This window comes from Manis javanica, chromosome 4, assembly GCF_040802235.1.
Source record: "Manis javanica isolate MJ-LG chromosome 4, MJ_LKY, whole genome shotgun sequence".
Lineage (NCBI taxonomy): Eukaryota > Metazoa > Chordata > Mammalia > Pholidota > Manidae > Manis > Manis javanica.
The window spans coordinates 47650269-47794447 of NC_133159.1; the positions used below are offsets into that span (position 1 = coordinate 47650269).

General features: G+C 44.0%; 1 long non-coding RNA gene across 2 annotated transcripts; it reads left to right on the plus strand.

Moving 5' to 3' along the window:
* The first annotated feature begins 62406 nt into the window (after positions 1–62406).
* LOC140848897 (uncharacterized) lies at positions 62407–118180 on the plus strand. 2 transcript variants are annotated; one of them, XR_012130180.1, is made up of 5 exons: positions 62407–63228; positions 63905–64020; positions 82945–83011; positions 85914–86072; positions 116526–118180. It is a non-coding gene; the product is annotated as an uncharacterized lncRNA (long non-coding RNA). The 2 variants fall into 2 exon arrangements; XR_012130181.1 differs by lacking the exons at positions 62407–63228; positions 63905–64020 and adding an exon at positions 79765–79956.
* The last annotated feature ends 25999 nt before the right edge of the window (positions 118181–144179 follow it).

Sequence of the window (144179 nt, forward strand, 5' to 3'; positions counted from 1 at the left end):
GGCTCCAGGTGGATGTATTTCTTTTTTGTTGGGAAGGGGGACATGCATCCCATTGCAGAGGGCAAGAATAAAATTAAATAAATGCAACAGTTGCATAATTGCAGGATGTGTGAGTGGTGAGATAGGGAAAGAAATTTGGGAAGTTGTGTGATGGAGGTAACATACCTGTTGAATAATTAATTTCTATGAACCTCATATTCTTTATCTGGAAGAACAAAATTAATAATGATGCCTAACTCACAAAGTTGATGTAAAGATTCAGTTGATTGAGAGTTAATATGTAATTATTAATTGAAATGATGAAGGTGTTCCTAGAAAATAGTTGTATATAGGATTTCTTCTTTCACTGGTCTTAAATTCTCCTCCTCCTCCTCATTCATCCATTCAATGTTTTTGAGCCCCTATCCTGTGCTAGACTTTTTCTAGGCTCTGGTGTCACTGTGGGGAACAACATGGACACAAATTTGGCTCTCTCATTAAGCTTACTTTTTCATCATTGTGGTGGTTAATTTTATTTGTCAACTTGACTGTCCACAAGATGTCCAGATATTTGGTTGAACATTATTCTGGGTTTGTCTGTAAGGGTGTTTTTTGGATGAGATTAACATTTAAATCAGTAGACTGAGTAAAACAGATGGTTCACCCTAATGTGGGTGGGTCTCACCCAATCAGGTGAAGGCCTGGAGTCAACAGAAAGATTGACTTTCCCCCAAGAAAGAGAAGATTATTCCTAGCTGGTGGACTTTGAACTTTCCAAGGTTTTTTTTCTTGCCTTATGACTCAAATTGAAACATTAGCTCTTCTTGGGTCTCCAGCCTGCCAGCATTCAGACTAGAACTTATACTATCAGCTCTCCACATTATCAGGCCTTTGGACTCAGAATAGAAAAACCATGGCTCCCCTGGGTCTCCAGCTTGTTGACTATAGATCTTGGAACTTCTCAGCCTCCATAATCATGTGAACCGATTATTTATATATACACATATACATATAATCTCACTATGTATGTACATGTTTCTCTAGAGGACCTTGACAAATACAATCATCATAATCTTCATAATCTCCTTTGTGTTTGTCTAGCACTTTCTTCATCTGGTGTCTCTTTTCATCCACACAACCACATTGTGAAGTAGGCAGAGCAAACATTGTGAAAACCCATTTTACAGAGGAAGAAACTGAGGCCACAGGCGGATTCCCTTAAACCACTGTGCCACAGGACTGATCCCCCTGATGGCAGAAATGTCCTATATCTCTGCAGCCAGAGGACATGCAGGAAGTTGGATGGAAAGGTTGGGCTCAAGTCAGGTTTCCTAAACCTCTTTAACAAGGGAGTGGTACTTTGATTATTATGATCATTTTCCTTTTTGTGCCCAGGGTAGAAAAACAATTATTCTCTTCTTTGATTTTTAATATAGCATTGGTCATCAATTAGAAACCTTTTAAGATTCCCTCAGGGAGAAATATGAGACTGCTAAATGTGGTGAGGCAAAGTCTTGTGAGATAATATACATGCGGGATCTTTTAGAAAAGCTTCAGTTGGACTTAAAAAGAAAAGTTCAGATGAGTCATGGAGACTCAAGTTTAAAATGATTTTAGAATTTATTAATTCCAGTCTCTTCCTTACACAGCAAGAATGCTAAAGCCCAGAGAGGTCACCTGGCTTCCCAAAGTCCACAGATTGAAAGGAATATATTGACATCATTGCTCAGATGCCTAGACTTCCAGTCCAGTGCACTGTTTGTTATTTAATGCTCATGTAGTGAATGCAAAGACTGTCCTCCCTTCCACCCAGCTCTTGGGGTCATTTCACACCAACCCTGTAAATGGGAGTGGAAAGGGTGTTCACACTCCTATTTTCTCCATATTCTATGCTCACATATGATCCTTTAATACACAGGTTACCACTCGTCTCCTTGCATTTATAAGCAAAATATTTTGGAGTCCGAGAGACCCAAGTTTCAGTCCCAGCTCTGTTGATTGCTTGTTGTGCAAACCTGGGCAAATTACATAGCATCTCAGACCTCAGTTTGCCCATCCACTCACTAGACCTAGTAACAGTATTTACCACTCTCATTTTCATGCTAAGACCAAATGAGATAATGCAACAAAGCACTCAGCACAGTGCCTGACACAGTGGAAGCTCAGTAAATGCTAACCGTTGTTATTAAGGTGAAATCCAGTGCCAAGGTGCTGAGTGGGAAGAAGAGAGGCCAAAGCACACACTAGGACTTCATAGCTAAGGTCAAGGCTGCCTCCCCTGCCCACTTCAGCTGGCAGTGAGCATGGTCTCCTCTGAATTCTAAAGTCATTTAGTCAGCTGGGCCTTCCCGGCACTTGTCACACGTTGTCTTGCGTTGTCCCCATATGTCTTGGGAAGCCTCTTTCTTTTCTGGCTCAGTTGTTTTCTATCTGTAAAATGGGAGACAGAGGGAGGGGGAATACCTACCCCATGGGAGTTTGGAGAGACTCAAATGAGTATGAAAGTGCTTGGCAAACTGAGAAAAATTATACAACTCTCATTCATCCTTTCACATGTCTATCGAGGAGAAGCTGCCGTGTGCTTGGCATTGTGCTTGGTGCTGGGAAAACACTGGGGGATAGAAGACCCTGTCTCCGTCTTCTAGGACTTCACAGTTGAGGAAAGAGAAAATTTCAATATATGAGATTATTATTCTTCTAATAATTATTGTCATCAAATTTCCTGGGATAGATGAAAGCTCTCAGATGGCAGGGACTTTCATGAATTTTATTGACAAAACATCAGGGCTCATATCAGAAATGGCACAAATGAAACCTGCAGAAAGCAATCATGCCATTCCTCTGGTTAACATTGTTTAACGGCTCCAAGAATAAAATCCTACCTTCTGAGCAGGGCATTTTTTTTTTTAAGATCATTCTTCATGTAACAAATGCTTCATTGTTCAGCCTTCTATATATCTCACTTTATGCCCGGACACGCAAAACTCCATTTAAATCCCCCAAGCCATCATTCCTTTCCTCATGCTGTTCCCTGTGTTTTCTTTTCTGCTTAACAAACCCTTGCCTGTCCTGTAAGATATTACCTCTTCTCAGGAGTTTCTTTACCACTCCTTAGAGAGGCTCAGACCCCCTGCATGCTCAGTGGCCTCCTGTGGCTACCTCCACTAAAGGGGCAAGGCTGCCATCTGTACTTTTTGCCTGTGCCCCTGATAGATGGGACCTTCATTATGCCAGCAACATCATGTCCCTGATACTCAGCCTAGAACCTCAGGCAGAGAAGGGTTCACTGCATGCTGGAATAGGTGAATAGGTGCATAAGTGTCTGTCATTCTTAGTTGCTTTCTCAGGTCTTAGGTTGAATGTATCAATGAAGTGTCCAGTCAAAGTAGATTAGGAAACAAATCGCTTTTCTGCCACTTCCAAGATGGGTAGTTTGATTTTCACCCAGGGTCTCTTGGAGCTGTCTGACTCTGTTGCTCCCCCATAAATGTAGGTGTGGATTCCAAAGATGCCAAGGGAAGCTGGAGGCTGCCTGTAGAGGGAGATTCGGAGACTCCTCCCTCTCCCAAGAGGGCACAGAAGGGACTCTCAGTGTTGTCAACATCTGGAGAGGAGAGAAATGCCCCATTTTACCAAGTGTCTGCAACGCTAGGCTAAGGGCTTTCACCCTGTGGCCCAGGAAGTACCTCTTTCAACTTGTTTTCTTCTGGGATCACCAAGGCACAATTCTTGCTGTGGAGTCAGAAGGACTGGACTGGAACCCTAGCTCTTTCCCTCACTAGTTGTGTAACTTTGGGACCTTTTCTGAGCACTGATTCCTCCTGTGTAGGATTCCCACCTCACATTGTGGTGGGCCAGACCCAACAGGATCACATGTGCCATGTAGCTCAGTGTCCAGTGACTCATAGACATTTAATAAGGGTGAGTTATTTGCCTTCCCTATCATAGGCATGTACTTGGAGCATGCTTCCAACTGTTGTCATTGACTAGCCATCTTTGAGTTTGGGAAGATGTCCTCAAATGCGGGAGCAAGAACAATGACACTTGAGTTCATGGCATGGAATGGTTACCATGGGCCAGGGACTGGTCCCTACACATACGATTCTTTCAGTAGTTGGGAGATATTATCATCCAGTATTGTTATGCACAATTTTCAGATGAAGAAACTGAAGTACAGAGATGATACAAATCTTGCTGAAGACTACATGGCTAATGAGTGGGGAGGCAGGGATTCTGGCCAGAGCCCCATGGTACTGACAGAGCTGGTCAGCCAAGTGAAGATTTTGGTGAACAGCAGTTAAACAGTGGTGCCGTACTAAGCCAATACAATCTCAACCTAAAGCAAAGAAACTTGGTCTTCCAGGAAGTTTGTGGAGGTTAAGTGTATGATTTCTCATGCATTTGGAATATCGAAAACACTTCTAAGTACCCTTTCTCACTGCCTCTACCACGTTCCTGGAACATTTGAGTCCAGGGATTTAAGACTGGAAACCCCAGTGTAACCTAACTTTCTTGAGGAAAAGAACACGGACTTTAAAACATTGCAGTTATAATCAAAACACTAATTACTATATTTAGCACCTTGCTTGAATCTCATAAGTAATTCATTTTATTGAAAATAACACCTTAAATTTTACCAATAACTTTCCACGTAATGACTCATTTGATGCTAATAATAATAATAATAATAATAATAATAATAATAATAGCCATGATTTATTGAGAGCCTACTAAGTGTGAGATACTTTATTAGGCCATTAAAAAATGTTACTTAGCCTTTGCAATAATGAAAGATGTATATTATTTGCTCTGGCTTACACATGAGGAAGCAGGCTCACATATTACCTCATTTGATCTTTGTCATAACCCTTTGAGATTGGCTCTTTTATGATAATAGATGAAGAAACTGAAGCTCAGGGAGACTAAGAAATTTGCCCAAGGTCACACAGAAATTAGAGGCAGAGCTGGTTTTAAACCCAGATTTTTCAGACTCAAAGTATGGGTTTTGAATCACTGTATGGCAGTTCTCAAAATAACCCATAATGTAGGTAGATGTTACCCCCATTGTGCATTGGGGAAACTGAGGTGATGGAGGGGGAAGTGGTTTACCTAACACCCTCCCAGCTTCCCTGGGCCATGTGGAGATCACCATGCTTGCTAGCTGCACTTGAGGGCTTGTACTTAGCATGGCACTGGGACCTGATGAGCTATCAGTAAATGGTAGCTGTTGTCATTTTCAGTGTGGGAGTCCAGCAGCCCACAGCGACTGCCTCCTGCACTGTCTGCACTCCGTTTTGTGCCAGCTTATGCTCGGACCACAGGACTTTTCTATCATTTCCATTCAATGCCCACTAATGACACACCACTCTGGTAAAGGCCACCTGAGTCTCTGCAAAGAAAAGCTCCCTTTGTGGGAGGTCCTTCTGAATGGATGTGGCTTACAGGAGACCCCAGGAGCAGAGACCTGGCCCCTGACTCATGCTGAGCTGTCCCCCATCCGGCTGAGGCTGGCCCAGGAGCTGCCCACCTCTCTTGAACTCAACGCTGTCTTCTTGGCACAGACCACCGGCTGCAGCCTTTGGACTCCAGGCTGCAGAATTACTCACTCACTGATTCTCCTTTGGCATCTGCCAGAATCCAGGAAGACGGCTTTGCAGTTTCTCTTTCTCACTCAGTTTTTCCCTGCCTCCTTTACTGGTTGAATTACTGGAGCCAAAACTAAATTTCTCTCCCATTTCCTCTAAAGACCAGTATCCGGCAAGAGTCATCTGTGCATTTGAGAGGCTGGGGAGAAGTCAAACACTAGTTCTGGCTGTTTGCCTCTGGAGGAAGAGTTAGTCACTTGGTTACTGCTGGCTGAAATTGATCAGAGATGTCAAGAGGAGGAAATATGCTTTTTATGAGTTAGCAGAGCACTAGTAAAAAAAAAAAAGGCCTTTTTATTTTTACAGAGAAAGTTAGTGACAAACTGATTTCCTCTTCGGACGGTTTGACTGCAGTCCCCGAGATTCTGCCTTTAACACTACCTCTCCACTCAGTGCATGGGAGTCATGGGATGCATGTGACAAAAATGTGGTGTCAGGGGGAAGGAAAATTAAGTTTTTTATACACTTTGTTTCGTTTTATGCCCACAACATCCTATTGTCATTATCCATATTTTTCAAGAGAAAAGAATATGAAACAGAGTGGTGTCTGCATTTGTCCTTGCCTGTCTAAGGTCACATAGTCAGGAACTGGCAGAGGTGACATATGGACCCAAGTCTGTCTAATGCCAAAGCCACAGTACGGGAAGCAGCTCTTCTGTCTCTGTCTTTCTCTGTTTTCCCCTTTTCCTCCCCTTTTCCGCTCTGCACCCCTCCCCTACCCTCCAAGGAGCCAGAGATTCTCCCAAGGATTAACTAGCCCAGTACACTGCTTTGCATACAGTAGGTGCTCAATAAATACAAATTGAACCTGAATTTGTGTGTCATGCCTTTTAAGAATGTTTAAGAGCATTTTCAAAAAGGGCTCCTGGAAAAGATAATACCCAACACCAACAACTAAATGGCGAATTTAAGCATTGGAGATCTTTTATGGGACATTTCTTTCTGCCCTCCCTCCTTCTTCCCTTCCCTCTTTCCTTCCTATCATGTTCTCTGTCTCTTTTAAAACAAACTCTGGCACTAACCTAAGTGCTCTATGAATATTTACTGATTTAATCCTCATCACTGCTGTATGAAGTAGGTTCTATTATCAGTAGCACCCCATTTTGTAAATAAGTAAATGGGCACAGGGAGAGTGGCTAAGTTTCTGCCCAGGAACACACACTCAACAATTAGCAGAATGGGGGTTAGGAGGTGGGCAGTCAGGCTCTTTAACCCTGCCGGTGCACTGTTCAGCCTGTCCAGGCGGGGCAGGTAAGGCATCTCCAGATAGCACCCAAGAGCCATTTCCATTCCTTCCATCCTCCTGATGTTGTAGAGCTTCCAAGGTATGTTCACATGTCTCATTCCGTCTGGTCCTCATCACTGTCTCTGAAGTATGGGCCATTAGTCCTCTTTACAACAGAGGAAATCTAAGCTCTGGGAATTTAAGCGACTTGCTCAAGGTCACACAACTGGTAGAGCTTCAGAGCTAAACCGACCTGGGCTCCATTTTCTGTGACTGAGGTTGGCACAGAGGGACTAGAGCTGACCGGAGCAAAGACAAAGCTTTGAGCAGGAAATGAAAATACTCAATGTGTGCATTCTTACTCTCAGCAGCTGAACAGAGGAAATGTGTATGTGTGTGTGTGTGTGTGTGTGTGGTGTATGTATGTGTGTGTAATAGTCATAAAAATATTCCTCAGACCTTGAGGTTTTAATAAAATGTGAAAAACATTTTTACCAGCACCCTCGCTTCCCTCCTGGATTTTAGGCTCTGCATAATTTAAGGAAATGTAATCCATATGCTTGATTATTCATACTTCCATCATCAAAAAATATTGTTGATTCTTTGAGGAGCGTTTGATGTTCTGGAAGCCAACTTTTTTGTGAGGGCAGTGGAGAAGAAAGAAAAAAAAATTTAAAAAGCTTCCTTCCTTTTCCTGCTATTTTATTTCCCTTGAAAAACATTTGATGGGGAGATGAACAAGTGGTCATGAGAATACTGCGCTTTTTCCTACATATTTTTAATGTAGTGATGAGTCCAGGAAAGCAGTTCTTGGCCTCTGAGCTCTGATGTGTCGGGTGGGGAGTTGATATTTATGGAATTGCTGCCCCGTGAAGCTACTTTATGTACAAGATCTTAGGTGGTGCTCACAACCCTCTGGGACAAGGTGCCATTGACTCTATTTTATAGAAACGGAGTGTGAGACTCTGAGGCCAGAGAATGGTCCAGCTGGGATACGAATATAGTTTTGCCTGACCCCAAAGTTGTGGTGCTCACACCTTTCAACTCCTTTGAGAGTGTTTGCTATCCAGTCCATATGTTATCCAATTCCATTCTCATCATTGTCCTTCTATCTCTAACCAACCTCTGCATCCAAACCACCCCCTCCTGGGAGCCTTGCTCACCTATACAGGGAGTGAGAGCTAGGGGTTTGAAGTTAGTGTCATTCACTGAGTGTTTTCTGTGTGTGATGGCAGAACTTGGTGCAGGAAGGGACAGAGATGAAGTAGGTGAGTACCCGGTCTTCTGGAGCACTAAGTCAAGATATGCCCCCACTGCAGATGACCCCTCCAGGGTATGATACTCTGCAGCCCAAATGCCACCACCTCAGAGAAGCCTGTCCCTGGCCTCCTGACTAAAGAAACCCTCAGCTATAGTCCATCACTTTAATCTATTGTAATTGTAATAGCACTTTTTACAAGATATTTTTCTTGTTTATCTATTTTTAAATTTATTATCTATCTCCATTCCTTTTCCTTTCCCATGAGAAGTAGAACAGTCCTTGGCATGCAGAAGGCACTTAAGAAACATGTCTTATTCGTCATTGTCTACCTAGGCCTTGAACAGACTAGATATTTATTAAGAATACTACCCAATATTCACAGTGTGTGTACCATGTTCCAAACATTCTTTGATGGATTTTAGAGGTATTACCTCACTTAGCCTTACAAGAAACCTCTAAGGTAGTTCCATTTATTCCTATTTTACAAATCAAGACACAGAAAGGCTAAGACCCTACAGCTAGAAAGAAGTGGGGCTGAGTTTCCAGCCAGGCAGTCTTGACCCGAGAGCTGGAGCTCTTAGACACAATTCTAAATGTTTAATGACTAAGGCTCATTGGGAGAACTGCAACTAAGCAGAATATACGGTTTTGAAGGCATGGTGGAAGCAGTGTGCTCAGCATAGAGAAGAGAATCAACGCCTTATAGCTGACAGAATCAAACTGTTCAGAGAAGTTGACATTTAATCTTAGGATGGGCAGTGTGTGAACATGTGCATTACAGAGTTGAGAGTCCAGAGTTAGAACCAGGCCATGACAGAAGAAAGGTCAGATTTTACACAGAGAAGGAAGATTGGGGTGAGGAGAAGTGGGAAAATAAGGTTGGAAAGTGAGGGGAGCAGAAAGTGAAAGGTTTGGGATATCAGGCCAACAGATGAGTTGTTGATGTGTGGGAGTGGTGTATCATGGGAGGTTTCTACACAGGAAAATGCCACAAGCAGAGCCTCTGGTTTTAGGCTGTGCTTAGCTGTGTGTGTAAGCTGTGTTGGCTTCAGTGCGTTTGGCATAGCTCATCTCATTTAATCTTCCCAACTGTGTCAGCAGGTCCAAGTTACTATTCCCATTGTACAGATGACTCTGTGGATGCTCAGAAAGTTGAATTTTCCCAGGTTTATCAGCTATTAAGTGGCAGAACTAGGGCTCTATTTCGCATCTGCACAGCAGGCTGTTTCCACTCCCAGGTAAATGGTCCCACAACTCCAGGGAGAAAGGAATGATGCCACCATCCCCATCTCAACTTCCTGAGGGTAAGGAAGAGAATTCCCTAGCCATGTCTCCTTGCCCAGTATGTGAGGCTGTTTCCAAGGCAGAGAGTTTCTGATGGGGAGGGAGGAGTGAGAGGGAGAGGGTAGCAGGGAGGCTAAGGCATTAGTGGAGAGAGAGCCTTGTGGAGGAGGGGAAGACGGGAAGAGAGACAGCAAATTGTTTCTGGATGGAATTTTCCAGACAGGGCCTCAGTCAGAGAACAAATGTGCCTTCTGAGTTTTCACTATAATTGTTATTGACCTTTAGTGAGATGAGCAAAATTACTCTCCCATACCCCTCCACCCCCACCCCTTTTTACAAAATTGTTTTCCCTGACTTTTCAAAAATGAAGTTTGGCCAGCCCAGCCCTGGCTGCAGACTGTGGGAAAACAATGCACCGCCTTATGGCCCCAAATTGAGCGTTTGCAATTAATCCATTGATCTCAGTAGAAAACCCTATTGTATCAGGGCCTGCCAGGAGAAAGCTGCATCCTGCCCCTCTCCCGCCCTGCACAGCATGTTCATTGAAGTCAGCCCCCAAATTGATGGCAGGATGTGGCCCTAAAAGCCTCCAAATTAAAGGGGTCTAGAAGATAATGTTGTCAGGGCAGGGGAAGCTGGGACGGAGGAGGTGGGGGAGAATGGGGGCTGGGGATGGGTTTCCTCTGAAATCAATGGGTAGGAGCAGAGTGGCAGGGGTGCCTGGTCGAGTTTCACAAACTGTGAAGTATTTCTGGTTGTCCTTGACTTCCTAGTTTGTTCTGTAGCTTCAGCCCTTCAGCTATCCAGCTTGCCAATTGCCTGGGTTTTTGACATGCTACTGCACTGATGAACTGGATGCTTACTGGAATCTACTGGTTGTTGAATAGTAGATACCACCACCCTCTCTACTTCACTTTGTTGACTTCTCAAACAGCCCTTGGGAGACTGATGTGAATTATGAGGACTACCTCTTGTTGAGTGGGTCTCACCAGCCAGGTGCTTTGCACATTCTTTTTCACTTAACCTTTCAGGCCCTGGAGGTAAGCAAAGCTGTCCAGCTAGCCCAGGACACGGTAACCCAGTCCACCAGTCTTCAAGAGGCATTAAGCATCTCTGGAAATGCATGATGCACATTTTCCAGAGCATCTCCAAGGCAGAATATGTGGATAGAAGGGAGAGTTAGATGAGCTTTGGGCCGAGGGGAAAGTCCCAAAGGTACCTAAAGTGTCTTCCTTGGAGGCTGGGTGAGATAATTGCAGGACTTTGTTTTGCTCAATGGAGTGTGAGGTGGGATGCTGCCATCTGGGACAGCACACATGCTGGGAGGTTGTGCAGTGCTTACATGTTCTGTGTACATAACACATACCCTGTGTATGTACATATAGGAGCTCTGTTATGGATATTGTAACAAAGACAACTGTACATGGGAGACCAGCCATGGTCCCCCATATTGGCTCTTCCCTCATCCAATATGCTCTCTCTCTTTAAAATAAGTGTAAAACAAATATTCAAAGAATTTTAAGCCTCCAAAAAACATTCACAGTGTTAGTTTGGTCCTGTAGGTGGGTATCATTCTCATTTTACAGATGAAGAAATGGAGGTGCCACAAAGTGGAAATGGCATGTTTGAGGACCCACAATTACTAGGTAACTGTGGTTGATTCTGAACCAACAAGAATCTAAACTCTAGGAAAATCAGGATCCTTTCTCTCTTATTCAGAGACACACCTCCAGTACCCATAGACCTATATACTACCTGTGTCTAGTAAGGTGCCTAGCATATAGATGGTGCCCAATAAACTTTTGTTGCATAAATGAATAAGCTGCTTTTTGCTCTTTTTTAGGATACATGGGGCCCTGATTCCTCTCTGCCTGCCTGGTTGCCAAATGGCTGTTTGTCTGGCTCTTATGTCGGTTTTTCAATAATCTTTCTATAAGGATCTTCTGATAAATCCCCCATAAAGTTCTGTTATAGGAGGAAAGTGACATGCAGAAAACAAGTACTATAAAATTCTCCAGTTTCTCATTTTTGTCTTGGTTTCCAAGAAGCTTAGAATTAAATTTAGTGCTCAATTTCATATTATTTTATATTATTGTTGGGTTAGATTCCAAGTGCAGTGTTTTGTTTGTTTTTTTTTCATTCATTCTGTGACTCCAGTTCTTTACTCTTTTTCTCTATGTGGTATGATTATACAGGCATCTTTTTTGGATGCAGAGAACATATAGCCCCAAAATAATAGTGTTCATCATATCACCAGGGCCTTACATTGTCAGAGGCTTCTATAGGTCCAAGACCTCTCCTGTGAACCCCACCTGAGTCCAGACAAAAGCTGTAGACTTTATAGTTCATCTGTGCCAATAGTTCTTAACTGCGGAGAAGGGGAAGGGACAGAGACTTTGTCCCTCAAGAAACATTTGGCAATGTCTGGGGGTATTTCTGGTCATCACAGGCATCTAGTGGGAGGAGGCCAGAGATGCTGCTCAGTATCTTACAATACACAGGACAGGCCCCCACAACAAATGGTTATCTAGCCCCAGATGCTGGTAGTACCAAGAGCTGCAAAACTTTGCTCTATACCTGTCAGCTGTCATGAATCCTCTCATGGAAACAACTTGAATTTATCCTTTTTTCCCTTCCCTTGGCTGAGACTGCTCAAGGAAAGCCTTCAGCCAGGCTTTCCATATATTCTCTCCCGAACAGGGTACCTGTTCCCCTCTTCTCCCAGATTCTGTCTTGCTTGCATACCAGAGGAACCCAGACAAATGAGCATCCCCCGTTATTCATCTTTTGATCTCTGATTTCACACAGGTTTAGCCCAGAGACTTTTGTATTTAAGTTACAGGGTGATTTTTGCCTCTTTGGCATTGCAAGAAGAGAGATAATTTGAGAATGAATGACTTTCCTTTTATTGTTGCCTTTAATTACACAGTCCCATGAAGGAACTTAATAAAAATATAACTCCCCAGAGATCTGTACTGATAACTTTTGGACCCAGCTTGGGTATTTTTCTGTGTTAGCACCATTGTGATGAAGGCATTCCCCACATTCGCCTCTGCCATCCTGTGTTCTTTCAGTTGACCGTCAGGAGCACCAGCTGTTTGCACTAAGGGACAATTTTATTGCCAACAATCTATACTCTGTATGTGTCCCTCGTAATGTCTAAGCTATAACTTTGCTCCTTCACATCAAGTTGAATAATCTTAATTTCTGGACATTTGCCTCTATTTCCCTGTGTGACGCTTCAGGTTTTTCCTGGGGTGACGTGCAGACTTGAACTCAAGCCTGATGGGCTGGAACTCTGCTGCCAAGTCTACTTTTCCTTGGCGGGGGCAGAGGGAGGGAAGGTGCCAATGAACCACGAATGAGATGATTTCCAGGGCCCCATGCAGTCGCCATCCACCTGATTTTGAGCATTGCCTGTGGCTGTGTCCCGGAGAAGATTGGACCCCAGTGGTACTGCTCTGGGGGGAAGTGATCCCAGGCTTACTTAATCAGTTAGATACCTATGTATTCAGTAACATTTAATACTTTGGGTAAAAATACTGTGTGCCAAGCACTGTGCTGGCTGCTGGGTTCACAAGATTATTGAGAGCTCACTCCTAGCTGACAAAGAGGCCAAATGGAAACATACAGTGCTCTGTGTATAAATGCTATGATGGAGTTGAGCCCAGGGGTTAGTGGAACACGCTGGAAGGCACCCAACTCAGTCTGAGAGAAGGTGGTCAGGAAAACCTTCCTGGAGAAGGGGATGCCTCAGCTAGGTTTTGAGGGGCTTCTGTTGGCTCTGCCAGCAATTTTAGCCACAATGGTCTCCCCAGCAACTCGCTCAGTGGTTCTACTCCTCATTCCTCTCGACTCCCGCTCTCCACATCTGTGTTGCTATACTTGTGGCAATTCTCTTTTCCTAGATTCATTTATTCATTTTGTATAAAAAATAAATAAAAATGGAACAGAGAGTGGCAGACCCATTGAATTGGGGGAACTTTTGTGGTCTGAAAATTTTCACTTCCACCTGTGAGTGAGCTGTGGATCTCCACGGTTCAGCTTGGGGTCACTTCTGGTCAACAGCCAGCTGCTTCCTGGTGTTCCCGCTGTTCCCTATCAGAAACAGCTGAGGGGCTGGGGCTGGGCTTGCTGCACCTGTCAACCAACTCCCACCTATGCCCCGAAGACCGGCCCAGAGACACACTGAACCGTGGCACAGGGTGGTTTTTGAATCCTCACGACAGCTCTGGGAGGTGGATGTCACTGTACCCACTGCACTGCCGAAGAAATTAAGAATCAGATGGTTTGAGTCAGCCTCTAATATATGCAGAAGCCAGGATTCAAAAGCAGGGCTTTCCAGTCCAAACTCACTTGCTTCACAACACCTCCCTTTCTTAGCACAGCGGAGGCTCCAGGACTAGCAAATCAGAGCCCCTGTCCTATTTTTTCCCTCAGGCTCGCTCTCACAGAGTTGCTTTGGAGATGAAACAGAACCAGAACAGAGCTTATGTGTTTTGTTATGTCACACCTCTTTTTCCCAAGATTTCAAAGGCATGGATCCATTTATCTAGATACTCAAATGCTCAACAGGGGCATTAGATAGAGGCTGGAGAGTAAAATGCTGTTTTGGAAAGGATGAAACCATCCTTGCAGTGCTTATATTCAATTCTGGAGACCGGGTTAGAAAAATATTTTTTAAAAAAGGAAGGAAGAATAACTATGCACTCACAAAATGTGGGCTTCTCACTGTGGTGGTGGGGGGGCTTGGCCTGTGGGGTCTGTTCCCAGGAGGGGTCACAGGCGGTCCTCCGCTGCTGTTAGGAGATGAAAGGGAATCTTTCAACATTTCCTCCTATTGTCTGAGCTCTCTCCCTGCTTTGTCACCATAACATTCTTTTTTGGAATTCCATTAATGTGGAGCTTTCCCTTCCCCCAGAAACAATTAAAAAAGAAGAGTTGGCAAAGCCGGCCAGGAAAGACCTGTGGCTCGCTCCAAAGTGAGTAACTATCACGTGTCTTGGAATGGTTTGCTGCTTCTAGTTGAAGAAATTTGAGTTTAGTGAAGAAAACACATAAAGATCTTATCTATCTGGCTGCAAGATGTGGTTTAGATTCTAAGTTGGGTACTGGGAGGGCTGAATATGGCTTGGGGACCAGAAGACCTCGGCCCAAATCCTGATTTCACACTTTACAAGTTGCACGACCTTTGAGCAAGGCACTTCACTTTTCTGAATTTCATCGAGATCATCAGTGAAAAAAAGGGATTCTGCCTATGTTATGTGCACTCTTGTGAAAATTAAATCAAGTAGGGGATATGAAAGTACCTGGCACGTAGGAGCTTTCAAATATGTCTTGTTCTTTCTTCTCCCTCTTGCCATATCCCTTCCATCTGCACAGTCCCCAACATGGAACTTCTGAGTTGGCCAAGTAAAAAAAAAAGCAGGAACTGTCTAAACAGGAAGCTTCAATCACAGATCTGCTGTGCTCCACCTATTCATCTCTCCCTCCTCCCCACCTTTTTGTATTCCTGGTAACTGCTGATCTTTTATTGTCTCCATAGTTTTACTTTTTCCAGAATGTCAAGTAATTGGAATGATAGTGTGAAGTCTTTTCAGGATGGCTTTCTTTGCTTATTAATATGCATTTAAGATTCCTTCATGTTTTTTCATGGTTTGATAGCTTATTCTTTTTAGCACTGAATAATACTTCATTGTCTGGACATACCACCATTTATCTATCTGTTCACCAACAGAAGGACATCTTGGTTGCTTCCAGGTTTTTACAATTGTGAAGAAAGCTGCTATAAACATCTATGTGCAGGTCTCTTTTTTTTGTGGGCATAAGTTTTTAACTCCTTTGGGTTAATACCAAGGAATATGGTTGCTGGATCATACCATAAGAGTATGTTTTAGTTTTGTAACAAACTGCCAAACTGTCTTCCAAGGTGGCTCTACTATTTTGTATTCCCACCAGCAACAGGTGAGGGTTCTTGTTGCTCCACATCCTTCCCAGCATTTACTGTTGTCAGTATTCTGGATTTCGGCCATTCCAAAAAGTGTGTAGTAGCATCTCATTGTTTTAATATGCATTTCCCTGATGACATATGATCTGGAGAATCTTTTCATATACTTATTTGCCATATAATATCTACTTTGGTGAGGTGTTAGTTAAGGTCTTTGGCCCAGTTTTAATCAGGTTGTTTTGTTTTTTATTGTTGAGTTTAAAGTGTTCTTTGTATATTTTTGATAATTGTCCTTTATCAAATGTGTCTTTTACTCTCCCAACTTGTGGCTTGTCTTCTCATCTTCTTGTATTATCTTTCACAGAGCAGAAGTTTTTACTTCTAAAGAAGTCCAGCTTATCAATTGTTTCTTTCATGGATCATCTCTTTGGTGTTGTATCTAAAAAAGAATCACCATACCCAAAGTTATCTAGGTTGTCTTCTAGGAATTTTATAGTTTTATATTTTGGTTTATGATCCATTTTGAGTTAATTTTCATGAAGGGTGTAAGGTCTGTGTCAAGATTCATTTTTTTTTTTGCATGAGGATGTCCAGTTCTTCCAATGCCATTTGTTGAAATGACAATCTTTGTCCCATTTATATTACCTTTGCTCCTTTGTCAAAGATGAATTGACTATATTTATGGGGCTATAGTTTTGGGATCTCTGTGCTGTTCCATTGATCTATTTTTGGTTCTTTCACCAATACCACACTGTCTGGATTACTGTAGAATTATAGCAAGTTTGAATTTGGGTAGCACCAGTTCTCCAACTTTGTTATTTTCCTTCAGTATTATGGTGTCTATTCTGGTCTTTTATTTTTCCTATAAACTTTAGAATCAGTTTGTCAATATCCAAAAAATAGCTTGCTGGGATTTTAATTGGAATTGCATTGAATCTATAGATCAAGTTGGGAAGAGCTGACATCTTAATAATATAGAGTCTTCTTATCCATAAACATGGAATACCTCTCCATTTATTTAGTTCTCTTATTTCATTCATCAGAGTTTTATAGTTTTCTTCACATAGATCTTTACATATTTTTTAGATTTATACCTAATTATTTCATTTTCTGGGAAGCTAATAAGTGTATTGTGCTTTTAATTTCAAATTCTACTTGTTCATTGTTAGTATATAGGAAAGCAATTGATTTATATATTAACCTTATATTCTGAACCTTTGCTATAATCACTTACTAGTTCTAGGAGCTTTTTTGCTGATTCTTTTGGATTTTCTTTATAGACAACCATGTCATCTGCAAACAAAGACTTCTCTAGTCTTACTTCCAAATCTGTATACCTTTTATTTATTTTTCTTGCCTTATTACTTTAGTAAGGACTTCCAGTACAATGTTAAAAGGAGTAGTAAAAGAGGACATCTTTGACTTGGACCTGATCTTACTGGAAAAGTTTGAGTTTCTTATCATTAAATGTGATGTTAGCTATAGACTTTTTGTAAATAATCTTTACAAGTTGATAAAGTTCCACTCTATTCCTAGTTTACTGAGAGTTTTTATCAAGAATGGGAATTCATCAAAATCTTTTCCTTCATTTATTGATATGATCATGTGATTTTTTTCTTTTTTACTCTGTTAATGTGATAGACTACTTTAATTGATTTTCAAATATTGAAACAGGTTTGCATACCTGGGATAAATCCCATTTGGTAGAGTTAGGATTTTAATTCTGCTTTTTCTGACATCAAAGCTACTCCTACTATCATTGAATTTCAAAAAACCCTTGGGATCCCTAACACTTATATTAGTATTTAGCATGGACAACCTTGTATTCACTCATATATTCAGTCAAAGAGCTATCATGTTGTAAGTACTATTCTAAATGGGGGGATTTAGAGTTGTAGAAGATGGGTATTTATCAGTGACCTAAAATTAGTGAACTTTGGGTATATTTTACATTTAAAATAGAAATGCTAAATTTATCTTAAGATCTTTTTGGAAGGACTACATAAAAAAGGTACAGAAAACATCTCAGAGTGTGTTTGACATATGGTAGGTGTTTGTACAAGAGTCTTAGCGCACTCAACTGAGTAATTTGAGGAGAATAATTATTTAAGAAGTTAAAAACAGGGTTATAGAAAGTAATAAAGGATAGTGCTGGATCCTAGGACTAGAATCAAAAGGGAAATTTTACTATTCCTAGACCTGAAGAGGTGAGGTGAAGGAGAGTAAACAACCAGAAAGGACTGTTCACTTAGAGAGGGCCACCTTTCAGGAGCTATGGCCTTTGGGGGAGGAATACAGCTAACCCACAGCAACCTGACACAGAAGGAACCAGGGGAACTGATATTCTGACTTCACTCTCCTTCCTTTCTGATCTCCTGCTGGTGGCTCTCATTGACCCAATCCAACTGGGAGTCAGAGAGAAAGGGAGCCAGTTGATGTTCTTTATGAGATCCTCCTCCTAGAGCAGAGTCAGATGGAGAAGTAGAGAAAGTGGGTCTGGATGGGCAAATGGAGAACATCCAGCAGAGTACTCCATCCATATTGAATCCAAATTGCCACTCTGAAATTGTTTACAGTCAAATAGAGAAGATGAGACTTTCATCCAAAATCCACACACAAGGTAGAATGAAGTGAGTCTATTGCAGTAGGTTTGAGTTGGATGAGATACTTCATATTTGTCACAGCCTAGAGTGTTTCCCCAGGGTCTAACAAAGTCCAGATTCGAAGTAAGCATTAAAGATCTTCTGTAATGAGACTCAGATCATGTTAAGTCCTCCTCTCACCATTAAAAGTCACTTAAGTTATAAGCACTGTTCATGCTTTGGTTGGAGTACTTCCTACAGCCTAGCAGGCCCTACCTCCTTACATTCCCCTATCCTCTCCCAGCACTCACTGTACATTCCATTGCTTCATGAGTCCTTCTTGGCTCATTCCCATTCAGAATTTTATCATAATTTCCCCTGTGTTTCGGCAGCATGGCACTTGCTTGTCTTGGTAGGGCATGCTTCTTTCAACAGACATTTCATTCAACAGACTCTTAACTGAAAGCCTATTGAGTTTCTGGAACTGTGTGGAAAAACACAGGTAAACAGGACTGGTTCCTGCACTTCAGAAGCTCATCTTCTTCCTGGGATTAGAACTCTCTTACCTGGTTATCTCCCTTCAAGACTGTGGGTATCTTGAGGACAGGGAATCTGCCCAGTTATCTTTGCACTTGCAGTGCTTACCAACCATGTGGCACAGGTGTCTTTCTGAAAATGCTGCAGAAGAACCAAAGATGAAGAGGATGAGGGAAGAAAGAAGAAATGAACAAATGTATTCCACAGTTATTTGCTAAGTGCCTAAAATGTGCCAGGCCTGGATATACAATGAATAGCACAGGCTACACACATGTAGGATATGTATGTGTGTGTGCATGTGTGTGTGCTTGTGCATGAAGCCTGAGGAATTTGTTGATGAATATTTGCAGAGGCCTGAGGATAAATCAGAGGATACCCTCTTGACTTCAGCTTTCTGAACTTAAGCTTCCAGAATCCAGAGCAGATGAGAGAAGGGACCTGTTTAGATACTCAGCTGAGCTACTGAGTGGTGATTTGAGAGGACTCTTCAAACAATTTCTGAAAGCAGGTGATTTTTGCAAATGAGGGCTTGTCGGCATATGGTATTTGGATGATATAATTTCTTTAATTGAAAGTGTTATCTTAACCAGAGAGTTTTGCAAAACCCCAAAACAAAGACATCTGTTGCTGTTTTTGTTCTTTTCCCCAGCAAACAATCTGGTGGTGAAAAATAGGAATGACTAAATGGAACACCAGGGAAAATTGTGGATTTTAATAACAAACCCTTACATCTTTAAGAGGGAGCAATTAATCAGGGTACAAGGCAAGCAGTTTCTGAACACAGTCTTCTGTGGGATCTTGGGTCATTATAACTCTACTTCTTTTTCAATAACTATTAAGACAGAACCAATAGGATGAGCTTATGGCAAATTCAGTTCATTTCTCTGTGGTTGACTATTTTTCTGTGCTTAACTAACTTACCTTAACTAACTAAACTTAATAATTAGCTCTGTGTTGCTGGTGTTTTGGCTGAATCTCCAGGCCAGACCTGCTGATCCACCCATGTTCTGGACATCTCTTCCTGATTTCCCACTGGCATGTCAAACTCAGCTCATCAAAACTGGCCTCCTCAGTCCACTAGAACTTGATTCTCCTCCTGAATTCTCCATGTTGGGGAGTGACCCCCCCCATTCAGACCCCTAGAAACCTTTCCTCCTGGAGGCCCTGCACAAGCTGAAATCAAATCTCTGGCTTCCCCCTTGGGAAGATTCGCCGCTCTACTCTCTTTTCTTTACCCTCACTACTTCTGTACCCTCTCTCAGATTACCGCAATGGACCTGTCCCTCTCCAGGCCTTTATCTAATCTTGTATTGTAACCCCTGTGTTAGTCAAGGTCATGGCAGAACTCACGTCACATGGTTGAAATGAAGAGCCATGAAAGAGGAGACTACACAGAGAGGGGAGGCAGGTTTATGGCATGAAAAAGGCATGGTGAGGTACCCAGAGATGAGCGGTGGCTGGCAGCTGTTACCACCTCTCGGACTGAAGGGGTGAGGGGAAGAAGCCCAGTGAGAATGAGGACTATGGAAAAAGGGCTAAATGGTGGGAAATACCAGAAAGGTTATATGGGAGCCGGGAGGGAAGAGGGAAGAAATCACACAATGCTTCCTCCACCCACCTCCCTTCTCCTTGCTGGTGCTTCCCATTGTTGAACCCAAAAGTCTTGTTCAAGGAAACCCAGAGGTGCAATTAGCAGGGATCAGCCTCCTGGGGCAGAGAGCTGGGCACAGAAGGGCTGAGAGTGGATTTGAGAACTCAGAGGAGGAGACAGAGAAGGGTTAGCCTTTCCCTTCTTATCCACTCCATATTCTGGCACCCAAGTGCTAGTTCTAAAACTCCGAGGATGTCTGTCCTTGGACTGACTGCTTCAGGACCCCTCACCCCTATCCCCGTGGTGCTTAGGCTAAAACCCAAACTCCTCAAGCTGGCACTGAAACTTCCTACTGACCCCTCTGACCTCCCTAATCCCATCTGACACCATTCCTGATCCTTACTCATCTCTACTGTGTTACTTCTAGACCACTGAACACACCATGCTGTTCCAAATCTCCATGCCTTGTCTTCCTTTCCCTGTACCCTCCTCTCCCTACCCAAACCTTCCCAACACCTTATGCCTGGCGAACTGCAAGTCTTGCTTCCAAACCCAACTCATAGGTCACCTCCTCCAGGAAGACTTCTCTAAGCATCCTACTCCCCAACCTGAATTAATCACCCCTACCTCCATTATATACATTTCTACTTTTGTACCATTGACACACTTTGTGATTTGCTCTTGAACATGTCTGTGTCCCTCCATGAGACTGGCAGCTCCTTGAAGGCAAAGACCATATACATGCATCTTGGCTTCCCAGCTAATTATCATAGTCCCTAGAACATTAAATCTATTCAGTAAACTTTTAAGGAAGGAAAGAAAGAAGAGAGCAGGGGAAAGGGAGGAAGGAAGGAAGGTAATCACTCCAATTGTTCAAGGTATTTTCAAATGCCTTGCCACATCTGGCCTGCACGAGCCGTCTAAGTGCTGGGGTAAGTATGGTTACCTATGATAAGGACCCTGCATTTCAGAAGGATGGGAGGAGACTGAGCAGTGAGAGGAGATTGACACTGAGAATCAGTGCATCAGATTTGAACCCCAGGTCTCTAACTTAGGGGGTGCCTATTCTTTATTGAACTAGGAACTTCTCTGAGCCTTTGCTTCATCTCTGTAAAATAAATAGCAATACTTACCTCCCAATTAGGCAATGTGTGAAGAAGTTTCATATATGATACAGGTCTAGACAAATAAAAGAGATATTAAGACCACTTTTTCAGCACTTTTTCAGCACGCACCGCTATTTTTGGTAGCTCTGATTAATCGATTGACATCTTTCTGGCTGTCCTACCTTATATGCCCAAACTAACAGGAGGCTGAGGGGGCTCTTTCCATGGTGAAAACATTGCTTCAAGGATTTTTAGAGTTGTCAAGGCAGGTCCAGAGGACACCTGGAGATGACCTAGACCGAGCTTTGATCTGAAGTTGGGGTAACACACTACAGGCTCTCTGGCAAGTGGACACAGGCTTCACACACCATATCCATCCTTTCCAGGCAAGCCAGTCCCTTGTATCTTTGGAAGATTCCGGACACCAGAAACTTGTTTCTTTGGGCAGAAATCTATCCCTTTATAATTTTTTTATACTGGTTGTGGTTCTAGGCTTTGGAGGCCCCCAGAAGAGGCCTGTGTTCATTCCCTTGCAACAGCTTTTCTGAAATGAAGACAACTCTATTGTCTTCTAAGTCAATTCTCCTTTAAGCCAAGTTCTTGTCATCCTTCAGATGGTCTTCATCCTGGAGCCTTTGAGGCTTTTTACTTTTCTGAGGGTCTCATCAGAACTTTTCTCTCTGCCCATATTCTTCACTTGAATGTGTAACAAACCACTGGATTGCTTCTTTTATGATATTGACACCATAACAAGCCATTGGACATCTACAAAATAACCATGTGTTGTGGAGGGCCTCTGGAGAGGAAAACCGAGACTCTGAGAGGCGGAGGTCCTGTGCTCTATTTCATATAGACGAGAAATAACAATGCAAGGCTTATGCCAGCACCCACATGGCTTCCAGAACCTCTAGGTTTTTTACCACTGACGGTACTGTTCAAACAGAAATGAGGTGTGTCCTGATCAGCCTCTCTTACTAAACAGCAGTGAGCATATCTCCTCAATTAAAAAATATGATTAGGCTAGTTCCTAATCATTGATAGTGTCTTCCACCTAGGAAGCACTTGAAAAATGATATTCCCATCATCATCTTTATTAAATGATTTATAAAACCCTCCCAACTGTTTATTTTCACAGTCATTCTGGGATTTCCAGATAATGAGGATTTTAGAATCACATAGACAGTGGCAGTCAAAGTGTGTTTCATGTCCTGGTGTCACTCTGGTGTCAGTCTGCAAATCGGTTATAGGTTCTTGCTGAGATAAGTCCAGAAACCGAGTGAATGCTGAGAGATTTTATAGCAATTTGACATCACTATGGCATCCAATCATGTATTCTGTACTTTACAAAAGTATCTGTTGGCCACAGTTTGAGAACAAAAAGCTGGTCCTTCACCATAAACACTTTGAGAAGCAGTAATCCAGACTGTTCACCCAATGATTGATGGGCTGTATTTCATTTGTATGAGATTTTGAACTTCACTTGGACAGTAGAATCAGTTTGGCTCACTTTGGCAAAACACCCATCAGACCTACTGTGTGCTGTGTGCTGTGCCAGGGGCTGTGGGACAGCAGGAATGAGCAAGGTGGTGTATCTTCCCACAGCGCTTAGCTCAACAGTGTGCACAAAGTAGATGCTTAGGAAATGTTCAAGTTGAACTGGTTTGACTTGAATGTACATTTGCAATTCTATAGGCTACCAAATGGTGGATATCTACAGGTATCTTTAAGCCTGCTCAAGAATGTCTGCACACCTGGCCTACAGCTGTGGGTTGTAAGCAGTACAGATCTTTGTAGATCTGCAGGCACTTTGCAGAAAGACTGACTTGAGACCTCAATATTTAAACCATGCCCTGCTTGAGCTCTTTTTTCTCCTTCATCCATGTAGTTTTATCTTGACAACTGAACTGTTTACTTTTTGAGAGTAGACCACATTTCCTCAAATTCAAAGACATACTTTTTCTTTCAAATTTAATTTTTCTGAAATCAATATAGATCTTCCAGTTGATATATACACATAAGGTTCTTCCTTTTCCCCTCTTCAACCTGAACGTTATTAAATCAGCAGTGCTTCTTAAAATCAATGGCATCTTAGGATTTAAGAAATGCTGTAATTCTGTGATTCTCCAGTTGCTCTCAGCACCCTGTTGAACATACAGATTGTTACATAAATATCCCCTGTTGATAAATTATCTTCAGTTTTTAGCAACATAATTTAGCTCAGCGAGGGGCAGGAAAATTGGTTAGAAACTAACTTCTTTTTGTATCTATAGTTGAAATAAACATTTGCTTACTAATTTAACCCTAACAGTAATCCTATCCCAGTGGGTAGCTTCATCTCTAATTTACAGATAAGGCAATGAAGCTTCAGAGGGAGAGGCTGTTATTTGACCAGGATCAACAACTGCTCATTTGCTGAACTGAGAGTCCATGTTCTTTCCACTTTGCCAAACTAGTCATCTGTGTGTCTTGCACAGCCCAATTCAAATTACTCTTTCAGGAAGACTACTTTGATTTCCTTCCCCAGATAATGATCTTTCTCTTCTCTATACCTCCCTATCATTTTACTTGTATCAAGCTAATGGCCTTAATGCCTTAAATTTTAATATTTTATGCATGTCTTGGTTCCTCTTCTTAAATACCAGTTTCTTGGGAGGCAGGTAGGGACCAGCCTCTACTAGAAGGTGTTGGCCACTTCCCCATATTTTGTGGCATTTCCTTTGTAAAGCATAATTTGGGCCTTGGCTGTGACTCATCAGTGATGATAAGGTGGGGGTCTGGTCCCAACTGAGATCCTACGGTCTACATGTCTTAGAGTGATTTATGGTTAAATTCCTCCTGCCTCAATATGATTATTTCCTAGAAGTAATGTGGGCCCCACATAAACTATAAGGAGATGTGGTTGTAATTATAATACATACATGAGTGTAATGGAATAATATTGCTAACAGCAATAAAGGCCAGCATTTCTGTAGCATTTTATAAATTAAAAACTACTTTCACATCTATTATGTGTTTCCTGCTCATAACAACCTTATAAGAGGTAACCTTACACCCATTTTCCTTGAAAGGAAACGGGCCGAGAGTCCCGTGCGGCACCTACCTACAGCAGCGAGTGGCAGAGCCAAAGCTCGAAGGCAGCCGTTCTTCTCCATATCCACACTGCTTTTAAATATTACAATAAATGCCACTGAGGCAACTGCTGTTATGTTCACAGCACTGCTCTACCTGCTACAAGCTCATTAGAGCAATGTAGTCCCTGTTGGCAGAGTATCTGATCATCTGTTGTGGAGCTAGGTTACCCAGGTGATATCTCAGGTAGGTTATTATGATTAACAGGCAGGTGGCAGACACTATCATTCATGTTTGCCCTGGAGATATACTGACTTACAAAGATGAAGAGAGTTACTAAAAAGTAGAGAGGCCCGTTTGCCTGGCTATTAGGCAGGGCTCTTATCTTCCTTGTGTGGCAAGTGGACAGAGCCTTGAAGTAGAAGGTAAGCCACATAGATTCTGATACCTGCTAGTGGGTGGCCCAGAACAGGTCTGGGACATGCTCAGTGTGATTGCCATCTGTGAACCATGAATAGGATCCTGTCTACTGAGCTGGCCAGGTGCCTTTGAAGTCCAAAGGGGATGCATTACTTTTGTCCAATGCTTAGAAAGTACTTCTCACATATGGACTATTACTGGACTCCTGGTTTTTCCCAGCTCCTGGTCCCCTCCTAACCCAGACTCACTTGCAAGGGAAATAGTACCTTCAAATGGTTCTTTGTGGCACAAAGTTCCCACTGGTGGGAATAAATCAACTGGGTGAGAAGCTTTTTATCCAGCAAAATTCCCTTGAGCACCCAGGGGAGCTTATGCCTTTCTTTGTTCAACACAGCCGTTCGACAGCAAACATTCGGTTTCATCCATCAAAGACTGCTCAGTGGTGGTTTGCTCTGTGAAGCCTCCCTTGGTCCCTTTTGATAGAGTTCATTCTTCTCTTGGCACTAACATCCGTTCTTGTTACTCGCCCTGTGCGGTGGTGGATCTTGTTTACTTGGCAGTCTTCCCCACTAAACTGTGAGGTCCCAAGACCAGGACCTGTGGCATTCCCAGGGTCCAGCAGGGGGCCTTGTACAGAGCAGGTGTTCAGACTGATGGAAAGATGAATAAGTAAACAACCGAATGATTTCACATCAGGAGAGCCTAGGTGGCAATTCACCAGCTGTGTGACTTGGGCACGTCAGAACTTATCTGGGTCTGACTTTCCTTTCAGGTAAAATTGACAAAATAATGTTTTTCTATTAATGTGAAAAGAGGTCTGTGTGTGGAAATGCTGTGAAACCATAAAGTCATATAATGCCAAGTAATATTTTGTATTTCAGCAACATACACACATACACTAAGCGAGCACTGTAACATGGGTACTGCTCCCGGCAATTCAGTGGAGATGGAGGTAAGTCTCAAAATAGCAGCCTGAGGGTGTGTTTATCCAACCTCTTAATTTTGATGAAAAGTTGAGAGAGGGGAATGGTAATCATTGATTAACTTAGACTGAAACATGTAGTCTGTTACCAGTTTTGTACCTGAAGCCCAACAATGTCCACACCGAGGTTTCCTCCAGTCCCTGTTTCCCCATGATGGGTGACGCACAGCACCCAGGGCTGATGCAACCTATGCAGCCCCACAGGTGTGTTCAGTTTAGTGTTCTGCAGCCGCCATCTTGAAAGGCTTAATGTTGAACAAGGAGCCCACATTATCATTTTGCACTAGTTTTCATAAATTAAGTAGCAGATTCTGCATGTACTTTTAGGAGGCAGGACCATCCCTCTTTGGCCAAGACTGACAGCTATGATGCTTTTCTATTTATTTTCTATGTTCTGTTTATTGAGCAGAAATCCCCCTCCCTGGTGCCCATTCATTCTAAGTTGGCTTTTGAAGCCTAAACAGGGAGAACTTCAGCCAACATTTGATCTTGAGAGAGGGCAATGGCTCTCCTGTCCTCCCCGCCCATACCCTCCCATCTCTTTCCCTCCCTGCTGACTTGTAATTTGTCATAGTTATTATGTTCTATTTTAATGTAAAATGGAGCCTATTTCTCCTGTTCGTTGTAGTCCATTTGTCTGTTTGTGTTTTTTTGTGTTTGTGTTACACCATTTTATCAACTATAGTCCTGTGATATGTTTTAAAATTCATTCATTTAGTTCTTCACTATAGTTATTGTCAAATCATCTTCGTATTTCTCCACTCTTCATTCACTAAGAGGAAATTTAGGGTGCTTGCCTTCCTAGGATAAGCTGTGCTTGGTCATGATGAATCATTCCTTTCAATGTGCTATTAAATTCAATTCATTACCATTTTTTTAGAATTCTCATAAGCATATTAATATATAATATTGAACTGTAATTACCCATTTTGGGTGTTATCCATCAGATTTTTAAAAAACTTATTTACCCATCCAGTGTCATTGAGGTATAATCGACAAATAAAAGTTGTATATCTTTAAGTGTACAGCCTGAAGTTTTGATAAGTATACACTGTGAATTGATTACCACAATCAAGCTAATTAACATATCCATCAGCTTACATTTTTTGGTGTGATGAGAACACAAGATGTATAGATTTACTCCTTTTTCAAAAATGAAGGTATAATTGACTTATTATATTTCAAGTATACAACATAAATATTCTGTATTTGTATATATTGTATATTGTAGAATATATTGTATATGTAAATATATTTCATATATATTGTAAAATGATCACTACAATAAATCTAGTTAATATGTCACCATACATAATTATAAATTTTTTTTCCTTGTGACGAGGACTTTTAAGATCTACTGTCTTAGGAACTCCCAAATATGCAACATATTATTAACTATAGGCGTCATGTGTTATGCTGAGTGAAATAAGTCAGACTTAGAAAAACAAATATTATATGATTTCACTTATATGTAACATCTAAAAAACAAAATAAACAAATAAACAAACAAAAACAGAAATAGACTCACAGGCACATCAGACTGGTGGTTGCCACAGGGGAGAGGGTCGGGGAATGGGTGAAATAGGTGAAGGAGAAAAACATCAGTGAGAATGTATGTTATCTTGATCTTGGCGATGGTTACATGAGTGTATACACATGTCAAAACCCATCAAGCTGTATGCTAAGATTTGTGCATTTTATTGTAGGTAGAAAAAATAATAACAGAAGAAAAAATAACTATAGTTACCATGCTGTACATTACTTCCTTATGATTTCTTTATTTTATAATTAAAAGTTTGTACCTTTTGACTCCCTTCACTCAAATATTAGGATTTATGATAGCATTGTAAAATAAATGATAACTTTTCATATTTTTCTGTTCTGGAACACTTCAAATAGTATGAAAATCTCTTTCCTTAAAATATGAAAGAATTCACCCTATAAGGTTTGGAGGCTCTGGGGCAAGCTGCAAGGCTAGAAAAGAGGGTGATCTTGAAGATAATTTTCTTGATTTGTTCCTTGGTTATTGCTATCTGTATCTCTTTTTCCTACTTATTGTTGAACCTATTTTTGTAATTTGCAATTTCCCCATATTTTAAAATTAATCAACATTTTCAAAATTATCAGAACATAGTTGTGTATAACATTCTTTTGACATTTATTTCTCCCATTTATATTACATTCCTCTGAATTTCTAATTTATTTCTTTTTTCTTCAATAGATTTGCTTCAAGTTTGTAAAGATCTTTTGTTTTTACCTCAAAGAAGCAGCCTCTGGATTTGTATGTTATGTCACTATATGCTTTATTTCTGCATTCAAAGTAATACTGGTCTTTATAATTTCTTTTCTATTTCCTATCACTCTTTCTCTGATATTGAGTTTATTAAAAAAAGAAAAAACTTTTAGATGAAAATATTTACTCATTCCATTTTCTTATCTAAAAGTAATAAAATATCTAAGTAGAACTTTGGTGAATATCTGAAGTCTTTGCTTTTTTATTTTTTCCTACTTTTCAAAACTGCTGGTTTTTTTTTTTTTCCATTTTAGTGAGGTTGTTACTGTTATGTCCTCATTGGGGTCAAAAATATTATCAGTATGAAATGAATATTGTTACCTTCCCCCTTTTGAAATCGTTTTGTCGTAAAAAATAACTTTCTATGCTTTCTCTTTGTTTATCTGACTTACAACGTTACATCTTTGTTATTTTAAACTTTCTATGACATTTGTATATGAGCATTTTATATAGACAAATCACTGTTTTTGTTTAAAAATCTAACCCAAGAGTTTCTATCCTTTACAAACTCCTTTCTGTTTATCCACATATGTTTTACAGCTCCCTCACCACGCTGTTAATAGTGGGTTTATAAGAGCTTCATGTCTTTTTAAATTTTAACTTTTGTGGAATCTCATTTTACTACCTCCAACTCCCATCCACTCTTCTTTCTGTTTCCAGATATCAGGCCCATTTTCCCCAGGAAACCAGCAAGTTGGGGCAGAAGGAATTCAATAATATGTTTGAATAAGAGTAGTACTTCTCAGACTCATGTTTCTAAGAAAGTTTTAAGAAATAGTATATTGATGACATAACAAAGGAACTTATAAGCATAATGCACATTTTGATTAAAATAGACAATAAAACATTTTTCTGATGAGTTAATTGTTGGAAGAATTTATCATATCAATTTATCATTATCAATCAAAACTATCACAATTTCAAATGTTTAATGCAACAAACACTGAATAATGTCAGAAATATATGGTGCTCTTATAAGAAATATATGTAACACAGACCACCAATCATCCAAAAGGCATGAGCTGGTTAGAGCTGTCTATCCACTATGCTATTGCGGAATGTTCTTGGTTTGTGAATCAGGAATTTCTCACAAGACCACCAGGCATTCTAATGTTGGGTGTGTCATTTCTCCACTTCTTCTGACCAGAGCATCATGCATCATATGCTATAATAATAAAGAATACACACACACACACACTCACTTCTTATGTATATGTGTTAATTACATTTTTAGACAAAAATATCAAGAATTATTTTTATTTTTTACCCTTTCCTTATTAATTTTTTGGGACAAGAGCTATCTTGTGGATTGTTATCATTTCACAGAATACAATTTGGGAAAATCTAACTTGGGAGCAACTGGGTTATTATAGATCTGAAAAGATAAAACCATAGTGTGCTGATCAACTTGAAGATCCAGTCATTCATTCTTATAACAAATACAAAGCACTTTCTCTGGGTCAGACATTGTGCTCACTTATTAGAGCTATGGTGTTGAATAAGATATACTCTTAGCCCCTGTGCTACTCACTGTCTCTAGCGGGTGGTCATAAGAAGGTATTATGAAAGTCATGATTAAGGGGCTCACAAGGGATTAAGGGAGCATGGAGAAGTGGCCTTATCCAGTTGGAACATAGGAGAGCTGTCTGAGAGAAGGTCTGAATGACTTAGAGAAGGCTTTTTTCCTCCAAGAGGACACCAGAGCCACCATTGAAGTACAGAGGAGAACCTCTAGCTGTGCCTGCTCTGTGAGGGAGCTTCTTACTTTATATGGACCACAGGGCATATGGGCTCAAGATCAGAGAGAGTCCCATCTCCTCTCTGGTGACCATCAATGTCCCAGACTGGTGGAGGGTTTCAAGAACTTGGGATGTGATGCATAGACCAATGGAACAGAGCAGAGAGCCCAGAAGTGAATCCACACATATATATTCAATTAATCTATGACAGAAGAGGTAAGAATATACTATAGGGACTCTTCAGTAAATGGTATTGGGAAAACTGCACAGCTGCATGCAAAAGAATGAAACCAGACCACTACCTTATGCCATATGCAAAAGTAAATTCAAAATGAATTAAAGACTTATATGTAAGACCTGAAATCATAAAACTCCTTGAAGAAAACATAGGCCATAAGCTCTTCGACATTAATCTTAACAATAGTTCTTTGGATAAGTCTCCTCATACAGGGCAAGAAGAGCTAAAATTAAAAAATGGGAATTCATCAAACTAAAAAGGTTCTGTACAGCAAAGGAAACCATCAACAAAATGAAAAGGCAACCTACTGAATGGGAAAAGACAGTTGCAAATCATACATTCAGTGAGGAGTTAATACCCAAAATATATAAAGAACTTAATTTTTAAAAAAAGCGAATTACAAAATGGACAGAGTACTTGAATAAACATTTTTCCAAGGAAGACCTACAGATGGCCAACTGGCACATGAAAAGATGTTCAACATTACTAATCACCAGGGAAATGCAAATCAAAACCGCAATGAGACATCACTTCACACCGTCACATTGGCTATTACAAAAAGACAAAAAGATGACAAGTGTTGGGGTGGATATGAGAACCCTGGTACATTGTTGGTTGGAATGTAAATAGGTGAGCTAATATGGAAACCAGATGGAGGTTCCTCAAAAAATTAAAAAAGCAAGTATTATATGATCCAGCAATTCCACTTCTAGATATTTATCCAAAGAAAATTAAAATATTAATTCAAAGAGATCTATGCATCCCCATGTTCACTGCAGCATTATTTACACTAGCTATGATATGGAAGCAACCTAAATGTCCATCAAGAGACAAAGGGATAAAGACAATGTATATATTATTCAGTCATATAAAAGAATAAAATCTTGCCATTACAGACAACATGGATGGACCTAGAGGGTATTATGCTAAGTGAATTAAGTCAGAGAAAGACAAATACCACATAATTTCACTTACATGTGGAATCTAAATAGCAAAACAAACAAACAAATAGAACAAAATGGAAATAGACTGATGGATACAGGAAATAAGACTTTGGTTACCAGGGTGGGGAACAGCTGCATGATAGGCAAAATAGGTGAAGGGGATTAAGAGGTACAAGCTTCCAGTTATAAAATAAATAAGTCATGGAGATGTATAGCATAGGAAATACAGTCAATAATATTGTAGTAACTTTGTGTGGTGACAGATAGTAACAAGACTTATGGGGGTCATTTCATAATGTATAAAAATATTGACTCACTCTGATGTACACCTAAAACTAATAGGATATTGTAAATCAATTATACTTCAATTAAAGAAATAACTTGAGGTGTGGTGGGTCCCAGTGGCCTCAGGCAGATGACAATGTAAGATATTGGTGACTTCTATTCATTAAATTTCAAATCCAGATGTAAAAAGCTATCCAGTGGTAATACTGTTCTGTTCCATGGGGGTATATTTTCCCAGATGCTGGATGGGGCTTGACCACTGACCCAAGTGAAGTGTGGAATCTCCATTGCCTGATACCTTTTATGCTAAAGCTGGATGGCTTTTCTAAGCGCTACCAATGGAACACTAGTATTTCTCTAGCTTGTAAAAGTGGTCTAATAATTATATCTACATAGTTCCAAGCCCTTTGAAAAGAAATCCACGCTGGGACCTCTGACAAGTCAGTTTGTCTCTCTAGGTCTCAGTTTCATCATCTATAAATTGAGACTTTCAACAGAATCACAGATGGTGAATATATGCTATGTTCTTATTCTCTGTTCACACATTCAGGACAGACATAACCTTACCTAACTGATCACTTTACGCCTTGCTGCTAAATTCAAACAGGCCTCTCAGTGCTGCCTCACAGTCACTGCCAGATAAAACCCTTGTGTTTACCCCTGTATTTCTGACATTACTTTTGGGTCTAACATTTTAATTTTAAGAAAGGTAGAAAAATATTCAGTGCATATAGTTTGTATGTGAACAAAGAAAAGTCATATCTTCATGGCATTTTGAAGTCTTGAAAGTAAGAAAGATTTAAATTTCTGTACATTCAGCAAGAATGGTACATATTTGTCTGTTTTCCTGAAATTGTGTTGTACAGGTCTGGGACATTTTGGACACCGCTGGTCTCTGATGTGCACTTGGTGTTTCTTGAGAGTGTCATATTTTTGAAATCCAAATGTTTCAAAGGTGTGGGGTTGCTTGCCATCTAAATGAAGCTTGTCATGATTCTGTTTATAAATAAATTACTCTTGTGTATTTCACAGAAGTACCCTGTGATTTTTCTGTGGTGTTTTTGAGGTATGAATTTCTTCTTTTTTTTTTTGAGTGGAACACATTGAATATTAGCTGAATTGAATGAGTTGCCTTAGAACAGGAAATCTTTTGCTTTTACAAAATAATCTTTAAAAGTTTTACAATCCAGAAATATCAACCTTTGGTAATGAAGCTGGAGGCATGACAAACTGACATTTGTGTGTAAGAGCTCCAAACGGCCCTTCTCCATGGAGGTTGTGTTGCTTCCCATCTGACACAGTAATTCAAGTCCAGAACAGTATCCCAGCTGCAGCACTCCTCAGAGCAGAAGAGTGGACTGGACCAGCCCCTCACAAGGAAACATCTGGTCTGTCTGAGTCCTCCTGAAATCACACACAGCTTTTCTTCCAGAATTACTTTCAGGCTTCAGGAAGAAGACCAATGGTGAGGGAAATCTACAAAACAAAACAAAACAAAACAAAACAAAAACCAAGGAGTCATTTTCCTTCACCCTTTGGCACCATGTTGCTCTTCTGGTATCAACATTCTTCTCCTGGAGCCCTGGCTTACTCCACCTCTCAGCAGGAAACGTAACCCTGTTCACAGGGAATTTAAGATCCATTTGGAGAAATTCAACCCTATTGGAGGAACGGCACACTCATTTGTTCAATCCCGCAACATGTGTCTACTAAAGACCTCCTTCAGGAGCTGAAGGAATAGAGGAAGGTCTAGATGACTGAGTTGTGCTCTCTGCTGTGAAAAGCACAGCCTATGAGGGGAGACAAGCAAATGAACAAGTGAGTGCTGTGGGGGCAGAGGCTGGAGTGCACTAGAGCACAGAGGGGTGGCCAGCCTTGGAGATCAGAGAAGATTCCCTGGGAAGATGCTGAGCATCCTCATTTGATGGACAAGTAGGAGTCAGATTCTGTGGGGTATAGATATTAAAATACAGAATAGAGATTAAAATTCCTAACACTTGCCTCTACTCTTTAGAAGCTTGCCATCTTGTAGTTGCAGGACTAGACTTCATTGTTCAGTTCAGATGGTCAACAAACATTTATGGAGCTCCTCTTATGCACAGTCTTCATGTGAAATTATTAAATGACAACACTAAATAGTGTTTTATTTGGTAGTCATTCTAGGGGTAACATTGAGTACCCGGGGGTGGGGGAAACAGATTATGTGTGGTTGAACATTTCTTACCCTCAAGATGCAGGCCACTCTCTCTCCAGGAGATCTGGCCAGGGCCATATGGTCTATTATAGGACCATCCATGAAGGAATTCAAACCCAGCTCAGATCACCAAGGACAGAAGGGGGGCTGACTCCTCTCTCCTAGCACATTTCTACTGTTTCCAGAGTCACAGTGTATGAAAGGTGTTTATTCCACTGTCTACTTCTTCAGGAAGTGTGAGTTCTTTGTTCCACCTGGCACCTAGTGAGAGACCAGGGAAAGTTACTGAATAGAAACAAATGCAGTGAGTGCCAAGGGTTTTACAACACATGGCAGTCCTGATTTTTAAACATGACAAAATTTTGATTTCCTCCTCCAGTAAACAACAACGATAATTATAAAAGCCTAAGCAACAACAAAATCATTGACAACACAAAGAGCAGCAAGAGTAGTTCTTTCTTAACAGTGAATTAGGTAAGTTACTTAGTGAAATGCTTAGGTGAACCAACTAAGTACCTCCTTGGAGAGTTGTGTCAAACTGGTCCCTGGATCCCTGCATCAAGCAGCTGGCATTTGGTGAGGACTGAATTATGTCCCGGATGTCCACTGCACCTCGAGTGTGGAAAAATGGGGCACAGTGATAGAAGCTCCCAAAGTGCTTAACAGACTTGACAGACAGACACTTACCGAGTGGTCACTATGAGTGACACCATGCTGTATATTCAAGGGTTAAAAAAGCCACACATGTCTTGGTAGGCCAAGACCTTGTGGTCTTCAAGGGAGCAGTACTTACTGAGGGCCGACAGTGTCAGGCACCCTCTGGGCTGCGTGTTTAGGTTTGTTGGCTCTTTAATGATCCCAGAAAACTTATGTAAAAGAAAATGGTGGTAAAAGGTGAGCTCTTGGAGCACATAGTAGGGGCAATAACCTTTACTTGAGGCTTTTATTCTTTCCTCTGGGGTGCTGAGGAAACTTCTGGTTGCTCTAGCACCAAAAGTTGGGAGTGACTACAGGGCGGGCCTGAGAAAGGTGGAAAGCAATAAATCTTTGGGCTTTCAGAGACACCAACTCACTTAATGCTTACAGAATTCCCATTTTAGAGATGAAGAAACTGAGCCCCGGTGAGGTTGGGGACTCACCCAGAGTCACACAGCTTCACACACCATGTCAGGCTGATCCAAGGTTAGTCTTCAGTTAGTCTCCATCTCCCCTCGGGGGTGATGAGGCCCTGACTCCTCCATCTGGGAAAGCCAGGCCCTTGTCCTCACCACCCTACCTGTTCACAGGTGCAGTGGGGGCCACCACACTGGGAGCGTGGCACCTCTGGGTTTCTGCTCAACAGCTGTATGGCTTTGAGAAAGTTGCTCAACATTCTGGTTTGGAGTTGCTTCATTAAAAAAACAAATGGTGATGACAGGTTTACATTTTGATTCCATCATCTGTTACCTTTGTTCCCTTGGACTTCAGTTTTCTTGTCTGTGAAATGGGGTGAACTTATATTGGATGGATGAAAAAAAAAACAGAGGTATCTGAAAGTATCCTGTCCAAGTACTGGCACACAATTGATACTCATTAACTGCATTTCTTCCCTGTTTTAGGCAACCAAGCTTACAGAGAATTCACCAGAACTTTAGGAAATGTTTTGGCTGACTGTCTCTCTTCTCACCTCCCTGTCTCTTAGGCTGCTGTCTCTAATGACTCACTCTGGGTGTCTTTGTTTCTTATCTTCATTTCAGGTCTGAGCATTGATCAGGCAGGGGGAGAGCTAAGCCATAAAGAGAAGTCTTGGAGGCAGTTGGGCCCCCAGGAGGAGGGGGTGGTCAAGCCTCATTCTGTTTGTACAGGTGCATTGTAATGCTGCCTGTGGTGTGAACATTTTCCACTTCATTACCCCTGGCCCTGGCCCAGGCCCTGTCTGCTCCCCTGGCCCCTGCCTCGGTTTAGTTTCAGCGGTTCCTGGCCTTTGGAAGGCAGCAGTAACAGAAAGGAAAACAAATGAGGTCGCCATAAACATTTCTGCACATTGCCCACCTGGGGCTGATGGGTACCCTCGTGGGGCAGGAGCGGGGCTGGCTTGGCTGGGGTCCCTGGTACCCCCATCAAAGTACCTCAGTCCCCAAAGGCTTCTGTGTGCTGAGCCCAATCTTTCTAACTGGAGTTGGCTTTAGTTTAATGTATAAGCATGGGCCATAACAAACACCCACAGGTCCCAGGACACTGCAGTCTGTAAGAGAAGGTTGAACTAAATAAATAATATCTAACATTTATTGAACATTTACTATGTGCTAGATGCTGTTCTGAGCACTTCAGATGGATTTTGAAGTGATGTATATCATGTTATTATTCTCATTTTGCAGGTGAAGAAACTGAGGCAATAGTATGGTTCAGAAGTAACAGAGCCAGACTTTTGTCTCTGCCTGTCAACTTCAGAACTGCATGTGTCAGTACTATGCTATCATGCCTTTGATACAGTATACTCCATGTGATTCTGTTTCAATGATGAGAAACCCTGAAGTGTCTGTTACACAGTTATAGAATGATATAACTTGGACTCACTGACTCCCAGGATTGGATTAGACCATACGTGATAAAGCCCAATGTCCAGTAGATGCTGGGATTCCCCGCAGGCATTATCCAGCCTCTGCTTACATGTCTCCACTGATGGGAAGCTCTACCGTATGAGGAATCCCGTTCTATCCCATGACTATTTAACTCAATGATAGTACTGATGACTGTGTGTAAATGAAGTTTTTTCCTAAGCATGTTGGGTATTTGTAAAAGAAATCGTTCATGTGACTGTGCCTAGCAAGTGCCTACAGCACTGTGGGCAGTCGGTCAGTCTTCATTGCTTTCCTTCATTCTCCTTTGTCTTTCACGAATTAAAAAGAAAAGAAAGAATTTGTTTACTCAACATACTGTCAGAAAGATGTGTTTATAAAATTATCTTAAGCTCATGCCTCATTTGAAAGGTAAGAGGCCCAGTAGGGTAGGGAGATCTAATTCTTACCTTCTTTCTTTTTATTCTTACTTCTTCCTTTCCCAAGGGTTTTGTAAGTACTTGTATGCCAGACATTTGCTAGTCACGGGTCTGTGGAAAGGAGCAGTGCCTAGTCCCCACTGTGGGGAGTTCATGTGTACCATGGGAGCCTGCCACATAAATAACATGCAGTTACAGGTGTGTACAAATGCTAGGGAAAGCCAGCAGCAGGAGGGGTGGCTAACTCATTGTGCTCACCCAGGGAGGTTCTCTAAGACTCATTGGGCAATCTTCTTCTACCTCCTGGTATACTTATTCTATATAATTGAAAGAAATGTTTGTATTTGAAGCAGTTTGAAATTATCCCCCAAACATATAATTTTGTTAATTGAGGGGCCATGTCATTATAGCAGAAAACACACCAGGGATTGAAATAGGCCCCATCCTTCTCATCTAGTCAAGGGCATTGACCCCAGCATAGGCCTCTTTCTCTGCTTCCCCATCAACTTATCCCTTTCTAGGAGTCCTTTCCCAGGATCACCTAAACATGCTGTGAAATGAACCATCTTGAGAAGAAACTCTCTACTGATCCCTATCTCCATCTTCATTTCTCCGTTGCTCTTTCCAGATGAACTCTCCAAAGAACTGAACCTACTCACAGTCTCCACTTTGTCTTCTATTCTCTCTTGAACCCACTCAATCAGGCCTTTGCCTCTACCAATGAAACAGATATTGTTAAGGTCATGATATACTATTTCCAGAGATGAGAAATTCTGTCAGATCCAAAGGTCAATTCTCAGTCCTCACCCTCACCTGTGGTTCATTCCTTTCTTGAAACACTTCCTGCACTTGGCTGCCAGGACTGGAGTTTATGAGTTTTCCTCCTCCCTTGAGAGGACTGTCCTGCACAGCTCTCTTGGTGGTCCCCCTTCCCCTCTATTAGCTCTAGCCTTTGGAATGCTTCCAAGGGTTGGTCCCCTCCTCTATTCCCACTCATTCTCTTGGGGATTTCAATCCAGGCCAATGGCTTTAAAAAGCATTGTCCTGAAATGGCAGTTGAGATTCCAGATCACTTATCTCTACTTTTTCTGCTTTCTCTTGTTGGTTCTTCAATATGCATTTCAAATACACCATATTTAAAACAAAACTCTTGATTATCACCACTAACCTTCTCTTCCCCCAGAACTTTCCATCTCTGGAAATGGCAACTTCATACTTCCAGATACTTAGTTCAAAAGCCATGAAGCCATCATTGACTCTTTTTGCTCAGACCCCACTTTCAACTGTCAGCAAACCCTGTTGCCTTCTAGAGAAATAGATCCAGAATCTTCCACTTCTCTATGTCACTGCTACCACTCTTTCTGAGCCACCATCCTTTCTTACCTAGATGGTTGCAATCAACTGGTCCCCCTGTCCATCCTGACTGCTCTTAAGAATGTTGCTCATGTGGGGCCAGTGGGATGTTTTAGCATGCCAGGTCTCATCATGCCACTCCTATGCCCAAGCCTTCAATGGCTCCAGTTCCACTCAGGGTAAAACCCAATGTCCATTCCACTCCCCACAAGGCCCTCATGACCTGGACCCCTCACTTCCTCTCTGGCTCCATCTCCTGCCAGACTCCTCACCCTTGGCTCTTCCACAAACATGCTAATGTGCTCCCACCTCAGGGCCTCAGGGTTTTCTCTGACTCCTACCTGGATATGCTCCCACCATGGCACTCACCTGGCTAGCTCCTCACTTCTCACTTCTCTCACACCTCCTCAGAAAGGACTTCCCAGATGACTCTTAGAAAATGGTACTGTGCACCTCTTTCTTCATTCTACTTATTTTTCTCCATTGTGCTTACCACTACCTGATGTGCATGCATTTATGTGATTGTTAATAGTCTGCTTCCTTCTTCTGGAAGGAAATAGAAATTTGTTTTATTCACTGTTTTAACCTCAGTGTCTAGAACAGCACTGGCACCTAGTAGCTGCTCAAGCAATACTTTTTGAAAGAAAAGTTTGGGAATTGTGTGTTTGAATCACAACTCTGTGATCTGGGCAAATCACTTCACCTTTATGACTCAGCACCCTCAGTCTGGAGTGGAAACAATGTCTTGTCCTTCCAAACTCAGCAGACAGTAAGAAAATCTGGTGAGATAGGGGCTGTGAAGGCAGGCTGCCATGAAGACTTAGTGTGTCTGATCAAGACAAGATCAGTTCCTCTCCAGTTATGTTCAACTTGGTAAATTTATCTTGGCTCCAAGAAGAATCTTATGAGAACACATGAGCTTTTACTCACCTTTCAAGGCTCTCTTTGGAGAAGCTCAGTATGAAGAAGTGAGGGACGTGAATTTTATAGTATAATTGGTCCTCACTGGGGACCAGGCAGTGGCCCGGCAGTCTGATCCAACCTATTATTTAATATGGCTCCGAGGGCAATCGCGACATGTGTTTAGCTTTGCAATTCTAGCATCTAGCTTAGGATAAGCATCAATAAGAGTTTACTGAACTAGAAATTGAGCTCCATTGATTTTTTTTCCTTAGAAAGGGGTTCAGTGATTGTAAGTGACTTGCCCAAGGTCACGCAGGTAGTAAATGGTGTTACTGTCTTGCTCCAGAAACAGAGCCAGTACACCATGCTGCAAAGACTGCAGACACCACCAGCTACTCGGTTTGGTGTAAGCCTCTTAAAACCCGTCCTGGGCAATGGGGACTATCTTTGCACACATAACTTCCATTACAGCAGGCAGTAGGCTGTCTGCAGCCAGCATAATAGCTTCTCTTTCATGCCCTTTGAAAGGCACCTGGAAAACTCGTAGTTAAAGAGAGGAAGGAAGGATCCAGGAGAAGCCCTCTCCCTATCAGCCTACTTTGCAGCACTTCCCAAGCTTCCATGTGCAGTTTCAAGGTTTCACTACAGCCACTGCGGTTGCTATGGAGAGACGGCAACAAATATCAGGAAGCTGGTAAGCCCCCACCCCCACCCCAAGCCTAGTAAAGAACGTTTGGGACGAGGCCCCTGCCCATCAGGCTGCTATTTGCTGCTGAATGTAGCCTTTGTGACCAGGCTCCTGGCCTGCCACCAGGCTCCAAAGAGATGACTCGGCCCAGATCTTTCTAAATAGTGTTTGTGTTGTGTTGTAGTTGTCCACAAGGAGGGAAGAAAAGCTCTATATAACTCTAAGAAAATCACCCAGCCTATGGCTGATTGTCCAGACAAAAATGATGCTAAGTCACACTTTGCCGTGTGACTCTGGAGAGCCTTGTGAGGCCACTGCAGGAGCACTGCACTTACCACTCACTGAGCACAGGTATGTGCTGGAAGGGCTGTAGCTCTCAGGGAGTCCTTGCCAACTGCATGGTCTGAGAAGTCTATGCACTCACTCCCAGCATACAGATGAGGTGGTTAATACTCATGGAAGGGACACAGGCTGCTTCAGGTCATCATGCTCCTTAGAGGTGCTGCCAAGGCTGAAATGTCCCATCATGATGATTGGCATTGATGTTATTGTAAAGTTATCTAGATTTCTGTTGCACAATGGTTGGACACATTTCAGAGCCTTTCACCTTGCACTGTGCTGTGTCAATCTTCAGAGAAAAAGAATACAGTGAAGCACAGAAATTACGCCTTAGCTAGGAGCTGATTTTATTTGTTCATGAGCACTTGATATGCTTGCTTATCACTGCAGACCGGGCATTGGGTGACCTTCCCAGAACGCACAGGCCTGTGGCTTCCCACCTAGCTCCAGTTCTCTTTCAGGGAAGGAGGTGGTGAAGGAAACTTGTCTTAACAGCAGGTGTTACTTTGAAGGCTAGAAAGGTAGCATTGTCTCCTCTGCAATAAACTGCCTGCGTTTCACCTGCTGGCAAATCACAAGTTTACCTACCCTTAAAATATTGGGTCATTACTTCATTAATTTAATAAGTCTTCAGTAAACATCTACTGAGGGTCAAGCACTGGGCTGGGTATTGAAGATAGAGACATGAATAATATTTGTTCAACGAGTATTTATTGAGTGTCGCTGTGAGCTAGTACTATGTTAGGCCCTGGGGATACTCCTCATTCTCTGTCCTTAAGGGAATTGCTTACAGATAAGTAAAATAAACAGACACTGGTCATGGGAAGGATTACTTCTTCACTTGTAAGTCCAGGGTGCCAGGTGGGTACCCAGCAAGGGCACTTAAATTCATCTCAACCTGTACTATCTCCCCAAGTAGCCACTTGGGGATATCGCACACTTGAAATGTTCTTGGCCCAAACTGAGATATTTTGTAAATGTAAAACATGTGCTGGATTTCAAAGTCTTAGTATGAAAATGGAACGTAAAACATCTCATTAGCAATTTCAGCTGATTATCTGTTGAAATGATAACATTTTTAAAATATTGGGTTAAAAATATATTATCAAAAATTAATTTCTCCTATTTCTCACCATGTCATTTAAGCTACCCGGGCCTCTGCTACCATGGAGGGCTCTCACCTCCCGTTGGGCTCCTGTTACATGTCAGAGAATTAAACCTCATGACTACTGTGAATTTCCTGTCATGTGCATCTGACCATAATCCTAATAACACCATGTATCAAAATTTTTTTCCAAAAGTGTCAGAGATGAGATGGTTATAGTGGAATAATCCCTGTAGTCAGAAAAGCCCAAGTCTAAATTTTTCTCAGGATGTGTGATCTTCAAAATTTCGCATGGGTCCATATTTTAATCAACTAATTTTAGTTTTGAAAAAGAAATACATGCAAATGATTAAAAATAATTCAAACACAGAATTTTAGATGAAAAGTTTTTTAGCTTCCCTGTACTTCTTTCCTCTGTAAAATGGGACTAGCAATACTTAAATGGGCATATGTGTGTGTGTGAGTGTGTGTGTGTGTGTGCCTGTGTGTGTAGGGATATCAGCTAACACAGGGCTAGTACACAGGATGTGCTCAAGAACTCTTGCTTTCTGTCTCACAGTCCAATCTGTGCAGACACTGCACTGCGAGCTAAAGGGGTATAAGCAGTAGTCCATCATCTTCAGGAAGATCACAGTAGAACTGAATAGGAAAACCTAACACCCAACAAGATGATTGCCTCAAAGAGGTGCAAAGAACTGGCTGAAGAAGAACCAACTTCATGGAGCAACTTTGGAGGCAGGCAGACGGACATTTAAAATTTGCTAGGTGTGTGAGTACAGACAAGTTAGCTCTCCTGTCTGTCTCACTTTCCATATTTATAAAAGGGGAGACATAATAGTCATTACCCTGTAAGATTGTTGAAAGTAAGAAATTAAAGGAACCAGGTTAAAGCACTAATCATAATGATTTGTACAAAATAAACAATCAGAACACAGCTCGTATTATCATTGGACTGAGAAGATCAGGAATTGCTTCCTGAAGGATATCGAGTTGAAGCTCAGATTTGAGAGATGAGTAAAACAAGGTGAGGGCCTTCAGGATGGAAGAAAGCATATTAGCAAGAGCAAGGAGGATCAGGAGTAAAAGACTGCTCCAAAAATGGCAACACATGTACTGGGCTAAGGTGAGGGACGCAAGGGAGCATGGAGAGGATGAAAATGGGTAGGGCAGGTTGAGGTGTGATCAAGGGGACCTTAAATATCAGCCTGGGGGCTTGACTTTAACCCCTCTCTACTAGAGAGCTATTAAAGATATTTTGGAACACAAGCATGACACAGTCATAATGTGTGACTATGGCAGGTTTCCCAACTTCTTAGAAGGAAGGGTGATAGAATAGAGGCCGGGAGCCCAGTCAGGACAACAGATGGTGAGGGTATAAGGTATATCCCTAGGAAGAGAGGTGAATGGATGCTTCTGTGGTAGAGCCCATTGCACAGTGGCTGGGTAGGTCTTGTCCTTCAGATGTTCTTGCGAGGGAGGGGTGTGGTTCTGGTATGACAGCTCTGTACCCATGTCACCTTCACCCGCTATGAGGGATTTCCCAGGCAGTGTGCTTGGCTGGCCTGAGGGATCCCTGGGTGCACCTATCCAGCAGGACAGCTGCGCTTTCTCCTCAGGTCCCAGGTTCACCCCAGGCCATGACTCAGTGTTAGAGGCTGATGGATTGGCTAGGCATCCCATGGAGAAGGGTGAGTCATGTTCAGCAGAGCAGCGTCACTCCACCCAAGCCAGAATGTGGGATCTTTTAGAAAGGCCATTAGAACAGGTCTGAAGATAACTGGCTTAGTCAATGAGTGCTGGGCAATTCTTTGAGCCCTGTATACTGTTTTCTCTCTGTCTATAAAATGGGTGTATCTTTCTGGGGCCTGGGGAGATAATATTAGATAATAATTTCTTCCACCAGTTCACTCAAGTAATGTTCTCAGGGACCTGCTCTGTTCCAGTGTCCTGGGGACGGAGGAGCAAATAAGACACAGGCCCTCTCTCAAGGGGACTGAGTTCTAACGGGGACACAGATAAGTAAATTGAAGCAGTAGCACACAGTTTCACATTCACTAACTCAACGAAGTCAGCTTATGTAAAGTAGAAAGAAATCACACCCCTTTGACAGAGAGGAAACTGAGGGCCAAGGCAAAGCATTCTGCCTTTCCTGGCATTCCCACACTGCCCTGGACACAATCCCACCCCAGTCCTTGTCACTCTTCACTAGGGCTAGATGTTTAAATGTTCATATCCCCTCCTTAAACTCCCTCCAGGCAGGCTAGCTTCTCATTCTCCTGTTGACCACCAGCATCTAGCCCATGCTTGGCACATTGGAAGAGAGGGTCGCTGGGCAGAGGGCGCAGTGGGGGGAATGCAGATAAAGTTATGAAGCAACAGCCAAGTGCGGCTTGGCTGATCACTTTACCTTTTTATTGGTTGATAATCTACTACAAACACTTGGCACTGCAGATATTGTTATCTCTGTTTTATAGGAAATATGCCAGAGGCTGAGATGAGTTGTGGGCTTGGCCCAAAGTCACACTGAAAGTAATCTGAGAGGCTTCAAACTCAGAGATGGCGCAGGAGATGGTGGGTGTGTTGGGTGGAGGGGAAGCCGGGGAACGTCCAGCAGCCCAAACCCATATCCAGAGAAGTTTCTATCCACCAGAGCCCAATCCTCCTCTTGGGCTTTTATTCATATCTATGTTGGTGCCCAGCTGCCTGCTGACTCCCAGGGATACTGGTTGAACAAATGCTTGAAGGGGAGGACACGGCAAGCAGAAGTCTCACACGGGCTGGACTCTCACTGCATGCGAGGGCACTGGGGTGAGCAATGTGCTTGTGCTTTCTCTCCATCCTTGAAATCTCACTGAGGAAGTAAATACCATTGTGGCCCTGGTTTTCAGAGAGAAATTGAAGTTTAAAGATGTTGGGGCTTGGCCTGAAATCACAAAGCTGATAAGTGGCTTTGAATCCAGGCCTGGCAGGTTCTAAAGGTTGAACTACCAATCACTGAAGTGAATTCATGTGTGAATGACCTGTGGTTCCCAAACTTTTGAAAGTGACATAGCCACAGCATGTTTGCTGCCCAGGAAGGGGTGTTTTCCTGCCACTCACTAGCCTGACCCTCTACACAACAGCCCTCTCCCTGCTGGCTCCCCCGAGGGGGTCAGGGAGCATTTTCCACGGACCAGCTCTCTCTGGGACTTTATGGATCTGCCCCAGATCTGAGGGCACCTCCCAGGCACTGGGTGAAGGAATCCCCCAAGAATCTCAGCATAATGTGACCAAGACAGGTCCTGAGAAATCAGGCCAAGTAGAGAGAAGGACAATGGACAGGAAGTCAGGACTTGAGAGGGTCATGAGTCAGCAGCGCAGGACTGGCTGCCCAAAGAGGTAAGTGAACTTTGGTTGTTTTGCCAGGAGCATAGTGTCAGATATGTCAGGCGACATTGCACTTCCTCTGCCGTCGGACTCTGGCTGGAATGTGGGCTTGAGGTCTGGTTCCGCATTTTCAGATTATCACAGTCAAACTGGAACTTGTCCCAAAGCGCAGGACTGGAACACAGAGTGGAGTGAGGTTGTCACCGTTACAGAGGCTGAAGGACCTGCATGTCTCTGTCCTGAGGAAGAGGAAGGTGAGGAAGCTAGGAGACTGGGCTCTGGGAGCCTCAGAGGGTTCCCGAGGAACAGGGCAGTAGATTTCTTCTGTTTGATTCAAAGGGGAAAATAGGACTCAGGTGAGGAAATAAATAGAAAGCTCGGTTTAGACTTTAAGTGAATAATGCCTTTCTACCAGTTAAAAAAAAATAGGCAAAGAAGGAAACAGTTTTGAAGAAAAAATAAAAAGTCAAAAATCTCAAAGAACCTCCTCTCTGTCCTCTGGGTTTTCCTGCACAAGTGACCTAATTTGCCTGAGCCTCAGTTTCCTTCTCTGGAAGGTGCAGGTGGCCCTGGGACTCATGCTGCTGGAATTTAAATTTCAGTTTAAAACCTGTCTGACTTATTTCAACTTCTCACTGCCTCAGTTGCCTCATCTGCAAAATGAGGTTAACATGTGTAAAGGACCAGAACTACATCTGTTGATAAAGTTAGCCACCATCATCACACCATCACTCTTCGTATATGACAGTGACAGTCACAGCACCTAGAACACAACAGGTGTCAAGGCATGCCTCCCCTTTCTCCCCTCCCCACACCCATCCTCCTCCAGGCAACTCCTCCAGGGTGTTTCTGGGGCACTGGGTGCTCCTGATCTCCAGCTTCTGAGAATATCTCCAAAGAGCATGACATCAACTCACATAGATTCCAAGGCAGCTACTTGCCTCCATCTCAATATCCTTTTTGTAAACACAGGGGCAGAGCCAGGAGAAAGTCAGCCCCCTCCTTTTAGAAGTTTCCCATTCTGAACAGTGTATTTTATAGATTACAAAGTGTTTCTACCTCTATCACCTCATTTCCTTACCAATTTGTGACCTAGCAGGCAGAGTGGGCACCCATGAGGCTCACAGAGGTTCAATGACATACCCAGGGCCACTAGCACCTGGGTGAGCCAGAACTTGAATCCAAGGCTTTCTGACTGTAAATTCCAACACTGACATCATGCATTGTGTGGACCCTTGCCCCTGGCACCATACCCCTCCTACCCTGGGATCCTGCTCAAGAAAGCATGAGAAGGGCACTCAGCCAGGCTCCAAACCTTGAAGCACAATACTTAGGGTATTAGAGAGGGCCAAGGAAGACACAGAGGAGCCAGCCCCTGGATGTCTCTGCCACGAGCCTCAGCCTGCAGAGCTGGGGACTTTACCTGGGCCAGCCCTTTGTTTTCATGTGGTTCCAGAAGCTGGTAACCAACATCAAGAGCCCATTGCTCCTGCCAGCATCATCCACAGAGCTTTTTGTGCTAATCCTGTACTTGCACTGCCCAGTACAGTAGCTGCCAGCAACACATGGCTCTGGAGCACTTACACTGTGGCTTATGCAACTGAGTGATCATTACCCCTGCTTTATAGCTTGATCAGGGAGCTTGGTCAGTTACACAGTTGGCAAGCACAGTTGCTGGGACTTGAACCTGTCCTGTCTGCTCCAAAGCTAAGCCCTTCACCCCCACACTAGCCTCTTGTCCCACTCTCCAGGCAAGGTCTGTGTACCCCTCTGAATCCAGACAGGTGACTGGGTCATGTCTGCCTGTGCAGAGGGGCCTCCTTTCCTGCCCAGCTCCACCTGGACCCAACTCTAGAAGCCACCTGTGTTGTTCTACTGATAGCAGTATTTGCCCTTCCAAAGCCAGGGCCGTAAAAAGCAGCTTTCAAAGTCACTGCTGCAGAAATGTCAACATGAAAAGGAGACCAGTCGTGGTTTCTGAGGTGGAAAGTCACCCCTGGTCTGCCTCAAAGGTTGCCAGAAAGATCTTAGCATCCAGGAGCATGGGCTCTAGACTTGCTTTGAACACAAACACACTGTGCTACTTTGGGCATGTTTCCTACTTTCTCTGGGCCTTGTTTTTGTCATCAGTGTAAAGAGAGGGTTGGGCTTGAAAGTCTTAAAGGGTTCTTTTCTCGCTAAATTGTCTAGTGTCCTCTGATCCAGGTCCTGGGGGAAAACACTCAAACACCCCATGTAATGACTGTGAAATGCTTTATGTTGCAATGTTCAAAACAAAACCACCCCCAAACCTGGACCTGAATTTTTTTTCAAAACCTCCAACAATTACCACTGAAACAGTAAAGCTACTCATCAGTATCTTGTAAAAAGTGATTTTGTGATTTTCTTTATGTATGAAAAATGTCCCCCACCCCCAACACTGGGCCTAGAGCCCCAGAAAATAAAACCACAGTCAGACGGCTAGGATTCTACACAGCTCAGGTGTTTAGACAAAGTGCCCACACTTGAGAACACAGGGCAATTTTCTCAACTTTTAAATGTTTTCTCCCTTCCCCCCCTTTTCTGGGGTTTTTGCCCTTGCTTGTAACTTAAACCACAAATAAAGCTTTAAGCCTCTGGCTGTGAGGAGCTGAGCAGAGGCTGCCAAGAACAGCATGGTCCATGTGGGCCCTTCCTCTGCTGCTCTGGAGAGCAGATCTGCAGAGGAGAGCAAAACACTCATTTTTCCCTTTCTTTTCTAATGGCAAAAAATACTGCCTTTTGTCTGGGCAGGGGAACGGGCAGATTGCTGTTGATTCAGGGTGGGCAGAGAGATTTGTTGCTTTAGGTGAATCAGAATCTAGATGTGGGAGCCCCAAAGAGTCACACATCTCTCCCAGATGAAACACCTAATACTGGCTTCCATTTAAGTCCTTTATTTCAGAACTTGGTACATGTAGGTGTTCATTACGTGTTTGTGATTGAATGAATACACTTTTACAGTCCTTCTCTACTCTCAGCACTAGGATACATGTTCATATCCTCATTCTATAGCTGAGGAAACCAAGACTCTGAGAGGCAACTCATTCATGGACGTTCACACAGTTACCTGGTAGGGCTGGTGTGTGGGCCCCGCTGGCACCAGATTGAACCACTAAACCTGTGCTCCTGCTGCAGTGCCTCAGCTACACGGGCCACAGAGCCACTGTATTTTAAACTCACAGATGAAGCCAAGGCATGATGGGCAAAACGTACGTAAGTAGACTTCTCTTCTCCAACTGCTGTCTCCCACAACTTCCAAAATCATCCCTGTGGAGATGACGCTTACAACAGAAATGCCAGCTCCACCCTCTTTCCAGCTGCCTGCTGGACATCACTGCCTGCATGTATGCTCAGTTCTATGGACAGTGCACAGCCTATAGTTGGTGCTTCTTGTTAGATGAATAAGTTAATGATGGCCCCAAATACTATCCAGTTCTGAACTCAGCTTATCTACTCTTGAGTCCCCAGGGCTTAGACAGGGCTTGGCAAATAATTGTTCAATGAATGAATGAATGAATGAATGAATGGAGGAATGCATTTTACTTTCTTTTACTCCCTGACTATAGTTTATCTTCTGGTTTGCCTACTTCCTCTAAAGACACCACCATCCCTTCCCTCTCCAGTCTCTTGAACCAAAAGCCTGGGACTTCCCCTTGGACACCCCTTCTCTTAGATGACTCACCAAACTGGACACCACATTCTTTTGACTCTGCCTCTAAGATGTCTTTCAGATCTATCCCCTCCTCTCCAAATCTGAACTCATGAACTTCTTGTCTTTATTGTTTAAAACTGTATTGATTACAAGGAGAAAATCCCAACTCAAACTTGCTTAAGCAAAAAAGATTTAGATCAGAAGAATATAGAGATAATTGCAGAATTGAAGGTAAAACCAAACTCCCAAGCTCCAGGAAGGGTGGGGTTAGCTGGAACAGCAGCCTCTGATTCTGACATCTCTCTCTTCCATCTCCCTTTTCTGAGTCCCTGGATGTACGGGCTTCATTGTCTCTCATCAGCTTCCTCCATATCACAGGGACATGGTTGCCTGTGAACTCCCACTTATGCAGCCTTAAGACCAGGTTGGAAAAAGTTCTTTTCCACATGTCCCAATAGGATAATTCTTAGAGGAGTCCAGTTTGCCTAGCATGGCATATAGGCCTATCTGGACCAGTCCCTGGAGCTGGCAGCACACAGCTTTGCAGTGTTAGAAGATGACCCCTCACCCTTTGCATAGCTGTAGCTCACAGGTACAGCAGAGCATGGGCTGGATTCCAACCTCTACTTATCTTCCCTGCCAGACAACCTTGCGTAGGGCACACCTGCACAGCTGGACACAGGGGATCTAGCTGGAAGTGGAGGTGGGCCTGGGTACTCCCATTAGCCTAGTTTGGATCAGATGTACACACCCGGCCAATCACTACAGCTAGGAAGCCAGGGTCATGTAGTGACCTTATTTTCCATTGGGACTACATGGTCAGAGTGGAGGGAAGGAGCATTTCCTCCAGGAAAGGAAGGTAGCACATTCACGGATGCTAGGGGAGTTATATGAGCAGGAATGTGTTTACACCTCCTGGAACTGATCTTCCTTTAGTGCTCTTCATTGATACAGGGGATGATTTGCCCAAATGTTCTGGCCCAAACCCTGGCAGCATCCTTTATTTTTCCCTCTAACTTGCAATAATCTCCTGGATATGTCTCCCTTATATTCTGATCATCTCTATTTCTTTTGCCATTGCCTAGGTTAAGCAACAATTGCTGCCCACTTGGCCCATTACAAAGCCTTCTAACAGAAATGGTCCCAAACTCATGCCATTACTGCACATACACCACTTTGTTAAGTGGCTTTGCTGCTCTTATGTTTAGAAAGTGGTGTCCATTGCTCCACCTTTTGAATCTGCTTGGTCAGTGAGATATTAAGAAACATGACATAGCCGAGGCTTGAAAGTGCTTTGGCATCAGGGTTTGCTTTGTCTTGCTTCTTCTTGATGACGCTGCAATTCCTGCCTTGCAAAGGAACCCAGGATAATGAGACATGTGTTCCAGTCACTCCCATTGCCCCAGAGTCCACCAGACATGTGAGTAGTCCACTAGCTGATTGCAGAACTGCCCATTTGACTCACACACTTGAGAGCAATAATAAAATGGTGGTCACCCTGAGCCACTAGGTTATGGGGTGGTTGATTACACAACAAGAGCTGAACGGTCCATTGGTCTTATTTTCTTCAGCCTTCCCCTTCTCGAGGTATGTTCACATTCATCCCATTATCTTCTGAGATGCAGGTCAGATTATATTACTCCCTTTTCAACAAACCTTTGATAGCTCATCATCTAATCAACAGTGAACAAATTCATTTAATATAGCAGTCCAAACTCTCTGGAGTCTGGGCCCCAGTTCTCCTCTGACTTGCTCCTGTCTTCAGCCCATACCCCCTGTTCTCCTGACACACTAGTGGGTCTGGTGTTCCCCTAACACAGGGCCTACTATGCCGGATGAGGTGGTATGTCTGATACCTGCTGTGGTTTCCCTGGAGCACCATTCTCCCTTTAACCTTTCCTTCTTTCACAAGGCCCGTCTCAAATGTCCTACCCTCTGGAAACTTCCTGACCTAGTATAGGCTCTGGAACATGAAGAGTGCTCACTTGTGAAGTCTCCAACAGGCCCCCAGGGTTGGATATGGTGGACCTGTTCTGTGGAGGCAGAAGATGAAATGGTTAAGATTAAGAGTGTAGGCTCTGAGTGTAGGGTTTGACGCTTGGACCTTTCACTTACTACCAGTGGGACCTAAGAAAGTTATTTAACAGTGTCTCAGTTTCCTCATCTACAGACTGGGAACACTAATTGAAGCTATATTATAAATAGTATTGAAGGATGAATTAATAAGAGTAGAGTCCTTAGAAAAATGCCTGGCACAGAGTGATGAAGATGATAATGGTGTTGGTGGTGCTGATCAGTCCTCTGGACTTAATCCTCACTTAGATGGTTTTCCAGGCGTGTGCAGAGAAGGCACTGGCAGGCCTTCCATTAGGAGATACGGGCTCAAGTCTTTGATTTACCAGTTAAGGAACATTCACCAAGCTGATTCCCCTTGTCTGAGGTTTGTTTCTTCATTTATAAAGTGGAAGCTGCCTTACTAAGTTGTGAGGAAGTCATGAAACAGGGAATAGTGAAGGAGGTGTAAGTTCTGGAATACCATGCTCCAGGCCCCTGCCTGTGCCTCACACAAGTCTGTGACCGCTGCACCTGAACTGGGTCAGTCACCCACAGCCCTCCGTACTTCCTCAAGCCATGCTCTTGTTCATAGAGACTTCCATGACGGGAGTACAGCCTGTGCTGGGAGTACAGCCACAAACAAGACAAATCCCTTGCCCTATTGGAGCTTACATTCTTGTGGGAAGATAGCTAGAGTTCAAGGAATTCAATAATAATGTAACTTCAGGTTGGCAAGTGCCAGAGAACTCAGAGGTGCCTTGCAAAGTGTAGCCCCTCAGTCTCTGGCACACTGTGCCGTCACTGCCCATTTGTATTTCGGTCTCCTCCTCTGCTGTGAGGTCTTGGAGGCCTGGCGTCCCGTGTCACTCGGCCCTGTTGCTCGGGTACCCAGCACAATGCCTGCTTTAGGAGCTCAAACTTCATTACTTTCCCCACGATTGAACGTAATGACCACCATAACAGCTGCAATCTTCCAATCACAATTCTCCCTTTACTAAATAGTCACTAAACATATACCCTGTGTCTGACTCTGGCTTTTCAATGCTAAAAAGAGAAGACTGTGCTATATATTACTGTTATTGGAACATTGACATTCCAACCTAGCCAGGTAAGTGCTAGGCAGAGATTTGCACAAGAGCTGTGAGGAGTCCAGAGGGACCCACTCTTTGTGATTCCTGAATCCTTCAGAGATTCTTTGACCTGTCAGACCTCACAGGGTCAACAGGCTTTGGCTTTTAGCTGGGAAGACAGAGGGACAGATTTTTATAATTCCAGACTGTTGATCCAATAGCAACAGTCTAAAGATCAGACATGTCTTCAGTGAGCCTCCACACTGTCCCTCAGTCCTGTCCATGGGTTAGACCAGTCTACTGGGGGGTCTGTTATTTCTCCACTGAAAATACACACTGTGCCTTGGACCAAAATTTCTGGCCTTGGGTTCCAGGTCCTTCCTCCCATGCCCAGTCTAACAACTTATGCTTCTTCCCACCATTCATCCCATCCATTCAGCTGTGTGACTGACTCCCTGTTTGACCCTGGCCTTCAACTCTCCCAGCTTGGGCTCCCTCACCTACAGGATGGAAACCATGGAACTGATGGGCTTTCACCACTTGCTTGCTTCCATTACCTGTTCAACAAATATTTCCTTAATGCTTATTATCTTTTAGGTACTATTTGGGGTGCCAGAGAAACAGAAATGAATGAATGAGATGCTTTCATGGAGCTTATATTCTAGTGAGGGAGACAGGTAATAAATGAATTTTTAAAAATCAGAAAAATATAGTATACCAGGTGGTGATAAGTATGAAGAAGACAAAGCAGGAAGGAACAGAGCATGCCTGGGTGGTGGTTACGGAACTGTAACTTCAATTGTGGTGCCATGGAGAAGTGACAGAGCAAAGACATAAAGGAGAGAGGCAGGACATCTTGGGGATACCTGGGAGAGTGTCTCAGATAGAGGGAAGAGCAGACATTCTTTGAAGATCAAATTTACTCCCTCCCTCTCTCCTGCCCTCCTTTCTTTCATTCCTTTTCTTTCTATTTATTTTTTCATTCTAAAAAGAATATTTTTAATAATATGCAAAAATTGGTGCCAGGCGCTGCATGAAGCCTTGCAGATAAAAAGAGGATCTCTTGCTTTTATGTTGCTCAAAATCTGTTAACAGAGATGGACAAGAGAAGCCAACAGGTCCAGTAAAAGGTGCTACAGGTTTCTGGCAGAGGGACAGTACAGTATTTCATGACAGGAGGCCCTAGGGCAGTCTAATGAATCCCATGAACCTTTTCTCAGAATAACATTTTAAAATGCATAAAGTAAAACATATACTATTGCAAAGGAGGTCAATTATGTTTAAAAAGAATTAAAACATAAAAAAATCACATTGGTAATACTTCCTGAGTTTTTATTTACACATTAACTAATCAGATGTATCGGTTTATTTACTGAAATTTCAAAATATTGATGAGCAGAGACAATTTGTGAGACACTCTGCTTTTACTCAAAAGTGATAGGAGTGTTTCTGTGATTTCTTTTGGTAATTAATCACAGGTGCAGTGGGTATCACTCTGAACTGTAATAAAAGGAAATGTTAAATTTCAGGTGGAGGTATGTGAACATAAAGACATTTTTCCCCCATGCAAGTTCACAGAGCTTCTGAATTCTGACCATAGGTTAAGAACCTCTGTGCCAGAGATGAGGTCAGGTTAAGAGCACAAAGGAGGTGTCAGGAGAACCTTCTAGAGGTGGGGAATTCTTGGGTGTGTTGAGGGAGGGGTGGGAGTTAGCCAGGGAAATAGGGGTGAAGGGAACTCCAGGTAAAGGGAAGAATACCAGGCAGCAAGAAATAGTATGCCTCATTGGGAGAACTGAAGTTTAGTATGGTGAGAACTCGGGGTTTGCATAGGTTCTGGTGGGAAATGTGGCAGGAGAGCTAGATGATGGGCTCAGATCACAGAGGGTCCTGGTTCTAAGCTGCAGAATTGATTTGGAAAGTGGTGGGTTGCCTTTGAGGGATTTAAGCAGAAAAGTGACATGTCACAGTCAGATCTGCATGTAGGAAGGTCATTTTGGCAACCGTAAGGTGAATGATTTGGAGGGAGTGGGGAACTGGAGGCAAGAACTATTAGGAAGCTATTTTAATTAGTTTAGGCCTGAACGTGCTGAGTTCTGAGCAGTGGCCACAGGACTAGGGAAGAGAAGATGGCTACTTGAGACAAGTAAGACAGGAGAACCTGCAGAGCTTGGTCATCAGTGCAGGGGGGAGCAGTCCGGGAGAGGGAGAGATCAAAGCAGAACTGCAACCCGCTAACAGGTCATCAGCTGCCTGCGGGGGAGGAGTTGCCGTGGACTGCAAACCCCTCCAGCTTGCTGGTCCCTCCATGCCTTTGCAGAAGCTTCATCCTCTTTCTGGATTCCTTTTCCTCCCACATCACCTCCTCCTCCCTGGCTCAGATCACCTCCCCAGTATCACTTCTTCATTTTACTGGAGGGCCTTGGTAGAAGTGGCAGGTTATCTCTGAACTGCAGCCAGAACATAGGAAGCCCTCGCCCAACTCCATCTGGACACCTGAGATCCCCATCCTGGACAGAGGTGTCTGGTTCTTGACATCAGTCATGGAGCCTGAACAGACCTGCCACCTGGGGGAGCCTCGGTGGGACATCTGCCTGGCAGCTGGGCAAGTCATTAAGAGCGGCCTGTGCATCTGGGCGCCAACAACAGTTTCACTGGAAGTCAACAAGGGAAACGGAACGGGAGAGACCCAGCCCCCATGGAGGCGCACGCCCTGGGACCTGGGCCAGCGTGAACGTGGCTTTCCGGGTGAGGATTTCCCCTCATGGAATGGGAATAGCAGCTGAGGGCGAGGAGAGAGAGAGGACGGCCTGTGCTTTCCAAAGGGCTTCCTTCCACAGTGTCTTAGAATTGTTTAAGATTCATAACAACCCTCGAGGGGTGTGTGTGTGCACGCATGTGTGCATGTCTGTACATACTTGTGTGCACACACACACACACACACACACACACACACACATACCTTCTCCGATTTGTAGGTGAAGAAAATAAGACTACAGAAGCTAAAGGAATTGTCAAAGGTCACTCAGCTGGTAAGAAACAGGTGTAGGGTTGTGAAAGAGCACACCCTTGAAAACCACCAGGTCTGTAGAGGCAGGCTTGAAAGGATTAGGGATTAAGGAGGATGAAGGGGGCAAGAATCGTCCCTAATTCCCATGTGGTCTCCCTGCTGCTGTTCTCCTGGGCCCCCACAGCCTGGCTGTGGTCAGCACACTGTGCAGAATGGGAGGGGACAATGGCTCCCAGGGGTGGCTGCTGGCATGGTCTGTCCTGTACTGTATCTCCAGCCTCCTCTCCTGACATTTTCTCTCACCTGAATGCTACGGTCAAGCCATGCATGGCAGCCTGGCAGCCTTAGAGGGCTGTCACCAGTGCCCCTTCAGGCTTTTTCCCAATCAAGCATGCTGTTTCCTTTGTCTAGTGGACAGGAATGGGGAGAAAAGGACAAGCTCTCTTTCCTCAACTACATTCTCCAAGCATGGCAGTTTCTAGTTAAAGTTAATATAATACATTGTATGACAATAAAATGACACTGGGAAAAGTGTGAATACAGGACCTTGAGACAAGAGAGAAGATATTCAAAGGTGACACTTTTTCATATGCAACTTCTGCAGCCAACCAGGAGTGCTGTCCTGGCGCCAGCCTGCCAGGCTAACTGGCCCCGGGTGGGCACCTGGCCGTGCCTCTGAATTCTCGGCCAGTGTCTGGCTCATCCAAGGCCCAGGACATCTCTGTGGAAGGACTCAGAAAGGGGGAGACAAGAGACTGTAGAGAGGAGTCATCTCTCTGTCCTCTGCTGGGACCTCCCCTTAGGATATAGTAGCCTGTCACTTGGGTCCAAAGGGCAGCTGTGGGGAAGAGCAGCAGGAGGAGGATGGTTATGAGGAAGAGGAGGAGGAGGAAGTGGCCTGGGGAAAAGGCCTGGGGAGGGGAAGTGGGAAAGAGGAGGGGGAGGGAAGGAGGCTGGGGGAGGACGCATGGTGGGAATTTAGCTGCCTCTGTTTAGCCATCTCTGAACCTCTTTCAGTCGCTGGAGGAGAAGTGTGGCCTGCCCACAGGACAGGGGGAGAAGGGTATTTCCTCCGGGGAGCCTGGAGGCCTTGTAATGTGCACACCCACATCTGGGGAACCTTAGGTGGGGGCTGGGCTGCCTGGATCCAGCTCCCTCCGAGCCCTGCTAGCCTGGTGTCAGACCCTGGGAAGACTGGCTTACCTGGGCCAGGGCTAGTGTCTCAAGAGCCTGTGGGGTTGGGGTACAGCTGTGCAGCCTGCCTGGGAAGCCAGAGGACTGTGACTCAGAGAAGGGGATTCCTGTGTCTGTTACAAGGCTCCTGAACAGCTGGGAGACTAGTGCATAGCTGGACAACAAGAAATGAATACTTACAATTAAAAAGTGTATAACTGGGGGAGAGGTCCTGTATAGGCTTACAGGAGAAAGAGCCCTGAGCTGTAAGAATCAAGGAAAGCATCCCTTGTGGAGAAGCTTCTCGTATCAGATACTGTGAAGGGCTGGAGATAAAGACATTATCGATGTCCACTGTGTGCCAGGGCCTTTACCCCACTATCCTACTGAACACCCACCCCCACCTCCATCAGGTAGGTCTATGTATTTCACACCTAATCATCTAGGAGGCTCAAACATTCACTCATTGAACTCAGAGCTGCCACTATTCAACCCTCCTCGCTCCACAGCCACAGAAAGGGAGGCTGGGGAGGGCGAGGGCCTTGTCACAATCAAGAGCACCTGGCATCCAGTAGGAGCACATCCACTGCAGGATTTCCAGGTCATTGCCAGCTGCCAGCTCCATCGTCTCAAAGGATGGCAGCTTCTTGTCTTTTTCAGGTGCCAGAGCACAGCTGGCCCTCTCAGGAGGCTTTCGCAGCTGTCTCTCAATGGTGGTAATGACAGCACGCCGCATGCTGATAGAGATGACAGCAAAGGGGCAGCCAGGAGGGAGGAAGGAAGGGCCAGCAGGAGCCCTGGTGGGGGAGGGGCTGGCAGCCACTGTTCCGCTGTAGGGAGAGGGCAGGCTCAGGAGACGGCTGCCTTGTAAACAGCGTGACCAGCTCTAAAAATACCCCTGCCCTAGACAGGACACACTGACCGGCTCAGGTCTCCTCCAGAGCCTTCCCAGGGGCCACCAACCCTTCCTGAAAGGTCACGGGGATGGGAAGAGGGTCGACTTGTGAAGACTAGTGTTTTCTTAGCAAGTAAAGTATAGTGATATTTCCTTTGTCTGCAAAACAGAGTTTTAGCAATAACAGCAAAAGGCAAAAGGCAGCCTCCCTGGGCATCTGTCCCCTCTTCAGCAATCTGAGATCTGAACCTTGCTCAGGTGCAGGGCCCACACCTGCATGCACAGCCTGGGACCAAGGACCAGGAGACAGCCCCTGGGCTCAGATCTCCAGCTGCTCTCCTTATTAGGTGTGTGACCTATGACTCACTCGATGCCTCAGTTTCCACAATTATAAAAGAGAATAATAATAGTGTTTACTTCACTCAGGTGTGAAGAGAAATAAGACGCTATTTATAAGGCTCTTAGCACAGTCCCTGGCATATGGTAAACACTCAAAAAATGCTTTGTGATGGTATATGGGAGGATGTAACTATTTCCTGAATTCTAACTTAAGACCTTCTTTAAAGGGAAATGTAGTAGGTAGGCAAAGAGTGATGTGGCCAAGAAGAGGCAGAAAGGGTCTGAATCATAGAAATTTTAAATCTGTTATGTGACAGGGGAAACTGAAGCCCATGAAGCAGAAAGGAGTTGCCCTAGGCCAGACTGTATCAGCAGCCACTTGTAAGTTGAATATGAAATAACAGTGTGAGGAGACCACCACAAATCCTGAAAGACTAAGTCTTCCCCACTAGTTAGCTAGGAGAATGAGGCCTCTCACTGATATAGAACTTTAAAGTTTGGAAAAACCCCTTTGCAAGGGGGAGACAGATCTAGGCAGATCTGTGATAGGAGAGACCTGATGGGCCTGGGCAAGCACGTAGCCAACCAAAACTCATCCTTGGGGGAGGTAGCTGCATTATGCACTTATAGGCTCTGCCCTTGACCCCAAGAAGCATGGGGAAGAGGCACAGGCAGGAATAGCTTAGCTCGGCCTAAAGAAGAATCTTTTAGCCCAGTGCTATCTGGTTTGGTAGACACTAGCTAAACATGGCCACTCAGCATCTGAAATGTGGCTAGCCTGGATTTCAAAGACCTATAAATAAAAGAAAAGAACACAAAATACCTCAATCATTTTTCAGTAATTTCATGTTAAAATGGTATTTTTAAGATCCATTGGTTAATAAACATATATCATTAAGATAAATTTTTGTCTGTTCCTTTTTACCTTTGTCCTGTGGTTTGTAGAACATGTAGAATTACACATGTGGCTGTAGTATCTTTCTGGTTAGGCAGTGCTGTTCTAACTATTGCATTTCTGCAACAATGGAGCAGCCTGTCTCATTAGGTAATAAGCCTCTCAACAGTTCAAGTGTTAAAAAAAGGTTGTCATTGATGGAATTCGTCTAGCTAGATGGATAAACTCTGCAATTCCTCCAATTCTGATTCAACTTTGATTCCCAGACACTGCTCTGAGGAGAACTTGTTCCTTGGAATGTGAATAGATGTTACCAGAAAAACGATTGATGATCAATTTAATATGGGAAACTCTTGCTTGAAAACAGTTCCTTTACTCCAAGACTTCTCAGAAACCTTCTAGACACAAAGGTACACTGTGGGTCTATGATAGAGACACTATATGCAGAATTCCCCGTATTAAATTGCTCACAGAGCCTTCTTTTCACAGAGCATGATCAGGAAATAATTTATTATGAAGTTCATTCCTTGAGAACTACTGTCCTCAAATGCACAGAAGGACATGCATTCTGTCAGACATCACTGAGCTCAAATTCTGGCTCAAATCCTAGGTGACTTCACCTTCATCAACTGTAAGAATGAGAGGAAGAAGTACAGCTTTGAGGGTTGCATTTAAAAAGCATATAAAAACTGCATCATAGTGTCTAGTGTATAAGTAGTATTCAACAAATGGTAGCTCTATTAACTGAGGCCCAGCCGGAGAAAGTGGCTTCACCAGGCTCCCACGAGAAATAAGGGATCGTGCTTGGCCTTTAATCTCTGTCTGGGCCCTTGCAACTCCCTTCACTTCTCTCTACTAAGCAACAGCGAAGAAGAGATCCAGCTCATGGGAGGAGAGAGGAAACTTCCTCAAATCTGGTATGATTTTATTGGTCAAGTCTGTCTTCCACAGGAGACAACTATTTCCTTCTCTCCCTCCCAGCCTTGTACCCCTCTGTCAGTTCAGGTCAGAGGAAGCTGCGGGCAGGCCTGACGGGCTCTCCCGAGCCTCCCCACCTCTGCTCAGTTCCTGTCCCTGCAGTCCTTGGGCCCCCAGCCCATGGGTTGCCCTTATCAGCGGGCTCCAGGCCAGAGGAGGAATCCTCCTCACAAGCAGCTCTCTGGAGGGAGGCAGACCTTGTAAATAAACACAGCCCATGAAGAGGAAGGGGGGGATAAGGGAAAGAATCCTTGACATTTTGGTGACTGGGCCAGGATTCAAGGCCACCAGGCATAGCTTTTACTGGCTATTTCTGCAAGGAATCGCCCATCCATGTAGCTTCCCCAGAAAGAAATCCATGCAGTCCTTTAAATAGCCCCAGGAGCTGGGGCCATTCCAGCGTGCTGGTGGCCTGATCCAGGCCTAATCCCCTGCCCAGGACTGACCTTTCACAGTTTACAGAGCACTTTATCTCTGGGCTCAGTGGAGTCTCACAGAACTCTCCCGAGAGAAAGGAGGTTTATCATCACCCCTAATTTACAAATAAGGAAACTGAGGCTTGGATAATAAGTGATTCACTCCTGACTACACAGCTGGCAGTGGTGCAATCTGGGCTGATCCATCTACACTCAGGCACCAAATCCAGAGATGTGCCCCTCACACCACAGTGTCCTCCACACGGGTCTTCTTTTGTGCCCAGCATGAGCTCTGTGCCCTGGGAATGCCTGTTGCTCCCCAGGGAAGCCCACATTCCTCAGAGGAGAGGTCAAATAAACGAAGCTCTGTCAACATAATTGTGCCAGTGAATGAAGCCAGTCAATAAAGAGTACATACTAGATCATTCCATCTATATAAAACCCTGGAAAATGCAAACTTTTGGGGTGCTGGATGTGTTCACCATGTTATGTGCTTGATTTCACAGGTCTGCACATATCAACTTGTGCACTTCAAACGTGTAGTTTATTGTCTGTCAATTACACTTCCATAAAGCTATTTAAGAAGATGAAGATAAGAGGGGATAAAGAATGTAGGAGGTTGGCAGGCATATAATTAAAGAGCTCTGAGAACTCTTAAAAATGGGACACAAAGTTCCCCAGACACCTGGGGAAGAAGAGAGATTCTTTCCCAAATTGGACAGATAAGGAAAGTTTTTCGAACAGGTGTCCGACCTGGTTGAAAGTATGGATACATGGGTGTTACGTCAAGAAAGATGAAGGGGGAAGATGCGAGTAGAGTTTAGGGAATAGGAAATAGAATTCTTTCCAAGGGGTCACCCACCCCAGCCCCACTTTCTTCCCAATCGTTGGAGGCCTGAGGTTAAGAGTAGCAGCTGCAATTCTCTCTTTTCTTCAGAAATTCAGACACACACCCAACTTGGCAGGCAGCTGGTTTTCCTAATAAGATTCCTGCCCTTCTTCCTCCCCACTGAGCAGCCCATCCCTTCAGGTCCCTCTGAGGCCCCCTGAGGCCCCTGAGGCCCCTGCCCTCTCTGATTTCCTCTCTGAACCGGATTGTCAAATGCTTGCTGGGTGAGCCACTGACGACTCCAGTTCCCAGAGCCCCTGGCATCCTCATTTTAGCCTCTTCCAAATCCCACAAAAAGAAGATTTGGGGAGATTTGTGTGGGAGTGTGATGGGATTCTGGATCTAAAATGAAAATAACTTCATTCTCTTCCATACATTCTGACTTAGTAATAGACATGTGACCACTGAAGAATTTTGAATAATGTGTTTATTAGAATACATTGTGATTAACCAGTAGGAAATTTGAGAATTGTTACAATGTAGTACAATGATTAATTGGTTAATTGGCTCCCAAAACTATTCTGATCACTGTTCTTAAAGTTTGTAAAACATTAACTTGAATTTCAATGATCCCATTATTCATATATTTACCTAAGGAAATATTCCAATGACATATGAAACCCACATATGAAACTGGGTTAGCTCTTACTTTTCAGTTTCCTTAGCATGTTTATTTATTTTAAACTGCCCTTATTAATTAAATAAACCACATTCCCTGTGTCTAATTCAGCACTCCAATGTAAGCTTAGTTCTGGAGTCAGCTTTCCAACCTTGGCTTAGGGGACATTAGTCACTAGGAGCAAAATGTGGCATTTGAACAGCTGTTTCGGGCATTCAGAGTCCAGGGCCTACAGCTTTGGAGAAGGTGGGGGAAGGGAACCAGTACTTATTTTCTACAGATTTACTCTATGCCAGGCACTGGGTACCTTACAAAGGGTGTCTCTCTTAATTCTCTGAACAGCCTATTAATGATGACATGTTCTTTTTTGGTTTAAGATCTGTCTTCTCTAGACACAGCAAGGTTAAGAACTTGTCAAAAATCACACAGCTCATGAGTCTGGAGCTGGAACTTGAACCCAAACAGTATGATTCTAGAGCTTGTACTCTTGACACAATGTCCTATATGTACCGCATTCTCCTGAACACAAGACACAGGTACTATTATTATCAGACCCATTTTTCCAGATGAGAAACCAGAAATAGGAAAGTAATTTTCCCAACATAAACTAAATGTAGACCCTGCATTTGAACTCTGTCATCCTGGGCATATCACCTCCCCTGTCCATCCATCATCCATGCACTCATTAATTCAACAGATAGTGGCAAGTGCTTATGTGCCTGAGGGACTGTCTTATCCCTAGGGATGAAAAGATGTATAAAATATGGCCCCTGCTTGTTAAAAACTCATAATCCAATGAGAAAGGAAAACACCTAAACAATAATAAGAAACATGATTGTGGTGTGAGGGGTGCTTTAAGAGGAACTTAGAGGAAAAAGTATCAAATTGCTTGGTAAAGTAAGGAAGGCCAGAGAGAAGGGGATGTGGCACCAATAACCATATGTTCCCCATATACAGAAAGGGAGGGGGTGCTCCAGGCACAGAGAGCATCAAGGCAAAAAGTGATATAGTAAAACAGCAGCTCAGATACTGAGTGCCTGCCACTCGCTCTCAGTACCATCCCTCTAACTCCCTTGACAACACTGTGAAGTAGGCACTCTTATTCAGACCACTGTACAGAAAAGGAAACAGAGGCACACAGAAGTATTGCTCATAGTTACACAGCTGGTAAGGAACTGAGCTGGAATTCAACTCCAGGCAGCCCAGTTCAGAGCCCATACTCGTGGCCACTCGGCATGTCTTGGGGCACCTGCCAGGTCTTCCTGGGTGGCAGGCAATGAGAATGGCCACATAAGCAGGAATTAGATCCGAAGGGTCTTCCTTTCTTCATGAGGCCTTTGATATTCTTGATCTAAGGACCCTAGACCTCTTGGAATCCATGAAGTAATAGTGTCATTGTGTGTGTGTGTGTGTGTGTGTGTGTGTGTGTGTGTGTGTGTGTAGAGACAGTCATCTTTCTTTGTAACAAGGCCACATAGAAGAATGACGTATCCGCTTCATTTGCTTTTTGATGGAACCGTGGGGTTGTCTGCTCAGAGGGACTCTCTTAGCTTCAGTGTCAGTACTTAAATCCTTGTTGGTTGTCTGCATTCCTCATCAGATTGGACAGCCGTGAGGCCAGAGATCTTGTCTACCTTGTTCTCCACCCCCACCCAGTACCCAGCAGTACCTGGACATAGTAGTTATTCAAAAAATATTTGTTAAATGAATAACTTTTTTTTGTTGAATAGTCTGAGTCTTTGGTTAATACTTTATATAAAGAGTAAATAAATTAATTATGAGTTAGCAAATCTAGTTTGTCATAATAAAATATTTAACCCTGTACAAATAATCGATGGGGTTAGGAGGGAATAACGTAATAGTCTTTCAAAGATGAAAAATATAGGGATTTTTGGCTTAAATTAGTGGTTAGCACATGAAGCTATACTTTTAAAAGAGCTTGCTTTTGGGGTTTTCAGTCAGTGGGTCTGAGAAGGTGCTTGAGCTTCCCCAGTGATTCTGAAGTGACCAGGTCAGTATCTGGGTATAGCAAGTATGGGTCTCTTTCTATTCTTTTTCATATTCTCCGTTTCAGTCAGCCTGTGCCTGAACACTTGGCTTGGTTGGAGCTTAAAAGCTCACAAAGCAGGCTGCCCGGCGCAGGGTAACGGCAACCAGCAATAGTGACAATAAGAACACCAACACAGTGACCACATACTGAGCCCTTCCTGTGTGTCAGGCACAGGGGCACGTATGTCACTGAATCCAAAGGCTAGGCATTCTCTATTCCCATTTTACAGTGAGAGAAACTGAAACTCAGAGGTTGTGGTTTACTTGGTGTCTCAGAGGTGGTGAGAGGCGGGGCCAGGTTCAGGCCACACGGTCTGCCCACGTGCCTCCCAGGGCCCTGAGCTGGTCCCTGGCTTGGGAGCCGGTGGGCGTGGGGGCGGGTCGGGTCGCGGCCGCTCTTCGGGAGGTGGAGGGGCGGGGCCAGGTCGAAACCGTGGCTGGCCCCGCCCAGACGGCTCCCCGCTCCACGCAGTCCTCCCGGTCCTACCCATAGAAGGTAAAGCCGGGCAGGACCCCAGGGGGGCCGGCGGGCCTGTTGTCCTGCTGGTTTCAGTTTCTGAAGAGCCAGGCTCTGAGCAAACACAGGCAGGGAGGGTTCTGGAAGCCTTCCCAACAGATAGCAGATTAACTCCCTGCTGCCTGGGAGCCACCCGCGTGGGAACGGGCTGGGTCACCCCGGCGGCCTCCCCGGCAGTCTCCCCGGGCACAGGCGGGCACGGACTCCTGGACCCCCAGAGCCATCTGAAGCCCGAAAAGCACACACTGACCCGCCAAGACACCCAGCCTGCTAGCGGCGCTCGGGGTTCCAGATAATCAGGCTCTCTCCAGGACATCTAGGCTTGGGCGGGGGAGGCTGACAGGGCCGCCCCAGCCCCACCCTACACGTACGGACCCATCTTCCTGCTTCAGCCTGCTTCTTCCCTCCCTCACTAGGGCGTTCGTGTTCCAGCATGTTAGCAAACTTTCAGAATGTTTGTTTTCTTTCTGAGAAAGAGGCTGAGGGATAGTGCCAAGACCAATATGAACTCCAAGCACAGGGCATTCTCTGTCTGTTGGACATTCTTCTGGACAGACCTGAGTCTGAATAATACCAATCCTGCCACTTCTCAGGTGGTGTAAGTGTTTTAACCACTCGGAGCCTCATTATCCTCATCTATAAAATGGGGATAATAATACCTATCTTTAAGATATGTTCTGAGATGTGTAGATTAGATAAATGTAGATGACACATATTAAGCACTTAGTGCTCTCAATCACAGCAATAAACATTATCATTAATTATATTGTTATTATGAATGACTAATAACCCACTCAGGATTATTGCTAATGCTACTGTGAACATAAGTGTAAAAAATAGGCTCAATTAAAAGGTTTCAATAAGGGAAATAGTTTTATGAGAGGTAAATAAAGGAATAACACTAGGGTGGGAAGTATATACACATGATCTCATTTAATATTCAAACAGCTTCATAAGGCAGACTTTAATATCCCCATTCTAAAGAAGAGGAAGTTGATGCTCGTGGCCGTTTAGTAACTTGCCATGTTGCACATGGAGTTAGTGCCTAGTGTCCTGCTTCCTCCTTCACGGTGTCCCTTAAAGCTGGGCCTTTTCAGATCTGCCTGCCTCAGTTTCCATCTTCAGGGAACACCTTGCCTCCTCCTGCTCTCATCAAGCTGGAGGAAAACGAGTCAGCTTTGGAAACTGGGTAAAGGTCACCTCCTCCAGGCAGCTTTCCTAATTCTCTCTCTCCTCCCATTGTAGAACTAAACCCTCCCTCTTTTGTTCTCCAGGTGCCTGTAGCTTGTGACTGCACATTCTTTGGGTCTGTGTTTCTCATCCAGGGAGTGTGCTCCTTTGAGGCTGACACGGTACACTTTCCTCATTTTGGGAGGTCAGTGTGGTATGGGTAAGTGCACAGCCTTAGAAGCTTGACTTCCCTAGGCTCAAATCTTGGCTTTACTACTTGCTGGCCGTGAGGCTTGATTAAGTGTCTTCACCTCTCTGTCTCACTTTCCTTATCCATAGAATGGAGATTTATGATAAAATCAGCCTTAAGGAATTGCTGTCAGGATTGAATGAGTTAATATACATATAAAATACTGTGAATCTCTAAGTGATAGGTGTCCAGTGAATGAAGACACTGAGGTCTTGAATTTTGCTTATTAACAGAAAGGGAAACATAAAAAGAATGTTCCCGAGTTGGGCTAAGTGTTGAGAGACCTAAGTTCTTGTCCCAAATCTGCCTCTAACTTGGGCCTGTCTCTTCCTCTCTCTGAATTTATTTTTCCTTCTGCAAAACAAGATGTTTGGCTCCCACAGCTAAGTACACTTGGAAGGATAATAGTCAATGATATTAATGATCAGTTTTTCGCCTGCAGAACTTTTACCTGTGTAATGTTCCAAGGTACCCCAGGGTGAAAGCACAAAGCTCAACCCCTCGTAGGTGATTGTGTCAATCATGATTATTGTCAGCTTTTACTGAGCATGTACCAGTGTCTGGCCTTGGGCCAAGTGCCATCATTATATAGTTTATTTTTGTCAAGAACCCTAAGAACATATTTCTATGATCCCTGTTTTAAAGCTGAGAAAACAGAGGCTCAGAGGTTGTAAACTGTGCGACAGGGAGTAGAAATCTCATTTGTCAGACTCCAATTCCCTACTGCCTGCAAGGATTCTCTACAGCCCACTTACTCAAATACCTCTGGGGACAGGTCCTTATTATCATTCAAGCCAGTCCATTATTAAACATCCTGAATAGCTGAAAAGGTAAAGCTGCCATTTTTACATTAGCTTAATGATTTTGAACTTGGACCCCAGGCAGACATGATTTGGGTAGAGGGTTGAAGGAAGGGAGATTATAAATTCCCCAAAGGGAAGTCCTCAGGAGCAGTTTACCACACTGTGGTCAAGTGGTCTCTGTTCTAACTTCTCTGGGTCTGGCCCAGGCCCCTCATTTACAGAGACCTGCATGGGGTTAGAGTTGGGGGGTGCTAAAATATTCTAATACATCCTAGGCTGGGACTGGACTGAACTCACAGCTTCAGAAATTTGTGTCTATAATCATCAGTCAGTGAAGATACATTCCCTTTTGGTGTTTGAGGTACAATGGGTCAGACAACACATTAGCAGAAAGTTTGGAGCAACTCAGGACTGCAAAACTAAAGGAAGAAGTTGGATCCAGGATGACTGACTTTGTCTTGTTTTATTCTATTTGCTCTCTTCCCAAAAACAAATATCCTGCTTAAATAGCAACAGAGACTCATCAATTTCAAAAGGATGAAGTCTGAACTCCTTGCAGTGGCTTTCAAGGCCCTGCAGTATCTAGTCCCAATACACCCTTTTAGCTTCTTGGTTAAAAACTTCTACACACTTGCCTGAATACTCCAAGCTCATTCCTGCCTCCATGCCTTTGCACATGCTATTCCTTCTGCCCCAAGACATGCTAACATGTTATATCTAGACAACACCAATCCTATTTGAAAATGTGTTGGATTTCCTCTCCCACTCCCAAGACTTTTCCAAATAGTCCCTGCAAAGTGAGAATCTTGGCTGCCTTCTTGGAATTGCAACTAAACACACAAACAAATCAACAAGTGGAAACACTGGGAGTCAAGATACTGAGTGGGTCCCCAAAGCATTGTGCAGAAACTAAAGCTCATAAGGCTGAATATCAATGTGGTTTTTGGAAAATCTTGCATTACTACTGTAAAATTACTTTAAGGACAGTACAAAGATGTGCTCCTTAGTCTGAGGTTTGCTTGCTGTATTGTTATGGTATATTCCAACCACAAGATTGAAAATCATTGTTTAGGGGAATGCTCTACAATTCACTCAGGACATTAGCCAGGGTGGAGAAGCTTCCCTGGGGTATGTTGAACATGCTATTCTCATCACAGGTTTCAATGTGTAAGGAATGAGGTTTAGAGCCCCATTTTTCACAATAACAAAATGTTAGCACAAAGTAAGGTGACCATGCGATCCCATTCTCCCAGGATGTTCTGCTTCACTCAATGCCTTGACATGATTATCATACTTCCCCTTTTATTGTTCAGTACTCCAGTGTGGAAGATAATTTACGTCACTCTAGGATTAGATAACCAAAGAAGATTTTTCTCTAGGTGGTTGCTTTTCTATGGCTTTTCCATCTGTTGGATGCCAGTCCACTGTTCCAGACCCAGTCCTTGTCCCCTTCTCTGTGACAGAATCAATAGCTTCACCTCCTCACCCTCAGGATCCTGGGTCCTTACCTTCATTCACTTCAGTCCAGCTAGGCACTGGGCCTCCTCACCAAGGGCTATGCTGTATTCTGGTTATCTCCCTGAACAAGTCCTGGACACAGCAGATTCCTAGTGAGAGGGTGTGGAGTGAATTATTTTGGAGAAAAATATTCCCCAACAGGTTTTTGTTTTGTTTTATTTGCAATCATCAAAAGAATAAAAAAGGCTTCATAAGTACTTGTTAAGTCTTTATACCTGAACACTGAAAAGTAGATATGAAATACTAAAGTCTTCAAAAGGAAAGCCAAGAAATGTTAAGGAAAATGACAAAAAGTCCTCACACATGATATTTTTATTGTTGTTGTTAAATGTTAAAGCTGTAGCAAGTCTCTTTGATAGTCCTTTAAATTCAGAATTTGAATAGTGACCCCATTTACATTAAAAGGCATCACTTTTTTCTCTCTTCTTTTCCATATCTTTCTTAAACAAGTATGTATGACTTTTTTTCTCCAAATGAGTATGTTTTTTCTTTAGTAAGTATGTATTAGTTTTTAATAGAAACATTTGTATCAGAAAAGATATGAATATTGAAGAAAAAAATCAGTTTTCTAAAAGCTTTATGAGATCATTTAGACAAACTCTTTCATATTCCAAAGTGGGGAATGGGACAGAACAGGTGAAAACTAAGAAATTAACAGAGGTCCAAAGGGTAAAAGTGATCCAATAGAAGTCTCACAGCCAGTAACAAAGTCAATATTTGGACCCAGTTCTCTGAATCCATGTCTTTTGATCCTTAAACAACACCCCTCTAATTCTTTTGGGCTGACCCAAGGGCATTTGAACAGGGACAGTCTTACCTGGAGTTAGAATGTAAACTCTCTATGCCTCAAATAGGCTTTCTTGGAGGAAGTAAACTATGCACAACCCCAAATTCAAATAAGTCCAGGAAAAAACTCGTCCATGGATTATGGGCTTTGGAGTCAGGCAAGCTGGGATTCAGATTCTGATATTCCACTTGCTGTGTGACATTGGTTGGGTCACTGAACCTCTCTGAGGCTTAGTTTCCCCATCTTTCAAATGAAGATAACACTATGTTTCTTCCAGGATTTGGTGAGATTTCAATGAAATAATACTGAAGGAGAGCTTATCAATTTCAAATATGAACTATTGCAGACACTTCTCTCTGTCCTAATACTCAGATGGTAGTCCCAATAGCAGTCGGACCTAAAGAGCCTATTTCTGAGGAGGTGGTGATTGAAATCAGAGTCATATGTAGGGGAGCCTGTGTGACTGGCTCCGGGTCACCAGACACTTCCCTGTGTTCCTGGATTCCTTGATATCACTGTTTTTTTTTGGCTTGGGCTTTGTAAAACTTCCTGGTGGACAGTTTTAGTCATCCTTCCTCACAGTTTGCAAGAGTATGTTGCAAAGCTGGAGATCATAAATGTCCTGATGGTAGCAAAAGCAGAAACAGAAGGAAGATGACTCCTCATATTCATTCACTTGAAATATTGGTTATGAGGTCTTCCTTCTTTAATCTTTCGTGGTGACTTTCTTTTCTTCTGTTTTCTTTCTTACTTCCACAGACTTTTATTTATAATTTGAAATTTTGTACACTCGAAGACAAAAACAACCATGATACCCTGGCATTTACAAAAGAAATCCATTCACTCAAGCACTCACCAACTCACTGATGTATTTATACAATATTATTATTATATTATTATGTACTGTTATATATATAATGTATATTATTACTGTGTATATTATTATTAAATACCTACTGTATTAGGTGTTATGCTGGCATAGACGTATCTGAATGGTTATGAAAACTGTTTATGGAAACTCAGCTTCTTGAGTTCCTACAGATATGATCCTGGGCATGTTAGCCACTTACTCCTCTGAACCAACTCATTCTCTCAAATGTCCTGTCTGAGCCATGGCATCACCACCATCTTCTGAACCCAGTTCAGAACCTGAGAATGATTTTAGTCTCCTCAGTAACCCCATCCCTAATGTCTGATCAATTCTCCAGTGATGCATAATTTAACTCCTAAATATTGCTCGACTGTGTAATCTCCAATCCATTCAACAGTTATTCACTGGGAGCCTACTCCATCCCAAGCTCTCTGCTGGACATGAGATACCTGGCCTCAAGGAGCCCCCTGACTGACCAGGGACACCCATAAATACACAACTGCCCTACAGTGAATGGGTGTAATGAAAGCAAAGCTCACACTCATCTATCTCACACTTAATCACTCTGTGACACTGTTCTAAGTTCTTTAAATACATTTAACTGGTCCACCATCACAATAACTCTAAGAGATAGGTACTACTATTATTTTTATTTTACAGGTCTAAATTCCTCTGTATTAATGCTGCCTCACTCTCAGCATTCCTGGCCCTCCCTAGCCTCAGCCACATGGAACCACTGTGGTCCCCTGAATGCAGGATGTCCACTTCCGACTCTGCTAGTGTCAAATCTCACTCTCTCAGCAGCTACAGATCCTTCCACACTCGGCTCCTTTCAAGGACGCCTTTCTAGATCCCACAGGCCAAACAAAGTGCTGTCAGTGACACACCCATCACTCCCAAAATGTTTTATTTTACCTTCTCCTACTGAACTGGTGCAATTGACTTGAATCTGTCTCCTTTGTTACACAGTAAGCCCCTTGAGGAGTATTCTCTTGCTCCAAACAAGACTTAGCTGCTAGTGAACTCTTAGAATAAATGAATGAATAAGTAAATGAATGAACGCGTATTGAGAACAAGGACCACTTTTATGTCTTTTGGTCTGCTGCAACTCCCAGTTTAGTGCTGAAGACAGGACATGCCCACTTAGACACTAATTCTCCTTTTACACGTCTATTCAATAATGCCCCCCAATAGAACTATGAAAGGGTAAGTGCCATCCATGAATTCAAAAACACATCCTGAGAAAAGCCTAGGCAAGTGTTAGGAGATCTGGGATTGTTGTCTAGGCCCTATCACCAGTTAGCTGTGTGGCCTTGGGCAAAATGCTACTTTCTCTGAGCCTCCATTTTCTCAGCTAAATTACTGCTGTGAAAAGTCCAAAAGGGCATGCAGAAGAACTCTGTAAAGTGCTAGGCAGGCCAATGGGTGCCAATGGCATGGTTCCTCTGGCTGATCTCCAAGTATCACTTTAAATTGAATTTACTCAGTGCTATTGCAGGCCATTAGGAAAGCCTTCCCTACCCTTTCTCCTCTTTTTTTGGCCTTAGTCCAGGAAGATTTCCATCTGTACCTTGTCTGTAAACCAGAGCCCCAAACCTAGAGTTTGGAAAAACAGGCAAATTATATTTGTCCAGGTGTATCCCGTCTATATAGAGAGCTGTAAGGACAAGTTTGTTCTCAGAATAAAGTGAGTACACACATGTATGTATATGTGTGCGCATATGCTTTCATTAACAGGACAGATTTCAGGATAATAAAGGCAGCTGTGGAATAGTGGTGAGAGCTTGGAACTTGCATCAGAGTATGTGTCTTAATTCTACCACTGTCACTTAAGCACCGGGTGACTTTGGTTATATTTTTAACCTCTTATAACTTCCCTCCCTCACCCCTAATATGAGAGTAATGCATTCACTGAAGGTTCATTGTAAAGATTAAAGGAATGTAAGGCAGCTAGCATAGTCCTTGGTGTGTGGTATGTACTATATAGATGCTTTTCATTTGAATTTTATTGTTAATAACAATAACTAACATTTTATAAGTGCTTTATATGCATCAGGTTTTATGCCAAACATGTTTATATGTATTGTTTAAGTCTTGTCACAATCTTGAGAGGCAGACATTATTATCCCATCTTAAAACCTAGGAAACTGAGCCTCTGATAAGCTAAAGAGCTACCCCAAGGTCACAGGAGAGCTGGTAATCATGGGAGCCAGAGTGCAGATGCATTTTCTATGTCCTAAACTGATGTTTTTGGGATTTCTAATACAAATATGTCTAAGTCAACATGTTCCCACCTCCTACCAGGATATTATACTGAAGACATAATAAAAATGCAAGGGGGGAGAGGCTGAAAACTCAAGTAACAGACATATATGCTTCTTTATATAAATATTTATGCAAATACACTCACTGAGAAAGATAATTAGTTTAAGAGGAGTAAGAGGAAACACACTAATGATGGCACTGCTTAGAGTGATGAACTAATAGACACTGCCCAAAAAGTAAAGAGAATTAGAAGTGTCCTGTGGATATAACTAACGTGGTAGCCACTAGACCAAAAATACAAACTATCCTAAATGGCAGAAAAACTACACATAAAAACAAACAATAAATCAAAATAGTTTATACAGTGAATGACATAAATTAATAAAACAAGTAAATAAAAGCTAGCTAACCTAACTTCTGATTCTAGCCAAAATGGATAAAAGGAACTGGATTTATTCTCCCACCTGGAACAACTAAAAAACCAGACAAAATATGTGAAATAATGCTATTCAGGGTACTGAGAGCAGCTGGAAATGAAGAACAGTGACTCCTGAAAGACAGGAAACAAATGGGGTGAATCTAAAACTACCCCAGTTTACTACCAGTTTCCAGGCTGGTAGAGGAGGGAACTCAGGCAGAGTCTAAAAGACTCTTGAGTTTGAGGAGATGAAGTTAAAAGTTCAGAGATACCAAGATGGATGGAATTCAAAGGACAGAGAACTAGAGAGGACAAAGCCACACAGGGAGAGGATCTGCACAGGGTTTGGGCCAGTGTGCACATGTGAGGAAGCTGCCGGAGCCTGGGGAAACAGTCCTCCGAAAGGATTGGAGGGAACAATACCCAAGACTCTCACAGTTGTGACTAACTCATGGATCAAAGAAGAAATCAAAGGGAAATGATAAAGCATTTTGAACCAAATGAAAACAAAAGTACCATATATTTAAATTTGTAGAATGCTACTAAATCAGTACTTACAGGAAAATCTATAGCATTAAATAACAGTAAAGAAGGAAGATTTTATGCCAATAACCTCAGCTTCTACCTTTAGAAACAGAGGAGCAAATCAAACCCAAAATGATCAGAAGAAAGGAAATCATAAAGAGCAGAGCAACAATCAATGGAATAAAAAAAGAAAAATAATGGAGAAAACCAATAAAACCAAAATATGGTCCTTTGAAAACAATCAATAAAATCAATAAACTTTAAGCTGGACTGATAAGAAAAAGAAGGAAGATACAAAATTTTGATAACAGCTGAAAGGTGACATCACTACAGATATTAAAAGGAATATTAAGGAATATTATGAATAACTTTATGCCAATAAAATTGACAAGTTTAGATGAAATGGACAAATTTCTTGAAAGACACAAAATATTAAAGCTCACTTGAGAAGAGGAAAATTTAGACCTCGACACTTACATCAATTAAAAAGCACAGGACTCAATGGATCAAATACATGTCAAAAGTTTAGGAAAAAAATAGGCAAATAAATTGCTGGAAAGCAGAAGGAATAAACTAATAAAAATATAAGTTAGAAGACAGAAAAATAAGAATAAATTAAAAAATACATATAATGACTGATTTTAAAAGTTATCACAAAAGATGAACCATAGTCACCTAATCAATGAAAATGGGAGAGAGGTGTGGAGAAAGGGCAATTACTAAAAATTAGAAGCATAAGGGTAAAACCAAGAAATATTAAATTAAAATGAATATAGGAAATTTCTTTGCAAGGAAATTTCCTAAAAACCTGGATGAGATAGATGATTTTTGAAGAAAATGCAATTTACCAAAACAGTGCCAAAAAGATATAACAAATCTAAACAGATTGATTTGTATAAAAGATAAAGAGAAGGTAGTTAATTATATATTCCCTTCCCCAAATTTCAGGCCTAGAGAGTTCCTCCAAAACTTTTAAAACAAAATGACAGTGCCATTTAAACTGTGTCAGGTTGTAGAATAAAATTAAAAAATTTTCAAATTTTCTTTCTTCATTTTGTAAGAAGTGAGAATTCACTGATATCAAAATCTAATAAAGATTGGACACAGATGTTAGTGTTGATTCAAAAGTCCTAAATGAAGTATTAACAAACAGAATGGAGCAGTGTATTAAAGGAATAAATATATCATGACCAAATTGGGTTTAATCCAATGCAAGGACAATTCAACATAATTGATGATATTAGATATAAAAAGAAAAGCCATTATAATCATCTCCATAGGTACTGAAGAAATACTTTACAATATTCAGTAGCTTTATTTTAATTTTTCAATAATGAAATAAGAATATTTGTATAATCTACATGTATTAAATGTCAGTCTTAATCCAAAAGCTAACATTATGCTAAATGAAAATATTCTAGGCCTGTGCTGTCCAATATGGTAATTGCTAAATTTAAATTAATTAAAGCTAATAAAATTCCTCTGTCTCAATAACCATATTTCAAAATTCCAAGAGCCCCATGTGGCTAGCATAGTTTTCAGAGGTAGTCTCACTAAAGAATGCCCACTTATCACTACACTATACTAGAGGTATTAGTCAACACAAAGAATTTGTAAATAATTGAAGTATAAATGGTAGATAAATAATGGAAAGGAGAAGACAAAACTATCTTAGTTTGCAGGTAATATGGCTGTAAATCCAAGAGAACCAACTAAAAGCCACTGTAAATAAACAGATCATTCATAAGGAAGGAGTATACAAAATTCATATACAGACCTCAATACATTCAAATCACAATTAATTAGAATAGTATACATAACACAGAAAAGAATTCTATTTACATTAACCAAAAAATAAAATATGTAAATGTAGAATTTATAAGAAGTATACAGCTGAATATGAAGAGAACTTTTAACATACTCATAAACATCACAAAAGAAAACTTAAATGAGGAAGTATATTGTGTATCTGTATAAGAAGCTACAAAGCTACAATACATAAATAAATCCATTTTCCTTAATGTTATTTTATAAATTTATCACAAGCTTAATAAAAATTCAACATGTCCTTTAAAAAAATATAAATTAGGCAAGCTTATTCTTATATCCCTATGAAAAAATAAACTGTACTATCCAGCAAATTAGGACAAAGAATAGCAGTACTGGAACTAGGTACCTCTACCAGATAGTAACAGAGGTAATAAAGGATCAATAACTTAAACAAGTTGGTTTAAGTGCTTTAATTGATGTAGTCCAATAGGACAGCATCCGTCCAACAATAGGCCCATACCATATGATGATTTAACGTAATGATGTAAGAGACATACCTGTAGGGAAAAGATAAAGTATTCAATAAATGGTGTTGGAAAAAATGAGTAGTGTTACAGTTACTATGGCTACATAGCAAACCACCCCCAAAACTTAGTGGCTTAAAACTATGATTTTTATACTGTACACAGATTCTGAGTGTCTGGATTTCTGGAAAGGCTCAGCTGGAGAGGTCTCACTTGGGGTGTCTTATGAAATCGCAGTCTGATATTAGCCGGGACTGTAGTTATCTGAAGGCTAGACTGGGGCTGGAGAATCCAATTTCAAAGCAGCTTATTGCATGAAGGCAAGTAGGTATTGGCTGTTTGCTGAGGCCTTTAGTTCATCTCCACATGAAAGTCCTCAGAGCATGGTGGCTTGTTTCCCTCAGAGTGAAAAATCCAGGAGACCAAGGTGGAAGATGTAATACCTTTTATGACTTAGCCTCAGAAGTCACACACTGCCACTACCACATGTTCTCTTGGTCAGTTAGTTCACTAAAGGCCGATTAGTTCCGCTTCCCTGTGAAGGAGTGTCAATGTCACATTGTAAGAAAAGAATACAAGATGGGATTATATTGATATGGCAATCTTTGGAAAATACAAAATGTCACAGGTAGACACTTGGATATACAAGTTTTGCATGTCTGTAGCTCATATTGGGTTAAATACCAAATGTATTCTAATATAAAAGGTGAATCCAACACTTGTTATTTCTTGTATTTTTGGTATATACTTGTTGAATCACTCTGTTGTACACCTAGAACTAATATAATATTGTATGTTAACTATACTTCAATTAAAAAAAGTGAATCCATAAAGTATAGGAAGAAATTTTGGGAAGGAAAATTCCTTTACAACCTGAGAATTAATCTAAAATTATTTATGTTAATTAAAACTAATAAAATTGAAAAATTAATTCTTCATTCTCAATAGCCACATTTCTAGGGTCCCAGCCACCTGTGGCTGAGATTCAGGCAATGAGGAATGAGTGGGAGGGGGATGAATGGGTAGCAGGAAGGGCACATGCAGAGCCACAAGGAATGGAAAGAAAATCAATGTGACTGGAGCTCCAATGACAGTTTCAAAGAGCAGTGCAAAGTGGGGTAAGCACGCAGAATCACCCGGGCTGTAAGGAATTCGGTGTGACATGATCAGATTTGAATATCATCAGGATTGCTATGGCTGCAGGAGAGGGAAATGAACGGGAGGAAGTGCAGGAGACAGGGGCCCAGGCAAAAGACATAGTGTAGGAAGATGATGACTGACCTGGAGCCGTCGGCAGAAACACTTCCCAGTGTCCACAGGTCAAACCACCTTTCTAGAATTGGGTTCAGTTCCAGAGGCACACTCCCAGAAAGCCTACAGCAAACTTGTGGGTTTTGAACAAGACCAACTTAAGGGGATAACCCAGAGCACCCAGGTTGTTTAGCTTAGAGACTCAGAAACCAGAAATGATGGCATCTGCCCTCATTCTGAGTCCAGGAGCTGCCAGGTCACAGGGGCTATACTGTCCCTAGAGAAGCCTGCAGTTTCCAAGGCCAAGGAGTGGAGGCTAAAGGGTTCGGGCTTTCCCTGAGGAGTTACCAAGACTTACTTCTTTTGAAGAAGTGCAGACCATTTCCCCACCTTGTTTTTATAAAGGCATCAATCGTTTGAGTCACTTGAATAAAACTGTTTTCGTAGAGAAGATTTCTGTGGGCGCCCGAGTGGGAGCTGGGACGGCTGCTGTCAGGGAACCGGAGAACATATGGTGGTCTGTTGTGAATGCGATCTGTTTTTTGTGTTGTTGTTAAACTTCCTCTCGTTAGCGCTGGGCCTTATGTAAGAGCTTGAGGGTCCATATGGTTTGTTGCATAAGACACCAAAGAAGAACATGGTTTTCTGTTGCCCCACTTCTAGTCCAGCTGTGAGTGTGGCAAACATGTGGTCACAATATCACATTTTGGTAACGGACTCAAGTAGTCCTAGATTTGAACATCAGTTCTACCACTGGTTAGCTGTGTCTCTTGGTCAAGTGACCTAACCTCTCTGAGATTTAAACTCTCTGAGACTTGATTTCCTTCTGTGTAAAATGGAGAAAATAGTACCAACTTCATAGCATTGTTAAGAGGTTACAGAATTCATATTACTAACTAGAATTTATTGAGTATCCAAAATTTTCAGTACTGCATACTTTGTAAATATTACTTCTTTTAAGCCTCATAGAAATCCCTGGGAGTAGCTAACATTATCTTCATAATTCAGATGGGGAAACTGAGGAGTCGAGTGTTGCAATGCATTCCCTAATTTACTAAGCAGCCGTGGAGCTAAGATTTAAATGTGTGTTTTTGCACAGACAAGCACCAACATTGTGCTTCACTGCCTCCAGTGCTGTAAGGTCCCAGCACACAACAGATGCCTGATACCTGGAACCCTAGACTCTAAGCTCCCTGAAGGCAAGGCATTTGGACAGTTTTATTTACTCCGGAGTTCTTAGCACTGAACACAGTGCTGGTGCAGAGTAGGGATCCGGTAATAAATTTGGACTAAATAAATAGATTTTGCCTGTGTGGCCTCATTGTTAGCTCTGGAGGCAGACATGCTTGGGTTTGAATCTTGGCTCTGCCATTTACTAGCTGTGGCCATAGGCAAGTCACTTAGTGATTCCTGTTTTGGCACTGTATAGTGGGGCTAACCGTAACTCCCTCACGTAACTGCCACTTTTCCTGTCTTCTTCTGGGCGTATAGATGAACCCTCTCTGCTCTACCTTATTTAAAACAGAACAAAACTCCAAATGTAAACTGTAACAGCAAGCTTCCCTGGGCTCTCTGGAGCTCCCATAAGACATTATCCTTAATAATGCCAATATGTGCTGAGATTAGTATTTTATCTTTATCAGAGGGCTTCGCACTTCCAACAGCTGCATTCTTGAAACACAGTAATTTAACCCATGCATAACTGCCTACTGGTAGAATTAGAACTAATCATAGTTAAGTTCATACTGAAGAGGTTCTTAGGTATTGCCCTGGCTCAAATGAAGGTCATGATCAATTGGTGGATACCTACATAGGGGTAGAAAGGGGTTCCGGGGGCTTGAGAGCCCCCACATAGACTAAACTAAAATTCTCATATTTTATAGTTGGGGAAACTGAGGCCCTGGACAGGAAAAGTGATTTGCTTAAAATCAAATTACTAATAGGCATCAGAAGCAGCATTCAACTTCTGGTTGATCTGATTTAGAGTCCAGTGCTCTTACCCTAATTTTCTAAATATCGGTTCATGACAAAGTTTCTCCAAAGGAAAAGAAAAGAGAAGAGAACTAACATTTGTGAGCACCTTGTCTGCACTGGACACTCCCTGTGAGGCACTTGAGAGACATTTTCTTTTATCCTTATTATAGCCCTGTGAGGTAGGCAATGTTACTCCCATTTTACAGGTGAGGAAACAGTTTCAGAGCCATGGTGTAATTTACTGAAGATCCCAGAGCAAGAGTGGGAAGCCTGCCCTGTACCCTCATCCCTACTCCCTGTGGTGATTTGGACCCACACTCCAGGGCAACCCAGTAACCCGCTGCACGGATTCAACATTTAAACATACCTGACCTTCCACCTACAGAACAGGTTGTGAAACCTTAGACAAGGGACTTAACCTCTCTGGACCTTAGTTTCTTCATCTTTAAACAAGAACAATCAGCATACATTCCTCAAAGAAAGCTGTTAAGTTAAATAGTTTCAAGTATGTAAAATGATGAATGCAGAGCCTGGCCCATGGTAAGGGCTCGTTCTATGTTAGTGAAAAACAAACGCAGCACCTGGAGCCTCCCCCGACTCCCCTGAGCCGGCAGAGGAGATGGCATGGCCCACAGAGGGCCTGGAGAGGCTGCGGCCCGCCCGTCCTCATGCACCTTCCGCCTTGGCGCGGCGTGTTTGGCACCCAGCCCGGGACTGAGGAGTCCCCATTCCTCTCTCCTGTCAACTCAGCAGAACAAGCTGTTTCCAGGGAAGGTGGTTCCCCTTGAGAAAATGTTCTCACACGCCTCGGAGGCTCTTGCCTGGCACGTCGGCAGCGATCAGCCCTGACAGGGCCTGGGCCCCACCCTGCACAGCCATTCTTTTCAGTCTGTACCCTGCCAAGTCATAAAAGGTAATGTGTGGTCTGAGCAGCTGCTGTCTGTCTGCAGCACAGCCCCCTTCGGCTGCGGGTGACTTTTAACCGACTTCCTCTCTCTGTGCCTCAGTTTCATGCCCTTTAATATGGGCTGGTCGTGTCTAGTCAAGTTTTTGGAAGGGTGGTTGGGAGAGAGCACTGGAGAATCCCTCTCCTACCTCACTACCCACGCCTTCCTCACCATGTTTGCAGTCTGACCTCTGTCCCGCCCCACCTACCGCAGCTGCCCTGACCACGCTGCTGTGAGTGTAAATGGCTCCTGAGCTCTCAGCAGCGGCTGGCCGGAACGCTCTCTCCTTTGCTCGCTCCCACCACTGTGTTCCCTTGAATTCCCTCCTCTCTTTCAGCCACTCCTGCTCATCCTCCTTTGAGGGGCCCTTCCCCTGACCCAGTCTTTATATGTGGCAATTTCTCCAAGATTGAGTTCCCAACTTCCTTCACTCCCCACGTTGTCAGGGTGCATTGACCCCTGGCTTCAGGTATAATACCCTTATTCAGGTCTCAAAGCTCAGTCTCTGCCCCAGACCATCCCATAGCTTCCTTCTGGCCCGCTCATCCTAGTTGTCTGATGACTACCCAAAATTCAGCATCCCCCGAGCTGCACTTGTACACTCCTCATCCTCACCACCTGGCCATCCAACCTGTGATCTGAGTCTCAGAGCACCGCACCACTGCTTATTCAATGAATGTGCAATGAGCACGTTCTGGGTGCCAAGTACTGTTCTAGGTACAAAGGGGACATCAGGGAACAGAACAAAGTCCCTGCTTTCATTGCATTATGTTCCATCTACCAAGATGTCCAGTGACCTGTGACTCATTGCAGCTCCCTTCTACCTACACATGCAATTGGACACAGGTCTTGTTAATTCTGCTTCCATAACCTCCCTTAAATTGGACCCTCCCTTTCTAGGCCTTTCTTACTACCATAGTTAGGCAATTGCTTCTGACTTGGTCTACCCACCTCCAGTTTTGCCCCTTCTGATCCACTCCACATGGCAACCAGAGCCATTGTTTTAGAAACTCAAATCTGGTTGCACTGCTCCTTTTTTTAAGCCACCCGTGGCTCCTTCCTGTTACTCTAAGGATGCGGACGGCCTAGTCTGTTAGACGTGTATCAGTTAGGGTGTATCAGAGAAAGAGAACCAGTAGGAGATTAGTAGTTTGTCTATCTGTCTACCTACCTATCTACCTCTGTCTATGTGTTTCAAGGAATTGGCTTCTGCAATTGTGGGGTCTGGCTAAGCAAATCCTAAATGTGTACAAATGCTGGCAGGCTGGAAACTCCCGGCAGGAGCTGGCAGTGCAGCCCAGAGGCAGAATCTCTTCCTCCTCAGGGAAACCTCAGTTTTGCTCTTGAGGCTCATCAATGGAGGATGAAGCCCACCTGGATTTTTGCGACTAATCTTAAAGTCAGTTTATTGTAGTATTAGCCATATCTACAAAATGCCTTCTCAGCACTACCTAGATCAGAGTTTGAATAGCTGAGAACCATAGCTTAGCCAAGCTGACACATAGAATCAACCATCCCAACATGGTGGTTTTGCACCTGGTCCATGCTCATCTCCTTCACCTCGTCCCTCTCTCCCCACCCCACACTCTAGGCTCAGTCACTCCTTGCACTGTGCCAGCTGGATTCCTGCCACCTGTCCTTGCAGAGGCCTGGAATCTTCCTCACCCCTTTCCTGGATCACTCCTATTTGTCTTTAGAACCACTAAGGTGCTGCTTCTGCAGGAAGCCTTCCCTGCCACCACCCCTGCCCAAGCTGTGGCCCTCTGAGCTAAACACACTACCATGTCTCCGAGTTTGCAATACCCCTGCTATGCCCATGACATGGAAGCTGCCCACTGGCTGCATGGTCTGCCCCATAAGCAATGTAAACAGCTGTAGGACAAAAACTGAGTAACTGCCACTCTCTATCACATCACTCTGTTAAGCATTGTACAAATCCCAATCATCAATTATCTTATTTATTTACTATTGTATAGTCCTCCCACCCCCAGGTAGAATATCAACTCCATGGAAGTAGGAAATCATGCCTGCCTTGCTCAGCATAGTATTCCTAGGACATCCCTGTCCCTGGCACATAGTGGCTGCTCAGTAAGTACTTACTACGTGAATGAATTAATACTTGCTTGAATGAACTGAACAATAATTACTGGAGTTCTAGGCACTGTTTTGAGGGCTGGAAATACAATCATTGACAAGATGGACAAGGGCCTGCTCTCATGGAATTACATTTCAAGGAGGGGAGACAGACAGCAGGTAAGTGAACATACTCATGGAAGAGAAAATGAAAATGTAGTATGACAGAGTAAATAAATGGATGGCTATAAATGAATAAATGAATGAAAAGGAATGAATCACTGGAAAAAATGCACAAATGTATCTGGCTTTTTCAAGAGAGGCACCACATATTGGTGGGCGGGGGTAGCAGTAGAACGAGCGCTGGATTTGAAGTATGAATTAGAAAGATGTGCCTCTGCCCTTTGCTGGTGGTATGTGCCTGGGTAAATAATCGAGCCTCTTAGCAGGTTCCCACATTTGTGATAATGGGATTATAGCAACTGCTTTGTTTCTCTGGCAAGGCTGTCATATCACATGAGACAGCAAACGTAAAAGAATTCAGTGACTGTGAAACCCTGTACAAATGTTAGTACAATTGTTGTTGATACTGTAATTGTTGCAAACAGAGCACTTTAGTTAATTGTATTGTTTGGTTGGAGAGAGGCAGAAAGGAATTTTGACATGAGACAGACCTGGGTTTCAGTTCCATTTCAGCTCCTTCGTGGTAACCCATGTGTCCTTGAACACAAATTATTTCACCCCTCTGGGCCTCAGTTTCCTGACTTGTGAAAATGGGGAGAACTTTTGTACCCAACTCATAAGGCTGTAGTCAGGTTTAAACAAGACAGTCCAATCCAAGTACCTGGCATAGGGTTGAGCTCATTCCAAGGGCTCAGCTAATATTAGCTATTAATAGTCATTCTGTCAATGATTGGTGGCTGTTCATAAATGGAGGCATTCATGGTTCAATTTCTTAAGCCTCACATTTCTGCTAGGAAACTTCCTGAGTCTTTATGTACCAACACCTGTGATTATGCAAAACTTCATTTAAAACCACAATCAGTGTTCATATACAGAACATGAACAGAGTATTTGCTGTTCAAAACCCTCCCTTTCAACTTTCCAAAAAAATACATTCTGGAACATAGAGATGTACTCTTTACTTCTGCTTTTATGTTCACATAACTCTGAAACTGTTGTTTCTTCATGTAATGTATTTTAGAAGTTCTATAAAGGCGTCCTTGTCAGGAGAAAACACAGCTGGTGCCCAATTAGAGAAGTGATTGAGACTATTTGACCTTCAGAGCTCTTAATCAAGCTGGACCCCAAACTGCAGGAGAGACAGTGGCTGGGGAACTGAGAATGGGACCCACAGCCTCATGTAAAGCAGAGAGTGAGAAGGGCAGAGGTTTTCTCCACAGGGCAAGGCATTGGTCATTTCAGTGACACCTGAATTTATGAGTTAAAGGATGGCCCTGCAGAGGCTGACACCTGATTTTGGCTCAGTCTTTTCCATGAGAAACCTCAGGCTCTTCAAGCTCTATTCAGGTTCATTTCCTGTCTTACTTTCTTACTTGTCATCACTGGCCCTGGGAAATTTTCAGGAGGGGAAGGAGATCATAAGCTTCAGGAAGGCCTCTAGTGATGACCTGTCTGCAGCTCTCTCCTGCATGGCCACCCTCAGGCAACCACTGTCTTCCTTACCCAGCCCACACCAACACCCAACTCTTGCCCATTCTGGCCCATTGCTGCTGCCTTCTCTTCCCTCTCTGCCCTCCAGAGCCCCCAGACTGTGTCAAATGCACTGCACTTAAAAGCTGGCTGCTCTGTGTGCCGCTGTCTCTGGATCTTTAGTGGCACCTGTATCCCTTGTTCTCTGTGGAGATGGTTTTGTACTCCCATACACCCCCATACCTCAGGGCCAAGAGGCAGGATCATGTTTCCTCTTTATCCCCCAGCTCTACCTAAGCCATAATCCTCTGCCCTCTGCCACACACAAGCACACACACACATAAAAGCACCTGCTGCCAAGCATTTGACAGCCACATTTGGAAAAAGAGGCTGTATCTGCTATGCACTGAGTAGTTCCTGTGTGTGTCTATTTGTGAGGGAGTATGGGACTCCCATACTAAATGTGGTCTAGGAACTCACAGCCTGTGGATAACCTGGGAACTTCTTAGAAATGCAAATTCTCAGATCCTGCCTTAGACTTCTATGGGAGGGCCCAACATATTGGAGAACTACTGGTGCAGCACTGGAGTATGGGCTCCAAAGCAGGTTAGCCTGAGTTCAAATCCCACTTCTGACACACATTAGTAACCTTAGCCAAATTATGTAACTCCTCCTCTACTATATGCTTCTTTTTCCTCATCTGTAAGATGGGAATACAAATGATACCTTCCTGTCAGGTGTCTTAAGAGAACTGAATCAACTGTTCATCTGAAGTGTTCAGAAAGTGCCTAGCATCCAACCAACTCTCATGAACTATTAGCTGTTATTATCATTGAATATACATTTTGATAGACTCTTGGTCCTCGGATGTCTGCATCTCTGTCCCAGTTGTGGTTACCTATGACTTTTAGGTGACTCTATAGCTAGTGCATCTCCTACTTTCCACTGAAGGAGAGTGGGCTCCCACATACACCTTTCTCTGAGGCCTTATAGTTTATATTTCCATGTTTGAATTAAAAAACATTTCCAAATCTCATCTCCTGGTAAAATTTACAGCCCAGGAAGCTGCAATATTTTCAATTAGTGGCTTGTTATATCTCTCCATGGATCCCATTCTCCCCAGGGAATGGAAGCATAACTCATCTGTCAGGACCTTTGACCTCCTTCATTCCAGAGACCTTGACCTTTACTCCACTCCAGCCAGTCACGCTTAGAGTCACACCTAGCTCTTTATCTTGGTTAGCTACAGCTACAACCCTGAAGTCTCAAATAGCAGTGTTCCACTCTCCCACCTCCCCTGCTCATCTTTCCAGAGCTATCACTGTATTGACTGTCCTTCTGAATTCCAGGTTCTGGACTCTCTCCTTTCCTTCCTAGCCTTTCAGAACTTTTTGGCCTCTCAGTCTTGCCATGCCTCTTCTCCTGTCACATTCATGGATGAACATATAGCATGAATAAGAAATAATTTTTTTGTCTATTAGCCATTTAGAATTTTTTTTTTCTTAATTTCTGCAGCATGACCTGTGTCATCCTTACTGAGGCATCTGCCATCTGGGTGGATATGAACATGAAAGGAGGTCATGTAAGTGGAGCACCAGGCCCAGTGCCTGGCCTATCGCTGATCCAGAAATATTAGCTATTCCTCTCACCCCCAAAGCCACAGGGAGCATGGCACTGCCATGTAATGTGTCTGTGAATTCCCACTCAAATTGCTCTCCCATCACTACAATAGTGATCCCCAACTTCATTCCTTTTCTTCCCACCAAACCCTCAGCCTTCCCAGGGAAAGTAGAAGCAATCAGGCAGGAACTTTCTCAATACTGCAAGTTTCGATTCCCTTCCTGTTCTAGAGGCAGTCGGAAGCTATTTCCTGACCATGGGAATTGGAGGGCAGAATGGGAGTGAAAGAGGGGACATTGAGGATTCACTCACCCAGCCAGCCAATCACTATGAATACCCAGGAAGACATGGTCTGCAGCTTGGCGGAATGTGATGGGCAGGTGAGGGGAGGTTGAGACCTACAGTGATAACCAGGCCAGACCTCTTTCTTTCCCAAATTGGCACTTTCTGTGCTGTCTCCTGCCCGCTTACCCAGGTACATCCAGTAGCCAAAGCTGGGAGCTGGGAGGACTGAATCATGTAACTCATGAACCAGGCCATCCTGCCACCATCTGGGGTAAGAAAGATAAGGCCAGTAAGGAATGCATGAGGAAATTCCGAGGAAGGATGTAAAGTGGGGACCTACACGTTTGGAAACTTCTCCAGGGCTACGTGAACAGTTAACACACAAAGAAAGGCCTGTATACTCTCCCTACCTCCACACAGGTTTTCCTGGAACCCCAGACAGACAGATGGACAGATGGTGATGTTTCTCCTTTCCAGACAGCACCCTCAGCAGCTGATGGTGACTCAGTCTCCCCGCCCTCCGATGGGTGGGGTAGGCAGGCAGCCCAGTCTCCGGGGTGATGCTGTAGGTGGCACCAGAAGTAAAGTTGTAGACATCTTCAGATGCAGAAACCCTTGATTTATCCCCAAGCCCAGGACATTTGCAACTTTCTCTCCTTTAGAGGTCACTCAGCCCCACCATCTGGCTCTAAACCCAAATAGCCATCAGCCCCGTAGGAGGAAATCGGGATAGAAAATTCTTGGAGGCAAAGAAAGTCCCAACTGAAAGGGCCTTAGGGACTGGCTGCCATTCCCCTTGAGAAGAAAAAGGACTGCCCTCCCATCTAGAAAGACCCTGGAACCTGGTTGTAGCATCTGAAGAGCAGGAGTTGCTGAGCAACTCATACCCTGGGTGACTTACCTGTAAAGTACAGCAAGTACAGTGCCTCGGGCCCACTGTACTCCAGGTCAAAGAACATGTTTTTCATTTAGAATATTAATGTATTTGCCTTTATACCAATGCAGTTATAAAGTATAATTATACACACACATAGATGTATAGATACATGTATGTGTATATTTATATTAATATTTACATTTATGTGTATATTTATGGAGATGGGTTCCTGAAGCCAAAAGTGCCTAGAGCCTATGAATATCATATCACAACTCTGCTCACACTGCCTGTCTGGCTCTCACTTTCCTTATCTGTAAAGTGCAGATCATAATACCGTCTACACCATTCACCCCCCACATCGCCACAATGCTGTCCAACCTCACCACTTTCAGATTTACAGTGCGGAAGGCCCCCCATGTAAACACTGTATAACATCCTACACCTTATGGTTGCATATGAGGCCTTTTCCCTGTTTTCCACTTTGAATTTCTACAGCTTTCTCTCTGTATGTACCTCTCCAGCTAGAAAGACTATGCTGGCCCTGTTTCCGGAGCAGGCTGAGTCTTGAGTTCCAGCATGTCGTTGCATACTCAGGTCCCTATGGCTTCAAAAGTACCCTCTCTTCTCTGACGGTCTCCTACTCACAGCACCACTACATAATTTGTGGGATTCAGTGAAAAATGGAAATGTAGGGCTCCTTGTTCAATAATTGTTAAGAACTTAAAGATAGCAAAGCAGAGCATTAAATCGAGTATAGGGCTCTTCTGAGCATGGGGCCCAGTGTGACTGCACATGTCACACGCCGTGAAGCTAGGCCTACCCCCTCCTCATCTGAGGTCAGCTCAGATCTCACCTGCTTTTTGAAGATGTTCTTTCTCCCCAAAACAAATATCAGGGAGTCACAAAATGAAGCATTTATGTTCTAGGCACTGTGCCAAGCACTTTATAGCCAGGGTCTCATTTAATCTTTATACCTCCCCCCACGCCCCCAGGTAGGTAGGGTTGTGGTCCCCACTTTGTAGAATGGGAAACAGAGGCTCTGCAAGCAGGTGGCAGAGCTGGCATTTAAACCAAGGGCTGCCCTGAGTCCAGAGCTTGTGCTCTTACCAACTGGACTGTACTAACTCCTCTGACTCCACGGCCTTTTAATCTTGCCTCTGCCCTCTAAGTTCTGAAAGCCCTGGGCCCTGGCCCTGCTCCCTCAGTCCTTGGGCATCCATCTCTCAGCATCTCTGGCCCTCCAAACACCCCAAGAAGCCAATTCCCTTGTTCTCAGACCAGAGTATCTTCTGGTTTCCCAGAAGACACATGTTGCATTGAAACATCTTTTCCTATGGCCACCTGGCACTTATTGTCCAGCCCTGCATATTCCCTGTGACTCCAGGTCCAGTCCATTGGTCTCAGTAAGGGCTCATGAGCCCATACCTCACCCCAGGGCTGGTGTTCATCCCTCCTTATCCTTCACCATACCTTAATGTCTCCCCCACCAGCTTGTCTCTCTCTCTCCAATCTATCTGACACTCTGCAGCCATCCTGTCTTTTTAAAAATTCAGACCTGATCATGTCTTCCCTCTTTAAGATCCTTCTATGGCTCCCCATTTCCCTTCAGTCGTCTTAGCCTGGCACACAGGACCCTGCCTCCCTCCCTCTCAACTGGACTCCTCCCGCATCATCATCACTAATTACTTATTTAAAATTCCAGGAATGAGTCATGCTTTCTCATGCTCCCGTGACTGTGTACCTGATGCTCTTCTACCCGGAATGCCCTTCCCAGAACTCTTAGAAAACTCCTGACAAGTTGAGACTCATTCAGACTTACCTCCTCCAGGAAGCCTTCCATACTAGCTCTCCCAAAATTGAGGTAAGAACTTCCCCTCTAGTGCCCCATAACTCTCAGAGCTCTCCTCTGGACAAGCATTTACTTGTGCCAACTGCATGGTCTCAGACCCCTTTGAAAGTAGGGACCACATCTAATTCATCTTTGTATCATTGGCTTCTGGCAATTGACCTCTTTGGGATGTAAAAAGCACATAGCAGATATTTTCTGAATAAAATCTATAAATGAATGATGATTGGGCCAAGATGCATCTGACCCTGTTCCTCTGTCTGGTATCGGGGCCCCACTGAGTCCCAGCTTAGCACAGCTACATCTCTGCAGCTGGCAGAGAACGAGTGTCCAGATTTGAGCAGAAGCACTGACAGCACTGGAGGGAAGTAAGAGGCAGATGGTTTGACTACCTGTTGTGCTTGTAGTTTCTGAGAGAACACTTACATTCCCATGGAAAGGAGACAGGTGAGTGTACTTAGAAAAGTAAGCAAATTGATTTAAAAACCAAAACCTGGATTTCAGCAAAAAGAACAATTTGTACAAATGCAGAAATTTAATAAAAATAGGATATGGTTCAGTTGTGAGTGACATGGTCACAAACCTATAAACACTAAATCTAAATACAAATTATGTTGTAATTAGACTGGAAAGTTGTGGGGAGGAGAGGTAGCTCTGTAGAGAAGAGAGCTAGATCCTTCTCCACCATCACACAAGCCAATAGGGCATGTTTCAGAAAATAGAAAGAGATGTTTAAACACATTATTTAGAAAGATGGAGTTAAATCTTAGAACTCCTGGTCAGTGGCTTCCTCTGGGCAGTAAGATTTGGTGATTGAGGGAAATCTGGGGAATGGCTTTTATAGAACTGATTTCTTTAACTATGTACATCATGTTGGTTAAACACACATTGAATTTGTAAAACACCCTCTGTGGTTTGAGGACAGGGATCTGTTGTGAGGCAGGTGCCTTTGTCCAATCAGTCTGACTAATTCCCCTGAAACACCACCTTGGGCAGCTCATCCAAGCCCTCCCAGTCCTGGAACCGGGCTGGGCTGGGCCACCTTGCTGTGCCCTCAGTGACCCAGCCCCACCTTCTCACATGCAATTCTCTTTGCTGCCTATAAACCAGTCTCCTCCCATTTCCCCTGCGTGCATTGCACCTTCCACCACATGGCACATGCTCAGGCTGTTCCCCCTGCCTCCACCTTAGCCCCTTTCCTCCCTTCTGCCTCCCCAGCTCTTCTCTCCCACATCTGACACAAGTGGGTGTGCTCCCCTAGGTCCGCTCTGCAGGCATTTGAGGGAGATTTTGCAGGCTGCACCTGCCTTCCCCAGGCCTTTACTAGACGTAAGAGGCTCAAGGAGCCACACTCCAGGCCCACCTCTATCATTCATAGCCAAGGGACCCCAGTCTATTTCTTCATCTGGGAAATTGAGGTCTTCAGGCTGAGTTGCCAGCATGTCGTTGAGAGTGGGTTGATGTGATATTTGTGAGAGACCTCAAGCTGACCACCCGATTTTCAGTCCCCTTTTCCCTAGACACTTGCCCCTACCAGCAGCAGTGGCTGCAGCAAGGGCCAGCACTATCAGGTGATCAGAAGCACCAGCCCTGCCCTAAGCCCTGGGCTATCTCATTTAATCCCCGCCCATTTCACAGATGAGGAAATGGAGGTTCATTGAGGGTCCTTTGCTGGTGAATCTACATGTCGTCTCCCCCATGAGACCACAGGCAGCTCAGAGGCCAAGAGAACTGTACACCCACACTCACAGCAGCACTATTCCCAACAGCCAAAACGGGGAAGCATCCCGGGGCCACTGACGGATGGATGGATGGATAAGCAGAATGTGGTCTATACATACCATGCAGTCTTATTCAGCCTTAAAAAGCAAAGAAATTCTGACACGCACTGCAACATGAATGAGGCAAGAAGACGTTATGTTAAGTGAACTAAGTCAGTACAAAAAGACAAATAGGCTATGATCCCACTGATATGAGCTTCTAGAGTAGTCAGGCCCATGGAGACAGAAAGTAGAATGTGATTGCCAGGGGCTGGGGAGATAGTGGGGATAAAGGGTTTCTGCTTGGAAACACGAAAAGGTTCTGGGTGTGGACAGTGGGGTGGTTGTACAACAATGTGAATGTACTCAGTGCCACTGGACTAGATGCTTAAACATGGTTAAAATGATAAGTTTTATGTTGCATATTTTATCACAATGAAAACACTTTGAAAATGTAGCTGAAACAGAAGTAGAATGGAGGTTGCAGGGGCCAGGGGAAGAGGGAAGCGTGAGTTATTTTTTAATAGGTACAGAGTTTTTGTTGGGAATGAAAAAGTTTTGGGTATAGACAGTGGTGATGGCTACACAACATTGTGCATGTATTTATTGCCACTGCATTGGATGCTTATGAATGGTTAAAATAATAAATTTATTATTAATATTTTCGCATATACACACACACATACATGCACACACACACACATACACACAAGCAGAAAGGCTCTGTGTCTCTATGATTTCTCTGGACCCAAAGCCTCAAACAGGGCCTGGCACACAGTAGGTGCTTAAGAGCATTTCTTGATTTGAATACGTTTCTCTTGGAAGGGACCTGGAGCCTTCATCCTGGGAGAAAATGAACATGATCAGGATCCCACACTGAGTGAGTTCTGCAGCAGGTCCTAGCTTCCCTGTGGTCAAAAGTTCCACGGATGTGTGGAATCCCCCAAGACATAGACAGAGATCATAATCACATAACTAACGGGCTGCTATTAATTCCTAGGCATTTTAGATACACATAACAAGAGCTAGCAATTATTGAGTACTTATTCCATGCTAGATACTATTCTCAGGTTTTCACGCCTTTCAACAATACCACAGAGATCATTAAGATTATAATCAACATTTTGTGCCTGAAAAAATGGATGCAAGTTAAATAATTGCAAAAGGTCATACAGCCAAATCTCAGTGAAATTCAGACTTGCCTCTACGTGGTATACTTTGCTTGCTGATCATGGTTTGTGCTTTTGCGATCTCTGCTGTGTCCCTGGCGTTTGTGTATTTTCCTGAGCTCCACCTGGGAGGGCATAGAGAGTTCCTTCCACAGGAGGAGGGAATAAGGAGCAGGCTTTGGAGGCAGGAGTGTGGGCTCCATACTGAATACCAGCTCAGCATTGGGCATTTCACAGACTTGGTTCAAGGCCTGGCTTTGCTTTTGTTGGGAAGATGGCCCTGGACAATCTACTTTACCTCTCTTACCCTCTGGGTGCTCATCTGTAATGTGGCTACAACAGTATCCATCTCATGAGGTTTTGCAGGCATTAAATAAATTAGTAAGCACACACCTCTTAGAGAGGGCGGGGCTAGGGCATGGGGAGCACCCACAGGTGTGAGCTGGGCTGGTGCTTGCTGCCTTCCTGGAAGGATCTTGGGCAATTTTGCTTCCTTTCTGAGCCCTGTTGATCTCAGTTATGAAACAGAATTACTAAAACCAACCCCACAGGTTTATTGTGAGGATTAAGCAAACGTCGTATTTTGTACTTATACCTATTTATAGCTCTAATTCATTCTCCAAAAGTATTTAAGGCAGCTAACAACAATACAATATTATTTTTAACTTAAAAATAAAGAAATTGGGGCAAAGAGAGGCTTGGCAGGAAAAATAAAGTGAAAAACGACAATTTTCTTAAAGAGCCTGGCTGTTTTGGCACCTATTAGGCATTTGATAAATACTTACTGTTACCTTCTGATTGTAATATCTGGCCTTGGTGAGTGGCTACTCAAGGTGCAGTTCATTACAGCCTGACTCAATGTTAGAGGTGAGAGGGTCCTTCATGGGCATCGGACTGCACTCTTCCTGCAGAAGGGAGAGCAGAGATAAGCTCTGAAGCTCCAGACACCACCTCTTACTTTCAGTCTTTATTTGCATTACATGTTGGGCTTCTGAATAATATTTAATTTGAAGAAAGCATTCAACTAGTAAAAAAAAAAGAGAGAGAGAAAGGAAAATGTGGGAAGAGAGAGAGAAAAAGATGGAAAGGAGGGACAAGGGAAGGAAAGAGAGAGAAAGGAGGGGAGGAAATAGAGAAAGAAGAGAAATTGAGAAATTAAAAAAGAAAAGCACTGAAAACGGTAATTCCTTTATTTTGCAGAGACAAATACCGAGGCCCAGGGAGAGGGCAGCTAAATGCAGTGGGTTATTTATATCTTTTGTAGGACTTTTCATATAGAGAAATCCACCACTACAAAATAAATCCTTTATTATGATCTCCATTGAGCAAACATTTATTGAGCCCTTCCTATGTTTGGGCCATGATGCTGGGAATTCAGCTGTGAAAAAGACACATTTCTGCCCTTGCAGAGCTCACAGTCTAGAAGTGGAGTCAGGGGTTCAGAGGACAAAAATATGAGTGCTACCACAGGCCTGGGGCCCATTGATGGGGAAGTCGGTCCATCCTAAGCGTCTAGGACTGCTTCCCAGAGGAGGGCATGCTGACCTATGTCCCAAGAGAAGATTGGGGTTTTGTCAGACAGCCGGTTTGAGGAGAGGGTCCTCCTGTTTTCCTGCTCTCAGACTGACCTGTGTTCTCTCTCACTACTTGTTATTACTTTCTTAATGGTCTACACTGCCAGGCTATAGTAATCCGTGGGTAACATCCAAATCTGTTTGCCTCTGTGGTGCCCAGTGCCCCCAGAACAGGGGAAGGAAAGAGAGAATTCCAGGCAGAAGGAAGAGCACCGTCAAAAAGCCAGAAGTGGGAAGCAATATGGTTCTGAGAACCTTGGGGGGTTCTAGCCGTAGCAGGTGACTTGAGTTAGATTAGACATCAGATTTCATATTGCAAATGCTGAGAAATCACATGTCCTGGGTTTAGATTCAGAGAACAGGGAACTCTGTCGTAGTTGGTAATGTTATAGTAGCAGATGCAGTGTCTGAGGAATCTGAAATCTCTGATTCGGAGTGAACCACAGGGGCCTTTTAGGATACCTACTTGTCTGACAGATCAAGAACAGTGTACAATGAACAGAAGATGTGGTTCCTATTCTCCAGCAACCTGGCCATCCTGGCATTGTTTTATCTGCCTTAAATGTTTTGCAGGATGTATTACAGGATACATCTTCTGGCTCTTACTAGATAATATCTGTCCATAATTACTGAATGTCCACTCTGTGTGATGAGTTTACATACTATTATTTCAGACTCTAAAATGTCATTGATTAAGACATGCCCTAATTTCAGAGTTTTAAAATCTATATCTTAGGATCCATGAGCTATAGTACAGTTGTTAATTTTTCTAACAAATTTAGGTGATACCCACATTTACATTAAAGAACCTAAGGCTCAGGGAGGCAATTGCTTTTATCTTATTGCTTATAGTTGGCACAGTCATGTGGCTCCACAGGCTCCATCTCTCCCAGCTCCCTCCCACCCTTCGGTTATCACCCTGGATATTCAAGAGGCTCTTTCCATCACCTTTAAAAATATTTCCCAGATTTCAGTCAATTTTGCTACAATAGGCAAAACTCTGCCTGTTCCTCCTGCTGCCACCCTGCTTGGAAATATTTTGGTACTTTGTTTCCCCCTGCCTGCATTTTCTGAGTGAGCAGACCAGTTTGCCCCACCCTTTCATACACCCGCAAATGAGCCGAGGGCTCCTAGGTGCCCTGCCTCCTCAGTCCTGTCTCCTGAGTGGTGCACTCCTATTCTCCCTGTGGACTTGGGGACCTCCCCAACAAGTGTGGTGTGCCTGGTGCCTCTTTCTTGCTCCCCTAACTCCTTTTCTTTTTTCTGTCGTTGCCTTCACGAAAGGTGAGCACACTCACCTTCCTGGTAGAGCTCTCTGCTGTTACCTGGGCAGCTCTGACGCCCAGGTGCAGAGCTAGAGCAAGTCAGCCTGGCCCATGGGAGGAACCCTGACTTGAAACCCACCTGGGACTTGTCTCCTGCTTGTGCTTGGGCTTAGGATGAAGATGTGCATATACCAATCAGCTAGAAACCAGCAAGATAATGAGTTCAAGAGGCATGTGGGGTCTTGATCATTCATCGATAAGTAGTTAATTTTCACAGATACCCTGGTAGGTCGATAGAAGAGCTGATAGCGACCTTGGCGTCTTCAAGAGTGGCACCTCGTGTAACAGGAATAATGGAGGCCCAAAGTCATGGAGGGGCTTGACTGAGGTCACACCATCATGGGAGGACCGGTATTAAAATACACCCCGATGTGCTTCAGGCAAGTGGCAGACTCTGCAAAGAGGGGCTAGGCTAGGCTGGGTGACTTCCGGAGCGCATGCTGCAGTTGTGTGCCTGCTCCCCTGCCCCTGCAGCCCTGCAACTTCTACAGTGGGGCCATGTGGCTTCCTCCCCTGGACACTGTCCTGGCCATTTCCTTTGGGCTTTCATCAATGGCTTACATCAAGTTCTCCCTGTTCCTGCTCCCCTCTACCTTATGTCCTAGACCTTCAGAATGCCCTTTTGCTTCATAGAGATCTTGCCTTATCTCTCTGTTGGAACTCTGGGTCCTGCCTTGTCCTCTAGCCAGTTTCCCAGGAGGCCGGACCTGGTCCCTATTTCCTTCTTTTCCTGGCCCTTTCCCATTACTTGCTGTGGGATCTGATGGCATGGTGCCTTTCCTGCCTCTGGGGATACCCCGGGAAGCTTTGCCACTTGAACTGGATTGATATCATTCCTCCAGGCCCAAACTCCCCTCTGGCACTGCAAATAGGGGCACTGGGGATCCCCAGTTCTGCCCTCTCAGTGTCCTAAATCTCTCCCTCCCAAGCCCAGGGTCTGCCACTCCCTGATGACCATACCATGATACTAACACACAAGATGGCTTTCCAAGCATGCTAGTTGTTAGATTTTTGCTTTTGGAAACTGTCTTCCCTCTTCAATTCACCCAGTGCTTATTGGGCTACTAACTCCCAAGGGCTCTCAAACTTCAGCATGCTTTAGAGTCAACCAGAGAGCTTGGTGAACGGCCCTGCACCTAGCAACGGGGGTTCAGTTGCTCTGGGGACTAGGCTGTGGAATCTGCATTTTTCATGAGCCTTCTTGGTGATTCTGAGGCAGGTGCTAAGAAAACCATGCCGAGAGAAATCTTGTTCTTCTAAAGGAAGTGGGGCACTGTGGCAGTTAATAGAAATAACAGAAGTCTCACATCTGGACATTGGATATCAGTTTGCAGGGTAATATTAGTTTATCCATACCACCCTTGGATTAAAACAAAAACAAAACAAAACAAAATATATCTATGAACTAGCATAGAAAACAAGGGCCCTGAAGGCAGAGAGTCAGGCCCCTCACTTACCTTGGACAAGTGCACTCATCTGCTTAATAGGGATCTTAATTCCTGCCCCAGAGCATTATTGTCAGTATTGAATGGAATATTGTACATAAAGTGCCCATTTTAACATCCAATAAATATGCAGAGACTTAAGGAAGAAATAAAGCTAACATGTTTTTGTCTCAGACTGGGAGGGAGAGGTCCTGGTTCCCAGGTGGAGGTTTCTAGAGGTTGCATGACTCGTCCAAGGTCACTAAACTAGAGGCGGGGCTGGAATTCAACCTCAGGTGGCTCTCACTTTAGGTAGAGAGCCACCTGAGGTTGTTACCTGCTTTGTTATGGTGCCACTCAAAAACATTATTGGTATAGTCTTTTGGACAGTTCCTTTGGGATTTGATCTCTATCCCTTGCCATCACATTGTGGGAAGATTTCAGACCTGGGAATAAGGAAAATGGCAGTCCTGGCTCTACTGCTGATGACTGACTTTGGGCACGACTTCTCCCCTCTCTGGGTGAGGGGACCGTGTTCCCACACCCAGGTGTGGGCTATACAGCAGGCTATTGGCAATATTGCCTGTCATGGCCTACTGAAAGCAACACATAAGTTGGGGAGCAGAGGAGGAATTTGGTGCCTCCCCGTTCCCAGCTGCTGATCTCTGACTCCACTGGCAGGGCTCCCGGGGGCAGGCTCACCCTGTCTTTCTTCCCTTTCAGATCTGGGTGCCAACACATACTTCCCAGGAGGTAGGCATGAGTGGGACGCCTGTGCCCATTGGCAAGGGGGGCAACCTCTGCTTCCTGCATGGGAGGGCACTGCATGGGAGGACATGACCACCCCTTTGTGGTGCTGGCCTCCATTTTCATTTCCAGTGCCTGCTTAAAACACAACAAGTGCACCCAAACAATAGCAGGCTGGCCTTGCAGATCATTTACTTCGGCCCCTATAGAGAGATTTGCTCTTCCTTCTGGGAACATCAGAAACAACCAGTGGGCCAGGAAGTCAACTAGGTCAGAAGAAGGGGAAACCCCAAACCAGAACTCTTCCTGGAAGTGCAAGGCAGAGGTTAAAAGTGTGGGCTCAGAGGTCAGACGCTGGCGGGTTCTGGTCCTCGTTTTGCCACCCACCAGCTCAGTGAACTTGGGCAAGTGATTTGACTTCAGTATCAGCTTCCTAATTTTTAAAATGTGGATGACATATATACCTGCCTTGTAAGTCTGTATGAGGAATAAATACCTGTAAAAACAAAGGTCTGCCCTGTGGTGAATGTGCAGTGAAAACGTGTTCTCATTCAAGCCTGTGCTTTGCTGTCTAGGGATTTTGTCTCTTCCTTCTTCGTCTGATCCAGTTCTCCAAACTTTACTAGGAGTTGCTAACTGCTGGGTTGAGCTTTGGGCATTTGGGTATAAAGAAGCACATAAGACATAATGCATGTCTCAAAGAATGTCCAGTCTAAAATTCCTGAAATCCTTGTAGACCTTAACAGCCACATACTTTAGTAATAGTGATAATGATAATAAGAATAATGATGATGAACACAGTATGCCATTTGCTGGACAATCAATCACATGCAGACTCAGTGCCAGCCACTATACATACATGTGTCTAGCATTCACTACAATCCTCTGGGTATGCATGACTATTTCTGTCGAAAACGGAGCAGGCTAGCGGAGCGACTGTGACTAAGGCACACACCAAAGGTTGTGCAGCCATGAGTGGTAGAGCCGGGCTTGAATCCAGGTCCTGCAGCTACTCATGATAGCTTCTCCTCAGGCTGTACCTCTGTACTTAACTACAGCCCTCCCCCAGGGCACAAAACTTTACAGAAAGCCTGGTATTTCCACAGAACCTCACTTAATCCTCCCCACTACCCAGAGAGTAGCACTTTTATTATCAAGCCATTTTCCAAGTGAGGGCACCAAAAACAGGTGAAGTCATTTGCTACTGTAGCTAGGCTAGTGAGTTATAAAGACTGCGTGTCTTAAGATCAAATAAAAGGCAACTCTGAGGCTGCTGCTTGGTGGGAAGCCTTCTGCAGAGGCGAAAAATATGTGCAAACAAAACCAACAGCTTTCTTTATGTTCCTCAAAGTTGCTAAAAATGCCTGTGGGTTTACACACAAGCAGACGCTGTGCTCACAATACTGTATGGCTTCTGTCATTGGCTCTGGCAAGAAGAGACCTGGCAGGTATTTCTCACATCTTTGTTAAACACACACACCAGATAAGGGTAGGAGTTCCAAGGTAGTCCCAGGGTGTGGATTTCTGCCAAGTCTCCTTTTATTTGTTGTTAAGTTAGGGGGGAAAAAAACAAACAAAACACCTCATGGATAAGCCCACGATCCCTTGAGGTAACTGTGGTACGGTGAAAAATGCATTCCCTGCATTGGGAATCAGACAGCCGTGTGACCTGATTTGGGTTCTTTTATCTGCAAGCCCTGTGATTTTGGCTACTTTGCTTAGCCTCGCTGAGCTGCGTTCTAACACCTTCTGCAGGAATATAAGCCCCATGGAATGAGGGACTTTTATCAGTTCTGTTTGCTCATGGATTCTGGTGCCTAAGACAGTGTCTGACACAGAGTAAGTGCTCTTAGGTAAATGAAGAGTGAGTTGCTATCTTGTAGGTTTGCTGTAAAATTGAAATAACATCATGGATGTGGAATTGCTTTACAAACTGAATTGCTACACAAATGTGAGGATTTATTGTTACACAGAACATGGTCTGGGTTCTAACAAATTTTTTCAGTCAGTCAGTGCTTGCTTAGTGCTTTCTTGATTCTGACATCGGGATACAAAGAAATGTGAGGACTGGTTCCTCCCTGCGAGTGCTCATAGTCCAGTAGGATAATGTACATTAAATCATGTACTAAAATGTAATAGAAGTGAGCATAAAGTGCTGTGCGAGTAGATAGGAGAGTGCCTGGGAAGAGGTGGGTCAAGGAACTTTCTGGAAAAGGTGTTCAGGAATAGTCCCAATTTCAAAGCTGTTGTCGGACTTTTCCTAGCAAACTTAGGCCTTTGGGCCACTGGGCATCCTTATTACACTCTTCTAACTCTCGTATTGTCATTTCATCATAGTCACTCCCTGACATACACAATCTCTCTTGTTCCCACTTGACTCATTACACTGGGCAAAACCCCAGCTCTGGTTAAAGGTGACTCTCCACCGAGTCTGCTGCTGTGCAGTTAACCACAGCCTGAGAAAAACATTCAAACGCACTAACTGTTGCCCGGCAAGCCACGGTGATTTTCTTCTCCAGTCACTCTCCCACTCCCAACTACTAACTTGCTCCTCCATCCTCCAAACTCTAACACCTCCTTGCCCATCATCACTTTGAGTGGAAGACCTTGCTTCCCATCTTGTTGAGGAAGTAGAAACCTTCAGAAAGAAGTTCCCACCACCTCCTGCGTGATGGAGCCCTGGGGAGGGAAGGCCTTCCTCTGCCCAAGGGCAGAAGGGGAGAGTTCCAGGGACATTCTCAGGCAGGCAGCTGGAGAAAGGCCATTCCTCACCCTGGGAACTGCCCCCACCCTGTCTGGAGGTGTGGGACAGAGTGCCTCCTGTTGACTCAGTGGGCACCAGGAAGAGCAAGTCTAGGACAGAGAGAGCCTGGGGGGCCAGGGTATTGGGATACCACAGGCCCTGGTCTGTGGGCAGGTAGAACCCACAGGGAGAAGAGGAGAGGCCGTACCTTCCAAGCCAGAGCCCACATGCGCCATCTGACTTGGAAGAGCATCCCTGGGAACACGTTGAGAAGGATGACGGTTCCTGGAAGAACATGATGGGTGCAGCCCCGCCCAACCCCTGCAACCACAGACACAGAATTCTTTGTGCATGTGCTCACTCCGTTTTCTTGTCATTCCTCTGCCAAATCCTCCTGAGAGGCTGTGGCAAGGCTCTCTGCTCAGCACTGGGGTGCACACACATGGCGAAGAGGCAGCTTCTTCCCTCACAATGAGCAGAGGAAGACATAGCTGATATAAAATTTGTTCACTTATTAAACGTTGACTGCACACTGAGTAGGTATGGTTGACAGTAAACAAAACTGTCCTAACCCCCTGCGGGCATGGAGCTGGCATTCCAGGGAGGGAGGACAGGCAGGTAAAAGAGCAAAGCCCCTGGTGTGTCACACCAGGGTAAAGAGAGCCGAGCAGGGGAGACACAGTTGTGGGGTGAAGATGAGCTAACTGAAGTGGGTGGTCAGCAGGCCTCGCTGAGAGGAGCCCATAGCCGGAGTGCAGCCTCCCAAGGGAGAGCTCTGCTGCCCAGGGCAGGTCTCAGAAGCAGCGGGGAGCAGGGTGCGAGTGCCCACTAGAGGGTGCGGGAGCACAGATCTGTGGGGTGCAGGAAGATCCACAGAACCACGTGGGAAGTCGCACTGACTCTGTCCACTCTTCCAATTGTGATGGGAGCCATTGGAGGGTTTTGAGTAGAGAAATGACATGATCTGCCTCCTGTTTAAACAGGTTTCTTTGGGGGCTGTGTTGAAAACAGAGGGCAAGGAAGCAGGGAAACCTGTTATGAAGACTTCTGGCAATCCAGGTGAGCAATCATGGTGCTCAGCCTGTGGTGGCAGACGTGGCTAGCAAGCTCTGAACATCTTTTGAGGGAAGAATCAACAATATTTGCTGACAGGTTGGAGAGGCAGTGTGAAAAAGAGAGAGGAGTTAAGAATGACTCTAAGGAATTTGGACCTGAGCAAATGGAAAGATTGAGCTGTTGTTAAGTGGGGTGGGAAAGACAGAAAGAGAAGCAATTCAGGGTGTTTGCTGAGGTACGGGTCAGGAAGATGATGTTTGTAAGCACGTTCAATATGCCACACCTAGAGACATCTACACCGAGGCATTGAGCAGACACGGGAGAGCCTGGGTGGGGGACACACCTTTGGGAGTCAATAGTATATAGGTGGCATTTGAAGCCAGCAGACTTAGGAGACTGCTGAGGAGAGGGGGTAAGTCCAGAAGGGGAGAGGACCCAGGACTGAGCCCTGGGCCCCTGCATGCTGTGTTTGGGATGGTGGGACTGGGGGACAAGGGCCAGCCAAGGAGACTGAAGAGAAGTCACTGAGATAGGAGGGGCTCAAAAGCCAATATATAGACAGTCTTAAAAGCCATATATAGACAGTTTCATGGAGGAGGAAGTGAATGTGTGTCAAATCTTGCTGCCCAGTTCACTAAGCCCCAGACTGAGACTTGCCCATTGGATTTATGGTGAGAGTCACTGTTGATGTTAACACATCAAAAGAGCACTTTTGGAGGAATGGTGGAGCGTGAGCCTGACCAGAGTGGCTCCAGGAGCAAGAGAGGAGAGAATTCGGAGGTTGGGGGTGCATGGGTCCTGAGCTCTCCTGAGGAGCTTCACTGTAAAGAGCAGCAGAGAGGCAAGGTGGTAGTTGCAGGAGGATGTGGGCTCAAGAGAAGGGTGTGTGTGTGTGTGTGTGTGTGTGTGAGACACACACACACACACACACACACACAATATCACGTTGGTATGCTGATGAGAATGATCAAATCCAGAGGCAAGAGACTGATGATGCAGGCATAAGGGGAGAATTTCTGGAGCCGTGTTTTGAGCAGACCAGAGGGATGGGATTTGGCATCCAGTGGAGGAGTGGGTGTTTGCTGGGAGCACAGGCATGTACCCGTGGCAACAACAGAGAGCTCACAGGAGAAGGTGACAGGGGGGTCTTCTCAGGGCCCTACACAGAGTTCTGACACATAGAAACCCACACTCCACAGCACATACTGTGTGCCAGGCGCTGTTCTGAGCCATTTACTTCAAACTCTCATAACCCTAGAAGATAGACACTGTTACGGTGCCCATTTTACATAGAGTACTGAAGCATAGCAATGTTCAGAGTTTTGCCCTAAGTCACACAAGTAGCCACTAGCATTGGCTGGCTGATGCCCATTACTCACCCCATCCATATGAATGGAGGGATGACAGATGAGTGGGTGGGTGGAAGAGAGGCTGCAAAGTTTTGATGAGCCCAGAGCTGGGGTGTACTAATTGGTTTCTCCTTCTGAGACACCTATTCATTTGCAAAGTACTTTTCAGTCATTATCTACTTAATCAAGAACCAGGGTAGGTGGATGATAAGAGTTGGGTCAAGTTCCCAGCTTGGCCTTGGTTCAGTCTGGAAGGATTCCTCCCCACTGCCATACATCTTGATTCCCACAGGGAATTACCAAGATATTTTCTCTCCTTTCTCTTCAGAGACACTCCTGGGATTCTTAGTACCTTAGTCTTCCCGATGAAGGCAAGGGAGGGGGAAAGAAACTGGGTGGCAGTAGGCCTACCTCTGAGGCTGGCTAGCTTAGAAGCCATGGCCAAGTCACCTTCATGCTCCAAGCCTCAGCTAGGAAGGGCTGGAGAGGCGAGGGTGGTATCTTACTTTATGTACTCATGTGTTCCATCAGCATACATGTAATGAGAGCAACTGTAAGCCAGACAAGGGCAGGGCTGTAGAGATATGACACTGAGCAGAAAAAACACATCCTGACTTGGTGGAGATTACAGTCTATGGGGGGAGGCAGGGGGGAAGCTGACAATCATACAGTTATAAACCATGATTCAAGCTTTGAGGGAATATTCCCGGGTGCTAGGAGGGTACCCTTTCCTAAGTACTTTTGTAATTTTTAGGAAATCTGACTGAGGCTTGACGCCAAAACAGATACTGTCTGTTTTCATTGTTCATTCATTCACTTATTCATCCCTTCAACCAATTTTAACAAACACCTATCTTTTGGAGCAGTAGCTTTGAAGTTTGCATTCCTCAAGGAAAGTATAAATCAAGGCTGACAGGAAGATGTAACATGAATTGGGACTGAGAACCAGTTTGTTTGTTCAACCAAATTCAAGAGAAAGTTGATGTATGCTGTGTGGTGCCAAGTGCTAGGGGCAGGAGCACGCAAGGGCAAGATAGTGATGGTCTCTGTCCTCAGTGAGTTCTGTAAGGTGCCATGGGGTCTCCGTGTTGGGGTGTGGACAGTAAGACAGACTGGGGTGACAGAGCAGGGGTTTGAATTTGGGCCCCACCACACAAGAATGTCAGGCCTTAGAGAGTTGTGGAACTTTCTATAATCTCAGTTTCCTCATCTGTATATACAAATAAGGATATTTCTGAGCACTATATTCTGTGCTAAGTATTGTATATGCATTATTTCTTTGGCTCATATAACATCCTTATGAGGTAGGTTCTTCTATTTTCATGTAACTAATGGGGAAGCTGAAGCTCAGAAAGGAAGAGCCCCTGGCTTCATAGTCCTCCGGGGAGTTCTGTTTTATTTTCACAAAACTGAAGATAGGCACTTGGCAGAAACCTTGGAACCATCTAGCAGAGTGGTCTCCACATTTTCTGACTGTTACCTCTCTCCGTAAATATCAGACCTATCTCTATCCACCACATTTATTTAAAAATATAGATGTGTTCTACCATCAATCTAAATAGCAAGTACTAATAAAGATTAAGCTGTTATCTTGGATAAAATTAAATAGACATAGATTAGGATTAAATATTAAAATGCATGTAAACAAAATTGCTACCTGCCCCCTAATGGGTTCCTGAGCCCTTGGAGACCAGTTCCCCAGACTGACTGCCTTGCAGGGGACAGTGGCAGTACACAAAGAGGCCATGCGACTTGTCCAGGACACTCTGGTGGGGGTGGACCAGTGGGGAGATTTTTGCTCCCAGGTGACAATGGGCGATGGCTGGAGACATTTTTCTCATCAACACTGGTGTGTATGTGATGGGGGAAGGTGTGGGTGCCACTGGCTTCTAGTAGGTAGAGGCACAGGATCGCTGGCCCAAATGTCAGTAGTACTGAAGTTGAGAGATCCTCATTTAGGCCCTAAAACTTGGACTGAAATTTAACAAGTAAAATATCCTCTGTGCTCTGGGGCCAGATGACCTGAGAGTGAAACTGGGCTGTACCATTAGCTGGTGGCTGTGGACACATTACTTAACCTCTGACCTCTAGTTTTTCTACTTTAAAGGGGGCTATTAATACCACCATGGGGAGGCAGTGGCAGGAAATGAGATCCTTTTTACATGAAAGGCCAAAGGCTAATTCTCACTCTGTTCCCCCACGCCCTTCACCTCAGTGGTCTCAACTTTTTGGTGCTGCTGATTCCCCAGGGTGGCCAGGCAGGGTAGGCTGAAAGCTGTCAAGAGATCTGGGAGCCACAGAAGCACTCTAAAAACTAAATATCCCATCCAATATGTTGAAAATTTCTAAGCTGGGTTTCAGTCATTTCAAGATCAAAGACAGAATTCAGGTTAGGGCATGAGCCTGGTATGTTTGTGGACAAATTTCCATCTGATACAGCTGGGATCTGTAGTCCTACCATCTCCAGCCCCACTGAATCTCTCTCTCTTCTTTCCTTCCTTCTTGACTCCTTCCTTTCAGTGGACAAACTTCAGACACCATGACACAGAAACAATATAGTCCTGGCCATCGCGGCAAACAGACATGTAAATAGACCCTTACACTCAGTATCCCAGTACAGAGGGACACCTGGAAGGAGGGGGTAATGCTATCTGAGAGGAAGGAGGGTTTGGAAAAAGCAAACTTAGAGAGGGTGCTGGAGTTGTGAGAACCCCTACTTCAACCCCATCTCTAACCACATTTGATGCCTCTGCTACCAGGTTGTCAGTAGATTGTAGGCATCCTGTGGTCAGGGACTTCTATTTTGTCCCCTGATATAGTCTCAGAGTCTAGGACAGTGCCTGACATATTGTGGGCACGCAACATATATTTGTAGGATGAGTAAAGAGTGTTTTGAAAGGTGACTAGAAATTTGCTGAGTGGGTCTGGGGAGGAAGGGAAGGACATTCCAGCCACAGGGAATAGAAGGAGCCAAGCCAGGTGAATTACAAAAATTATGAAAGATACAAGGATAAATGATGGGGACCTTGATCAGCTGGGCAGATGGGGCCACACAGGGGCTGGTAGTAGAGGGTTTTGTGTGTACATGGCAAGGCATTTGAAGTTATTTCTGGACTAGAGGATTTTTTTTGGCAAGGAAGGTGTCTGGAGAATTAGAAGGAAAAGTGTCTGGGGAGAGCATGACAACATTCATTCAACAACATTTATTGAGTAACTGTGAAGTATTAGGCATTGTTCTGTCCTCTGGTTCTTGAGGAAGGTCACTGAGCTAGTCCAGAAGTGGGGGGAGGGCAGAAACACTGGGGGTGCAATTCTGGAGGTGAGTCACACGGTCCTGAGCCCTTGATAGCTGCCTGAACTGAGGGTGGATGGGGAGGAGGGTGGCCAGTGAGAAGCATCAGTCAGAGAGGACTCTCTAGGACTCTCTGGTTTTAAACTATGGGAACAGAGAGAGTGCTACCGTCACCCATGAAAACAGAGGCTGCAAAAAGTCAGAGTTTAGGTAGAAAGGTCACTGTGTAACTTTGGGCCAATTCCTTCTGTAAGCCTCAGTTATTATTTTTAATATTAATGCTATCACGTTTACATGCCAGGCATGTACCAGGAGTTTTACATACCCATTTCATTTAGTCCTTGCAACAGTTCCGCAAAGATTATTACCTCTCCCATTTTACAAGTGGGGAGATTAAGACACAGAAGTTTAAACGATTTGCCCAAGGCCATAGAGCTGGTGCAGTCCTGAGAGAAGCATTAAAGTTACTGATCAGAGGATTACTGACTCCAAACCCACTCCCTTCTCCCTCCACCAACTCAAAGAAGGTCTCTTAATCCTGAGATTTAACACTTAGACTTAATCCTAAAACTCAATCCTGAGATGTTCAAACTGCCTCTTGACAAAACTAACCAGGCTCTGTAGGCCTGAGCTGGGGCAATAGGGCAGGAGCCCGCTGCAGCTGGGGACTCGCCCTGTTCCACCATTGATTCATTTCCCACAGACCATTCCTTCAGCTGAGCCTTGAAGGAAGTTTAAACCCACCTTGATCCTTGAGTCAGGAAGCTCCATCATGTAAATGTGAAGTCTTATACTGAATGAGGCGGTCTCAGTCTCTGAAACAGGGGCAGTAGTGGATCAGGACCATTAGGAGGATTAATTGGTGCTGCATGTAGAATATCTGCTTTGTGGCTCTTACAGAGTAAATGCTTAAGGAGCGCGTGAGGCAGTGGGGGGTGGAGGTGGAGGCACCGGCTTCCCCAGAGGCAGTTTGCAGTCAAACCCTCGTGCCACCAGGATTTCCATCACCCAGTTTCCTGGCTGTGAGATTTGGGGCAGCTCTTGATCTCACAGCACCTTGGTTTCCTAGTCTGCCAATTGGTGTGATAGTGGAATCTACTATGTAAGGAAGTTTAGAGACTAGATGAGTACAGATTAAAGATGTATTCAGAATTTAGAACACTGACTCTTATCTCCCTCCCCACTTAAGATCTGGGTCCTGATCAAGCAGAGTCCCCAAGGACTCCAGCCCTGTGCTGTCCTCAGAAACCAGGACCTCCATGGTGAGGGGCTGTTGAGAGGAGGCTTGGATAAAGAGAAAGTAAATAGTGTGGGCGGAGGTTTTGATTCATACTTTTCTCCAGTATTTTACTGAGCATTTAATCTGTACCACATCAAATGCTCAGTGCTAGGGATGCCTCGATGAGGAAGAGATCACCATCCCCAAGGAGCAAGGTGGAAACCAGGAAGGTGGGAAAGGAGAACATTTGCAGGGCTGCAACGGGAGGCGAGGAGGACATGCAGGGCTGCCCAGAGGGTGAGTTAAATCCTGCCAGGAGGGTGGGGTGGTTTTTATTCCCACCCAGAAAGCCCCATGCATTAGGTGACAAGTGGGAGAAAGAATCAGGAATTCTACTTCCAAGAGTAGCATTTGCAAAGATAATGAATCTTAGCACATTCCCTTGCCCGGTTATTTGTATTCAGTAAAAGGAAGTTGTGGGTTTTATTCTCAAAATGTTTGATGATGAAAATGATGAAGATACTGATGTCCTTGGGAATGTCTCTGGCAGGAGAGGAAAGGAAAGGAGAGGAGAGGAAGCTGAGAATGGGGTAAGCTGAGTCTGGGTCCAAAAGGTCACAGTGACCCAGATCAGGAGTTAGGTTTTATCCTGGAGGCAGCAGGGAGCCTGGGAAGGATTTCAAGCAGGGGAGGCAGGAAGGAGGTCAGCAATGTTCTAGTAGGATCATACTGGAGGCTGGGTGGGAGAGAAAGATACCTGGAGTCTGGGAACACACTAGAAAGACAGCTGGTCTCACCAGAAGGGAGGCTTCAACTCACCTGGGACTTGTTCTGAGCTGGGTCACATCCAGGCCTCAGTCTTATCAACAGAAATGTGCAAGTTGGCCATGATCTAAGTACCTATGAATCTGGAAAGAAGTGACTTTCCAGCTGTGTCCAGGGATGAAGATTGGCAACTTTATCTCTCGCTTTTCTGGGACCCCAAGACACCAACGGGCCAGGACTCTGGGCCTGGGTATGGTGGGCAAAAGTGGCCCCCAAAATGTCTAGGTCCCAATCCACTAAAACTTCATCACTATGTAAAAGAGGACTTTGCTGATGTGAATAAGATAAGGGTCTAGAGATGGGGAGATTATCCTGGCTTTTCCAGGTCCTCCTAAGAGAGGCAGAAGGGTCCGAGTCAGCAGGAGGAGATGTAGGAACAAGAAGCAGAGGTCAAAGAGGAAAGGGGATGCAGTGCTGCTGGGCCTGAAGGTGGGGAAAGGGGATAGGAGCCCAGGCACATAGGCACCTCTTAAAAGGAGAAAAATCAGAGAAAGGGGTTCTCCCCTAGAGGCTCCTGAAGGAACCGGCCCTGTCACCACTGCTTTAGCCCAGCAACATTGATTTTGGATTTCTGACTTCCTGAACTGAAACAGAATAAATCTGTGTTAAGTTAAGCCACTGAGTTTATGGTACTTTGTTACAACATTTGAGCCTGTATCTGGAATCTGGAAGAGGGTGGTCTCCTTTTTCCCCTGTGTTCTTGCAGGATGAGGTGGAGAGACACCAGTGAGGAAAGTTCCAAACCATGTTTGCTGAGAGACTGGAAGAGAGGGTGGATGGGTAAGCAACAATGTGAGTGCAAAGCTGACTTGCAATAGCTGAGAACGCTTGCTTCATGCCAGGCTTGGGCCTAAGTGCTCTTATACACGTATTATCTCATTTAATCCTCTCAAAAACTAAGAGGAAACTGGGGCATGGAGATTCATCTAACTTGCCTGACATCATACAGCTATGCATGGTGGGGCTGAGACCTGCACCAGTCTGACCTCAGAGCCCATGCTCCAAACTTTACCTGTTTTCTAGGATGAGCAAGGGGTGGTGGGTGTGCACTGTTGGTGTGTTCCTTGAGTGGGAATCTATGTTACCAGCCACTCAAATTTCTGCTTCCCAAGGTTTTTCATAAAAGTACCCTTCAGGATGGCAATAAAAGTTAGGGATTTTCCCCTGGCCTATGGTTTCCTAAGTAGTGCCTGTCACACACACACACACACACACACACACATATATGATATATACCTTTATGCGCACACACACACACACACACACACACACACACACACACACATCCCTGATCCCTTGCCATGGACAGGAAATGACCCAGCATGAACCATCAGAACAATAGGTGTGTGTCTGGGCAGTGTTTAACCTTTACAGTTCTGAGGCCTGGGCTCCATCCTGAGCTATCAGAGTGGGCAGGAGTATTTTAGAGATGGGGAAACAGACCCAGAGCAGTCAGTGTCTTGCCCAGAATGGTTTCAGCACAGGGCACTTTGGTCTCCCCACAGGGGGCCTCTTTGTTGAGACTTTAGAGATGGCAGCAGAGATTCAGTACTTGTGTATCTTCAGGTTCTGCAAGGGTGACTGCTGTGCTTTCCTCATTTGTAGAATATGGTAAGAATTCCCAGTTCACTCACTTAACTGGCTGAGGGGCCCAGACAAGCTATCCAACCTCTCTGTGCTTCAGTTTCCTCATCTGAAAATGGGGATCGCCTTTATAGAGTGTTTTACAACAAGGTTTGGTAAAATAATAATACTGACCCACTTAATACTTGGCGGAGTATTAAGTGGGTCAGTAGCCAGGGCAGATTTTGAAGTTAGCAGATTATTTAATGTTTAGGCTGCACCTCTGGTGGCCATACCATAATAGAGAGAGGCCATGTGGTGGTTAGAAAGGATTGGGTCTGGAATCCCCACTCTTATTTGTGTGATCCTGGCCAAGTCAGTCAACTTTAGCTTTAAAAAGGGAGATTCCACGAGCAGCCTGAAGGGCTGCTGGGAGGGTCAGTGGGGAGACAATGCCAAATCCCCAGCCTGTCACTGGTGCTCAGCATGCCACAGCTGCTGTTATTGGTGGTGGTGGTGGTGGCAGTGTTTGGTACTTGGTCCTATCCCTGCCTCCTGGCAGCTGCCAGGGACAATATTCTGCCCTTGGAAGTGGTTTAATATAGCAGGGGGTTGACAGTCTGGACACAGGAGATCTGAGCTCAGTCCAATCTGCACCACTTGACTGGCTGGTAACCCTGAGCAGGTGCCAGCCCCTATCTGGGCAGCCCTGTGCCCCATGTGGACAATGGGTGTCTGGCTCTGCCAGGGGAATCTAAGATCCCTGGTCCCTGGGGCCCCAGTACAGTTTCCTGCTAAAGTGGATGAGGTAGGGGACAAAGAGACAATAATGATAATGCATCAAATTTCCAGAACAGGAATCCCATATGGCTCAAATCTGATGCTGAGTTTTATAGTTCTCTTTTCTCTTCTCAGCCACTCTCCCCAGAATTTGCATAGGAATTCAGAATTATAAAAAGAGAGAGTTTGGTCACATCTGGTTCCACTTGCCCCTGACAGGTGGACAGGTGGAGGGAGAGAAGTGAGACTTGGGAGCAGTGTGGCTGGGGGCCTGTACCCTCAGGGCTGCCAGGCCAGGGGGCAGGCCGGGGGCAGCTGTGGGCTCAGGGTGGCCAGGGTAGGGGAGAAGGCAGGGCAGCCCTGTCTCCTGGGAGGCCTCCCCTCTGGCTTCACTCTCACGCATGCCTGGAGACACCGTATAGATGACTGCCCTCCCATAATAACCACGGCCACTACCTGCAGGAGGTCTGACAGGAGCCCACTTGATGACCCACCAGGCTACCGAGGCAGGAATGAGGAGTCCATTTCACCAGGGAGAAAGCAAGAGCCTGTGGTGATTTCCTACTTTTCTTGGGACCACACATGCTGACCTGCAGGCTCTGGAGGCCCTGCTCCGTTCAGCCCGCTGCATCCCTCACACTCCCTCCTGGCCCATCCCACACCCTGCCCCTCCTGCTGGCCTCAGAGAGCCCTGTGCTTTGATCCCCTGCCCCCAGCATGTGTTCCCCACTCTGTCTCCCCTCTCTAAACCCTTTCTTTAAGGTCCTGTTCAAAACTCCCCCTCCCGTCGTCCCTTCCATGAATACTTCCTGGGCAATTCCTGTGTCCTTCCTCAACAAAACCTTTAACAGCACTCCCACCTTCAGCCAAAAAGGATGCCATGGCTGTGAAGGTTTGGCACTTACTGAGGCTTGCCAGGTACTCTTTACTGTGGAAAACGCTTTACATGTATTTATTTAATTCTCTTAGGAGCAGGTGTAATTATTGTCCCATTTGGCAAATGAGCAAACTGAGACTTGGAAAGTTTAGGCAACTCATCTGGGGTCATAGAGCCATAAAAAGACAAAATGTGGACCCAGAGTCAAGTCTTTCTGAGTGTAAAGCCTGTACTCTTCACCACAGTTTGCCCTCCTACTTTCCAGACCAGACACCCCTCACCCAGCCGGTCTTATTTCCTTTCCAGATCTCAGTCTATGGCCCTTCTTGTCATTCATTCCAAATGACTCACCATGAATTTTCATTCTTCTGAGCCTTTGCACATGGCATTTCTTCTGCTTGGAATACTTTTCCCTTTCTTTGGTGCCATCAAAAGCCTACCCATGGGTCTCAGCTCAGCAACCCCTGCTCTGGGAGTCCCTACATGCTCTTGCCTCAGATCATTGGAGAGCCTCCTCCTCCTCATTGTTCCTGCAGCACAGTGTGGTTCTCTGTGCATGGGCTGCAGTGTGCCAAGTCTGCCAGAATTCAACTGCCTTTCCCACACATTTACTAAGCACCTATTACATGTCAGGCACTGTGCTGGGCTCTCGCGACACAGGGGTAAGTCGGACAAATGTGTCTCAGCCTTTGCAGGGCTTGTAGCCTGGCATGGAAAACAGGACAATGCTCAGGACCAATGGAGGCCTAAGTCCTGTGGCGGGGCAGGATGAGGGCTGTGAAGGCTCCTGAGAAGAGCACCTGTCCAGCATGGGGATGTGCAGCAGATATAGTAAACCAAGGGCTTTTCAAAGAAATAGTAAACCAAAGTGGATTTAGTCAAACAACAAGGGAATTAAGGGGGAAGGCAATGTCCCAGGCAAAGGGAACAGCATGTGCAAAGGCCCAGGGGTGACAGAACGCTGGATGTGCTCAGAATACCAGAGATTGGCATGGCTGAAAAATAGAGCATACAGGACCAGTGTTAGAGAGGCAAGCTCTGACTCCTTAACCATGAAGGGCTGCATGAATCCTGCCCCTCTCTTTCACTCACTGTGGGATCCAGATGGCTTTGAGGACATAATAGTTAGCAGCCAGGCCTTGCAGCCAGCAAAACTGGGTTTGACTTGAGTGACCTCAGCAAATGCTTACTTTTTCTAGGTCTTACTCTCATCTTTTAAATGGAAATAATAATAGCCACTACTTCTTGGTTTAGGAGAGGACTGTATAAGTGAATAGAATGATCAGTCTCTGGCCCATAGGAAGAGCTTAATCACATGATTGCTATAGTGATAACAGTAACATATCATAACACATTATATAACATGTTATGGTTATCACTATTATTCTTATCATTACTGCTATTATTGAATCTGAATCATCTTTGCCGGTCACGCATGGCGCCAAAGTCTTCAGGTCTCGGTCTTGGGGAGAGAAATTGGTTGGGTGAGGCTCAGCTCATAGAACAACCCCTTTGCCCTCCACGGCTGTGCATGGGCCAGGGTAGGAGCTGTCTGTGCCCGTGTGGACTGCTATGGCAGAGGCACAGGACACAGAATCCGGATGTTATGTGAGCCCTCCAGCCTGGCTGGGAAAGCTGCCTGTCAGCTGGGCTCCCTCTTCCCTTACATGGCATTCTCTTACTTGGGGAAGAGTTGACCCTCTTAGGGTTGGCTGTTCTCATTCTCATTGTAGAACCTGCTCTGTTAATAATTCTTTCTCTGTGGTCGTTGCCATCTTACACATTTTCTGCCCTCTCTGCCCCCTCCAAGCCCCAGACGGCTAACCCTAAGAACCACGTCACCCAGGCTCCCTTGGGCTCTAAGTTCTAGCTGGCTCTGGCCGAAGGGGAGCTGCAGCAGAAGAGAGGAGTGTGGGAGGAGCCGGAGGCCAGGTGCCCCTCTTTGTGTCTGTCTACCCCCTTCTTACACAGTTTCGGCATTGGCTGTGACTGCCACAGCCTTAGCTCCTCAGCTGCGTCTCCTGGACTCTGGCTCTCAGGCTTCCCAGAACACCTTTTTTCCCAACCCCTTGACTCCCCAAGGGGTACAGCTTCCTGCTGCCCTAACCACCAGTGCCTCGATTTGTTGGTCTCCTTAACCCTGCTTCACTTCTACAGAGTCCCGCCATTGAATTCTTTGCAGCTCAGCCCCTCTGCATGCATTTTGTCTCAGTACGCCCAGGTAGGCGCTCCAGGTTCCTCAGAGACTCTGCCCTAGCTCAGAGCAGCACAAGTCTGCTCCTCTGCTCACCTTCTCATAACTTTGGGGTCTTCCAGAAGGTCAGGCTGAGGTCCCATGTGGGCATCCATCCTGGGAGGATTGGAGCCGCCTGGCTTCCAGAGGACCCCTGGTCTGCTGGGGGGTGCTTCAGGAGCCATGAGGGAGGATCTGGGGTTTTGTTGTTAAGAACAATAAGTCATGGCAGAACTTGGGGCTGGGGAATGCCATAATCTGATCTATAACTGTAGAAGATCTACCTCCTGAGCAGTTCTAGAGGATCGAGTATATTCCCAGGAAAGATATTTGGGAGGCTGGCACAGTCGTTCCCATATGACATTATGACACTGCCACTACTAGAGACGTCTGCCACCTCCACCCTGAAGCCCCAGCTGATCACCCCATGGTGAAACATGTGTCCTCGAAGCTTTGTTACAACAGTGATCATAGCTGGCCTCTGTGGCCCTTACCTCTCCAGGGTGAGCCCCTTGGCCTTGGTGCCTGCTCATTCCCAGGGTCCCAAACCCACACGGGACCAGGCCCATGGTGGGTAAAGTAGGGCCTGACATGCCACTGAACTGGGTGGCACTCTAGTTCAAGTGTAAATGCTTTTGAAGGTATAACAAAATAATAACAAAACAATAAAAATTAAATAATGATTATATCTAGCTTTACACACTGTAGACATCAGCTGTCACTCACTGGCATAACAGGGAGGTGTGTACTTGAGTCTTTCTTCACTATTAGCAGTAAGACTGTACAGCCACTTCCCAGTTCCCATGCAGTTTCAGCATCCTCCCTCTAGAAAGCCATTGGACCTTCCAAGTCTTGGATAGGTGTCTCTTGTATGTGTCTTTGTAGTTCCTTGTGCTTATACACACATACATACTACAAACACATACACACACCACAAACACACACATATAAATACATGCATATAAAGCCTTGTGAATTCTGGAAGCACCTTAAGGAAGGCCTGAGAGCTGTCTTCACTAATGCAGAAGGCTGCAGTCAAGGTGAGCATGTAAACATGCCTTTAATGGCCCTGAGTGAGAAGGGCTGATAGGTACAAGTTCTAGAGAGACCCTGAAAATCCTAGGAAGAGTTTTCAGTAGTGAAAATTCTTCCAGGATGCAACAGGCTGCCTTGAGATCCTGCAAGCATGGGCTGGGAGAGGCAGCCACATAGGAGACTACACTTCAGACGGAGTGGCAGAGTTGGGACTGGTTGCATCCTGACGGGTCCTCTTTCATTCCTCGGATTGGAAATGCTGTTATGATAACAAAAACCACCATTGATTAATTTTCTGCAAAGTGCTTGGTGCATCACATACATTAACTCATTTACATTTAATCTTCATGTTAGCTCTGGAAAATACGTGTGATCCTGCCCATGCGTGAGGAAACTAGGCTCAGAGAAGCTAGGTAACTCACCCAGGAGAAACTGGCAGAGCCAGGATTTGAACAAATTTGAACATTTGAATAACTGTGTCAGACCCTATAGCTCTATCTAATAAGCCAACTGCCATTACCTCTCCCAGATTTAGGTTCACATTGGCTTCATTTGTGTCACCAGCACACCTTAGTTTATTTTTCTGTGCCTCACTTTCCCCTCTGTGTACCTCAGTTTCCCCCACATCTTTGACGCTGGAGGTTGATCAGATATAGTCCACTATGGGAGAGTAGAGGCCTGACCTGGGTCTCAGACAGGTCCCAGATTGTTTGATCCCTCCTGAACCTCCCTTTGTTTCCTCTGAGAAGTAATCTATTCTTTACCAGCTTGTTACTGGATCTCTGGACACATTAATGTATCCACATGGCCTGGGAGGGATAAACCGGTGACAGGAAGCATGGCAGCTACAGCTGAGAGAAGGTTTCAGAAAGGTCTGTGGCTTGAGTTTCAGGTCTGATGAAAGAAAGGAAAAAAAAAACCTAAACCCAAATCCAGGGGGCTGCCTGCCAGGAGACTGTGAAACGTGGACGAGGCCAAAACCAGCGTTGGCCAAGAGGGAAATTACAGGCCTTAAATGGGAGACGAGTCTGCAGAAACTTCCTGGGGTTGTGTTTGGGAAGTGTTTTATTTGCATACATGTGTGTTTATGTGGATGTGTTTTTCAAAGTGTGGGTCTCTTTTTTATTTATGTATTTAGCTCTAAGACCCTTTTTAAAAACAATGTGGAAGCTGTACTGTAAAATATTTTATCCCTGGATAGTATCTGGGGCAATTCCATTTAATTTAGTTAAAGTCAGCCAGTCTATTTCATGCTAGGCACTGTGTTAGGCGCTGGGCTCTAAGGATGACAAGATGCTGTCCTGTCCTGAGGTAGCTCTATATCCATCATAAGGAAAAGACATGCTCAAATAAGGATCCCAGATGACCTACGGGGCCAGGATCATTTCAGTTGGGTGTAACAGGCACCTAAACGAGGGGAGGTCTTTGTTATTGAAAGAGAAGGTATCCGAAGGGTCCTTACAGACAAATAATGGTGGAGAGGCCATTGCAGAGAAAGGGGAGACACCTGGGAGAACTCATCTGAAGGTCAGAGATGTATGATGTGCTCAAGGTCACACAGCTAGAAAGCAGTGGCCTGAGGATTTGAACCCAGATGTCTGATCCTCCACCCTAGCAAAGGAACCTGGACATTAAAACTCTGTGACATGGCCAGAAGACCTCTTTAAATCCTTTCCATCTCTTAAGGACTTGCTGAGTCTTCCATGCCCCAGAAAGGCTACTTTAACACCCCCTGCTGTGTTCCTGGAAAAGAGATGCCTCGATACTGCCAGGAATTGTTTAAGGAGCTATGCTTTTGTCATCAACGGCATAAACATATGTACTCATTTGTTTATTTGTTTTTTGTAAAATAAGGATTTGTGAGGTCTGTGTCATGACTGGGCTGGCAAAGGAGTTGGAAGGCGCAATGAAACTGTCTTCGAGGACAAAGGCAATTTTAAATTCCTCTTTACTTCTCAACACACAATACTGGCAGAGCCGGCCTGGCTTGGCTGTACTCTTTTATGGAGGTGTTTTAGTTAGATACTGACACAATAATGCTAGGTAACAAACTTCCCAATACGCAGTCACTTACAACTGCTAGCATTTTTTTCTCACTCATAGGTTTGAGCGTTAGCTAGGCATTTTGGGTTCAGGGCACAGGTTTGGTGGGGTCTTTGGGTCTTGTTTGAGTCTGCTCCGTTTGTCCCATCCTGAGAGCCAGGCTGAATGGCAGCTTCTGGCTGGTCTTCTCATGGTAAATGAGAAGTGAGCACCAGAACGTGATGAAATAGACATCTCTCAAAGTCTAATCCCAGAACTGCCACATTGCCACTTCCCCCCCACATTCCTTTGCCCAGCATAAGTCAATGGTCAAGCCCAGTATCACTGGGCAGGGAAATATATTTGCCTACTCTAATGGGAGCTCCTACAAAGTCAAATGGCAAAGGGTATAACTCTAATGTAAGGAAAGAATGAAGAAATGGAGCTTTGGAGGTAGACAGTTTCACAGTTGAATCATCATTTACTTGCTTTGGAGACGAGAAAAAATCACTTAACCCTCTGAATCTGAATGTCCTTCCTTCTCATATACGGAGTACTTATAATAGGCCAGTCACCGAGCTTAGTATTATGAACATGGCTGTGTGTAAGGTAGGTATTCGGCCCCTGTTTAATGGGTAAGGAAACAGATTACGGGAGGTAAGTGACTTGCCGGAAGTCACAAGGCTGCATGCAGAGTTTCACGCCGGATCTATCTGTGCCACCACTATTGAATTGAAAGAAAATGTGTACACTGTCTGCCACATGAAGGGTGCTTATTTCAGATGAGTTTCTGTCTCTCTTCCTCTTAAAGAGTCCTGGAAACTTTCAGGTCACTGGACTTTTACTTTCTGATGAACTTCACCCATGGGATAACCAGCTGATGTGCCCGGCTACCCCCACCCAAGTTTCAAAGTTCATTGTTGGTCAGAAAAAAGTAAAGGCTGTTATTAGCAGTGATTGGAGGGTGATCACACTTCCCAGTCACAAGTCTTCAGGAGGAAAGACACATGAAGCGAAGCCTGGATGGTCTGTTGGTACAACGTGTTTGGTGCAAGTTTTGTAATCACCAGGCTGTCAGGTGATGCCGAGGCCTCTGTTCCCCAGATATCTTTCCACTGTGGGGCCAGCTGCCCTGACATTGCTGAGCAAGGACAGCTGACAGCTTTCGGCAAGACTTGATTCATGTGGCATGGAAGTTACTAGCAAGGGCAAATCTTGGATCAGACAGACCTGATTGAATCAAGGCTGTGACCCTGACTGGCTTTGGCCCCAGTAATGCTGTTCCCCCTACCTGCAGCACCCCTGTTTTCAGGCCAGATCTCTGCCTAAATGTCCCTTCATCTGGAGAGGTCCCTGATCCTCTCCAGCCCTATGCTCCCCTAGGACACCCCCAGGCCCCTGCAATTAGGATATGATGATTGCTTGCTTAATTGGCCCTCTACTACCAGGATGAATGCTCTGTGAGGAGCCTACTACACAGGAGACACTCCATGAACATTAACCTATCTAATGAATTCAATAATGAATTACTAAAAGCAGACTATTGCTGTGTCATCTTTCTGTAGTGGATTCCATATTGTCTGTGCTATGGAAGCCACGTGGCTGTAAATCCTTGCCACTCAGTGTAGTCCTTGGCCTGCATTCCCAGGGAACTTGTAAGAAAAGCAGCATCTCAGGCCCCAGTCCAGACCTACTGAGTCAGAAGCTGTGTTTCAGCCAGATCTCAAGCGATTCATGTACACACTAGTTTGAGAAGCACTCTAAACTAAATGGCTTTAGGCCACTTTTAGAAATCAAGTCTAACTGCAGAATCCTGCCTCAGGATATTCAAGCTGTCTTATTTTCTTAAGCCAGTTCCATTAGTAGAAGCAGCTTGCTAGTTCTCAGTGTGCAGAACTATACTATGCTATGCATTTTACACCTGAGGAAACTGAGGCCCAGAGGAGTTAAGTGATTCCATTCTGTTCTATAGCTGGTTGGTAGTGGAGCCTGAGGCTTGGTCTTCCAATCCAGATTCACATTTAAAGCAGAGGAACTCTCGATTAGATGCTAAGTGCCTTGACTTAAAGGTCACATCTCATCTGCCCTGATGGGTGGCAGAACTGGATGCACACCAGGCCTGCCTCCTTCCCAAGTCTTGAGCTGCTTGCTGACCCAGCACCATCTCCAATGTGCTCTTTGTAAAAATTGAGGAAGCAATTCACCCAATTCATCACGTGGAGAGTTAGAGGCTGTGCTCCACATGCAGTGTCTCTCCCTGAGCCCACATACCACCTGTCCTTTCTGTGTATTGCCATGGAAAGGGCTTCTGGAGAATGGTCTGGAGTCTGACAGCTGATCCCTAGGAGACCAAGGCTTCTTAAGAAGCGGAGTGAGTCACTTTGGGGTGACTTCTGGCCCCTCCTCTGAAGCACTGTTTCTGTGTTTAGTCTGGTCTGCCTCCAGGGGCAAGATGATGAAATGGAGGATTGCCTTGGACAGCGTCTGTCACTTGCATGCCAATCTGTCCTTGCATCTTCCTTTTGCCAGAGGGTCTTCACAACCAGGCTGAAACGCATGAGACAGATATTGGAGGAAAAGAGAGATTATCTACAACTCAAGCTGTATAAAAGGAATAGTCAAGGGGATGGCATGGCTTCCCCAGGAAACTAGACTGCATAGTCCATACAGTCTTGAAAAGCAGAGAACCACAGTTTTGGAAAGATTCTTAGAAAGCCTATGCAATTGCAGCTTAATAGCTGGAATCAGGTCTGGGTTCCAATCTTGCTCTGCCTCTTCCCACTACAGGAAAAGAAAGGAATTGTAATCCTAGCTCAGTCAGCACACATATATATTATAACCTGCATTATGTGACCTGAACAAATTCATCTAACTCTCTGAGCTTTGGTTACCTCATCTTGAAAGTGGAGAAAACCATGGGTTCCTTGTAGGGTTATGTAATATAGTGAAAGTTGAATATAGATGAAGGGTCTGGCACAGAGCATGTACTCAGTAAATATCAGCTTCTTCTACATTTGGAAGGATGGAGGAAAGTGAAGCAAAACTCCATCTTCCTTTTTGAGCAAGCTCTTATTTTTCCAGAATGAGTACATTAGGGTCAGGGTATGGGGAAAGCAAAGAGAACCAAGAGATGGACAAATTTCACTTTTCTCTTCTACTGCAGTTAAGGCTGGAACAACTTCAGTCAAGTCAATACAATCCTTTGGACTCTCAGATTAAGCCGTATTGACATCATTTTTTTTCTTCTGTTACCTTATTAAATGGGGGTGCCTATAACATAAAACACTGGCTCTTCAGAAGTGGTTTCCACCATATTATCGAGCAGGCAGGAGGATTTCAATCTATCTTCCACCAGAAAACAAAGTCTGCTTTAAATTAGAGAGAACAAAGTTGTACATCTGATGTTCCAGTTTCCCATTCTTCCTAATTTGTAGGCTGAACTTTTAAAACTTTAAATATTTGTCTTGCTTTTAAGACTTTTCTTCAAGTCTGAGAGATTCTGCTGTGAAATCAACTGAAAGTCCTGGGCTCAAGCTAAACTGTGCTGTGCTGCTTAGAAGTTGTTTCTGTTTTCTGGATTTGGGGAGCACCATGACATCGGGAAACTTCCGCAAACTGCCATCAGACCGAGGTATCTCCTGTATGGGGAGGTTGTAGTCTAAGAACCCCCAGCATGGTTCCCATTCTCTTTCCCAGACCCTTCTGCTACTCATGACATGACCATTGCATGGCAGCCACACTGAATTAATCCTCAGCCTCTAAACTGGCTTTGCACACGTTGTTTTTTCTTCTTGGAACACCCTTCCATCACCAAGTCTGCACTCAGAGATCTCCTACTTAGTCCTCAAGACACAATGTGGTTCTTCCTCTGGGACAATGCCTCCAAGGAGTTGTGGTTGCTGCTCTGTGTTCCTTCCTAGCAATTAACCCTTTTCTTTGCATCTTTAAATGTTTTTTTTTGTTTTTATCTTGGAGCTCTTGGAGAATAGGAACAATGTTCTTTGTTTAAATTTCTTTAGGCCCTGGCATAGAGCCTTGTCTCTAGCATGTGCTCAGTGAATGATTTAAAGAGAGGTATTAAAGTCTAAACTTTATGCTCAAATAACCAGGGAGCTTGGTCCTTAATGGAAGGAGCAATAGGAAAAGGGGTGTATGGACTGCTCTATAAAAGAGCCCTCAGCTCAGTCAGGTTCACCCTGTTATTCTACACATGAGAAAGTGGCGGCTTAGGGACACCCCTGTGGCTGCACGCATTGCTGGTGGAGACGTGGTCTCCTGACTCTCAGTCCAGTGCCCAGCCTGTGATTTCAGTATGGCCCACACTCTCAAGAGAATGAGCTGCAACAAAGACATAGCTGGTGGAGTGGAGAAAGGCATCCAGGCTCAACATACTGGGAGTAAGCAAACAGAATCGGAGTGGGCCTACTATCTTGGCAGCAAGCTGTCTGGTGGGCTGGAGAATGCTAATCAGCAGGAAGCCATGGGGAGGAGCTCAGGAATGGAGACATAGGCTTTCCAGCTAGCTATACCCGTTGTCCTGAGCCAATACAGGAACCAGGAAAAAGTGTCACAGAGTTGCCCCCTAATCAAAGGCTTCTAGCTTCCTGTAGCTGGGCACCTGGCCAGATGTTAAGCAAAGGGGACATTGCAAAAACTCTAGTGGAAGGAAATGGTTTCAGTTTCCTGCATGAAGGAGGATGCCTCATTTAAATAGAATTCAGTAGAATTAAGTGGAAGGGGGAAGCATCCCAAGCCTTCTGCCTAGACCTTGAAATTGGCTTCTTGTAGAGGAAGATTCAGAAATGGCCCCCTAGGGAACCAGAGGGAGGATTTTAGCAAAGAATCTCGACCAGGGTAGGAGTGGATGCAAAGAATAGGTTTCCACAGAATGAGCACCTGTTCTGTGCTGGGTATTTTCCTCAGTTAAGTGACATTCTCTCCAAATGCTGGTGGAAACTCAGAGGGGAAGTGATTTGCCACAGCAGACAGAGCAAGGCAGGGCTTGCACCCAGATCCTTCAGGCTGCTGCATCAAAGTTTGCTCCCAAAGCTGGCTGGCATTTTCTGAACCCTCGGACCTCAGTCTAAGTGAGCGTTTTTTGTCTGTGAACAGACAGTTATAGGCTGGCCCCTTCCCTCCTTTTGAAGCCCAGTTCTGCACAGCTAACCTCCCTCAGTAGACCCTAGGGAGATTAGACTGAACACCTGAGCACAGGGCCTGGTTTAGCTCATCTGTCTTCCCAGTACCAGCCCAAGGACCAGGGAGGGACTAAGCAGATGCCCAGAAATAATGGGTCTTCTGGGTCAGGATCTTTCTGACTATTATAGCTCATTCACTCTCACATCAGACCAATGAGATAGGTTTTGTCATCCCCATGTTTGAAAAGGGAAAACTGAGATTCATGAAGGGAAGTGATTTTCTCAGGACATGTTGTTCGTCTCTTATAAATAGTGGTATTTCTTGAGTATGGTACAGGTGAGGTGCTTTGGTGAGGTACAGGTGAGATACTTCTGTGAAAGAAGTATCATATTTATTTGTATGTATAAATCTGGTTTGCCATTTGGCAAGAAATTCCATCTCAGCTCTATGGGGTAGGGGTTGCCCCAAACCCTGCGGCTTTATAAGGAGTGGAGTTTAGAGAAGAGTCTCTCTGGTCTTCAGCATCAAGATGTTCACCGCAAGGGTGACATTAAATCAGCTTAAGCGTCAGAGCCTCTCACTTGTATAGGTCCTGAGAGGGTCCCGGGAATGTATCCACAGGTCAGCTATTATAACATCTGTGGAAGTATGATATTGTAATCTCAATGGCTGAAGACTGTTGCTTCCTGCCACAGCTCCCCCCACCGCAGCCCTCCCCCACACAAACACCAACAACACACTTGCTTTATTGGGTAAACTGGAGAGCCCACGGGCATTTTATATATGCAATTATTTTTCTTATAGAAAGCTCTGCAAATCATATATGCCTCAGGCCCCACAAAAGCTAGATATGCCGCTGTTGGGCTCTGTTCAGGGGGCAGTTCCCCTTTACACACACCCTGGGCAGCTGTCCTGTGGCACCGGAGCTCCAGCCCTTTGGCTTTTGGCTTTTGGCTTTTTCTTGTATCTTGCAGAGGCTCTGCCCTTGTGGGTAGGGGGTGCTGTGTGGGAGTGGGATGCTGGGTCCCTTTTCAGAAACAGCAGCTGCCATAGTTTATTTCATCATCTTGGAGAACCTCTTGTAGGGTCAGGCCATTCCCTGTTTTCAGCTCAAGTACATCCTCGGCCCACCCTCCTCCTCTGGAATGATTGATCCATATTTAACTAGGGAAATAGGGAAGAGGATGTGTAAGGACTGCTCAGATCCTCAGACAAGCAAGGCCTCCCCTCTCTTGCGGGAAAAGGCATTCTGCAGTACGTGAGTACACAGACCCAAACTACACATCTTTTTTGGCCTCACATCAGGATCCATGGATTGAAGGGGAGGGGACTTCCTGGAAGAAGTGGTTTCTGCTCCACTTGTTCCACTCGTTCTGCACAGAACAGAAGGGTTTCTGCTGGGCAGTGAGGTGGGAAAGGTGTGACTGAAAAGCGTCCCGAAGTAAGGATGCTTTTGGAAACACAGTGTCATAGAGGCAAGGCCAGCAGTGAAACAGCAGCAATGGCAGATGGGACTGTTTTTGTTCTCTTAGTCTCTGATGCACCCTCATGAAATGACATCCAGATTGTTTACCTGCCCAGAGCAGAGTAAACAGGACTAATGGAACCTGGGGTGGCCTCAGCTAGACACATGGACTGCTTGCCTGGCTGACCCTGGGAGAGAGGGCAGTGCGGAAATGGCTGAGATTAGGAGCCGCCCTGGTCCCTGGACTCTGACCCCTAAGGAAACGCCTCTGTTGCGAGGACCTGTCTCAGGCACTTGGAATCTACCTCAGGTCAGAAAATACGCAGAGCCTTTGACCCAATAACTCCACTCCTGAGAATACAGTAAGAAGAAATAGTTGCTGATGTCATAAAGATAATATGTACAGGGATGTTCAACATGTTTTTTCAAATTGATAAAAATTGGAAGCATCTTCAATATCTAGCAATGGGGGTAAGTTAGGAAACATAGTGCATGATGAAAAACATTAGCTATTAATAATCATGTGATAAAGGAATATTCAGGATATTTTGTTACATTAAAAAAAGGCTATAATGCAGTATGTACTATCTACACTCAGTTCTATAACATATGTTATACCGACATTTATTGAACTCTTACCATGTGCCAGACATAGCTGTAAACATTTAAAATATACTAATACATTTATTCATGCAACAGGCTTATGAAGAAGACATTCTTATTATCTATATATTACATGTAGGATGAGTGAGACACAGAGAGTTTCAGTAATTTGCCCAAGGTCACACAGTATTAAGTGGCAGAAACTGAATGTGAGTAAGGCAGTCTGGCTCCAGGGCCAGTATGTAAAAAACTAAGCTGGCTATGTTCTCTTTTTCCTTTTGTGTGTGTGTAGTTTTTCTCCCTTTCTTGGACGATTTACACCAAAATATTAACTATGTTTTAAGTAATTGTCTTCTAGAGCAAGACATGGCAGATATTTCCATGATGCCAGTGAATGCTGCAGCTAGTGTAGGCACTGGAGGACATCTACACCTTAACAGAGAGACCACACCATGTACCCATTTGGATCCTATGTGGGCCGACACAGCAATTGCCCAATTCATTGACTCAGCAAAACAGTGGTTAAATGCCAGTTCTGTGCTGGCCCAGTTCTAGGTTCTGAGGATTCAGCAGTGAACAAGGAAGGGCATGCAAGGCCAATTCTCCCATTTAACTTGCATCCTAGTGGGGGAGGCAGGGAGGTAACCAGTAAACAAACAGCCAAGAAAAATATCCGTTGGAGCTCAGCACTGTTGAGAGCTGAAATTAGAATGGTATGATAGGGTGGGCCATGGCTTTAAGGGATTAGACGGTCAGAGAAGGTGACCTTTTAGAGGCGGCATTTCAGCTGAGGCTTGAATGACCAGAAGGAGCAAGTTATCTGTCATTAGAAGTATCTCTATTATCATTTATCCATTATCTATCTAGTATTTATTATCTATTTACTTATCTGTCCTCAATCTATTATCTATCTTTCTCAGGGACAAAGAAAGCCTAGTATATGTTAACATTTGGGAAATCTGTGTGAAAGGTACATTAAAATTGTTTGTGTAAGTGTTGTAACATTTCTATAAGTCAAAATTATTTTTTTAAAGATTGAAAATATATGAAAACACATTAAAAATAAAAATGATTTCTCTACACTAAGGGAGCAGTCTACAGAGCTCCTTGGTGAATGGCCTGTCGGGGGTGAGGAAATCAAGGGGTATGTAGATATTGGTGCCTTTAACCCAAGTGTGGGGAGGCGGAGGTTTGGGGAGGGGAATCAGCATTCTTTTTTTGGCCCTGTTAAATTGAGGTGCCAGGTCACACTTCACAAACTACCATACATTCATCTTCTCACCGGGGCTTCCCCAATTTGGCTGTGAATCAGTATTGGAATATTTCTTTTCTACCAATGAAGAAACCGAGGCCAAGAGTGGAAAAATCATTTCACAAAATCTTATGATGAGCGAGTAGCAGAGGGGTCAAAGTCTGATCTACTGAATCTACTAAACACAACACTTCCGAGGCTGACCATAAAAGACACTCCACATATATTTTCTGCTACCTGTAAGATCGTACAGACATTGAGCAGGCTGGCAAAAAAAAAAAAAAAAAAAAAAAATCAGTCCATGGAGGATGCACATAAGCTTAGTCTTAAAAGGTTACCTGAGGGTGGTTAAGACAACACTTTCAAAGACTGCCAGGAATCCCCATTGGCCCATAAACCAACTGATTCCTCAAGAGGTACAATGCTTTGGGCTTCAACTTGACTTCTCTTGGTGCTGTTATTATTCCATTTTTATTATTCTACAATTATCATTAAAGTTGTAACTGTCCCTATGCAAAGATAGTTATGAGAATTAGCATCCAAAGGAGATAATACAAAGGAAAGGGCTTTGTAGTCTTCAGTGCTGTGTGGGTTGGAACTCCGGGTCAGGTCTTTGGGTCACGTTTACTGTCTCCAAGCACATTGCAGGTGCTTCAAAGAGCCTTTGGAGGTCATACTTTGTAACTGACTTGACTACTGTCAACTTGGAGACCAATTTAAAACTGCAAGACATAACAAAACCAAACAAAACACAGGAGTTTAGAGAAAGAAATCTGACTTTATCACCGAAGTAGTACCTATTAAGGGCTGTTTCTTCATTTAATCCATCCAACAACCTCTCGAGGCAGCTCTGTCAGTCCTGGTTTTACAGAGGAGGAAACTAAAGCTTAAATCATTAAACAACAGGGACCTATAACAGCTTGTGAAGCCATACAGTCTAATGCCAAAGCCCGCATCCTTTCCACTGCACCACATAGCCAGATCGACCCTCTCTGCTCCCGAAGTCCAAAAGCTAACCCAATTACAGGGTGCAAGAATGAGGTGCCTTGGAATCCTCACCACCCTAAATCAACACTCTGCATTATTTCACTGGGATGGCATGCACGCTTGATTTATGTTGGCACAGAGCAAGCTATAAGTTGTGCCCATGGACCCATTGAAGCCTTTTCTCACATTGAAGATGTTTATAGAAACAGGAAACATGGACTTTGCATGAGCATACTGCTTCTCTCTATGTCAACATCATCACAAATAGATGTATCCAGGATCTTCGCCTGAACTGTTTTCCATAGATACTCAGCAAGCCCATGAGGTGGGTCATTATTACCAAGGAGCAAGAAAGAGGCCCTCCCTCCTGTCTAGAACTCAAACCTGACAAGAGGCCCATTAAAAATGCCCCACCCCCACCCCACCCCTTCTCAGCTGCCAGCCGCTGAGTCTTGCCCTTTTGGATGACCCTCCCTTTTGTCAGCTTTGATGAGCAGACTCCTGACCTGGGAACCCAGAACTGTTCTCTGCTCCTGGGGAAGTGGATCCACCCTGTGGACTAATATACCTTAACTCTCACTGCTCTTTCCGGTTTTCAGTCCTGCCCTTTAACACAGTGGACTTCTATAACTGTCATGTCAGGGGACTGTGATTAGTATCCCCATTTTGCAGATGGGGAAACAAGGCACAGGGAAGAGCCTATTATTTGGCTTTGAATTTCAGTTAGGCACTAGCCATTGTTCTTCTAAAGGAACTTGATAGAGTTGTAGATTATTATTGCCTTAGCCATTAGTATCTTTATTTGTGTATCTGTGGCCTGCCAAAAAACAGCAGCACACTTATAAAGGGGTTCAAATTAAATAGCATTTCTGAAAACACTATTGCAGCAGAATGGGCAGGGTTAGGGAGCAGCACCCAGGAAGGGAGACTTCAGCACCTGTTACTGGTTGAATCATGTCCCCCGCAAATTCGTGTGTTGAAGGCCTAATCCTCAGAACTTCTGAATGTGACTATATTTGGAGACAGGGTCTTCAGTGAGATAATTAAGTTAAACTGAGGTCACTAGTATGGGTCTTAACCCAATATGACTAATGTGCTTATAAGAAGAAGAAATTTGAACACAGATACATGTGGAGGGAAGACTAGGTGAAGACCCAGGGAGATGAAGGCCATCTACAAGCCAAGAACAGTGGCCTCAGAAGAAATAAAATTTGCTGACATCTTGATCTTAGACTTCTAGCCTTTTCTGTGAGAAAATAAATGTTTGTTGCTTAAGCCACCCAGACTATGGTACTCTGTTATGGCAGCACTAGCAAATTAATACATTACCCTCTAAGCTTGAAAGTTGGGGAGCGGAATCAGTAGCTCACTTCTCTCTCCTTCCAGCTTCTGATCTGTTGCTAAGGACTCCCATGGACTCAACCGAACTGAAAATCACATAAAATAAGGGTGTAGTTAGTATATGATCACAACAAGAACTCTGGATAAGGACTTCATCATTCATTCATTCATTCATTCAACAAACATTTACCAAATTCCTACAAAGAACCAGGAGCTACTCTGGGTGCTGAACATACAAAGATAAATAAGATAGATTCCCCTGATGCCCAAGGGCCCACAGTGCAAAACAGAAGGAAGAGCCTACTATGCACTCTACCTTGTAAGTATGCCACCATACAACACAGTTGGCAAGCTGATTTGTGCTGAGCGAGGTGCCATGGCAGCACAGAGGAGGGGTCACTCACTCAGCCACAGAGGTGGGAACAGGACCACAGATGAGGGATGTTCTGGCCGGCCCTTCAAGGACACACAGGGTTTTGCAGAGGTGGGGTAAAGGTCATGCTGGGCCGAAGGATGTGCAAAGACCTAGGGATGCAGAAAGGGGAGGATCCCTTTGGAAGGAGAGGCTGAGATAAGCCTCATGTAGTTAGAATAACTTTTAACTGTGACAGCTCACAACACTAAGGTCTATGTTTTCAGTACTTGTGACCACATGGTACAGTGGCAAGAATAGGGTTCTAGAGTCTTGGCTCCAAGTTCCAGGGCCAGCACCTGTTCTTCATGTGACTTTGAGCAAGTCACTCAACGCTTCTAAGTTTTTCCTCTCTGGTCAATGGATCCATCAACCCAGTTGGGTGACTTCTCTGTTCTAAGCCCCAGAACTGGAGGTGTGCATGGGGCTGGCCTTGGGAGCCTACAGGAGAGGGAGAAGAGATCCCATACCAAGCCCCCATTGTGTATATGGAAGGGGTCCCAGTGCTGTGCTCAATGTGCTCTCAAAGAGCACATACAGGTTCATGTACTGCCCTGCACACTTCCCAGGGACATAGAGGAAGTCTGGAGAAATAACAGAAGAGCAAATGCTTGTAAACTGTTACTATGATTGTGTGGCAGTTGTAGCTGCTGACATGTTACGTAAGGTTCTTAGATATTTTCATCACACTTTCTGATCATCCCCACCTTTGCACCTTGACTCACACCCTGTTCAGCCCATGCTTCTGCCTATTTGAATCCTATCCATCCTTCAAAGTCAATGTCCAAGTCCACCTTGTCCAGTAATCCTGACCTGAATATCTCAGGCCACAGTCTTACTCTTCTCAACTCTGTTCCATCTGAGGGCTTATTAAGCATTTATCTATTAGCAAAAGATAATTCTGTGCTCTCCTAGAAGGAGTGCCCGATCCAGGCTGTAGCATGCTCCTCTGCTGCTTCCAACTAGGGAACTCTACGGTTCATTGCCTAAAGGATACTTTGGAGGGCAAAAGATAGCGCCAGTAGAATGCTAGGACCACAGGCCTAACCCAGGGTGATTCCAAGCCAACTGGGGCAGACAGTCCCCATGTGACCTGTCCACTCTCCTGTACTCCAGCCAACCCTCAGTGACCCAGCACTTCCTCAACGACTTTTGTTAACCAAATGTTCCTTGCTTGTTCTGGCCACTTGCACATGCTGTTCCCTCTGCCTGAAATGTCATCCTCCTCACCCTGACCATTTCATCCTTAAGTCTCAGGCCAAAGGTCATCTCCTGCACGAAGCCTTCTGATGCCCTGGACAGAGGGGATTGCTTCCAGCATACTCTGTTCTGTCTCCTGGAACACAGCTGTCATTAGCCATAAACCTGCTGGCCTCTCCCACTCGACTCTGAGCTCTCAGAAGTTGTCTCAGGTACCTTTGTCTCTCCAGCTACTTGTCCAATACCTATGTCTGACCCGCAGTAAATCCTCGGTATTTACTATTATTTTACAAATCAGCTAGTTCACCTTTGCCCTTGTTGTCACTTCATTCTTTTCCTAGTTAACTTTTGATGTGTAGGTTAGGCATCCCAACAAGGGCAGACTTCTCAAACACATCACATCGTGAAGATCAAGGTTTATTTCAGGGAAGCTGCTGCTGCTCCAGATTTTCTGGCCACTTAGGAACCAAAGGCATGGCCTTCTGTGTCTCCTGGAGAGGCAAATCCTCATCCCACATGGCTATGTACGTCACATCAAAGCAGCCACAAGTCTCAGAGCCAAGTGAGGAGGACAAATGAAACAATGGGTGCTCCCGTCCATGCTGCTAAGCGAATGAGTGGAGGGAGGAAAGGAGGAAGGCACAAGAGAGAAGAATAAAATAGACTAATTTTCTTATTCGGCTTTCAAACTAAAGCTAAATGGGACATTTTACAAAAGGGAGCGGCTGGAATAATAGGCAGAATTGTAAGAGAAGGAGAAGGAAGCAGCTCTTATTGTGTTTGGTTATATTGCATTTAATGGACTAGGTATTTTATTTACGTGATCTCAACTTTAATTTAAACAAGACAACACCCTTCCCAGGACAGATATTATCATTGAGTTTTACAGATGAGAAAATTAGGGCACAGAGAAGCTAAAACATTTTTCTAAGTTCACACAAGTTTAAATTGTGGGTTGAAGGGAAGTTATATCATGACTGGACTCAAACCCAGGTCGATGAGGTCCTGCCCCCCCTCATTTTCCTCCGCATCAGTGAGAAGCCTGGAGTCTCCCAGCAGGATTTTTCAGAAGAGTCAAACACATGTAGATACATTGATTCTGAGTGATTTTATTTTTAAAAATCAGTCTCATTTCATAATCACAGCTTTAGATCCTGAAAACAGTGCCGTGTCTTATTTGTCTCAGTATCCCAAGAAATGGTCACAGTGCCTGTCCCCAGAGGGTCTCTCAGCACATACTTACTAACTTAGTTCAGGTTCCCTAGCTCCTTGTGGCTGATCACCCAGCACCTCTCTGAGCCTTTTGACCTCTTCCTCTCTTCTTTTTTCCTGGCATTTCTATTTCACTTAGTGGGGGCACTTCTGCATGATCCCCACAAGATACCCACAGTCAACCTTACAGCATATTGGTGCTCTCCCTGAGGGTCCATGCATGTTAAATCCTGTGTCAGAGGAGGTGCTTCTGTATCAGTAAACTCTACTTTCCCACTGTCTGTGGATCCAGTGAATCCAAATGGATCCAATCCCATACCTATGTTCCTGGCACCTGCTAATGTAGATCTGGTCCTGCACCTCCTTCAGGATATAGCCTCTTTCCTGGAGGTCCAACATGTCCCTGGTGGGGTTATGGTGCAACTTGATCCTAGTTTTTGATCTGGTGGTCTGGAGGGGAAGTCCTGAAATAGACATGTGTTACCTTGCCAGGCAAAGTCCTCTGTGTCATCTTCAAGCAAGAGGGAAGAGTTAGTCCAGCATTAGGAAGATCAGGTCACTTCTGCAGCCCAGAAGTTTCAGGCAGAGCTATAGTGTCAAGGTTCTTGGGTTCTCAAGTGCATCACCCCAGATGTCCTCACCCCGCATCTGAGGATCCCACTCCTTCCCAATGAGGACCCTGACCTTAGTCACACAAGAATAGAAAATTATACTTTAACTGAAATTATGCTTCCCTTCTAATGAAGTTCTCACCCCTTGGTTTTTTCTGCTCTCCAGCTGCAGGAGGTGAGAATCTCTTGATATGCTGCCAAGGAGGCCATCCAACTTTCACACTTTGTCTTAAATTAGTGATTAATCACTTCCAGTCTTTCACTGACTTTCTCCATTATTTTCATAGCACTCAGTAGAGTCATCTCATTCCATAGCCTTAATAATGACTACATTCCCCCCAAATCCCTCAAACAGCTGATAGATTGCCCCAGCCAGTGTTTTCCTCTTACTAGAGTCCCACCTCCACTCACTAGGAGTGAAAATCCTCCCTATTTCAACATGCCAGGTGCTACCCTAGTGATGGAATCCTAATTGCCAGCCAGCTGGCAGGTGACCCAGCTCCAAATTCCTATATAGAGCCACTCCTGCTACCAACAGGCTTAGGCTGGGTGCCCTGAGAAACAGAATCTGAGACAGATATTTCTGTGCAGAAAGTTTATCAGTGAGTGCTTTGGGGAGCACCACCTGTGAGGGATTAAGCAAAGCAGGATTGGGTGGCAGAAGAGGTTAAGAAGGGATGAAGTTGCCAGGGACACTGCAGCTGGGATGGCCCTTCTAAGTTTTCACAAACTGAGGCAAGAGGGCGGCAGGCTCTTGAATTTTCAACATCAGCCCATTGATGGATACGGGCCACCCCTCAAAAGCAGGCATAACTTTGCTTGAGACAGCATCCTTCAACTAATAGCAGTTCTTGGTGAGGAAATCAGCAGTGAACTGTGAGAGGCCAATGCTCCTGACAGCCTTAATTGGGAACCTGGGCTGCAGCACCCACCACACTGAATGAGTGATGACTGTATAAATCTTCTACTTCTTCCTAGCACCTTGAAAAGCCCCAGCAAAAAGGCTCTTCCATTCTGTGGTCCTTTCAGACCCAGCAGTGGTGGTTGTCCATGATTTCACTATATATTTGGTACCCTACTATTAGAAAGGACCATTGGAAATGTCCTTCTTATTAAATTGACTTATTTTCCAGGTGAGAAAACTAAGGTCTAAAGTGTTTAACCAACTTGCCTGAAGCCTCATTATGAATCTGTGATTGGCCCAGGACCTAAGTGTTGTTTCAGCTTCAGAAACAGAGGCTTAAATACACAAGGATTTTCTCTGAAGGTCCAGAGTTGGTTGCAGGCTCCATAGTTATCAGGAGCCGCCTCCCCATTCTAGTACATGGCTTCCATCCTCAAGGTCACCTCAAGGTCCAACATGGCTTCTGGAGTTCCATGCATCACATTTGGTTCAGGCTTAGCAGCAGGTGAAATCAGGGGAAACAAAGGGCACTCACTCTATCCCTTTTCAGGAGTCTTCTCTGAAGCCAAGCTCATCCCTTCTGACTGTATACTACTGAGAACTTTATCCTGTGACTTCTCCAACTGTAAAGGAAGCTGGGAAATGTCTATTCTAAATAGCAACTTGCCCAGAGAGAGAAGTTCTGTATCTGAGCACAAAGGGAAACATGGATATGTGGTAGGTAACTTATAATCTTTACTTCATTGGTTATGGAACTGTAAAGAAGTATGTATTTGGGGATCATATCTGAATTGGTCTCCTCCCAGATACAGCACTAGTTGAAGGCTATTCAACTTAAAGACTTTTAGTTTCTCCATGTGTAACCTAGACATCAATTGTAACCCCACAGATTGTGAACTAGCATGTGGAAAGCCAGGTACATGAATTGGCAGAATGTCCACCCCTCCTGCTCCCAAATGACCAAAATGACTTAGTGGCATTATACCCCATTGTCTTGTTCAAAAAAAAATACAAAAAAAGAAAAACAAAAGAACAGTTCCCATCTTATTTCTGAAGCACAGTTTGGTTGAGACATGTGTCCAGCATTCCACCAATTTGTTGGCTATAATGGAGAAGAAAAGAAAAGTCTGTCGTAAAGCTTTCAACAGATTTCTCCATGAACTCAGCTGGTGTCAGACAGACATAAAACCAAAACAATCCCCAGAGCGTTTTTGAAATGAAAACCTTTCTTCTGCATTTCCTCTTATTCAGGAGACCAGATCCAGGCCCTGATTACTGTCACACACACTCTCTGGGCAGCCCCCCTCCCCACCCCACCACAACACAGCCAGTGCCTGCTCTACACAGGCCTCTCTGCCCCTTTGGGCAGCTCGGCTCAGACAGCTTCCGTTTATTGAATCAGACCCTGAGGGAGGAGCTGGGATATAAAGATATGTAGGGGAAGGTTCCTGCTTTTGAGAAACTACAGTCTGGTGGGAGACCAGTATGCAGAGAGATCATTCCACTTGTGTTAGTTGAGTGCTCAGCAACAGGAGCTAGGGGCCCAGAGGAATACCTAACCCAGCATAGGCTAGGAGTCCACTGAGGACCTCTCAGAGGTGGTGAAGTTCTGGCTGCATCCTAATGGATGAGTAGGAGTCTCCTTAGGCAAAGAAGAGGGCCAAGAAAGATGATGGTCCCCAGGAAAGGAGACAGCAAGAATAAGATTGGGTGGAATAAGGGAGTGGCCTGAAAACTGCAAGGAGTTTGGTGATGGTTGGATTGTAAAGGAAGAGAGAGAGAAAGTCCTCATTATTGAAAGGGACTAACATTTGAAGTTTCAATGATTTGACTCAACTCCCCTCTCTTTATGAATAGGCTATTCTAGAAAGCAGTGAACTCCCCCTCTATCAGGGCCAACACTCAAGCAGGGGTGGACAGTGGGGGATATAGGGAATTAAAGCTGATGTAATCATTCTGTAATTGATAATTGCTAGAGTCACTTCCAGTTTTATGATACTGTGATTCAGCATGCTCCAAGAGCATGTTTTCCTTAGATATGTGCCTGAAAACATCTGACCCTAAGCTTCTTTGTGTTTTTTTGGCAGTCCCTGTTTCTTTTTAAATAGAAAACACACAAGAATAAAAATGAGCAATTTGGAACACCTTCACTGTTCACTATACTAAACAGTCACTTTCACATGCCATCTCTTTTAAGTCTCACAAGTAACTGTGAGTCAAGATGATTAGTCTCTATTTATTTAAGCAGATGTAGAAACAGGTCCAGAGAGGTTACATGCCATGCTTAAGGTTATACAGTCAGTGAGCAATGGAATGGGGAGCTGAATCTACGACCACCTGACTCTGGAGTCAGTACAAGCCTTTCTCCCATCCTAAATGTTTTGACTGGGTTGGATGGAACTTTATTTTACTTCCTTCCTTCCCTCCTTTCCTCAGTTTTGAATCCTGCTCTTTTGGCAACTCTCCCTCCAATCTGACGTTGAAGCTGGGATAGTAGCTGATTAGTGATACCCCCTCATCTGCAGCTTTGCTTTCCATGGTTCCAGTTACTGTGGTCAACCATGGTCCAGGAGCAGGTGGTCCTCTTCTGATGTACACTACAGTGCCTATGGCATTCAGCTCACTTCATCTCATGTAGGCATTTTATCACCTCACATCATCACAAAAAGAAGGATGAATACATACAACAAGATGTTTTGAAAGAGAGACCACATTCACATAACTTTTGTTACAGTATATTGCTATAATTGCTCTGTTTTATTATTGTTGTTCTCTCTTACTTTGTCTGGTTTGTAAATTAAACTCTATCATAAGTGTATATCTATAGGAAAAAAACATAGTGTATATTGAGTTTGGTACTATCCATGGTTTCATCTATCCACTGCAGGTCTTGAAACATGTCTCCCACATATAAGGAAGGACCACTATATTCCAAAAGAGACATCTGAATTTGTGAGATGAGGTTCACCCAGGGAGAATGGGTCTTTGTTTTGTGGTTCATTTTCCTATGAGTATGTTCTTGCAACAGGTGGTTTGTAATGTCCCAGCATCATAAAAGGTTAGATCTGGAAGGGACCTCATCTACTGAAAACCAGCCTCCATCATTTCACAGGTGAGGTCATCAAGGCTCAGAGCAGAGCAATGGATTATATGTGGTTACTCAGGGAGTGAGAAGAATTTAATGTGGCTTCTTAAGAATGTTGTGTTTAGATTCACCATCTCTCTTCTCCTAATAGATTTTTGGATTCAAGAAGAGATACAGTAAGCCAGACATGAGCCTAGACAGGCTGACCTGAGGCAGGATTTGCCAGTTCAGAAAGTGGTGTGAAAATTTTAGACTGAAGGAGAGGATTGTGAGGTTTCTAACTTGGGCTCATCCTCAGAGTTGAGTTTGCTTAGTGGGAAGCCCTGAACTGAAGGAACGCATGTAGGACTATGTGGGTACTGCAGAGAATTCTGTCTTCAGGAAGGCAGGGAGTTTACAGACTGTTGAGTACAATTTTCTTATTTTACAAATTAGGAAACTGAGGCTCAGAGAGGGGAAATAACTTGACCAAGGTCATAAAACAAGTGAATGGCAGAGCCAACTCTCAAACCTAGTCCTCATGAACCAAGAAGGACTGTAGATCAATAATTGGAGCAACAGTCACTTGGATTCACCCTCTGATTCTGCCACTTAGCTGTAGAAAGCATAGCTTGGCTTCTCTGAACATCAACGTCCTTATCTGTAAAATGAGGTCACTGGTCTATACTCCCAGTGTTGTGAGAATTAAATGCAATTCTAACATGGGTGTGTCTGGAACAGGTCAGAGCCTCCCACCCCACCTCGAAGCTTAAGTAACATTTGTTGAGGCAAGGGAAAAAGAGAGTTGTCATGATTATGCTAAATATAAAGGTGTCAGGAAGTTGGTGTGTGAAGATGCCCACTGTGCTGGAGGAGAAAGGAGTGGTACAGTATGTCTGGAGCACAGATGTGAGGAGAATAATGCATGAGGCTGGAGAAGGCAACAATGGCCAGAGCCAGGGGTGGGGGTGGGGGTGGGGTTTGTTTTTTGTAAGTCATGCAGAATTGCTTTCACTTAATCTTATAGGAGAAGGAAAAACATTAAAGGTTTTAACCCAGGAGAATAGCATGGTCTAACTTGTGCTCTTTAAAGTCCCCTATAGGAACAGCGTATCTAGATGAGAATGGAAAGGTGGTGAGCCACTAAGAAACAAAACCAATTGTCCAAGACAGAGGCATGGAGGACCTGACCCAGAGCAGGAGCAGCTGACATGAGATAGATTGCAGAGACAGGAGAGACAAATCAACAGGACTCAGAGACTAATATGATGTAGAGAGGAAGGGAGTAGGAGGCATCAACAGCGCCAGCAATGATTCTTCTGGCATTAAGACATGTAAACGTCCATCTACCAAAATTCACTATAAACGGAGTGACAAAAACAAGAGCTAGATGGAGAAAGTAATTCCTGCATATATTAATAAGAGCAGACTATATATATATATATAAGAATTAAATTAGAATATCAATAAGAACAAGTTTTAAAAATCCAAAATCAAAACAGAGAACCAATGAAACAAGTAAGTCACAGAAGAGGAAATATGAATGGGGCAGTAAACTTTTAAAAAGAAGCTCAGTCTCATTAGTAATCAGAAATAAAACACTGAGGTACTATTTCATACATATCAGATTAGCAAAAACATACATATCAGATTAAAAATATGACAATACCAAAAGTTGATGCGTATATGAAACAGTGAGAAGACTTACATTTTGCTAAGAGAAGTCTAAATTGTCACCACCACTTTGGAGCTCGTTTGGGTGCTATCTAGTAAATTTGATAATGGCTAAATCTTATACTTTAGCTGCTTCCCATGTAAGTATATATTCTGAAGAAGCTTAGTGCACAATTACAGAAATTATGGGGAAAGAACCCTATTGCCTGTCAATAGAAAATGGATAAGGAAATTGTAGTATACTCATCCAGTGGAATACTATACAATGGTTAAAAATAAGGGAACTGGGTAGTTCTAATTTCAGCTAAGATGGAATTAGCATACTCCAACCTGTTTCTCACTAATTACATCTAAGAACCCTGGAGAGAATACAGAAAGCAACTACCTGAGAATTCTGAAAAGCAAACAATTGCAGGTAGGCTGGGGAGAGAAATCACAACTCAAAAAACCTGATATGGAGTTGTATTAGTCAGGGTTCTCCAGAGAAACAAAACATTAGGATGTGTCTAAATAAATGCAAAGATTTATTATAAGGAATTGGCTCATGCAGTCATGGAAGCTGACAAGTCTTAATATCTGTAGTCAGCAAGCTAGAGAACCAGGAGAGCAGATGGTCCAGCTCCAGTCCAAAGTTCAGCTGGCTTGAGAACCAGCAAGAGCCAATATTTCAGTTTGAGTCCAAAGGGAGGGAAAAACTGAAATCCCAGGCCAAAGACAGTGGGGTAGGAGGAATTCCCTCTTACTCATGGGAGGGTCAGATTTTTTAATTCTATTCAAGCCTTCAACTGGTTGGATTAGGCCCACCACATTAGGGAGAATAATCTGCTTTACTCAGTCTACCTATTCAAATGTTAATCTCATCTAAAACACCCTCCCAGACATGCTCAGAATGATGTTTGGCTAAATGTCTGGGCACCCCATGGCACATAAGTTGACACATAAAATTAGCAATCACAGTATTAAATTTCCTAGGTATTTTTCTTCTTCCTGTCTTTCCTAGTTTAGACATTAGGGCATCCTGAATCCTGAAACTGTGCAGTCAACATGGATAATAAGAACTCCCAAATAAACTCTCTAGTTATGGCTGCAGGACTGAGAAGAATGGGACCTGCAAGACAAAAAGTTATGTGTAGAGTGGGGGTAGAAGCAAAATCTCATTTTATCTTATGTTTTTTCCTCTCTTAGCTTGGCTTCAGGGCAAGCCTCATCATGAACTACACTCCTGTACTGGTAATGGCAACTTCTTAGGCACCTAAAACTCTTGGAAAAAATTGTTCTTCTGACTAGAAGAATTGGGAAATGGGATCTCTGGTGTAAAGACTTTTAGGGAAATCTCCTTTATTTACTTATTTTTTCCTCCCTTGTTCTCTCACTGCTTCATTCTCAAGGTGGACTCAGTTGTGAAGAATGTGTGCCGACATGGGCAGGCTAAAACCCTGGCTTTTGATCCAGTACACCGGGGAAATGGGAACCTAGGCATGGGAGAGTGGGGGTAAGAAAGAGCTTAAGGAAGGGGTCCCTTAAACTTGTGTATGAAATTCTGGGCTCAATGCCAGACTACACATACAAGGAACTGATCCAAAGCATAACAAAAGTTGTGACTGAACCACAGTGTAGACCACTTCTGAGGCCCCAGACTGAACCCTGGGTGGTGGACACACAGATCCTAATAGCACAGCAGAGGCAGTGAAAACTAAATTGGCAATAGAACTGCATAAACCATGTAAACCACAGCCTGTAGAAGGCAGGTTGGGACTTGTGGTCTAAACTTAGTTATATTGATTGGTTGCTTAAAAAATAAAAACCAACATTGTTCAGAGGCTTTTAACAGAACACAGTCTTATAATATTCAAAATGTCTAAGATATAATTCAAAATTAGTCAATATACAAAGGACAAAGTACCAGGAATATATCAACAACTCTTACAAGAAAAGACAATCAATCAATGGAAACCAACATCAGGCTGACCCAGATGTTGAATGAATCAGACAAAGCCTTAAAAGCAGTTATTACACCATGCTCCATGAAGTAAGAGCAAACAGTATGTAAACAAACAGAAAGATACGTGTTTTCAACAAAGAAATAGAAGCTATTTTAAAAAATGGAAATTTTTTAGCTAAAAAATAAACAAACATAAAATACAGAAGTAAACAAATAAGCAGAATAAATAACAGAAATAAAATTTCACTACAGGGGATCAATATTAGTGGAGCTACTCAATGAACTTAACACTAGATTAGGGACTTGATTGGCCATATTTTTCTATAAAAGGACAAATAGTAAATATTTTGGGCATTGCTAACCATACAGACTCTGTTATGAGTGTTGCTAACCATACATCTCTTCAGCTAGCATGGAAATGTGTAACAGATATGTAACAACATATGTAACAGATAATATGGATATGAATGGACACAGTTGTTTTCCAATAAATCTTTATTTACCAAAACAGGTAGCTGGATTTGTCTTGTGAACTATAGTTTTCTGACTACTGAGATAGAGTAATAGAAGTTAATCAAATCTGGAAAACACAGAGAAAAATAATCAAGAAAAAAGAGAACATTTTCACAGACAGTTGGACAATATCAAAAGAACATACATGTCGTTGGAGGCCCAGAGGAGAGGAAAAAGAAATTAGTAGCAGAAAAATATTTGAGGAAATAATGGCTGAAAATTTCCCAAATTTGATAAAAGACATGATATATTTACAAATTCAAAAAGCTCAGTGAACCCCAAAAAAGGTAAATTCAATGTAGAACATACCAGATACATCATAGTCAAACCAAATAAAACAAAAACATCTTGAAAGTAACCAGAGATATTTAGGGAACAATGACTGCATATTTCTCATCAGAAACCATGGAGACTAGAAGACAGTGGAACTAAATTTTTAAATGTCTGTGAGAAAGAACTGTCAATCCAGAATTCTATATTCAATGAAAATAGCCTTCAGGAACAAAGGCAAAATATTCTCAGGTGAAGGAAAAATAACAAAAAAGAAAATTGTTATTAATAGACCTGTTCTAAAAGCTTGCTAAAGGAATCTTTTTGGTTGGGAAATGATATGAAAGGGAAACTTGGAACTTTATTACGAATGAGGAAAAAACAAGATAAAAAGAAAGAAGATACAAATTGCCAATATCAGGAACAAAAGATAGGCTATCACTATAGAACCCATGGATAGTAAAAGGATCCTAGGAAAATACTATGAATAATTCTGTATCCATAAATTCAACAACTTAGATGAAATATAAGAACTCCTTAAACAACAAAAACTACCGTAACTCACTTATTAAGAAAAACATGGCCTACAAGTCTGTATCTATTGAATAAGTTTAGTTTATAGTAAAAACCCTTCCAACAAAGAAAAATTTGGACTCAGGTGGTTCCACTGGTGAATTATACCAAACACTAAAGGAAGAAATATACAATCTTTATCAGAAAATAGAAAGAGAGAGAAATTCCCAACTCATCTTATGGGACCTGACACTAAGAACAAACAAAAAAATTAAACAAAATACTAGCAAATTAAATCCAGAAGTATATAAAAGGGATAAGAGTTTACAACCAAGTGGGGTTAATCCAAGGAATGCAAGCATAGTTCAATATTTAAAAATCAAGGAATGTAATCTACCATATTAACAGATAAATAGAAACTATGTAATTACTATTATAATAGAAAATATATGAAAATAGATGCAGAAAAAGCAACATCCATTCATGACAGGTTTTCAAATTAGGAATAAAAGGGAATTTCCTTAATCTGATAAAGGACATCTATAAAAATCTTGAGTTTCATATTCCTACATGGATAAACCTCAAATATATAATGTTGAGTGAGAAAGGGAATTGCAGGAGCATATTTATAGCATGATATCATTTACATAAAGTTTTATTACATGCAAAACTACATATTGCTTATGTATAAAGTATAAATGTTTGCAAGGGAATAGAAACATTAAAATCAGAATAGTGGCCACATCCAGGAAGTGAGAGAAAGGACTGGAGACTGGCCCCCAAGAGACCACAGCTTTTCTTTTTGCTTTTTAAAAAAAGTCTGAATCAAGCAAAATCAAATGATAATATTTGAAGAGCAGATGGAAGAAACAAGACTGTTCATTATATTATCCTCTATACTTTTCTGCATGGCTAATACCTTATAATTCTTCAAAATGTGGTAAAATACTATGATAAAAGGGTGCTCAGGGTCTTCCAGAGGTACCAAAGCTTTGGCAAACAAGGAGGAAAGTTTGGTCTTGGAGTGCTTCCTGCAGATGATCCTAATAACTCTTAAACATTCACCATGTGCCAGGCATGTCCTAAAATAGCAAATTCTAGAAGTAGTAACTTATTCATTTTACGCAACAACCTTATGAAGTACATGCAACTATCCTCATGGAGAGGAAGAAATTGAACCCAGAGAGGTTACCTAACTTGCTCCAAGTCAGAAAGCTAGAGCTGGGGTGGAAACCAGGCAGTGTGGTCGCATATCCTGAGCTGTTCACATGAGGACAACCCACTGCACACCTGAGCATGACTGATCCAATCTCTACGTTAGAGCAATTTCTCTGCTTGGGTGTGGGGGACTCTTTAGATTTGGGTGAGATGGGGTCAGGGAAATAGTTGGTTATTATTGTCTAAACCTTTCTCTTTTCTTCTTACTGATTCTCTTATTGACTTTTTATGTAATATTATACAAACCTTTGCTTTATATATTTAGCAAACTACTTTTGCAATCCACAGCTCATCTTTACCTTTTGTTTATGGTGGCTCTTGTATGAAAGTTTGTAATGTCTTCTGGAAAGTGGGACCTGAATGGGTGAAAGCCAGGAGGAGAGAAAAAAGAGTGGTCATGAAGGTGGCAGAAATGGCAGGATTTTGTAAAGCTTCCTACCTCCTTGGCACTTTAAAAGCAGGCTGCCTAACCTGAAGGGACACAATTCTCTCTGTTCTATGAATATCTAAATTCCCCAGAAGGCCAGCTCACACTTGGCTTGGTGTTTCCTACGGGACCTAGCTGAGGACCTGAGACGCTGGAGCACTTGACAGCTTAGAAGACAAAGAGTGGCCACGGTTTGAGACACAATTCTTACTACTGCAACAGGGCAGTGAAAAAAGTATGGACAGTGGAGTGCGTTTTCATAAAGCTAAGTTTATTCAGTTGAATAAACTTTATCATGTGTGTGTTTTTTCCAAAGGTTATGTGGTTAAAATTTCTTCCTTTGCAACAAGTGACATCATGGTACATTAACTGCTTTCCAATGTTATTGTTTCACCAAATAAAAATTAAGCAATACTCTGTTGGTACCCCAAAGTTATTTTTAGATTTCTCTGCTCAGTTAAATTAAAAAAAAAAATCTGAGATCAACTGTCATAGAGAAAAGAGCATAGGCTTTTGAGTCTCAGAAACACATATTTTCAGTTCTGTCACATATATTGGCTCTATAAGCAGGATGTAAGTCACTGAACTTCAATCTTGGTTTCTTCACTAAAATCGGATAACTACTCACTGTAAGGAGATTGTGAGGATTAAATGAGACAATATCTGTCAGCTTAGTTCCATGTATGGCTCAATACAGGTTTATTTTGGTCTTCTGATTTCCAGGAAGGCAAGAGCTGGACTTTATTTGTACATCATCAAAACTCAAAAGAGAAAATCACTGGTGCTGGCAAAGATGTGGAGAAATTGGAACGTTTGTGTGCTGTTACTGCACATGTAAATGGTGCAGCTGCTGTGCAAAGCAGTATAGCGCTTCCTCAAGAAATTAAGCATAAAATTATCATATGATTCATCAATTCCAGTTCTGGGTATATACCCAAAAGAAATGAAAGCAGGGACTGAAACAGATATTTGGATACCCATGTTCATAACAGCATTATTCATAATAGCCGAGAGGTAGAAGCACCTCAAGTGTCCATTAAGAGATGAATGGATAAAGATAATATGGTATAGGCAGCATAGAACATTATTCAGTCTTAAAAAGCAGGGAAATGCTGACACATGCTACAATATGAATGAAGCTTGAGGACATTATGCTAAGCAAATAAGCCAGTTACAAAAGGACAAATGCTGTGTAATTCCACTTAAATGCAGCACCTAAAGTAGTCAGATTCACAAGGGCACAAAGTAGAATGGTTGTTCCAGTAGCTGGGGGAGCAGGAATGGGGAGTTCATGTTTACTGGGTACAGCATTTCAGTTTTGCAGGATGTAAGTTCTGGAGATGGATAGTGATGATGGATGCATAACAATGTAAATGTACTTAATGTCACTGAGTTGTACAGTTTAAAATGATTAAGATTGTAAATTTTGCATGCTTTTTTACCAAAATTCAAAAATTGCCTGTAAATGAAAGAGCTCATAAATGAATGAGTCATGAGGATGCCTGAAGCAAGAGCCTTTTAAGTAAGGAAATACCAAGTGCGCTCCCTGCCTGGAGAAACAGCTCAGAGGCCTGCTTGCCTGCAAGTGAGGTGTGTAAGGCTGAGAGTGGAGAAAATGAGGGCTGAGAGGCAGCCAGGAAGCAGATCAGGTGGGATTTGTTGGACCTTGCATTTTATTTTAACTGAGTTTGATGGGAAGGAACATAAATGGATGGAAGGAGGGTGTCCTGGGAGCCTGTAAGAGCCTCGGGGGTGCCGGGGGTCTTTGGCAGAGCCTCTGCATCCCTCCCCACTGTGCACACAGCTGCTCCTTGGGCGGAACAAGCTGATGAGCATGCAGGCACACTCTGGGGATTCTCTGATCACACCCCTCCACCCTTGAATGTCCTTATGGTAATTTTCCCTGGACAGGGGGAAGTGTGTGTCTTCCCCAGAGACAACTGAGGCTCAGACGTGAATGCAGATCATTGCTCTTGTTTCTAACTTGGGAGGAGGAAGTGTGAAGGGTGGGGATCTGTTTCTTTTATCACACAAGTAGATTAGAAAGTGGCTGGCTGCCCAGGGTAAGGACCCACCCAATCTAGGCCTGCAGGGGAATTGCCCAGCTGGGTGGCTCTGCTTTGCTCTACAGGGATTTGAATTTTCTGATCTGACTTCATTAGCTTTTCATATCTTTGAGAAAAGGCTTATGGTGTGCTTCACATGAAAGCCCAAACTATACTACAAAAATTCACTTTGAGTCCTCATATCATTCCTGTATTCCCTTCTTCATTCATTCACTCACTGATCAATTATTGAGCACCTACTATATGCACTAGGCATTGAGAATACACACGGAGACCCAGTTGTTGACTTGCTCAAGGAGTCAATGTAGCAATCAGAAAAATAAACCTTGGATTATACTATCATGTATCAAGTAGTATGATATACTGGTAATAAAAAAATGAAAATAAATTGGCATATATTAAGTGCTTACTATATGCCAGTCACTATTCCAAGTGAGTTGTATATACCGAATTAATCCTTAGGAAAACTGTATGAGGTGGGTACTATCATTTGCCCCCTTTAACAGATAATAATTCTGAAGCATAGAGAGATTAAGTGGCATGGTGCAGCTAGGAAATGTTGCAGCCAGGAATAGTGCGCTGGGCAGCCGGGCTCTGGAGCCTAACTCAGAACATCCGCGGCCTCTGGAGGAGAACTGAGAGTGGGCCGGGTAAGGTACGTTGCCGAGAGGCGCTACTCCCTGCCCAAGTGTAGGAGGATGATAAGAAGCTGGCCGAGCAGAGAAGACAGGGACAGAGGACTGGTGAGGACTTTCACCAGTCAACTTTTCACCCATTGGAAGTTTTGAATAGAACTGCAAGTACAAAGCAGAGAGGCATGATGGAACAGGGACACTCCAGAAAGTTCAAGTAGCACAAAGGCAGGAGATGCTCCTATAGAGAAGGCCTGGGAGAGGATCCCCGGGGAGTAGGGGGCCCATTTCCTTAGGCACTGGGGAACCAATGTATGAATTTTAGGCGTGAAGTGATGTCATTACAATCGCCTCCATAGGATTTTTGCAGGAGTTTTGTTTATGGTTTGGGTTGGATAATACTAGCCAATATGTAAATTACAAAGAATTCCTCTCTCTGACCAGCCTGGTGATTCACTGTTGACACCCTCTTCCCACTGAGATTTACTTTGTTCTGCAGCCTGCCCTGGGAGGCTGGCTTCTGTGATTGCATCAGGGGCCTCCCCACCTCTGTCTTCCAGTTGCTCTTGGTCAGTGACAGGTGTCAGAGGGTGGGAGGAGGAAAAGCTGGGATATTTTCCCCTGTTCCCTCCTGCTCTGTGCCCAGCATCGTCAGTGGCTGTGTTCCTCTAAAACGGCAGCTCCAACATGTCCCCCCTCCCACATCTCCACCCGACCAGGCTCCAGCAACATGGGGCCCTCCTCTTCCCCTCCAGGTCTAAGGGTGGTGACAGCTCCCCACTGATGCTGACTGGGTGGCCTCAGTATAGTATCCCTTATATGGGTCCTTTAGCCCCACTCCATCCTTATAAATTATCCCTTCCTTAAATCCTCTTCAGAATCCCAACAGAGTAGGCCTAATTTTTCTTGCTGATAATTAGTCACGCTGAGAACAGTTATCATTTATTGAAAACCTACTGTGTGCTTGAGACTTTATATGCAATTTTTTTTCATTCAGTTCTCAACACAGACTATGAGTTATGTCCATTTTCAAAATAGAGAAGCTGAGGCAAATACACAGATGTGAATACCTTGCCCAAGGCTGGGCAGTTTTGTCCAGAGTCACCCAGCTTGTCAGGAACAAAGTCAGAATTCAACCCCTGCTCTCTGGCCTCCAGAGCTTGTCCTCTTCCACAACACCATGTCACCCAGTAAATCCTTGCAAATGTTTAACTTGTCAGATTCTGGGAAATAAATAAGGGCTGTAATAGTAGAACTTCTACCAAGGGAAGTAGGGATCAGGTGCTCTGTTGGAGAGTAGCGAGTGAGTGAGTGGATCCTTAAGTAAGAGCTCCAGAACCCTGCCGTTCCCTATGGAACACAATGGCAGCTGATTTCCCAGAATGCCCTCACTTCATGATACACAGTTCGTCTGTAGAGGGGAACATAGTCTTTAATGAGTTGAAAAGAAGAAGAAACTCATTCTTCTAAGACCTACAGCAAAAAAACATAAGAGTTTACTTATAACAAATTTTATTACTTTTTTAAGTCAGTTGTGAGCTCCTGCGCCACAGCTTAGGAAAAGGCACATATTCATGGCCAGTGGTCAAGGGAAACCACCCTGTTTTCTTGGCAGTGCTGTGGCTGAAACAGCCCTTCCCAAAAACAATACTTGGGGAAGGAAAGGTGAAACCAACGGGAGGTTTAAAATGCTGTGGCCTGCTTTTTAGCGGTCATTTTTGGGTTTGTGTTTTTTTTTTTGTTGCTTTTGGTTTTTTGGTGTGTCTTTGGGGCCCCAGACAGCAGTGGGATATATTCCACATCTGTGCCCAAGTGGCATGCCCCTGGGACTGAGAGTTCCTAGAGCTGCTCTCATGCTCAGGCCTCTCTTTCCTCCCACTGCCTTGGCTCTGGTCCAGGCCCATCTGGGAAGGACAGTCATGGTAACACAGCAGTTGCGATGCCTCCATCTTCAATTTCAGCAGCTTTTTCTGTTACCCAAAACTCATTTGTATTTTAACAAAAATGGCTGTCTTCATCCTAAGGGCCTGACTCCTTACCCTCACGCTCTTATGGCATCTTAACAACGACCCTTTGGAGACATAATCTTCATCTTTGATAGACAAATGGAGAAACTGAGGCTCAGAAAATTAAATACCATGCTCCAAATCACACACGAGCTGAGATTTAAACCCAGGTTTATTGTAAACTTGAGAACGGTGCTGGAAATGAGCATCGTTTTCCCATTTTCCAGATGAGGAAACCAAAGTAAAGAGAGGGCTGGAGGAGATTCTCCAGTGCAGTGGGTAAGATGGAGATGAACTTGGGAACACAGAACTCAGGATGCTTCCAGGCAGTGCTCCATCCACCGTCTCATGGATGATACTGCCTGTCAGGTGAACAGACCACCACCTGTTAGGCCCCATCAGCCAATCACAAAGCATTTGTTTGAGACCCAAGCAAGTGCCTGCACTGGCTCAGACATTTCCACAGCCTTGCCTTATGATATCATCAGTTCTTATGTGTACATTTAAAGCAGAGACCTCAGACCCTGGGGTAGTGGTGCTTGAATCTGACATAAACGAGCCCTACCTCAAGGCCAGATCTGAATTTACTTCACGTTCAACCCCGAGAGCCATCAGAACTTGAGAAAAGAAAAATGCTTTTGCCTGGAACACCTCTCCACAGACTGTTGTCCTGTGTGCTTGGGGCCCTGAACTCTAGTTCACTGTCACTCGCCAGCTGTGTGTCCTCACGTAAGATACTGAACCTCTCTGAGCCTTGCTTTCCTCAGAAGACTGATCTAGATTTTCACAGTGGGCTTTTAAAAATCTGACTGACTGTAAGGATACCCAGCAGCAGGGCCTTCTGGGCACACAGAGGCACAGGATGGGCCTGGTGCTGAAGAGCAACGTGGATGCTAAAACTTCCAATCCTCCCACTGAGATTCACAGTTTATTTTAAATCTGGGCAATTTTAAGCCATTGCAAAGAATAGTACATGTGTTTAGAATGGTAAAATTCTCTTCTTCCTTCACAGAATTTCAGTCGGTGGGTCCATACAAACCATCTTATCTGACAAGCCCCTCATGATATAGAGATCAAGGTTCAGGACAAGGAAGCCCCAGACTGAGACCTTAGAAGAGCTTCAACTCAACACCAGTGCTCTTTCCAATAGGTCCTTTTGCCAATTTAAGGAATTTTCTCATCTTCATACAGGAATAGTAACCACTGACTTGTACCATTTTTTTTCCTGAGGATAATAAGAACTAAGGATATGAAAATGCTTTGTACACTAAAGCAGTAACCATCTGACAGGAATTATCCTTAGTCTCAGATAGTCATACCAGTGATGCTGAGGCAGCAGTGCGAGGCAGCATACGCGGAGGGCTTGCTTGAGAACACAGTTGCATTTTGATTTGTTTTCAGCCAGCATATTGACATTACTTAGAAACTGTAATTAACACTGAAGGTAGAGGACATCTGATTTTGTTTTTCAAAATGGGGCCTGAATGTTGAAAGATACTGTTCAACCAGGACTCTCAAACTCATATGCCTCTGCATGTCTGGAGATTAAAGTGGTGAACTCCTGTCTTTCCTAATGCCAGTTGGATTTTGCCTGGCAGGAATGAAAATTTGTCCCCCTCACCAAGCTGATATGGCTATTCTTTACATTAAGCTGCAGGAATTGGCTTTAGATGTCCTT